The 144,179-nt window shown below is 41.9% G+C and overlaps 4 protein-coding genes and 1 pseudogene across 7 annotated transcripts in view; 1 reads left to right on the top strand and 4 right to left on the bottom strand.

The window, feature by feature from the left end:
- Positions 1-1,822: 1,822 nt before the first annotated feature.
- Positions 1,823-20,204, bottom strand: LOC146389387 (protein NLRC3-like). Its single transcript, XM_084912110.1, has 7 exons — positions 18,444-20,204; positions 17,148-17,321; positions 16,719-16,892; positions 16,372-16,545; positions 6,362-6,535; positions 2,920-2,966; positions 1,823-2,771 (listed from the first exon to the last, which is right to left on the bottom strand). The coding sequence occupies exons 1-7, from the start codon at positions 19,529-19,531 to the stop codon at positions 2,239-2,241; spliced, it is 2,364 nt and encodes a 787-aa protein (XP_084768236.1). The 5' UTR covers positions 19,532-20,204; the 3' UTR covers positions 1,823-2,238.
- Positions 20,205-22,540: 2,336 nt separating this feature from the next.
- Positions 22,541-23,648, bottom strand: LOC146389388 (caspase b-like). Its single transcript, XM_084909168.1, has 4 exons — positions 23,339-23,648; positions 22,857-22,997; positions 22,664-22,773; positions 22,541-22,570 (listed from the first exon to the last, which is right to left on the bottom strand). The coding sequence occupies exons 1-4, from the start codon at positions 23,481-23,483 to the stop codon at positions 22,541-22,543; spliced, it is 426 nt and encodes a 141-aa protein (XP_084765294.1). The 5' UTR covers positions 23,484-23,648.
- Positions 23,649-53,952: 30,304 nt separating this feature from the next.
- Positions 53,953-79,534, bottom strand: LOC146389389 (protein NLRC3-like). The gene is made up of 10 exons (XM_084910033.1): positions 79,418-79,534; positions 74,261-74,339; positions 73,903-74,107; positions 71,910-73,728; positions 70,858-71,031; positions 70,450-70,623; positions 62,668-62,841; positions 61,338-61,511; positions 55,692-55,738; positions 53,953-55,543 (listed from the first exon to the last, which is right to left on the bottom strand). The coding sequence occupies exons 2-10, from the start codon at positions 74,261-74,263 to the stop codon at positions 55,005-55,007; spliced, it is 3,309 nt and encodes a 1,102-aa protein (XP_084766159.1). The 5' UTR covers positions 74,264-74,339; positions 79,418-79,534; the 3' UTR covers positions 53,953-55,004.
- An 18,413-nt stretch (positions 79,535-97,947) lies between these two features.
- LOC146389390 (endoplasmic reticulum chaperone BiP-like) lies at positions 97,948-100,924 on the bottom strand (annotated as a pseudogene).
- A 33,358-nt stretch (positions 100,925-134,282) lies between these two features.
- Positions 134,283-144,179, top strand: part of LOC146389391 (uncharacterized) — a 12,146-nt gene continuing 2,249 nt past the window's right edge. Inside the window, exons 1-7 of one of the 4 annotated variants that reach the window (XM_084910607.1) lie at positions 134,283-134,377; positions 135,452-135,917; positions 137,742-138,218; positions 138,317-138,710; positions 138,876-138,950; positions 139,057-139,131; positions 139,217-144,179. The exon at positions 139,217-144,179 is cut by the window's right edge and continues 2,249 nt beyond it. In XM_084910607.1, the coding sequence (XP_084766733.1) occupies positions 135,474-135,917; positions 137,742-138,218; positions 138,317-138,710; positions 138,876-138,950; positions 139,057-139,131; positions 139,217-140,127 (2,376 nt within the window). In that variant the 5' untranslated portion in view covers positions 134,283-134,377; positions 135,452-135,473 and the 3' untranslated portion in view covers positions 140,128-144,179. Of the gene's footprint in view, positions 134,378-134,400; positions 134,739-135,451; positions 135,918-136,027; positions 136,140-137,741; positions 138,219-138,316; positions 138,711-138,875; positions 138,951-139,056; positions 139,132-139,216 lie in introns of those variants that run through there. The other 3 variants (XR_014797400.1, XM_084910584.1, XM_084910596.1) reach the window with 3 other exon arrangements.

The following is a 144,179-nucleotide window of genomic DNA, read 5'->3' on the forward strand; positions in this document are numbered from 1 at the left end:
TCAAGAAAGGAGTTTTCTCAGTGGCCACTATAATGCTGTGATTGTAGCTAATCAACAAGCTAAATGTAGGACATCCTAGTGTCGTGAAATCAATCAATGTAGAGCAGTGAAACAAACCACCTTATTGTGTCAAGAAAGGAGTTTTCTCAGTGGCCACTATAATGCTGTGATTGTAGCTAATCAACAAGCTAAATGTAGGACATCCTAGTGTCGTGAAATCAATCAATGTAGAGCAGTGAAACAAACCACGGAGGCCCCAGAAGATCAATCAAACGATGAGTTTATTAACACACAGGAGAAGAAATATCAGCATATGTCTTCTGACAAAAATACAGGTCCTTCTCAAAAAATTAGCATATTGTGATAAAGTTCATTATTTCCTGTAATGTACTGATAAACATTAGACTTTCATATATTTTAGATTCATTACACACAACTGAAGTACTTCAGGCCTTTCATTGTTTTAATATTGATTATTTTGGCATACATAACTCAGACTGAGCAGGACGTGAGACCTGTGGACTGTTTAAAGCTGTCCCTCCACAGCTCACTCAGACCTGATCCACACCTCAGTGATATTCTCTGACTTCCTCAGTAGAGACAGAAACCATTCAGATCTGGGACCATCATCTGACTGATGATGTCACACAGACTGTTTTTCAGGAGCAGTGATTCTGATGTGAGCCTGCTAGCTGACAGCAGACCTGATGAAACCACATGTTCACATCTGTGAGGACAGACTGGACTCTGTGACTGCACCTTGGTTCTCCTCAGAGGTCTGTACAGGAGCATGTCCACCCCCACTGAAGATCTCAGTCACTGTGAAACATAGAAACCTGCTTGTGTGGCCTCTGCCTCACATGTAGACACAGCTACAGGTTTCTCTGTCAGTCAGACTGAAACAGTGTCCTGAGGCTGCATCATTCAGCTCTGTGCCCCAGTCAGCATCACTGGGAGCTACCAGTGTCAGTGTTTCTGCCCTTTTCCTGTAACACTACACTCAGCACAGGCTCAGCTGGTATCCAGTGTTGGACTTTGGCTTCAGCTGCTGTGATAGATCCTCTAACATAGATCAGCTCTGCTACATGTTGTTAGATAAGTGCAGCTGCTGTCGTGTCCTGATGTTTCTCTGGGTCAGCAGCTTCTCCATCAGAGGTTCACATGGAGCTGATCCAGTATCTCCAGTAACTGTGTTCTGTGCCTCACTGGTTCATCCTTCTGTCTGTGTGACGTCAGTCAGATGTTGAAGTTCAACTCTGTAATCTTCACTGTGTCACAGAGTTCAGTGAGTCCCGTTATTCACAGTATCAATCAGATCATCAGAGAACAGCTGATCAGCAATCAGTGGTGCCAACAGCGCCTCCTGTGGTGAGAGGATGCAATAATGCAATGTAGCATTTTTACACTGAACACTTGCAGTCATGGAAACTGTCTGTTGGATCTGTGTGACGTTGCTTTCTTGTGTTGCTTTCTTGGTTAGAGTTCCTCACAAATGTCCAGATGATTCTTCTAATGAGGCGTCGACCATGTTTTCAGTTCTTTGGAAGAAAACGTCGCCCTTTGCCATCCTTACTTTTCTTTGACTTCTTCAAATGCAGCTGAACTCCAGCTGGTATTTTCTTGGACTTTGCAGCTGTTTCTGGTCATCAGTTCATTCCTGCAAACCTCTGAAGCTGAACAACAATGATGCTGCATTGCTGGCTGATCCCAAAAGGTTGATTCTGTTCATCTGGACGTTTTCAGAAACGTTTGCTCACTGATCAGGTGACTTCTTCAGTCTCAGCTGACTGCAGCTGTACAACCTTACAAACAGCACATTTGCACAATGACTGAAACCAGCAGCAGCAGCACCTGATATATATGATACTAATATAATACATATACATATATAATCCATACTAATGATGAAGGAACTGAGCTCACAGTCCATCGTTCATTCAGTGAACTACTCAGTTTATTTTGGGCCTCAGAAATGCTCACTCTGTTTGTACATCACTGTCAGCAATAGACTCATTCTGCTGTGTGGACAGGAACACATGTGACATCACTTCCTGTTTGTTTGTGACTGAAGAGGAAGAAGTTTACAAGGAATCATTTAGAAGAGTTTCAAACATCAACTGATTGAATCCATGAATCTGAAAACGTGTTTGTGAGTGAAAGAGACAGACATGTACAGACTGAACTATCTGTTCAACAGTCAGAGTGTTTCTCTAACAGGAGACACTCTTTACACTCCACTCAGCACAGGGACACTGAGGAACCACGAGACCAGACCATAAACCCAGGATAAAGAGTTTGAGTGAATGTGGTGTTGAAGGTGTGGAGGTGGATCAGAGTGTCAGAGGAGACTCTGTAGAAGGACAGAGTGCCAGCAGCACAGTCCACATACACTGCTGCTCTGTTAGAGACAGAGGAGGAGGAGGAGGAGATGGATGTTACTCTGTTATTGTGCCTGACATAACAAGGACCATCATCATAGCAGTACAGACTCCAGGACTGATCATTCCATCCAAACCAACAGTCTTCACTGCCTCCTTTCCTTCTGATTCTTCTGTAACTCACTGATATAGAAACGTTTCCTCTCCACTCGACCTCCCAGTAACAGCGACCAGTCAGACCATTTCTACACAGCAGCTGAGGCCAAACATCAAATCTGTCTGGATGATCAGGATATGACTGAACCTCCTTCACACATGTCACCTTCCTGTTGTTGTCAGACAGTTTAAGATCTGTGTTCACTGTGTTTGTGTCGATTGTGAGTTGACAGGAATCTGATGGAGAGAACAAACACAATCCAGCTGCAGTTATTGATCCATCATCTGTTCATTGATTGACACTTTGATGATGACTCCTGACATGATGAAGATGGTTGAATGTGTGCTGCTTTGTTTTCATGAATCCCATTAAAAACACACTTACACTTCCTCAGACCTGGTCTCAACCATCGGACTCCAGCAGGCTCCACCCTGAAAGGAGGAGGGGGGTCAGAGCAGCACAGTCAGCATGCACACATGGACATTACATGGCTCTCATACACACACTGTTACACACTGAGCTCAAAGCTCGGCTCCACTGTTTTATTCAAAGAAATCTACATTTATTTATCAGCACATTTAAAAACAGGTTGAGCCAAAGTGCTGCACAGAGTAGAGAGAAAATAGGAAACATACACAGTAATTACTATAAAGACTCATCAGAATTGAAAGCTACAGAGTACAAATGTGTTTCCAACCGGGTTTTAAAAATGTCGAGTGTTGGTGACGACCTGATGTGAAGGGCGACTGTTCCAGAGTTTGGCTGCAGCCATCGATAAAGCTCACCTCTGTTTTTACGTCTAGTTCTGGTCAGAAGCTACTTATCTGCAGACCTGAGGGCTCCACTTGGATTATTTTGTTAAAGAGAGATAAGATGGAGCCAATCCATTCAGAGATTTAAAGACAAACAACAAGATCTGGAAGTGGATTCTACGACGTACTGGTAACCAGTGGAAAAAGCTGGTGATGGGTCGTCTAGCACAGACCCACCGCTGGAACCAGACAATTCATGAGGGAGAGAACTGTGACAGCGCCGTTCCTTCACTTGACCTCAGTCGCTCTCGTCTGCTCCCTCGTAACACTGCTCTTTATTGAGGTTACGTGAATATGCACAAGTTCATTAACATATGACGTCTTACACAGGTATGAACAAAGAGTACCAGTCTGTGCACAGTGTAGGTGTGTGTGTGTGTGTGTGTGTGTTCCAGATGTGACCCTGTGACCCCAAAGCTGGTGCTAAGAGTCCAGCGGTCCCCCTAACAAAGGGCTCTTATACTTATCCAGACACAGAGTAGGTGTCCTCCTACACCATAAATCAGTAAGAGAAGGTACGACCATCTCTCATAACCCCAAGGTGTGTGTGCATGCCAGAGCACTCTGGAAGGCACACAGAGTCTTTACAGACTACTACGGATCAAACCTCTATCATTATGCAATCGATTATAAAACTCATATATGAGTAAATATTTCTAAGCATAAATGACAATCAACAATATAAACCTTACAGCTGGTTTTAATAACAGAATTTATTTGTTCCTCAAATGAGAAAGAGCTATCGAGAAACACTCCTAAATCTTTAGTTCTGAACTTTTCCAGTGGGCCAAGGTCAACATTATTCGATAATGCTAATTCTTTTCCCTTGCATTATAACAATGTGAGCAGCTAATGCTAGGTAGGCTGATGCTAGCAGCTAATGCTAATTTGATGTGAATTAGCATTATATTAGTCCGGAGTTAATGCTAAGTAGGCTGCCATTAGTAGCTAATGCTAATTTTAGGTAAATAAGAATTGGCATCTAATGCTAATACCATATTTTCTTGCTTTATAACAATGTGACCAGCTAATGCTAAGTAGGTTTCCGTTATTAGCTAATACTAATTTGAGGTTAATTACCATTTTCCGCTTATGCTAACAATGTTTTTTGTTTAACAATATGAGTAGCTAATGTGAATACTATTTTTCATTCAATTTTAACTTTTCCCCTGCGATGTGAAGAGTTAATGCTAAATAAGACGCCATTAGTGGCTAATTGTAATTTTAGATGAAAAAGCATTAGCAGCTAATGCTCATACTGTTTTCCTTTGCTTTGTAAGAATGACAGCAGCTAATGATACCGAGTCTACCGTTATTAACTAATGCTAATTTGAAGTGAATAAGCATTTGTAGCTAATGCTAATACCATATTTTCTTGCTTTATAACAATATCAGTAGCTAATGCTAACACTACTTTAATTTCCGTTAAGCCTATTTAGCATTAATTAACTTCATTTAGCAATAAGAAGTTTATGCTAAATAGGCTACCATTAGTGGCTTATGCTAATTTTAGGTGAATAAGCATTTGCAACTAATGCTAATACCATATTCTCTTGATTTATAACAATGTGAGCAGCTAATGCTAAGAAGGCTGCTGTTCTTAGCTAATGCTAATGTGATGCAAGTTAGCATTATTCGATAATGCTGTCACTTTTCACTTGCTTTATAACAATTTGAGGGGTTAATACTAAGTAGGCTGCCATTAGCGGCTAATTCTAATTAGGGGTGAATAATTATTACCGGCTAATGCTAATATTGTTTTCTCTTTCCCTATATCAATGTTAGCAGCTATTGCTAAGTAGGCTGATGCTAGCAGCTAATGCTAATTTGAGGTGAATTAGCATTATCCGCTTATGCTAACAATGTTTTTTCTTACTTTTTAACAATACGCCATTAGTGGCTAATTCTAATTTTAGATGAAAAAGCATTAACAGCTAATGCTCATACTGTTTGCCTTGTAAGAATGACAGCAGCTAATGATACGAAGTCTACCGTTATTAACTAATGCTAATTTTATGTGAATTAGCATTATATTAGTGAGCAGTTAATTCTAAGTAGGCTGCCGTTATTAACTAATGCTACTTTGACGTGAATTAGCATTATGCGCTAATGGTAATACTGTTTTCCCTTACTTTTTAACAATGTGAGCGGCTAATTCTAAGTACACTGTTGGAAATAGCTAATGCTAATTTAATGTGAGTTAGCATTATCCAATAATGCTAACACTGTTTTCTCTTACTTATTAAAAATGATGGCTAATACTAATACCCTTTTCTCTTGTGTTATAATGATGTGAGACGTTAATATTGTTCTCAAACAACAGAATGAGATGGAAATATTGATTCTAAAAGGGCCCATAAACAGCATTAGCTTAGCAGCATTAGCTTATCAGAGTTTCCAGTGTGACCAAGGGAAAACAGTATTAGCTGCTAAATGTGCACTTGAGAACAAATTTATTGTGAATTCAGCTGTGAATGTAGAGTTTCCAGTATTTAAGCTTCCATTTCCGAATGTTAGCTGCTCCTGTCTGCCTCTTTGTCACACACACACACAGAAAGAAATGATTCACAGCCTTGTTTCATCCTACTGTCACTATCACTGTGGACATACAGCATGGGAAACATACACATGGCTGACACTTTATTAGGTACACCGTGGCATCTATCTCAGGTACAATACACCTGTGACCTAATAAAGTCTATCTAAAGTTACAAAATGTTGTCTCTGTCCAAATATTTATGGACCTAACTGTAGGTTGTCGTAACAAGGTCTACTTTTAATGAAACTCTCAACATGACTTGTCAGTTATCATTAATGTTCCTGCAAACAGACTCCTTGGAGACCCCTACATAAATATCCATGTACTATCCAGCTAGACTAGTGTGTCTGTCCCTGAAAATATTCCTGCATGTGTGATTGTTCATGTGTCATCTGCAGGAAACAAACAGGAAGTGAGTGAAGGACACAGGAAATGTTTCCAGCTCTTCCTCCTCTGTCAGACATTCTCTTCATACCTGAGAGTGTCCAGTCTCCAGCCTGGATCCTTCAGTCCAGCCGACAGCAGCTTCATTCCTGAGTCTCCTGGATGATTGTAGCTCAGATCCAGCTCTCTCAGATGGGAGGGGTTGGATCTCAGAGCTGAGGCCAGAGAAGTACAGCCTTCCTCTGTGATCAGACAGCCTGACAGACTGCAGACACACAAAACAACAATCCGTCTATTATCCATCTCTATGGCGGCATAACTAAGGGATGGTTCAGGGTCACCTGATCCAGCTGTAACTATAAGCTTTATCAAAAAGGAAAGTTTGACGCTGATCTTCAAAGTAGAGAGGGTGTCTGTCTCCTGAACTCAAACTGGGAGCTGCTTCCACACCCAGTCCAACATAGCCAGGCTTTCTTTGTGTTTGCTTAAAGAAGACCTTTAAACATCATTTCACTAAATGGATGGACTGAGCTCAGCCTACAGATGAACTGGATAAATAAAGATTTGACCTCAGTGTGCTCAGTGTTACTGTCTATTCCTAACATATTCCTAACATAGCTGCACTTTAGAGCTCTAAAACTGGAACTGACACATATTCAAACACTTACTCAGTACATTCAGTTCTGACACTCGCCCACAGTCCAACAAAGGAAGCATGGAGATCACATCAGTTTGTCACCAAAGTCTAATTATTCCAGAGGGCAGTGTTGATACAACTAAAGTTATCTGGAAGCAAAGTTGAGTTTTTTATCGTCGGAGTACTTCATGTCAGAAGTATCACTTAAATGCATTACACGCTGTTGATGGCAGCAAACAAACCACCCAAACAAACAGAGGTGGGAGGCTTGGGCAGACTACGTTGGATCAGCTTGTGGGAGGAGTCTAGATAAACCAAAGAAAGACAAGCTAACAAACGTGACGTGGACAACTACAAACTGCAGGCCGATTAGTGTTGTTGAAGAAGTTGGTCTGAGGAACGTTCTTAGGATCAAAAAATGACGGCATGTATGAGCCTCCCTCAAGACGCACCATCACAAGAAGAACACATGAGCTGTAGAAAAAGGAGAGACTGCGAAAGCCACAGCGTTACAACGTGCACCAGCTGTTGGTCTCTCTGGAGACTACTGGGCGTGGCTCGGTAAATCAAATTCAAATTTTATTTGTCACGTACACAGTCATACACAGTACAATATGCAGTGAAATGCTTAGACAACTGCTCGTGACCTAAAGAAAAAAAGAAAAGGCTATGAATAAGATAGGAAATAAATATGAAAATTATAAAGGGTAAATTTAACTAGGAAGGAATAAAATAAAATATAAAAATTAAAGTTAAAAATGAAATAACTGTACAACACAAATTAGAATGAAGGGTAAATTTAACTGGGAAAGAATAAGATAAAAATATATAAATTAAAGTTGAAAAATAAAATAACTGTACAACAAATACACAATACACAGTATAGAACTATATAAGAATGTATGAAGAAATATATATATATATATATATATATATATATATATATATATATATATATATATATATATATATATATATATATATATATACACATACACATACACATATATATACATATATACAATAACAGCAGCTGTACAAGTATTAACTGGAAATGAAGAATATAATGACCAGTGTTGTGCAATCCACATTATTTAGTGTCTTGTGCAGTGCAAATATGCTTAAAGTGATTTAAGTGATGAAGTGAAAACAATGTCCAGAATGTCCAGTGTGTGTGTAAGAACTATATGTGTGGGTCAGTACTGTGTGGTGGTGTGATTGAGAGACCGTATCGCCTGCGGGAAGAAGCTCCTCCTCAGTCTCTCTGTGTTGGTCTTCAGGGAGCGGAATCGCTTTCCTGACCTCAACAGAGAGAACAGTCTGTTGTTGGGATGGCTGAGGTCCTTCACGATCTTCCTGGCCTTGGTCCAGCACCGCCTGTTGTAGATTGAGTGCAGGTCAGGGAGCTCGGAGCGGATGGTGCGCTCAGCTGACCGCACAACCCTCTGTAGAGCTCGTCTGTCCTGCATGGTGCTGTTCCCGAACCAGGTTGAGATGTTTCCCGTCAGGATGCTCTCTATGGTGCACGAGTAAAAGTTCCTGAGCACCTTGGAGGGCAGTTGGAAGTCTCTCAAGCGTCTGAGGTGGTAGAGACGCTGACGGGCCTTTTTCACCACGGTGTTGATGTGACAGGACCATGAAAGGTCCTGCGTGATGTGAACTCCAAGGTATTTGAAGCTGTCCACTCTCTCCACTGGGCACTCGTTGATGACGGGGGTCTGGTAGTTCCTCTCCTGCTTAGTGCTGAAGTCCACTATCAGCTCCTTTGTCTTACTGACGTTTAGAAGGAGGTTGTTCCTCTCCTAATCTCCTTTAGGTAGGCCGTCTCGTTGTTATCAGAGATCGGGCCCACCACGACGGTGTCGTCAGCAAACTTGATGATGGTGGTGGAGCTGGTAGTGGCCACACAGTCATATGTGTACAGAGAGTACAGCAGGGGGCTCAGAACACACCCCTGGGGGGATCCAGTGCTGAGAGTGGTGGAGGCTGAGATATGTCCGCCCATCCTTACTGCCTGTGGTCTGCCAGTTAGGAAGTTGGAGATCCACTGACACATAGATGAGCTGAGTCCCAGATGCTCCAGCTTGGTGGTGAGTGTGGAGGGAATTATGGTATTAAATGCAGAGCTGTAGTCTATGAAGAGCATTTTAACATAATTCCCCCTTCTAGTGTCCAAGTGAGTAAGTGATGTGTGGAGGAGATGAGAGATGGCATCGTCTGTGGAACGATTTGGACGGTAAGCGAACTGTAGTGGGTCCAGTGTGTCTGGTAGTGAAGAAATGATGAAGTCTCTGACCAGGCGTTCAAAGCACTTCATCACTACTGAGGTGAGGGCTACAGGGCGATAGTCATTGAGAGAAGCAGGGTGGGGTTTCTTCGGGACAGGAACAATGATGGACTCTTTAAAGCATGTGGGGATCACCGACTGAGATAAAGAGATGTTGAATATCTCAGTGAACACAGGAGCTAGCTGGTATGCGCAGTCTCTGAGGATACGACCTGGGATGCCGTCTGGTCCTGCTGCTTTCCTGGTGTTCACTCTCTTGAAGGCTCTCCTTACTTCATGCTCGGAGATGACGAGCACGTTTCCGGTGCTGGCAGTATCTTCCTGTCTGCAGCCGTTAGCACCGCTAGCACTAGCATCGTTGGAGTCCTTAGCTGCAGCCTCGAAGCGAGCATAGAAAGTGTTCAGCTCGTCTGCCAGAGTCACGGCCGCGTTCGTCATACCGGTTGTTGGTGCTTTATAATCCGTTATTGTCCTTAGTCCCCGCCACAGGCTCCTAGAGTCACTCTGTTGGAGTTGTGACTCTAGTTTCCTCCCGTAGCGCTGCTTCGCCTCTTTCACCGCCTTCCGCACGTTATATGACGCGGCTTTGTACGGGTCCATGTCCCCCGTCGTGAGTCCCGTGTTGTAGGCAGCGGTGCGGGATCTCAGAGCGTCGCGGATGGTTTTATCCACCCACGGCTTCTGGTTGGGAAACGTTGTGATAGTCTTTGTCTCCACGGTATCATCCGCTAGTTTCCCGATGAATCCCACAACCGCTTCCGTAAACACGTTGACATCATCATCGGAGCTGTTTCTGAACATGTCCCAGTCTGCGTCGTCGAGTGCGTCCTGTAACGCGGCCACCGATTGATCCGTCCAGCGCGCGACCTTCCTCTGAACCGGAACTTCCTGTTTCAGCCTTTGTTTGTATTTTGGCATGAGGAAGATGGCGGCGTGATCGGATTTGCCAAACGGAGGGCGAGATTGTGCCTTGTAGCTGTCCTTGACCGTAGTGTAGCAGTGGTCCAGTGTCCTTTCACCTCTTGTGGGGCAGGTGATGTGTTGATAAAAGTTCGGCGCTGTGCGTTTGAGGTTGGCACTATTAAAGTCCCCCGTCACAATAAGCGCAGCGTCCCGGTGTTGTGTCTGGTGCTGTGTCTGGTGCTGTGTGAGTGCCTCATGCAGCTCGCATAAGGCGGTAACCATGGTTACTTGGGAGTTACAGTACATGATATTAATGAAGAGTGGGAGCTGCGTTCTATAGCAAACAATTTGTTATGAGGTAATCAGCTGATCTTAGTTTAACCTTTCACAATAATTGCAAAGCCTTTACCATCAGTTCGTCTGTACTGATGGTAACTTAACGTCACACTAATGCCATTTAGTTTGTATAGTGTATGTAGTAGAAGTATACTACAGTACTCTGATCACTGATAGGATAGATTTATGTAGATATACACTTTTGTGTTTAACATTACTGCATTATAGTACTGTGATCTTTGTCCTTATATATGGTTATGTTAGCTATACTGATGTATGCATATAACTGGATATGTAACTTATCTATTCATCTTATTTGTCATGTATTTGTATTGTGTATTTCCTTTTTGTAAGAAACCACACACGTGATCACAGCCACAAGAATCAATCAGTGAAAGAATAAAGTGCCTCAAACCGAACCTTAAGCTCCTGATTCCACACGCTGGGATCATTTGGCCTTCAGTGGTGTTCTGGCTGACACACCAGAGTGACCGGAGTGCTAAAGAGTGAATCAGACACACCAGTGTCATCCCTGATATCTCCACTACATTTAATCGTCCTTCAGCTTGTGGCTGAAGTTAGCTGGTCTGCTAGTTAGCTGGTGTGCTAGTTAGCCGGTTCGCTAGTCAGCTGGTCTGCTACTTAGCTGGTTTGCTAGATAGCCGGTGTGCTAGTTAGCTGGTGTGCTAGTTATCTGGGAGCTAACTCACTAGAACATTTGATGCTAAACTGTCTAAACTGTGTGAGCAGCTTTCGTGGCTGCTCTGTATTACTCTCTATCCTTTATTTAACTCAGTCCTCTCAGTTTTTTTCCTCCTTACAAACTAGAAAACCTTCTTTTTCAGCTTCTCCACACCTGAACTGTGGCTAAGCTACCAGCATGCAGCATGTTGAGTGTGTCTCACTCAACAGTTACACTCGTCACCCAGACTACACCACTCCACATGTTCACCACTAGGAGGCGCTAAAAGACCACATACAGTGAGATTATCACTAAATGTCTGCTGTGTCTGATGGTGACTTGGGTTTTTACTAACTGGCTACATGAGCAGGATTAGCTGCAGTTCTATCTTTGTAAAAGAGACTCAGCAGCAGATTAGAACCAAACAGAAACATCTCTACTTTTTCTGCAGCACCACCTGAATGCATGGAGCCTAAACTCCAGTGACAATGAGGCACATACAGTGTGACTGCTGTGACTTTACAGCTGGGCCTCATTCACTGACATTAGTCAGATATGACTGAATCTATATCACGCTTAAAGCTTTCTGTAAATGAAAGAATCAGTGAAAACGAGGCACTTCAGTTGATTTTAAACACAAACTCTGAAAATAACCTGATCCAGACCAGGTTATAGGTTCAGCATCAGTAACCATGGTGATGTAGCCAGGTAGAAACAGAGCTAGACAGAGACAGACAAACATTTATGCTCACGATCACACATCTCCAGTTAACCCAGCATGCATGCTTCTGGACTGTGGGAGGAAGCAGAGAACCTGAAGACAACCTACACAGGCCACGCTATCACCCTTATTTATAGAATTATAATTTAATTGGGTGATAAAGTAAAGAAAACAAATAAATATTTTAATAAAAAAATATTCATAAATGAACTATTATTCAAGTAAGTAAAATATATTTATATAGCACATAATCACGTTTGTATAGAAATGTCTTCAGCTGCTTTTTCAAAGAGTCAGTGGAGTCTAGACAGCATAAAGACAACAGCAGGGAGTTCCACAGCCTCGGTGCCTGAAAAGCTCGATCCCCACGTGTGTTGAACCGAGTCCGTGGGACGAACAGTGACCTCTGACCTAAAGACCTAAGTGCTCGGGATGAAGCATGAGGTTTCAACAGGTCAGAGATGCACTGAGGAGCTTCACCATGTACAGCTCTAAAAGTTATGACTAAAATGTTAAATGAACCCTAAAATTTAGTGGCAACCAATGAAGAGAAGCCAAAACTGGAGTAATGTGTGACCTCTTGTTTGTGCAGCATTCTGTACAGTGTGAAGCTCCAGAGCTGATTTGTTGAGACAAGTAAAAAGACCATTACAATAATCCAAGTGAGAAGAGATAAAAGCATGAAGAATCATCTCAAGTTCTGCCTTTGACACCAGTCTGAGTTTAGAAATGTTTCTTAGATGATAAAAAACAGTTTTGAACCAGTTGTTTAGAGAGTTTCTCAAGCAACATTGACCTGTCAAATATAACACCCAAGTTTCTGAGACTCGATTTAATGGAAGGGCCTAAAAACTGATCTGCTGCCTAATTTCTGAAGACATGTGATCAGGAGCAATGTTCAAAGTTTCTGTTCTATCCGTATTAAACTGGGGAAAGTTGAAGTTTAACAATTGTTTGATTCCTGACAGACAATTATTTAAACAAGAAAATGTATCAAACTGAGAATCTTTGAAAGAACAGTATAACTGAATGTCATCAGCGTAGAGATGATAAGACGCCTGAGAATTTGGCCTAGAGCAGGGGTGGGGAACTCCAGGCCTCGAGGTCCGGTGTCCTGCAGGTTTTAGATCTCACCCTGGGTCAGCACACCTGAATCACATGATTAGTTCATTGCGAGGCCTCTGGAGAACTTCAGGACATGTTGAGGAGGAATTTAACCATTTAAATCAGATGTGATGGATCAAGGAAACATCTAAAAACTGCAGGACACCGGCCCTCGAGGCCTGGAGTTGGACACCTGTGGCCTAGAGGAAATATATAAAGCAAAAAGAGAATCGGACCTAAAACAGATCCTTGAGGTACCCCAGAAGGCAGAACTGATGTTTCAGACAACACATGATTCATACAGACAGTCAAAGATCTCTCAGATAGAAACGACTGAAACCATTTTAAAGCAACACCAGTATTCCTGAACAAGTCCTTCAGCCTATTTATCATGATGCTGTGATCAACAGTATCAAAAGCAGAGGTGAGATCCAACTCTGTGTACTCTCCAGAGTCGGCTGCCATCAGAATGTCACCACACACTTTAAGTTAAGCCATTTCAGTGGAGGACAGTTTACAGAAACCAGACTGGAAAATGTCCAGAACATTGTTTTTCTCCAGAAAGTCGTTAAGTTGTTCTGCAACTGTTTTTTCCAAGATCTTTGACACCCATGGTCATTTTGATATTGGCCTGTAACTGCTTGGAAAAGATGGGTCCAAATTTGGTTTCTTTAATATTGGTTCAACGACAGCTTGTTTAAAACAGCTGGGAACTGAACCAGTATGAAGAGAAGTATGAATTATGTCCAGAATACAGGGGCCAATAGAGTCAAACACACTAATGAAAAATGGTTGAGGAATTACATCAAGGTGGCTTCAAGTCAGTTTCATCTGACCAAGCAGAGCACTGACGTCCTTTAAGGTGACAGGAGTAAAAGAGGAGCAGGTATCAGAAGTAAGCAACATGTCAGTGTGATACTGGGAGGATGATGGAGAAATATTAGACCTGATGGCAGTGAAGTTATTTGCAAAATAGTTCAAAGATTCATTACAATCAGATTTAGTATAGACTGGTACACGAGGAATATCAGGAGAGACAATTTTCATAATTGTATCAAACAACACTTTGGGATTGTTCTTTTTTTGAAGCTGTTAGATAAACAGAATATTCAGTTCCAGCTTTTTTTTTATCATGTCGTTAAGGGAGGATATTGATTCCTTGAGATATACTCGATGAACCTCAAGCTTGGAAGCCTTCCATAAACGTTCTAACTTGCCACAATATCTCCTGAAATTTTGAGTATTTTCATTTATCCAGGGATAGAAATTTGAAGAATGGACAACACTTTGCTTCAGAGGTGCCGCTGTATCTAAATAAAATGAAGACAGTGTTGTCTCCAGGAGTTTAGCTGATTTGGAGTGGCCAGGTACGGTGGGTGTGCTCCGGTTAACCCTTTAAAGCCGGTCGGAGCGGGCACGCTCCGTTTTGCGTAACTATTTTTAAATCCCGGTAGCACTGCAACCACGTAAGCTAGCGCAATAATTTTTTTTGCATATGAGGAGATGTACTTATATCTTATGCCATCAGCTTGTCCTAGGTCACGGTTTTCTTCCACGTATATCTTTGCAAAAACTGCATAAAAAGCACTTACAGCAACAAAAACATAATATTCCAGAAACACGGTTTTGCCGATCAGCTGTTCGTAACACTTCCTATGTTGGAATAGACGTCAGCGCGTACTATCGTATGTATGCCATTACCTGCCCGAAACCGGAAGTGATGTAATTTTCGCAGAAAATGTAGTTTTTTACTTGTAGGCCTTATAAGCTTGTACTGGTGTTTTTAAAAGTCATGTTTGACTTCATGCTTTTCTGAATAGTTTCTGTGATGCTTAGAACTCAAATTACACTACTTTAAATAGTTTATTTTGATGCATATGCTGTTTTCTTTGCAAATTTGCATTATAATATTTATTTGCATTTTTTCTGCAGTATATATAAATTGGTGTATCTCAAAAATAAAACTATGAAGACACCCAAAATAAATTTCCTGTTGTTAGAAACTATTTTTTGCAACTTTTTTTGTATTTAAAGTTTTGAGGGATAAACCTCTTAAATTTCCCTAAGTAGAAATATATGTAAAAAACCCCCAAAAAAAACGATTTTACATTTTTTTGTAGCTTATTGCACTTTTTTGCAATTTATGTAGTTACTATGGACTTAATGCATACATATTATTAAAATACGGGCTATAACAGTTGTATTGATGTATAGCAACTTGAAATGCTCCCAAAAATGGCACTACAGCATGTAAAAATATAAAGTATGCTCTGGCAGACTTGGTTCTATGTTAGGTCTTAAAGGGTTAAAAAAAAACGTTTAACCCTCTGCATTAAATAAGATGTCACACAAATTATTTGTGTCACTCCAAAAAAACTTTTTTCTTCCTTTTTTTTGTTCTTTTTTCCCCCCTACACACTAACTACACAACACAACATACTATCCACACACTCCAAATACGGTAAACGTCACAAATCTCTCACATCTCAAAACTCTCTCTCTCGCCATCACTCCTAAAACTTCCCCCCCTTCCTAAACAACCAAATGTCATGTTGCTATATCATTTTTTTGATTGGTCGACATGGTGCATTTTTCCACCAACAGGAAAGGTCTGATTTTTGGGTTTTTTTGGTCATAAGCAGAAAGTCCAATTCAGGATTTTGATTTCCATCACACTTCCACTGGATGCCCAACTGCTCTCGTGTTGTGTGATTATCATCATCAATACAGAACTGGAGGATAAGACCGTGGTTCAGGGGGTTGGGAAGCTCATCTTGTAACCAGAAGGTTGCCGGTACAATCCCCAGCTCTGTCTGTCATGGTCGTTGTGTCCTTGGGCAAGACACTTCACCTACCGCCTACTGGTGTTGGCCAGAGGGGCCGATGGCGCGATATGGCAGCCTCGCTTCAACTGTAGCCTCCACCAGTGTGTGAATGCGAGTAATGTGAATAATAATAATAAAAATAACCTTTCCTTTGAGCAGCTGTTCAGGTTACTAAACTCGTCCCAGAAATAACAAGTGACACCATCAATAGTGGAGCTACCTTTAACAGGTGAAACTGATTTGACATCTGGATGAGGTAGTTAGTACCGGGCGAGTCCCCTCCCCCACATCGGCACCAGAACCCTGCATTATCTACAGGGTAAGACTGCCTGTTTTATCAAACTTTGGCCATTACTACTGTGATCATTTGCAGCCCAGTGTGCCACTCTCTCAGCTGGGATGAACCACTGGAATACATGAAATACATGAAGTATTTTTAAATAAACAAAGACATGACTATAACAACTTTTAAAAGTAATTCAGAGTCCAATTATCCACTCAAATGTAAATAAAAGTTCACTCGACAGCTGTATAAAGGTTACCTGTTTATACAATAATATAAGTCACATTTCAAATGATAATCTGTGGAAAAGTTTGAATCCTGACCTGAGAGTTTCCACTGCACACTGGGAACTCTTTAGTCCAGCAGACAGAAGCTTCACTCCTGAATCCTGCAGGTCAGAGTTACTCAGGTCCAGCTCTCTCAGACTACAAGACTGGGAGCTGAGGACTGAGGACAGAGCTTCACAGCTTCTCTCTGACAGGTTACAGCCACTCAGTCTGAAAAATAAAAGACAGTCTATACAACAAATACTCATGTAGAGTTTGTTAATACATTTCACAACATTAAATGTTGACTTTCTATTTTTAAAGGAAACATGAACATACTAAGATACAACATCATATGGATGAACTTTAATTAATTCTAAAAACAAACTGTTTTCTGTTCTGACCTCAGAGTATTCAGTTTACAGTTTAAACTTTGTAGTCCAGCAGACAGAAGCTTCACTCCTGAATCCTGCAGCTTTCTGATACTCAGGTCCAGCTCTGTCAGACTAGAGGACTGTGAGCTGAGAACTGAGGACAGAGCTTCACAGTTTTCCTCTGAGAGTTCACAGATGTTAAGTCTGAAGATAAAAACATGAATAAAGATTGTTGTTAAAGTATAATCAGGGTGCAATAGCTTATTGTCTTGTGCTGAGCAGGTTAGTATGAGTTCACTTTAACTTAGAAATTAATAAAAATGCTACAAAACAAGGATAACTGGATAAAGTTTACCTTTACTGGTTAAACTGTTGATTATTTTCGTCAGTTGATATAAACAAAAACAAATATCAAACATATAAACAAACAGAACTAAACAGAATACAAATTGATCTGACCTCAGAATATTCAGTTTGGCGTGTGGACTCTCCACTGCAGCAGACAGAAGCTTTACTGCTGAAGCCTTCAGGCTGTTGGTACTCAGGTCCAGCTCTCTCAGACTACAGGACTGGGAGCTGACGACTGACAACAAATTTTCACAGCCTTCCTCTGAGACGTTACAGCTGCTCAGTCTGAGAGAGAAAGGAAAAAACAAAACAAAAACAAACAAATAATATATGTGATCAAATGAAATTTGTTTATATGTTGAACCTTTTTCTAAAATTTTATTTTAAACCTATGAGACTATGAGTGCTACCAATCCAGTGCACACGATTGGTACCTTGATGGTACCTTGCTCAGGGGTACCTCAGGGTAGCTGTTCGGTGGATTCGACCCCCGACCTTATGATCATGGGGCGACCACTCTACCCTACTGAGCTAATAATTCTGTGTAAACTATCATACAATATTAACTAAAAAAATTATTTTGGAAAATCTTATTAAATCAGTAATTGTTATGCTAATTACCTGCATACTGTGAGTAACACTGGATTTTAAACACTAGCTGTATAAAACTGTTCCTGTTAAAGATGCGTATAAAGGAGATGAGCTGAAACAGACTTCATGGAGAATGTTTGCTGTCAGGAAATATCAAAGGCAAAGCAGAGATCCATCCAGTCTCTTCCACTAAGCCCACAGAGGGACAGACAACCACTCTCACTCACACCTGCATGAAGTTTAGATCACCAGGTAATCTAAATGTCTGTGGACAGTGGGAGGAAACTGTTGAGAACCCAGAGCGAACCCACTGTAATTCTGTGGGAACACTGGTTATGGAAGCCTTACAGTTAGATATGAATACTGTCAAGAAACAGGACCTGAGTGGCAATTTCAGTTATGAAGCCCAATGTTTTCCCTCCATCCTGGATGAAAACAGGACAGCCACAGCAGAGATTTATAATAAAAAAGGGAGAGTGTGCACTGAAAGTGAGATAAAAAACAAACTGCTGGAGTTGGAAACGTGAACAAGCTGAGGATAATAAATCTGTCAGAGGGGCTGAAGGATCAGAGCTCATGTTCTTATTGGCTGGGCCTGGATTGTACTTTGATAAGGGTTACAGACAAAAATGTGTCTGAAATGCTGGAGTGAAAAATTAAAACTACCATATATTTACTGAGTGACTGATGATCATCTAATTCACTATTTTTATGTTTTTAACTGTTCTTTGAACTCAGCAGTTCTGATTTATTTCCCATGATTTTAAGATTTTTATCAATTATAGGATTTTAAGCGATGAGTTCATGTTTACTTACAGAGCTTTGTTGGAGGCTTTGATCACTGGCAGCATTCTCAGAAGAGCCTCCTCTGAAGCAGAGTATTTCTTGAAGTCAAACACATCCAGATCTTCTTCTGATGACAGTAAGATGAAGGTCAGAGCTGAGCACTGAGCAGGAGACAGATTACCTGTGCAGAGACTTCCTGATCTCAGGGACTGTTGGATCTCCTCCACTAGAGAACGATCATTCAGTTCATTCAGACAGTGGAACAGATTGATGCTTTTCTCTGCAGACAGATTCTCACTGAGATTCTCCTTGATGTACTGGGCTGTTTCCTGATTGATCTGTGAGCTACTTCCTGTCTGTGTCAGCAGACCTCGTAGGAGAGTCTGATTGGTCTGCAATGAAAGACCCAGGAGGAAGCAGAGGAACAAGTCCAGGTGTCCATTTGGACTCTGTAAGGCCTTGTCCACAGCACTCTGGTAGAAGTGTTTCTCTGCAGATTCTCCTGTTTCACACTTCTGGGAGGTTTTTTGTTCTTCCAGCAGATTTTTTCCAGAGTTGATGAAGGTCAGATGGACATGAAGAGCAGCCAGAAACTCCTGAACACTCAGATGGATGAAGCAGAACACCTTGTCCTGGTACAGTCCTCTCACCTCTTTAAAGATCTGTGTGAACACTCCTGAGTACACCGAGGCTGCTCTGATATCGATGCCACACTCTGTCAGGTCTGATTCATAGAAGATCAGGTTTCCTTTCTGCAGCTGATCAAAAGCCAGTTTTCCCAGAGACTCCATCATCTTCCTGCTCTCTGGACTCCAGTGTGGATCTGTCTCAGCTCCTCCATCATACTTGACCTTCTTCACTTTGGCCTGAACCACCAGGAAGTGGATGTACATCTCAGTCAGGGTCTTGGGCAGCTGTCCTCCCTCTCTGGTTTCCAGCACATCCTCCAGAACTGTAGCAGTGATCCAGCAAAAGACTGGGATGTGGCACATGATGTGGAGGCTTCGTGATGTCTTGATGTGGGAGATGATCCTGCTGGCCTGCTCCTCATCTCTGAATCTCTTCCTGAAGTACTCCTCCTTCTGTGGGTCAGTGAAGCCTCTGACCTCTGTCACCATGCCAACACAGTCAGGAGGGATCTGATTGGCTGCTGCAGGTCGTGTGGTTATCCAGAGGCGAGCAGAGGGAAGCAGTTTCCCCCTGATGAGGTTTATCAGCAGCGCATCCACTGAGGTGGACTTTCTAGGGTCAGTTAGGATTGTAGTTTTGTGGAAGTCCAGAGGAAGGTGACACTCATCCAGACCATCAAAGATGAACACAACCTGGAAGTCTTCAAAGCTGCAGATTCCTGCTTCTTTGGTTTCAGTAAAGAAGTGATGAACAAGTCCCACCAAGCTGAACTTTTCCTCTTTCAGCACATTCAGCTCTCTGAAAGTGAATGGAAATATGAACTGGATGTCCTGGTTGGCTTTGTCTTCAGCCCAGTCCAGGGTGTATTTCTGTGTTAAGACTGTTTTCCCAATGCCAGCCACTCCCTTTGTCAGCACTGTTCTGATTGGTTCATCTCTTCCAGGTGAGGCTTTAAAGATGTCTTCATGTCTGATTGTTGTTTCTGGTCTGTCTGGTTTCCTGGATGCTGTTTCAATCTGTCTGACCTCATGTTCATCATTGACCTCTGCAATCCCTCCCTCTATGATGTAGAGCTCTGTGTAGATCTGATTCAGAAGGGTTGGGTTTCCTGCTTTAGGGATCCCCTCAAACACACACTGGAACTTCTTCTTCAGGTTAGACTTTAGTTGAAGTTGACACCCTTGTGCAGTCTCTGAATTAAAAACAGCATATGAGCTGATTAGTCTACTATGGTCTATGAATTGCCAACAACTTATATATCCATTTATTTGCATCTTAATAACTTTTGTTTAAATCTCATTAGATGTGTGTGTAGCATATGAGTTATACTTTTAAATTTCACTGAAACTTGCTTTGTTTAATTAAACATTTCTTTTTGTGTTTTAAACTCCTGCCTATGTGATCTGAGTCTGTGTGTGTTCATGTGCGCTGCGTGGTGACGTAGGCGCATGCATGTGTGCCCCAGTCACAGCTCCTTTCAGCATGGCCGGACATAAGTCACTGCCACGTTTCTCTCAGCTAATGAAAATTAATTAAGACCACAAGCTGCAATTTCAACACAGCCGACTTGCCGCATTTTGGTCTGTTGTTATAAATTTTCTAGAAGGGTGGAGTTCACTAATTTAATTTAAGATTTTTTTCATGAGTTTTGTATCATATCTATCTAATAGACTCCAGTTTGTGCATGTAAATGGAGAGTCCTCTTCACACACTGAGGTTAATTATGGAGTTCCACAGGGTTCAGTGCTACGACCAATTCTGTTTACATTATACATGCTTCCCTTAGGCAGCATCATTAGAAGACATAGCATACATTTTCACTGCTATGCAGATGATATTCCTGCAGTTTAACTAATTGGTGTGTGTTATCTGGCTTCATGGATAGATAGAGCTGGGTGTCTTAAAGACATAAAGACCTGGATGGCCGCTAACTTTCTGCTTCTTAATTCAGATCAAACTGAGGTTATTGTACTCTGCCCTGAAAATCTTAGAAATATGGTATCTAAGCAGATTCATACTCTGGATGGCATTACCTTGGCCTCCAGTAACGCTGTGAGGAATCTTGGAGTCATTTTTGACCAGGACATGTCCTTCAACGCACATATTAAACAAATATGTAAGACTGCTTTCTTCCATTTGCGCAACATCTCTAAAATTAGAAATATCCTGTCTCAGAGTGACGCTGAAAAACTAGTTCATGCATTTATTACTTCCAGGCTGGACTACTGTAATTCATTATTATCAGGAAGTCCTAAAAACTCACCGAAAAGCCTTCAGTTAATCCAAAATGCTGCAGCAAGAGTCCTGACAGGGATTAGAAAGAGAGAGCATATTTCTCCTGTTTTGGCTTCCCTTCATTGGCTTCCTGTTAAATCCAGAATTCAAAATCCTGCTCCTCACATACAAGGTCTTAAATAATCAGGCCCCATCTTATCTTAATGACCTTGTAGTACCATATCACCCTATTAGAGCACTTTGCTCTCACACTGCAGGCCTACTTGTTGTTCCTAGAGTATTTAAAAGTAGAATGGGAGGCAGAGCCTTCAGTTTTCAGGCCCCTCTTCTGTGGAACCAGCTTCCAGTTTGGATTCAGGAGATAGACACTATCTCTACTTTTAAGATTAGGCTTAAAACTTTCCTTTTTGCTAAAGCATATAGTTAGGGCTGGACCAGGTGACCCTGGATCCTCCCTTAGTTATGCTGCAATAGACGTAGGCTGCCGGGGGATTCCCATGATGCACTGGGTGTTTCTTCGTCACTCAGTATTTGTTAAAAGACCTCTCCGCATTGAATCATATCTGTTATTTAGCTCTTGCTCTCTTCCACAGCATCTCTTTATCCTGTCTTACTTCTCTCACCCTAACTGGTCACAGCAGACGGCTGTCATTTCCTGAGCCCACTTTTGTATATGGTTTCTTTTCTTGTTAAAAGGAAGATTTTTTCTTTCACTGTCACACAAGACCTTGCTCACAGGGGGTCATCTGATTATTGGGCTTGTCTCTGTATTAAGTGCCTTTAGATAGTTCTTGTTGTGACTTGGCACTGTATTAAAAACCCTGAATTCAATAAATTAAAAACACATTACTTCAACATTAATTTAACATTCACTAAATCTGTGGTACTTACCTGGAAATAGGTAGAAGCATTTTGTGAGAGTGTTTCTCTCTTTGGTTGGCATCTGCTTATGTTCAGAGGGTGAATCTTCAAATCGTTGCATGACCTTTGAGATTGATATAATCTTACAGTGATGTCTGGTGCAGAAGCCCATTCTCCAGAAAATATATATTACAGTCATACAGAGAGACACACGAGACCTTTGTTCCATTATTTCCAGAAACAGGAGAAACACTTTTTGTTACTGAGCTTGGCCTCACTTAAGGTCAAAACAAATCAAGGATTAATTTGTTCAAAATATTTTTGACACAGTGGTTTCAGTAACATGACGTTTAGCCCTACTACCATGAACCATCAGCATGTCTCACAAGGGATGAAATGGACTAGGAGTAATAGTAGTCAGGAAAAACAATCTTTGGATAAGTCAAACATGCAGAAAAAGAATTAAAAATAAATTTAGGTTTATTACAAAATTTGATGACAGGATTAAATGTTAGCAAATTTACCGTTTTGAACAGTTCTTCAATATGATCTTGATGACACCGAGTGTAGAACACATTCCAGATGTGACGGATAAATTTAGAACCAGATTTTGGGTTTCTATATGAAAAGGTGTCTGCACACAAAAAGAGTCATACATTTTTTGTATTTTAATGGTTTTGTTATTAATGAATAGTTAAATGAAGCTGGAGAACTTACTAGGAGTGCTGGAATAAAAACCGATGAAGTCCTTTTCTACATGTATCTTAGGACCTTTAGCAATGTTTTTTGATGGTGAGCCAATGTTTTCTGTCTCCATGGATTGTCTGCTTCCATCTATTGTGTCTACTCCTTCATTCGCTGAAACAAAAAAGATGTGTGCAAATAAACTATACCTTGTCATCTTCACTTGTTCTGTAGTCATACCAAAAGCAATAACAATAGTAAACCATTAGTTTCTTCTACAGAAACTATCAAGTGTAAGATTACAGTGCAAGGCAAAATATATTTAAGGTAATAATGTAATTCTTTTTTTTTTTTTTTTTTTTTTTTTTTTTTTTTACACACGTCTCTCTTGAAAAACAGATAATGACCTCAATGAGAAAATCTAAATAATAGATTTCTTGCCACTACTACTACTACTAGTAATAATAATAACAATAGAAACATATTGGGTGCATGTCAGGCTAAATGATAGTCACCTCCTCTGCAGGCCTGAATGATGATCACCTTTGGTTTGTCTATCAGTTCACGACAGTTCTTTGCGTTTAGGTGCTCATAAATTTTATCAATTTTAAAGTCCAACTTGTCAGTGCCAGAAATAGTCCCCAAGTCTCCATGAGACATGAGAACCACAAACACACTGTCTGTCTTGGCAAGCTTTGGATGCCTGGAGAAATTACTTAGAGTTTGATCAATCTTCTGCAAACAAAAAAGTTGAGCTTAAGTTTACTCGGCTTAAAAAAATCAGCTGACTGAAAGTGAAAGAACATGTTCTGCATGTAAAAACTACCTCTGCAGTCAAGTCGTTATGAAGGTCCACCTCATATTTCAGATGTTTGAACAGTTTGAGCATTTTCTGTTCATCCACCTCAGCTCCGTCTCGCTTTAATGTCTCATCTTGAAAATTTATATTATTGATCAGCAGGGCAATGCGATTTGACATAGAATCTTTGGTCACAGGGTAAATCTGAAAGAGCATTTAATTTAGAAGAAAGTCATCAGATCACTTCAAGAAGCTTTAATCTTTTTTTTTTTTTCATTTTTGTAATGCAGTCAATTCCAAAAGTACAGGGATTAACTTAAATTTAATTTTAACTTCAAACAGCAGGGGACAACAGCTCAGTGAATATATATGAGAATTACATGGTGACTTACTTTTTTGCGCTGGATGTCTCTCCCAATGTCATCTTTGCTCTCTTCCATGTTTGACCTTTAAACACAAAATTATTTTTAGCTGGAGGAATCAGTGAATCAGGGTCAGTGTGTCAAATGATGTGTGTCATTTGGATTTTTCACTGTACATCACATTATTTCTAAAATCAGAATGGGAACATGGGGCGATCGTGGCTCAAGAGTTGGCAGTTCGTCTTGTGATCGGAAGGTTGCCGGTTCGAGCCCCAGCTCGGACAGTCTCGGTCGTTGTGTCCTTGGGCAAGACACTTCACCTACCTACTGGTGATGGCCAGAGGGGCCGATGGCGCGATATGGCAGCCTCGCTTCTGTCAGTCTGCCCCAGGGTAGCTGTGGCTACAACTGTAGCTGCCTCCACCAGTGTGTGAATGTGAGAGTGAATGAATAGTGGAATTGTAAAGCGCTTTGAGGGTCTCAAAAAGCGCTATATAAATGCAATCCATTATTATTACAAGTATATGTACAATCCAAAAGATTAGACAAGCAATTGCTACATCAACAGCAGATTCGGGATATGTACTGTGTCCACCAAAAAACTGTTTAAACACCATCAAACAGTTTGACCCTATTAACAGCAAAGACCTGGAGGACATCTTAGGTCAACTGAACTCCTCCTCCTGCTGTTTAGATGTCCTGCCAACAAGTTTTTTCAAAAAGGTCTCAAAGACTTTGGAGTCAGACCTGTTACAGATCGTCAACTTTCCTTTAATATCAGGTGTGTTTCCAGAACCACTAAAAACTGCTGTAATCAAACCTATACTGAAAAAGGACGATCTTGACAAGACACAAATGAACAACTACAGGCCGATCTCAAATCTCCCATTTTTAAGTAAGATCATTGAAAGAGCAGTTTCTCAACAGCTCAATTACTTCTTAACACAGAATAACTGCTATGATGCCTTCCAGTCAGGTTTTAGACAGAACCACAGCACTGAAATATGTCTGAATACAGACAGTGGAAAAATGTCAGTCTTAGTTTTACTGGATCTCAGTGCAGCATTTGATACAGTTGACCACAACATATTACTCAAACGACTGGAGAACTGGGCAGGTCTTTCAGGAACTGTGCTAAACTGGGTCAAAACATACTTAGAAAACAGGAAATACTTTGTATCAATAGGTAACTTCACATCTGTAAATGCATTATTGTTAGTGTGAATTTTAGAGTTGATGTGTTGTGTGCAGTGTTGGTCAAGTTACTTGAAAAAAGTAATCAGATACTAATTACTGATTACTTCCCCAAAAAAGTAATCCCATTACTTTACTGATTACTTATTTTCAAAAGTAATTAATTACTTAGTTACTTAGTTACTTTTTTAAAAACACGATTTCCAACCTGAATAGGTGATAAAGTGATAGATCTTTCAGCCCAATTCTACTTTTTCTGCATAATCCATCATACAAAATGTAATCAAATGGAAAAGTCTCTTTTTAAACTTGTTTTATTAGTTTTAATCTTTTAACTTTATGCATCAAGCAAAAATTTAATTATATGCACCATTCTCTGACTGGAAGAAATTAGTTTAATATTTAAACCATGTGTCACATGGCCCTCTTCCTATTGAAAAAACAAAAGTTGTATCCAAGATGGCCGAATTCTGAATGACCACCATGGTCACCACCCATCTTGAGGAGTTTGCCCCCTCACATATACTAATGTGCCACAAACAGGACTTTAATATCACCAACCATTCCCATGTTATTACGGTGTATCCATATAAATGGCCCACCCTGTACAAACATCCAGGACGTTAAACACGGTTTTGTCGAGGTAAGAATGTGTTGAATTTCATGGCATTGCCCTAAGTTTAATGAAAATTTGTCACAACAAATGCTAAACTATGCAATTTTTTTCATGTTATCTTAATATGTGATTAATAAAAATGTTTTTCTTTCACAGCTTTCCTAGTTAAATCCCAGCTCTTAGTTTTAACACAAGTGCAGTATGAATAGATTATGTATAACAGAGCAGACAAATGAAGAAATGATGAGCCATCATCCTGATGTTAAACTCCAATTAAGACTCAGGAAACCTCAGGCTGACGTTAACATTAAAGTTAGAGCTGACATCATTACTGAGGTCTGATTTTTATCTACTTTGTTCTTATTGGTCAAATACATCTATTCTACTATTTATAGCAAATAAGTCAATATATTATAAGACCGTGAGGACAAAAATTTAAGTTATCATATTTCTAAAATCTAACCTGATCGAAAAATAAACAGTTTTATTTATAACCTGCGGTTATCAGCCAACCGTCTGCTGGAAGAAAAAAGTGTGAGTCACATGACTCTCTGTGGTGGAACATCACTTCCGGTTGGAGAAGAGCCAACTCTGTGTGAGGCACTTTTTATAAAATCAGACTTTTACATGTTTAATCTGCATCTAATCTCAACCTGTGATAAATAATAATCTATAAAATCAGCTGTGACCTCTCTGTGAGTCTGTGAATATAAAGACTCAGAGCTCAGAGTCTCTCCACTTGAGCACAGGCTGCATTCAGTGAGGGGAGAGCTGCGGCTGCTCTCCGCCTCCTCCACAAACTGATGGAGGCAGGAAAAGCTGCCGTCAGTCACCAGAAAGTAACGACTCTGAGTTCAGCTGCTGACCACCAACTAACTCTGCTGCTGCTCTCATTCAGACTCTGAGTACAGACTAACAGATAATGGCGGACACACTCGGCCTCGTTGATGCAGCTGTGAGTCCATTACCATGAACTATGGAGTGGCAGATTTGTGCTGTTTGTGCTGGAACTAAGCTGCACACAGCTGATGTTAGCCAGGAAAACATTACACACAGCTAACGTTACCTTAACACAGAGCTTCTCATGGAGATGATCAGCATCACTCAGAGACTCAAAGTTCAGGAAGTGAAAGCAAACTTTGAACAGGAAGTGAAACAGCCAGAGAGGCGTTTGACAAACACTCTGTGACAGCTGCTGTTAGAACAGATGTTACCATCATGTTAACAGATCCTGCAGCATCACGTGGCACAAACAGCAGTGTGCACATTTACACACGTGGAAAAGGAAGGTTGTTAATACCCGATCGAGACCACTCGGTCTCTGTGAACACCTGTCTGAACAGGAGCTGCACTTATGATGCTCCAAGTGAGACTTCGTCAAAGACAGAAAGTTAAAGACTAAATACTCAACTTCCTGATCCAGGATTCAAAGAGGATCAGGAGGAGAGCTAACGTATTGGAGGATTGGACGTTCCAGTTCAAACACAGCTGCAGTCAGAGAAAAAAACTCTGTACAGATGCAGGAAACAGCAGCATCAACTGTGATGCTTTTCAATGCCCACATTCCTGTTAAAGACAGTTAGCAAAAGAAAATTAAAAAGAAAAACTTAAATAAAATCCTGATTCTTACAAATTTACTTTAATAAGCCCAGAGCTCCCGGTACCGGGGCAAAAGGGAGGAGATCCTGTTTAATCGGTCAGAAATAACACTGGGTCAGAAATATAAGTCCTGACATGTGTGGTATCTACAGAAATCTCAGCTTAAATCTCAAAGAAACCATTTCTACAACCACCAAATACAACGAAAACAAAACATGATTAAAAGAGCAGTTACGTAAATGTGCAAAAGTGCGCTAAACAAACAAAACCGAACCAGAAATTCTCTAGACTTCATGTAACCAGCTAAAGGAAGGCTAGATAGCTTCCAGAGCTATCACAGATTCCAAACACCAAGTTTCACCACACTAAAATTCACTGAAAGAGCTGCAAAAGAAGACCACAAAAACACATAGCAGACCAAATGCGCTAAGACAGAAACTGGCTTACCATCACAATTTCCACCATTATTTTTGCCAGTACCAGATAGCATCGTGACTATCAGCAGCTGCATCAGAGCCACATCCATCAACAACCGCCATTATAGGCCCAGCTACGGAGACGTGGCTGGACAGATGCCACATGTAGTAAATTTGGGCCCACGTTGGGTTTGGCCTTGTAACTTCTGATTGGTTCAAGTGAAATGAACATGGCATTGTTACTGTGATCCTATTGGATCAAACAATTAAAACGGGTCAATCATGTAAATTGGCCAAAAGAAACCAAAGTTACAGCCCCTCAGAGTTTAAAGGGCCAGAGGCCAATTAAATGCTCTATGCGCACAGCAGAAAAAGCCCATTGCCATGTGAATGTGTGGTTAAAAAATATTCAAAAACAACCATTTTTAGGCCTGTTAAGAAAAGTAAACCATTTCTGCTTTTTAATATCTTGAAAAAAAAAGGTCACATTTCACTGTGTGTTATACCTGTATAACCATGCACGAGACAAATAAAGGATCTTGATTCTTGAATACCTAAAAAATTCAACTGACATGGTGTCCAATATGTGCCAAAATTAAACATTTTTGTACAACGTCTGAATACTTATGTATTGACAGTGCTGTAATTTTTCACTTTAGAAACATAAATCTTTGCACAGATGATGTTTATATGTTGGTTACTGAATTTCTGGAATGAAATATGAGCTGAAGCATATTTTTAAAAGGGTTATATGCCAAAAAATACATTACAAAATTAGGCGAGGATGAGGTTTTGGGCCCTTCCTCCAGTTGGAGGCGGGCGGTGCACGGGCCATTCCTTGGTAGGGTGTCTGGACCCTGGAATGTCCACGGCGTCTGCCATGGCACACCAGGGTCCAGTCAGAGGTCCATCCAACCATGATGAGTTGGATGGAGGCAAGTTTTTTAATTTGTTTTTTCTACCAAATGAAATGAAATTTTTTAACTTAGAATTTTAAAATTTTAACTCAATTTTTTAAGATGTTTTAAAAGAAATAAAAGAAAATTAATTGGTTTTGAAAAAAAAAAAGTCTTGCTCTCAGCAATCTGCTTTGTCCGATGGTTTGGAGTGGAATGAGCAGAGAGTGCCTTCCACTTCTATTTTTCCAAATGTATTTTTTGATCACTCCTCACTATCAATAACATGTTTTTAGAAAGATTTGAATTTTTTAACCATGTAAATAATTTGTAATCATGTAAACAGTTTGTGAAACATGTAATTCATTTTTAATCATGTCTATATTAAGTTTAAATCCTATATGTAGTATTTGTAATCCCAACTGTATGTATAATTTATGTTTTTAAATTTTTAATGTAATTAATGAATTGAGTTTTTAACAGTCAATTTGTAATACTATAGTAATTAGGATTAAAGCCAAATGGAAATTATAATAATTTTTTATCCAATGATTGGGTCTAGAGCCAAATTAACAAAGAAATAATTATTAATTAATTATTTATTAATCCAATTAATTAGGTTGAAGGCCAGAATGTTGAAATAGTTATGGTTATGGTTTATCATGTGGTTTGGGGCTTAGTTGAAGAATAGTTGTGAAAGCATGTGACGTCACCACTGTAGCAAACAGTGAGAACAAAGTTGAATTTATCGGCAGAAATGACCACTACACTTATAGCGATGCAACTGAAAGACTTTCCAACACAGCCGCCCCCAAATTTAAGCAGTAAAGTTGCTCTTCAACCTAAAGTCTAAACATCATTGGGTTTGCAGTCCTCATCATCCTCCCAGACTGAGAGTCTGTTTAATCTGGCAACAGGCCGAAGATATGTCTGTCCATTGATATTCACCTCAGCCGCTCTCATACGTAGACACTTAACTCAAAAACAACTTTTTTGCTGGATGGATAGCATGTTGGTGCCGTAGCACGAGTCCGAGGAGCATTGGGCATGTTCTTTCTCCAGGAATGAGGGGGAGTAGTGATCTCCAGCCATGTGCATTCCTGTGCAAATGTGAGTCCAAATCCCCATAGTTCTGAGGGTGGATTTCCAAACTTATGGCACAGGTTGTACTTTGACGTCAGTTAAATCCTTAAGGGGGTTTATGCTAGGAGATTGACTGAGATTGGTAGAGGCATGTGACTTACCACCGTAGCTTTTGTTACGTGTTGGTTAATTATTTAATGATGTATTTATTTAATTCATTTTGGCACTTTTGTCCCCTTCAGCTCTCACTCTGAATTAATTTGATCTGTCAGCCTCACCCATCAAACTCAGGGGGCAGAGTTAACGCTGCCACGGTTACATTTACTGGTTTGTTTTCACCGAACGATCGTCTCTTTCCACCTGGTCTTGTGTCTCTGTGCTTCTGTAACATAAAGAACAAGCTGACATTTTTCTAATGACACCAGCGATCAGCTCAACAGGCCCTCAGTTTATCTGCATGCGTCCTCCTCCTCATCTGTCAGCTGTTTAACACCTGCTGCTAATTCAAGAAACACGTCCACGTTACCTGGTGATAGTCACAGTTTGACTGGGCAGACGGTGCTCGATATGACGCAATGTCAGCGCATTTTTCTGCACAAGATAAGTTTATATATAACCCTTTTAAAAATATGCTTCAGCTCATATTTCATTCCAGAAATTCAGTAACCAACATATAAACATCATCTGTGCAAAGATTTATGTTTCTAAAGTGAAAAATTACAGCACTGTCAATACATAAGTATTCAGACGTTGTACAAAAATGTTTAATTTTGGCACATATTGGACACCATGTCAGTTGAATTTTTTAGGTATTCAAGAATCAAGATCCTTTATTTGTCTCGTGCATGGTTATACAGGTATAACACACAGTGAAATGTGACCTTTTTTTTCAAGATATTAAAAAGCAGAAATGGTTTACTTTTGTGTTAGACTGAACCGTTCGCTTTTCTTTATCTGGTGTGTTTTGGATTTAACAGTGAATTTTGAAATTAAACTGACTTTTAAAATATTTTCTACAAAGAGGAAAGAGAAGGCACATTTCCACTGAGAGGAGCAGAGTTTGCAACAGCTTGTTCATCATAAAGACTGCAACCTGGACAGAAATATTATATCATCTGTTTTTAATAGTAACTCAACTGTATTCTAAGCACCAGCTGTCTGTTAGAATTTTTAGAGTTTACTTAACTAAAAATTAACGAGGTTAACATATAATTTGTGTGATTTTTCTCTCTTTTTTTCGTTATGTTTACCTGTCAAAGGTTTGTTACAAACTATGAAACACATGGTGCAGACTTCTGGATGTTAGAAGAAACTAATACTGCTCATGAATGAGACTAAAGGCAGGAAGGTGTCCTTTAAAACTAAACATGTTAATAGGACCTCCCTATTTATATCATAGTTTATGATATAGCACTTGTATTTCAGTAATAGCCTACTGATTTCAGTGTCGTGGTGAACAGTCACACAGCTCACATGGGCGTTATCTGTGATACTCCTTAACTATAATTTATCCAAGTTAACTTCAGTTAACCATTCAGACGGTTCTTTTGCAATGACAAACATAAACACTCATGCTGCCAGTAGGTTTCCGCTGTGCCAGCTGTTTACATTACAGCTGCTTATGCAGTAACCATGGTAACCACGGACCCTGAGCAGCTTGATCGATGCAGGTCAGAAAACAATTTTACATGTATGATCTTAAAACAGGACAAAGCCACTACAGGGAGTGCAGAATTATTAGGCAAATGAGTATTTTGTCCACATCATCCTCTCCATGCATGTTGTCTTACTCCAAGCTGTATAGGCTCGAAAGCCTACTACCAATTAAGCATATTAGGTGATGTGCAACTCTGTAATGAGAAGGGGTGTGGTCTAATGACATCAACACCCTATATCAGGTGTGCATAATTATTAGGCAACGTCCTTTCCTTTGGCAAAATGGGTCAAAAGAAGGACTTGACAGGCTCAGAAAAGTCAAAAATAGTGAGATATCTTGCAGAGGGATGCAGCAGTCTCAAAATTGCAAAGCTTCTGAAGCGTGATCATCGAACAATCAAGCGTTTCATTCATAATAGTCAACAGGGTCGCAAGAAGCGTGTGGAAAAACCAAGGCGCAAAATAACTGCCCATGAACTGAGAAAAGTCAAGCGTGCAGCTGCCAAGATGCCACTTGCCACCAGTTTGGCCATATTTCAGAGCTGCAACATCACTGGAGTGCCCAAAAGCACAAGGTGTGCAATACTCAGAGACATGGCCAAGGTAAGAAAGGCTGAAAGACGACCACCACTGAACAAGACACACAAGCTGAAACGTCAAGACTGGGCCAAGAAATATCTCAAGACTGGTTTTTCTAAGGTTTTATGGACTGATGAAATGAGAGTGAGTCTTGATGGGCCAGATGGATGGGCCCGTGGCTGGATTGGTAAAGGGCAGAGAGCTCCAGTCCGACTCAGACGCCAGCAAGGTGGAGGTGGAGTACTGGTTTGGGCTGGTATCATCAAAGATGAGCTTGTGGGGCCTTTTCGGGTTGAGGATGGAGTCAAGCTCAACTCCCAGTCCTACTGCCAGTTTCTGGAAGACACCTTCTTCAAGCAGTGGTACAGGAAGAAGTCTGCATCCTTCAAGAAAAACATGATTTTCATGCAGGACAATGCTCCATCACACGCGTCCAAGTACTCCACAGCGTGGCTGGCAAGAAAGGGTATAAAAGAAGAAAAACTAATGACATGGCCTCCTTGTTCACCTGATCTGAACCCCATTGAGAACCTGTGGTCCATCATCAAATGTGAGATTTACAAGGAGGGAAAACAGTACACCTCTCTGAGCAGTGTCTGGGAGGCTGTGGTTGCTGCTGCACGCAATGTTGATGGTGAACAGATCAAAACACTGACAGAATCCATGGATGGCAGGCTTTTGAGTGTCCTTGCAAAGAAAGGTGGCAATATTGGTCGCTGATTTGTTTTTGTTTTGTTTTTGAATGTCAGAAATGTATATTTGTGAATGTGGAGATGTTATATTGGTTTCACTGGTAAAAATAAATCATTGAAATGGGTATATATTTGTTTTTTGTTAAGTTGCCTAATAATTATGCACAGTAATAGTCACCTGCACACACAGATATCCCCCTAAAATAGCTAAAACTAAAAACAAACTAAAAACTACTTCCAAAAACATTCAGCTTTGATATTAATGAGTTTTTTGGGTTCATTGAGAACATGGTTGTTGTTCAATAATAACATTATTCCTCCAAAATACAACTTGCCTAATAATTCTGCACTCCCTGTATACGCCTCATGAGCAGAAGGAAACTCCAAACTAGTGTTGGCAGTGTAAGAACAGAGCGCCACCCACAAGTAAACACAGTCATGAGTCATGAGACCAGGAAACATCATCGAGCAGTTCATTTAAATCGGACACCAAATAGACTTTAAAGCTAATGGGACGCTCTGCAGACCAGTCACTCTGTAAGGACACAGAGCTGGGTGGAGGTCCAGGTGGGTTTCTGTGAATAATGATGGAGCAGTGATGTGAGTGCTGAGCTGTGACATGGAGAAGAGTCATGGACAGTTAGAGATGGTCATCTCACCTCTGAGCTTTGGTCTGGCTCTCATGTTCCCCACACAGAGTGGTTTTAGAGGGAGGGACTCCCTCCTCTCTGTCCTCACACTGATCCATGCTGCTCAATTCACATCAGCTCACACACACTTTCTACCTTCACCTGCAGAGGAAACACAAATCATTCATGTGCACATCAACTGTGTGCTGTCCAAATATCAGCTGCTTCTTTCCTGCTTCATCTCAGTGTCAGCTGAATGCAGTCAGACAGCAGTGTGAGGCAGAGGAAGCTGCCATCAGCTGCTCTACTATCAGTCCACTAGATGGAGCCGTGAAGCACACACGATGCATTCACTGACACACACTGATTCACTGTGACTGGAAGCTTCAGTCAGTTCAACACGTGTGAACAACATTTTAAACATTTCAGCTGATCCATGATTCAAAGAGGATCAGCAGAGTTAAAGCTTCACACTAATTATTCCTGCTGAGTTTGCAGAGAACTGCACACACACCGATTTACTGGTAGGACCCGAATATAACGGTGAAACATCTTCAATCAACTTACAGAAGTCCAGACGCTTTTCTTTCCAAGCTCCTTAGACTACGATGACCTGGATGACTGAGAACCTTCACAGGAAAAATGAAACACACTGAACAAAGAATGCAAGACTTTCACAATAAAACAGCAAACAAAGGAACGCAACACTGACACGTCAGCTTGTCAGAGGAGTGGAGGAAAGGCAGACGAGAGTGAGCGAGGGAAAGAGGAGACAAGAGAGACATGACAGGCTGAGGAAATATAGAATGGAGCACCAGGCCTCACACAAACACAGAGACATAGGGGGAATCTAATGATCAAGGAACTAAACAGGAAGTATAAGAAACTCAAATGAACCAGAACATAAACCATAATACAAAACATCACCAAAACACAAGGAACTCAAAGTGCTGGGTCAAAGGGACCCAGGACCATTAAAGTCCTTTTTTTTTTTGCTCTTCACTGTTTGAGTGCAGACAGACATTAAACTATGACAGCATCATCCCTGCTGCTGCTGTCAGACTGTTTATTCACTCACTGCTCCCAAATGTTTCTACTGAAGGTTTTACTCATCAATGAAAGTTAAAAGCACTTACAAGGTGACTACCAATAAAAATGAGTGTGCTTCACTGTCAGAGCTACGGTGATTCACCCAGTAGGTCGCATGACTTGATATTAAAAATATTTGTTTGATGCTTTGCATTGAGGCCCATTGTTGAATTTGCAGGGACACAATAACCTTAGATCAAATGTGCAAACCACTACAGTAGGGAGCCTTGGTAGGAATAATAAACACATAATACTACTACTACTACTAAGAATAATAATAATAACAATAATAATAATAATAATAATAACAATAATAATAATACTAATACTACTACTAATAATAATAATGTTAATTTAAGTAATTGTTTTCGACTGAACATCACATAAGATAAGATAACCTTTATTAGTCCCACGCGTGGGAAATTTGTTTTGTCACAGCAGGAAGTGGACAGTATAATGTAACAAGCACTAAAATCAGGTTAAGTGCATTATCAGCATCTGGAGGAGCTCCTTATCCTTCTCTTTACTGCTCACCTCTTACAAAGTGTTCACACAGTTTGCTAGCCTCTTTCAGCCTGCTAGCTACGCTAACAAGTCCACTGCCTTCAAATGACAGACAGCAGAGCTAGCTGCTCTGCTAGCTGCTCTGCCAGCTGCTCTGCCAGCTAAGCTAACTCATGTTAAAGGTCAAAGAAATGAGGTGATGCTGCTGGGAGGTACATCACAGACTAGCAGAATTTAGTTATTAACAGGGTTCATTAGGCCTGCACAATAAATCGAAAATTTATTGTCATCGCGATATCAGCCTGTGCGATGGGCCCATCGCAAAAGACGGCGTAAACTGCGATAATTGGGTACCTTAAAATGTTTACACACGTGCTTTAAAGAATTTACCAATCAAAGAAACCCCTTTACACATTTGACCAGTCGAATAGAGCCCTTCACGGCATTAACCAATCAAATGGATTAGAGGCCCGCCTCCTACGTAGGCGGGGAGCAAACAACGCTGCAGCAACGAGTCAGAGTTGTAATGGCTGAGAGCGAGACGCATGACGGGAACGCTACTGACTATGAACTCGTGGCTAAAAAACAGCAGTCCAACAGCCGTCTCTGTATCCGAGTTTTTCAAGTGGAACAACTCATGAGAAAACGTTGAAGCGCTACAAAGAAATAACAGAGGCCATTACACATTTTTTGGCTAAAGACATGATGCCTATAAATACAGTTAGCAGAGAGGGCTTCACCAGTCTGATACATAAAGTGGACCGGAGATACCGCATCCCGTCACGAAACTACTTTTCCCATGTCGCCATTCCACAAATGTACGAAACATGTTTGAACTGAGCCAAGCTGAAAACTACACAAGCACTACAGTAAAGTTTCCTCTCCAGTTTTGACTTACATCATAACTACTTGGTGAGTGGTAAAATGATGAACAACTGCATTGAGATAATTTGCAGTATAATTTATGTTTATTTAAAACTAATTCTAGAGACCGGGAAGGATGTCTTTCAGAATTCAAGCCTCAGAAAAAAATTTTATGGGGGCAATGTTTCAATGTTAAAGTGCACTTTGTTGTTACACTGCTAATACAGCAGCTTTCTTTAAATAAAACTGTTGCAGTAAAATGGAAATTATGTATTCGTTTTGGGGTTTTTTTGCTATTTATTTTATCGCAAGTCATATCGTTATCGCAATATTGATCACAGTTATCGCACATCGCAGGTTTTCCTAATATCGTGCAGCCCTAGGGTTCATACGCCTTTTTCAGGGTCAAATTCAAGCACTTTTTAAGCACTTTCAAGGTCCCTTTTCAAGCCTTTCCAGCACCCCCCCCCCCCCCCCCCCAAAGAAAGAATGCATGTTTCAATTCGCATCACCTCAGTAAGACCATGTGAAAAGACACCGTAGCTCCCCTTTTGTTAAGACATAGAAAAACGCACCACACAAAAATATTGCAAAAGGAAACTGTCGCCTTATATACGTAGTGTATAAACTCAAAATGCACATTTCACTTAAAAATTAAGATGTGAAAATGTGAACAAATCAACTTGTTAGAGATATTCTTCTGTTGAAAACAAAAAAGAAATAATTAAGTCTTCTTATCAGATATTGATGCTTCTTTCCTGTGTGACAAAAAAAATAGGAGACAGATGTTTGTTTGTTTTTTAAGTTAATTCCCAATAAAACTGTTCTATTGCCAACTACATTGCTGTCTGTATTATTGCTGAAGTCCTAAATGATCACCTTTAAAGTGTTTGTGCTAATAACATCATGTACAATCAGACAGGCATGGAGAACAGCACTGACTGTTTAAGTAGTTTAATGCAGCGGTCTCCAACCTTTTTTGCGCCACGGACCGGTTTATGCCCGACAATATTTTCACGGACCGGCCTTTAAGGTGTCGCGGATAAATACAACAAAATAAAACTAGTACCGGTACCAAAAAAAAGAAAATTTATTCATAACACACGTGAAAAGACCCAGGAAAACCGAGTAAACGATAAAAACGATAACAAAATAACGCTGAAAACCGATAAAAACCCTGAAAACCATACATTTCACACCTGAGCCTCAACTCTCGCGGCCCAGTACCAAACGACTCACGGACCGGTACCGGTCTGAGGCCCGGGGGTTGGGGACCGCTGGTTTAATGTGTAGGTGGCGATAAACACATTTTGAATGAAAGCCGGGGAACTTTGGTAGCACAGAAACAAGTGGCTATTCTTTGTGACCATATGGATCACTCATATTACCATTATTTCACCCAAAGGCACCAAATTAATACTCAAAAAGGCTGCAGCAATACACACAAATATAAACAGTACTTGGTGACAACTTTGCTTTTAGCCTTTAACCCTCTGGTGTCCAGGGTTTAACTGGCCGTTTTTGAATACTTTTGATTTGTTCTCTATATTTCACCTTTAAAAACTGTTTATCTTGCCAATCTGTTATTTTCTCATTTTGACAAACTGTATCAGCACAATTTATCTACATTCAGACAAAATTTAAAATGAGAGTAGAAAGTGATATTTTTGACTGTAAAAACATGTTTAAGGAATCATTTTCATAACTTGAAATGCAAATAGAAATTGTACATTTTTTAAAAATATGCACAAGTTTTGCAAACAACAAAGTTATATGGCACTATTTACCTAAAAATGCAGCCAAGGCTCAGACATTTTTTTATAACCATTTCAAACTATTTACAGAACAATCAGATGCTCTTAGTCAAATAAGAAGACACACAAATTATTTATGCAACTCCAAAAAATAGTTTGTGTCACTATAACACAGATGAGAACAGCACAGGGATAAACCTGCAGGTCTGACAGCAGCTGTGTCACTCAGCGTTTACACTGCAGTCTGCCTTTGGTGGCTTTTTTGCAGCAAATGTGACGTTCACTAGTAGAACTGACACACAAAACAAAACAACGACTACACACCAACTACACAAGACAACACACTAACTTAAGACTCCAAACACGGTAAACGTCACAAAACTCTCTCTCTCTCTCTCTCTCTCACCGGTCACTCCTAAAACTTCCCCTCTCTTCCCAACAATCAGATGCCACATGTTGCCATATCATTTTTTGATTGGTCGACATGGTACATTTTTCCACCAACAGGGAAGGAGTGTTTTTTTCTTTTTTCACTCACAAGCAAAGCGTGTTTGCTAGCGCTCTCCATAAAAAACGCTGTTTTACCAACACAGTTTAAAAACTGTTACATAGTTTGAAGTTCGCACGTTCGACCCAAGTTGAAATGGAGACTCTGGGTCCGTCGACCCCAGAGGGTTAATCAGAAAGCCTTAAGTTAGCTAGTTATGTGTCGGGCTAATGTTTAAAGCTTTCACTTGAGTAAATTAACTCATATTACTGCTAAGCAATGTTAGCTAAGTTCACAGCATATTCCATAATAGCGCTGCCATACTGCATCACACTCAGTGCATCTCAATCATTTCTACAGCGAGTTTGATAGTTAGCAAAATAATAATCATAATTTTAAAAAATAGCATGTGTAACGTACACGTACTGGAAAATTATTTACTAGGACTCACCTATCATGCGACTGGAGAGCGCAAACTCCGCCATTGTCGTTTTCCGCCAAACACTTATTAAAACGGCGACCTACAGGTATGTTAGCACACTCATCCCCGACTGTCCGAGGGAGGGGCGGGGTCACACAGTGAAACAGACACAAGGCAGCCCAGGCGGGGAAATTCTGCTTTTACATTTTGTGACTCATTTTATTTCTCTATCTGATAAGAAAACTATTCAATCAGATAGTTATCTATTATGAATGAAATACAGTTACATTTTCAAGCACTTTTAAGCACCACATCTGAAATTCAAGCACTTTTCAAACCTTGAAAAGACATCATTAATATTCAAGCATTTTCAAGGATTTCAAGCCCCTGTACGAACCCTGTATTAAGAATAATATTTAATCCTTATTATCTGCTCCTCTCAACTCCTCTGAAAACAAGAACATTTAGCCAACAGTTTATTAGCGTTGGTGAAATTATGAACAGGCATCAGCGTGGTCACCTATACTGTCCTTTAGTGCTGGAGCAGCAGGAACACCAGTTAATCTGAAACCTGTTTTTCTCTCTGAAACAAAGTGACAGCAGACTGAGTCAAAGACAGAAACCTTATTTAAACACCAAACATTCAGCGGCGTCACTTCCTGATCCAGGATTCAAAGAGGATGTTGAACTTACTCAGCTTCTTCTTCCCATGAACGTCTTCACTCTGCAGCTCTCTGCTGTCTGGACCAGGTCTGTGTAGAAACAGAGAAAATCCTCAGCTTCTTCTCCGTCATCAGTCCTTTGTGTCTGCAGCTGCGTCACATTAAACACTTCACACCATCAGAGTCTGAAGCTCACAGGTCAAAGATCAGCTGCTGCACCTTATGTGATATTAATTTCATCAATAATTAACCTGCAGCAGGTTTCTGCTCCAACACACTGAACAACCCTGAGAACAAATCAGATAATGTGGGTGTGTCTACAGGCTTCAATAGATGAGCATTAAACACTTCACACCAACAAAGAGTCTGAAGTTCGCAGGTCAAAGGTCAGCTGCCACACTGTATATAACAATTCACTTTTGAACAGTAGACAGCCTGTAGGCGTCTCTGCAGTGATAAACAGTTTACACATTAAACACTAAACCATAAAAGAGGCTTAAGCTGCAGCTCACAGGTCAAAGCTCAGCTGCTGCACCCAGTTATGAGTTTAAATAAATCATTAATCATCATCTTTTACCTCTCAGCACTTTCACTTGGCCTTGGGGTGTTTTGACTGAGCTACATTGTATGTTTCAAATGTTGTAAATAAACTGGGAGTGATTTGGTTGTATTGATTTGTTTTTTGGTGTTATGTTTCCATGTAGATTAATGAAGACAGATTCACTCTTACCTTTTCAAAATGACTATAAGGTCCACCACATCTATGCTTTTCTGCCTCTTCACAGATAACCCCAGTGATTTTCCCTTGGTCTGAAATCTCACCTGATCTTGTGATATTGAGAGTCATCTGGCTTTGAGACAGCAAACCAAACAGTGTTCTCTAAACTCTTTAACTTTAATATACTTTGATATATTTCAGATTTCTGAGCTCTGCTCTGACTCTGTGCCAGTAGCTCCTTAATATGACTTTAGTTTGATCAATAATTAACCTGCAGAAAGTTTCTGTTCTGACTCTGCCACGCCAAACAACCCTGACAAGAAATAATATGATGTGGGTGTGTCTGCAGGCTTCAGCACTGTGAGCATTAAACACAATAAAAGACTCACAAGTTCCTGCTCAAAGGTCAGCTGTCTTTAGATCAATCATTAACCTGCAGCAGGTTGTGGCCTAATGTGTTTGTAAGAGTTTCACTTTCAGGAGGAGAAGATTTAAACGAGTCACATAAATGTGAACTACAACGTCTGTGACACACAATTTACTGCAAACTGCATGAAATATGAGCCTGAAGAAATCCAGTCTTCTGCCTGTTTTGGTTGTGACAGCTGCTCGTAGGAGAGTTTGTTTGTAGGAGATGGAGATGTTCTCAGAACGAGTGAGTAATCGTCTCTTTGTGTAGACGCTAAAAGCTGTGAGCCAAAACTCTGAAACTCTTCAATCAGTCCTCACGCTGAGAGTTTAGAGGCTGAACTTCTTGTTCCTCCATAACACTGTTTTCATGAAACAGAGCAGAAATTAGCTTCTGTTTCTCAGCAGTGCGCACACAGAGAGCCACTCCTCTCTGCTCAGTCTGAACCAATCAAAGTGAAACATCTGTGAAAACACAGCTGCTGATGAAACTGTGTCAGATTAATGCCTCAATGTTTCACTGTCAGATTAAAAAATACATAAAAATGATTTGAAGCAAGCAGGAGGCAGATTTTCACAATAAGAGCACTTTGTTTTTAATTCAGTTAATGTCAAACTGTCATCAACAGCTCTGTGTTGTCTCCGTCTCTGAGCAGATTCAGGCATTACTCAAATAATAAAGGCTTTTTATTACTATTATACTTTTCATTAATCTCCAGGTTGATGATTATAAACAGAATTATTAAAGTTTTTTATCATTTCAGGCTGAAAATCAACATGAATTTACTTCTAATCAAAGAAGCTCCTTTAATGTCTGTCATTAAAATCCTCACAGAGACTTAAAAAGTTAAAAATAAATGAATGAAACTTCAGCTGAGAGCTTCATGCAGTCATCATAAGCAGTTCATAGCAGTCACAGCTCTTTATTACACAGCTTTGAATTAAAGTGAGTGAAGTGTCAGAGTTTGTGTAAGAAGCTGCTTTATGGACAGCTGTAGACACGTCTTTATTATTTCTTCATAAATCAAACACACAGGTTTGTCTGTAGAGGATTTAAAGTGTGTCGCTGTGCAGTTAAAGCTGTTTGTGTGACGCCCTGACCTCCTGTGAATGAAACAGCCAATCAGATCCATCAGAGAGAGAGCAGGAAGTGTTGTGTGTTTGTGACAGAACAAGGAAACAGTGATGATGATGAACATAAAGATCCTCTGATGATGTGTTTGTGTTTCCTGTTACAGTAACGCTTGTTCATCTGTTGCTCTCCTACACTTTCCTATAAATAAAGGAGAAAAAGTCCATTTAGTTTCATTTCCTAAAGCTCAGAGTTACACTTCACATTCCTGCAGTCACATCAAAAAGCTTCAATTTGGTCCAACATCTACATGTTAACATGAAACACAGAGAGACTGCAGGAACATCTGCAACATCTGCACTTTGACCCAAACTGTAACAGTCAGAATATTTTCTACATATTTCAGACATGAAGCAAACCTTTATTTGGAGTTCTTACATGTTCATGGATGGATGGACGTGTTTAAACTGCTTCAAAGTCCCACGTCTTCTATTTAAATATGAACTGTGAACGACACGTAATCATCTGTAAATGGTTTGAGGCACACTGAGGCCACCTACAGGGCAGGTGGGGAACAGCAGGGATCTGAAATCATCTGAGATGTTAGTGTGAAGTTAGAACAAACAGACTTAAGATGGCTCTAAGAGATCAACGTTGATCTAAAACAGAAGATAAATCCAAAGCAGCATCAGATGAATGTTACCATTTCCAGTTACGGTGCCCTTCATCTAATATGGAAATGTGTTTTTTTGCCGTGTTGTTGTTTTTCCTATTGTGTTTAGGTCAGAGATGCTCTTCAAACAGCTGACAGACCACATTACAAGAAGATGGTGTGAGTCCGATTTGATTTTCCAGTTGACGCTGAGAGACCTTAACCAGGAAGTCAGAGGTCAGCTGATGCTGCGAGCAGGAAATTAACCAAGGGAGAGGTTCACTCTACTCAATCTCAAAGAAAATATCCTGGTACTTGTTGATGTTGATGGTACAATAATAATATATAATATAATAAATAATAAAATATCATGTGATGTTGAAATGTGTTGTTGGTGTTTGTATTTTCTGTAAATGTCTTTTTTAATGTAAATGCTTTGTTCCAGACGGACAGGGAATCAGTTGCTATATGATGACGTCATCTTGATGTTGACCAGGAGGGCGAGAAAAACTAGTTTTGTCCTGCAGATGGCGATCTTGCACCGTGTTCAGAGAGCTGACGCTTTGACGATGTAGGTCTACTCAACTTACTTTTAGCCTGGGTTGGACTATATATGAGCATCTTCCACTCTGGTTTTCACTGTTAAATACACTTGTTTGATTTCACTTGGAAAAGCTGAAAAATAAATATTTTATTGCAAAATCATTTGTTGGTACATTTTTTGAGGGTCAGATATCTTGTTTGATTTGAGGAATGAACTGTTAAGGTGGAAAAAATGAATCAGGTTAAAATAGTGGTGCTTTAAATCGGTGAAGATGTATAATGTAATTTAACATGTTGATAATGGTTGTAGTGGGCTTGTAATGTAAATTTAAAAACGACTGCAAACATTTAGAGAACATGTGCTGCTGGTTTCTCCTACATTTCCAACACTGAACTAACCCTGAAAACGTGATGGCAGGTGGCATATTGGAGTTCACATGAAATATACTGTTGAGATTTGAAATATAAATTTAGAATCTTATTTGCTGATTATATTGTTTTATGTATAAAAGAAGGCCAGCTTTGAGACTAGGTCACAGGCTGACAGGAAACTGCATGCTTTTGCAGAGCGTGCTTTTGCAGCTAGAATGAAGTGAAAGTGAAACCAACTAGGCTGTTTGATGCACACTAGAGAGCAAGTATGTAAATACCTAGGCTTCCGTTTGTGCTTTAGACCTGGGGCTGTGTGTTTTGTGTTCAGGTCTCCATGTCCCGGGATATGTAAAATAAAGATCATTTTTAAAGTAAAAGGACCACTTTGAGCCCTGTGTCTTTTTGGCCGTACAGAATACAAAAGAACCGGAATTTAACAATACGCTGTACGCAGACTGGAAAATATAGATGATAACAATATGCAGCCAAACATTTGTGGACATGGATAAACTATCTGATCCAAAAAGCAGGAAGTGACACAGCTAGAAAATGAAAGTGTGTAACAGCTGAAGTCAAATGTAATGCAGAGTTGAATCTGCACTTGGATCCATCTGTGAAAGGTCCACATGTAGGGATTACATGAGTCCTGATGTTTGTCAGTCCAGCTGGATAACTCCATCTACTGTGGGCTACATATACTGGGCTGGTAGCTCCATAGTGTTGCAAAGAAACTCTTAAATGTGCAAATCCATAGTTTCAAATCACAGGCTCTTCTAACACAGGAGCCATGTTGAGTTTAGATTACCGCCGACCACCAGCAGTCTGAAATGGAATGAAGCCCATTGACAGCCAGCAGGTCTAAACAGGAATGGAACGCACCCATTCCAGGGCTTGTTGTTGGGAAACGTATACAGTCAGTGATGCTGTTGATCTCCATGTGGATCACAGAGCACGTCCCAGTCTGCAGTCTCAGTCCTGCAGGGCCTCGCTGGCTTCCTGACTCCACCCAGTCAACAACAGGAAGTGTTTGAACTGCAGGAACAAACTGAGGCTGTGGTCAAACAGGAGTTTTTATCTCCTCGCTCTGACTCTCACTGTGGCCCCGCTGCTGTGTCAACATGTGTTTGTGCTCAACAATGATGGAAAGTGTTATAAATGACTTGTTGGCCTCTGATCTGTCACAAACAGCTGAAATGTGTCTCTCATGAGTCACATGAAGGTTTTTGACAGAAAGGACAAAAAGTAGCTGCAGTCAGTTTGTGCCATTTTTATATTTATTCATCTGGGAGAAAAATCTGAGGGACATTAAAAATGTGTTTTTCAACAGAGACAAGAACATAAATATAACAGAACAGGTAAATGAACATATTTCAAGTAAACAGCTGGACTGATCAGGTCCAAACACAGAGTGATAAACTTGTCAAACAGCTGTCATATCTTTATATATAAGCTCTTTATAAATCCTGTTCACTGCAGTCTGTTTACTAATAATGTCAAACTGTTAGAAACACAGAAACATCAGAATCGTCTTTGTTCACATAAACCTGTCTGGGATCCTTTGTTGTTCTTTTGATGCAGAGTTACATTATAAATATAAAGAGTTATTTCAGAGTCTCATCAGTTTTCCTACATGTCTTTATTTAACACATCAGCAGGGCTGAAGCTCTCATGTTAAACACACACTGATCTATGGACACGTTCATGTGTTTCTAACAGAACCAGGCTGTTATCAGCCCTGCACTAACATTATGTCACACACACTGAATGTAACAGTGACAGTTTACATCATCACACAATCAGCTGTGATTGTTTCACTGTCATCAAACTAGTCAACAGGAAGTAGAATAAATAGAAACCAATCATTTACTGACAGCATGTCTGATTGAAATACGTGCAGATTATGTATGAAGTATAACTGCACACAATAACTGTGTTACAATAAGGACTTAACAGCGCCCTCTGCTGGAGTGTTTCAGTACTGCGTTAACTAGAATACACCACCTCCTCCTCCTCCTCACACCACCTGCTACAGCTCTACTCTTCTATGACTACAGTCATCCACAGCACTGATGTGAGGTCACATGGTTCATATGTAAGGAGCACAGAGACGTCCTAGCAGCTGACCTCAGGTCAGTTTAATGACTGTGAGCAGCAGCTGTGTTATTGCCACTGTGACAGGGAGACACTCTCAGACACAGCGCTCATGTCAGCTTGTTCTCATGCAGGAGGATCAGGAGCTCCATGTTTGTCTTTCTGTTTGAATCATGATGTGTTTGTGCCATCAGAGTCTGTCATGAGTACTCAGGGTTTCACAGCAGCTCTTCTGGATGCTGACGAGGACTCCAACCTCATGTTTCACCTCTCTGAGGTTCTGATGTCTGTGAACACTCGTGTTTCTTCTCTGGGCTCATCTGGACTGTACTTCTGTCAGAAAGCTTACCATTCTTGCACAATATTTACCTCCTGACTTCTGTTTATGTTATATATATGTACACACACACACACACACACATATAAAAAACATATATCGTTCACTCTGTGGGCGGTTAATCCTTCAAGCTCGGGTCCTCTACCAGAGGCCTGGGAGCTTGAGGGTCCTGCGCAGTATGTTAGCTGTTGCTAGGACTGCGCTCTTCTGGACAGAGATCTCCGATGTTGTTCCTGGGATCTGCTGGAGCCACTCGCCTAGCTTAGGAGTCACTGCACCTATTGCTCCGATTACCACTGGGACCACCGTCACCTTCACCCTCCACATCTTCTCGAGCTCTTCTCTGAGCCCTTGGTATTTCTCGAGCTTCTCGTGTTCCATCTTTACACAGCCTGCACCTTGGGTCTCGCCTGGTGTGATAGACCCCAGCCTCTATGGATCTTGTGCTCAGTGCTTGTTCCCATGCTGCCATGATTAGTGCCTGCGTGCTGTCTTCCAGTCCAGCTTTGTCCAGCCACTGGTAGGATTTTAGGGTATCAGCCACCTCCGCTATCTGCCGGTGGTACATACCGTCCAGGGGCCTGTCCTTCCATGATGGTTCCTCGCCTTCCTCCTCTTTCTTGGGTTTCTGCTGCCTGAGGTATTCACTGAGCACGCTGTCATTTGGGGCCATCTTTGTGATGTATTCGTGGATGTTCCTTGTCTCATCCTGGACTGTGGTGCTGATACTCACCAATTCAATTCAATTCAATTCAATTCAATTTTATTTATATAGCGCCAAATCACAACAAAAGTCGCCTCAAGGCGCTTCATAGATACAGAGAAAAACCCAACAATCATATGACCCCCTATGAGCAAGCACTTTGGCGACAGTGGGAAGGAAAAACTCCCTTTTAACAGGAAGAAACCTCCGGCAGAACCAGGCTCAGGGAGGGGCGGGGCCATCTGCTGCGACCGGTTGGGGTGAGAGAAGGAAGACAGGATAAAAGACATGCTGTGGAAGAGAGACAGAGGTTAATAACAGATATGATTCAATGCAGAGAGGTCTATTAATACATAGTGAGTGAGAAAGGTGACTGGAAAGGAAAAACTCAATGCATCATGGGAATCCCCCGGCAGCCTACGTCTATTGCAGCATAACTAAGGGAGGATTCAGGGTCACCTGGTCCAGCCCTAACTATATGCTTTAGCAAAAAGGAAAGTTTTAAGCCTAATCTTAAAAGTAGAGATAGTTTCTGTCTCCCGAATCCAAACTGGAAGCTGGTTCCACAGAAGAGGGGCCTGAAAACTGAAGGCTCTGCCTCCCATTCTACTTTTAAATACTCTAGGAACAACAAGTAGGCCTGCAGAGCGAGAGCGAAGTGCTCTAATAGGGTGATATGGTACTACAAGGTCATTAAGATAAGATGGGGCCTGATTATTTAAGACCTTGTATGTGAGGAGCAGGATTTTGAATTCAATTCTGGATTTAACAGGAAGCCAATGAAGGGAAGCCAAAACAGGAGAAATATGCTCTCTCCTTCTAGTCCCTGTCAGTACTCTTGCTGCAGCATTTTGGATTAGCTGAAGGCTTTTCAGTGAGTTTTTTGGACATCCTAATAATAATGAATTACAGTAGTCCAGCCTGGAAGTAATAAATGCATGAACTAGTTTTTCAGCGTCACTCTGAGACAGGATATTTCTAATTTTAGAGATGTTGCGCAAATGGAAGAAAGCAGTCTTACATATTTGTTTAATATGTGCGTTGAAGGACATGTCCTGGTCAAAAATGACTCCAAGGTTCCTCACAGCGTTACTGGAGGCCAAGGTAATGCCATCCAGAGTATGAATCTGGTTAGATACCATATTTCTAAGATTTTCAGGGCCGAGTACAATAACCTCAGTTTTATCTGAATTAAGAAGCAGAAAGTTAGCGGCCATCCAGGTCTTTATGTCTTTAAGACATTCCTGCAGTTTAACTAATTGGTGTGTGTTATCTGGCTTCATGGACAGATAGAGCTGGGTGTCATCTGCATAGCAGTGAAAATGTATGCTATGTCTTCTAATGATGCTGCCTAAGGGAAGCATGTATAATGTAAACAGAATTGGTCCTAGCACTGAACCCTGTGGAACTCCATAATTAACCTCAGTGGGTGAAGAGGACTCTCCATTTACATGCACAAATTGGAGTCTATTAGATAGATATGATACAAACCACTGCAGTGCAGTACCTGTAATACCTACAGCATGTTCTAATCGCTCTAATAGGATATTATGGTCGACAGTATCGAACGCTGCACTGAGGTCTAGCAGGACAAGCACAGAGATGAGTCCACTGTCAGAGGCCATAAGAAGATCATTTGTAACCTTCACTAAAGCTGTTTCTGTGCTGTGATGAGCTCTGAAACCTGACTGAAACTCTTCAAATAAACCATTCCTCTGCAGATGATCTGTTAGCTGTTTGACAACTACTCTTTCAAGGATTTTTGATATGAAAGGAAGGTTGGAGATTGGCCTATAATTAGCTAAGACTGCTGGGTCTAGAGATGGCTTTTTGAGTAAAGGTTTAACCACAGCCAGCTTGAAGGCCTGTGGTACATAGCCGACCATTAGAGATAGGTTGATCATATTTAAGATCGAAGAATTAATCAATGGCAGGACTTCTTTGAGCAGTTTTGTAGGAATGGGGTCTAAAAGACCAGTCCCCGGCCCCCTTCCTTCTGCTTAAAGTACAGCCTCAGGGTGCTGGAGTTGGGGTGAAGCCCTCCATGCATGGTAAGGAGCTTTCTTGTCTTTCTTGTCTGCAATGTTTCCTTCTAGTAGTTCGATCCCCTCAGTTCTGACTACCTTCCCTCTCTTTGTTACCATCCGACTACACTTCTCCAGTCCGAATGACATTCCGATGTCATTGCTGTATATCCTGGTGGTGTGGATCAGGGAATCGATGTCTCGTTCACTCTTGGCATACAGCTTGATGTCATCCATGTACAGGAGGTGGCTGACAACTGCTCCATTCCGTAGTCGATATCCGTAGCCAGTCTTGTCAGAGATCGCACTGAGGGGGTTCAGGCCTATGCAGAACAGCAGTGGGGACAGGGCATCTCCTTGGTAGATCCCGCACTTGATGGTGACTTGTGCTATGGGCTTGAAGTTGGCCTCTAGTGTTGGCCGCCACATCCCCATTGAGTTCCTGATGAAGGCTCTCAGGGTCCTGTTGATCTTGTACAATTCTAGGCATTCAAGGATCCAAGTGTGGGGCATTGAGTCATAGGCCTTCTTGTAATCAATCCAGGCAGTGCGCAGGTTGGTCAGTCTGGTCTTGCAGTCTCGGCTGACTGCTCAGTCTACCAGTAGCTGGTGTTTTGCGCCTCTGGTATTCTTGCCCATCCCTTTCTATGCCCCGCTCATGTATTGACCCATGTGCCTGTTCATCTTAGCTGCTATGATGCCTGACAGGAGCTTCCACGTGGTGCTGAGGCAGGTTACCGACAGTACTGATCCTTGAGGATCAGTGGATCAGGACTGTCCGGCCTTCGGTTAGCCATTCTGGGTGTCTCTCTTCAACTAGCAGCTGGTTCATTTGTGCTGCCATCTGCTCGTGGAGTGCAATCAGCTTCTTCAGCCAGTAGGCGTGAACCATATCAGGGCCTGGTGCTGTCCAACACTTCATACTGGAGACCCTTTCTTGGATATTTGCCACTGTGATGGTTACTGGACCCTGTTCAGGGAGGTCGCTGTTGTCTGCCCTCAGATCCACTAGCCACTGAACGTTGCTGTTATGGGTTGCGTCCTTCTCCCATATGCTCTTTCAATATTGTTCTGTCTCCAGCCTTGGTGGTGCTGTTCTCATATTGTTCCCAATACACCCCCACCAAATCTCGGGTGGGGGTGATGATATCTTCCCCCTGACCTGGCGTCCTGGCTCCCCATTGCCGTAGCATTTATGTTGTACCTCGTCAATCTGTAGCTGTGAGAGCAGTCCCTTCTTTCGAATGTTGGAACACTGAGCTACTAGTTTGTCGTCATTGTGGATCCAGCTGCTATATATATATATGTATATATATATGTGTATACATATATATATGTGTGCGTGTGTGTGTATACAAACACCAATATTTTTCAATACAAGTGTCCATATTTATGTTTCCAGATAGTTTGTATAGTGCACTTTCTATACTGTACTCTTTGTACAGTTTTTATTTTTGCTGCTTTTGTCTTGCACTGTCCACTTTTCTGCAATGACAATTGTGGAGATCAGGAAAATTATTTTACTGCTACTATTCATAACCATCATTACCATTACATTAATTATCATTTAATCAAAGCATTTATTCAATAGATTACACATGTTCTTAGTTAAGATTATTACACCTATCACAGAGAACTTAAAAGGTAAAAGGTAAATGGTAAAAGGTTAGAAGCATCAACGGGCGGGGTGAGGCTGAGTGCGTTGGAGGTCGAGACACACACACACACAAACAGTAGTTTTTTATTTAGGTAAGAGTTCAAATAATAGTTTGCAAAAGCTTGTGACTGCTGATAGGAAGCACCTGGCCTCGAGATGGAGAAGATGTCCTTTTAAATGTGTCAAAAGTCGTCAACAGAACATTTGTGGTTTTGAAACTTACGCATGTATTGTATCTGCTTGACGCATGAGGGCGCGTCATAAAAGTAAACCCTGATGGTATAAAACAACTGCTTGTGTATCACTGGGCGGAGATCGATGCTGTCTGGGGGCAGTGTTCATCTCCCCAAGCGTGTGTTCATTAAAATCATTGTTTGACCGAAGCTCTTCTGGACCATTGTTGTCTTTGTGCTCACCCTCAATATTTGAACTCGTAACATTTTGGGGGCTCGTCCTGTGAATTGAGGAGGGAGTGAGTTTGGAGGTTTGGACGGAGAAATCTGGGGTCCAGAGGGCGGTCAGATGCGCAGACACGATCCGGTGATCGAACTGAGTGGACAAAGGCCGGCCTATTTAAAAGGTGAGGTACATACCTGTTGAATTATTTCCAAAGTGTGCGAAATTGGACATTGAAAATTAAAGTCTACTCACTAAATCACTGGTAAAGGTCTGTGTTGATTTTGGTGGAAGCTTCATGAGGTTTGAAAGTTGAAATAAGGATAATAAAAGTTTGTAAGTGACAGTACTGAGTAAAGAAAAAGCAGTTGGGCTGCTAAGAGAGTTTAAAGCAGTTGGGCTGCAAAGAGAATTTAGTATAATAGGTAATTGGTGAACTGTTTGTGACAATAAAGTCTCAATTGAATATAAAGCCGGGCTTGGGCATCAATAAAATTGCTTGTGTGATTTTGTGAGGTGTCTTCAAAGTAATTAAATTTTTAGAACGGGACTCCGGGAGTTCTAAGAAGCGCATTGCTCAGAGGTAACGCTTGCCAATGCCACGGACGCGTAGGCATTGTCCTCTACGAGAGATAGTCAGTTGGCCACTGTGGAGCTTGGGGCACTCCAGAAAAGCTAGTGACCGGGTCACTTTTTAATGTGAGGGACAGTAGGTTGCACTTTTTTGGGTAGCAGAAGTCGGACTTCGGGCGTGAAACCTTAACTTAAAACTTCGGGGAAAGCCTTGGCTGTGAAATGCCAAAAATAGAGCTTCAGGAAAAGTTTGGGTTGGTTGACGCTTTTAAATTGATTTAGGGCACTAGAAATCGGGCCACCGTCCAGGACGGATACTGGTTAATTGATCGCAAAAAATTTGGACTTTATCCGCTGGGCGGTTAATATTAAATTTGTCGAAATTGTGTAGGTGTTAAGCTGTCAGGCCTGAGCGTGCTTGTAAATATAAGACGTCTTTGTAATATAAAATAAGAGATCTGATGCCATTGATGGACATGGAAGCAGCTGAGTGGGTCGAGGAGTGACACAAGCAACGTATGGTGACCTCTTGTGGTCAAGAGGTCAAAAGCGGGAGTGTGGAGATCAGGAAAATTATTTTACTGCTACTATTCATAACCATCATTACCATTACATTAATTATCATTTAATCCAAGCATTTATACAATAGATTACACATGTTTTTAGTTAAGATTATTACACCTATCACAGAGAGCTTCTGTCTGGTAAAAGGTTAGAAGCATCAACGGGCGGGGCGAGGCTGAGTGCATTTTGAGGTCGAGACACACACACACACACACACACACACACACACACACAAACAGTAGTTAGACTCATATTTAGGTAAGAGTTCAAATAATAGTTTGCAAAAGCTTGTGACTGCAAAATTGTGTCTGCCTAAGGGACAGTTTGCTCCAGGAGATAAGCGAGAGTTAGAAGATTAATAGGAAGCACCTGGCCTCGAGACGGAGAAGATGTCCTTTTAAATGTGTCAAAAGTCGTCAACAGAACATTTGTGGTTTTGAAACTTATGCATGTATTGTATCTGCTTGACGCATGAGGGGGCGTCATAAAAGTAAACCCTGATGGTATAAAACAACTGCTTGTGTATCATTGGGCGGAGATCGATGCTGTCTGGGGGCAGTGTTCATCTCCCCAAGCGTGTGTTCATTAAAATCATTGTTTGACCGAAGCTCTTCTGGACCATTGTTGTCTTTGTGCTCACCCTCAATATTTGAACTCGTAACACAATGCAGATTTTCCACTTGTGGGACTAATGAATGCAGATTTGCTGCATGTGTGTGTGTGTTTGTGCAACATTGGCATTTGTTTACTCAGATCCAAGGCAGGCCAAACCTCTGTGTTACAACCTACATACAAAAACCACCTGCGTGTTGCTGCTCTTACGGAATACATCTGCGCAAGTTGAGGAAGTTCACGCCAGACTTTATTCACCGTGCCCAGTAATGTTGTGTTGCGCTGCAGCAGTCTGTGCGACAGTGACAGTGAAGTGAAGAAATTGTCCGTTCTGACATTTCTCCCATCATCCCAAAATGGCTCCATCACTTTTATGACCACATAAAGCCTCTCTCCCTTCTAATGACTGGGGTCCTTTCCCAAGTAAGGAGATGCACTGCAGACATATTTGGTGTCCAAGTCCGTGGCCATCCAGAACTTGATCCCAAATTTGTCTGGCTTGGTTGCGATATATTGTGTGAATGGACAACGAACCTTGGTAGGGAACAGCTGTTCATTTATGGTCATGCGTTCTCCTGGAGTGAAACTCTTAGCACAGTTCTCGTTGAAGCGTGTCCAGATGTCAGAGATCGCCACAAATTTGTCAGTTTTCACCCGTTCTGCCCGCGTGTCCTTGTCATCAAATCGAAGGTGTTGCATTATTGAAATGAATGATGATCTCGGGGCATTGTCTCTTTGATTACTGGCACCAGAAATCTTTCTGACCAGCAATCCACAATGGCACCAACGGGACACATGATTGCTCTTACAAACAGAATTGAAATGAATGCCATCAGTTCATGAACTGACAAATTCCAGTCCGGCTCTGTTCTGCGGGCTTAATGGACCGTACACTCCCTGATGGTCTGCCTCATTCCCACGTCTAACAGGCAAAGGAAGCTTTGGAGCACACTTGTAATCTTACGCTGTCGGAAGATAAACAAATAGAGAATGGTAAATTTACATGAACCTCACTCTAAATGGGTTTATATAAATATCATATCTACTATGGCAGTGACAAACCTTAGCAAACTCTGTGGGTCCAGCTAGCGCAGTGAAGCACGAGCGATTTGCTACTGCACTGGGCATTCCAATGTCCTCCTCAAGCCACACAGTGCCGTCTTTTGCCGTGTGGCTCTGGCTGGGCTTCCCACTACCACGGGGCCTCTTCTGTGGAGGCATGTTGGGTTCTTGTTCCGTCTCCTTTTCAGATTCTTCTGAGGAGGTATCAGTGGCCTGCTGGACAAATGAAACCTCTCCTCCATCAGAGTCTGCTTTGTCCATTTCCTGAAGCAAGGCCAAAGCCTGTTGTGCAGAGAGGTTCTTCCTGCGTGGCAGTGATACAGAGGCCATCCTGATGTGCGTTCTCAGAAATGCGAAGAAGAAATGATTCTCCCGCCTGGGTCGGTCTGCTTTTATGCACAGCACTGTGCTGTAGTAATGCAATGCCACTCCAACACATACACAGTCACAATGGAACAATGGAAGATCTGTGCTGAGAGTCAAGGAAGGTGTGAATGTGTGTCTTTCATATTTGCAGGTCAGTCAATGTGTGGGATATTTTGTATAGATACGGCAGACATTTGTGAAGGTTGCAACACAGAGGTTTGGCCTGACTTGGATCTGAGCTACTCTGAGTAAACAAATGCAAATGTGCCAGGCCTCAAGGATAATGGGTGGTTGGCACAACAAAAGCTGGAGGAGAAACGAGCTGACGACCTGTGAAAATCTCAGCAGGGGTGATTAACACCTCGGGACTTGCACCAGAAAATAAAAAACCCAGTAATTCTAGTAGGTGTTGGGTTGAGGGAAGTGATGCAAATTTGCGCAGGTTTAGTATCTAGTGTTAAACTGACATCATGCAGTTCATCTTCTCACCAGCAGAGGGCCACAAATCACCATTAATGAAGACTTCAAGGAGATGTTAGTGACATCAGAGCTGTACGTATTGATCTGATCAATATGGAAGTTCATGTTTCTTTGATTGGATCAGTTTTTAAAAGCAGCTGTGTAACTACAGGGGTCCAACAAAGAATGGCCACGCATCATACTGATGTCTACTGAAATTTATTTCTCTCTCTCACTCTTATTGTCTTCAGACACCGTGAAAACTGAAGAAACACAAGGTTTACAACATAAATGTCTTTAATATTATCAGAGTCTCTCATGTTAGTTTCCATAAACAGTCTTGAGCAAGCAGAACAGAAAAAAAACAAAATAATGGATATTACTCAAAATATCCTCTTATTACCAATGTAGAACATGTATGCAACATTATATAAACAATATACTTGGAACCATACCGTGTGCGCCTCTTGGACCACAGGCAGAATAACATTAATGTTGTGACTGTAGCTGTAGCTCTGTATCCATGCTAGTTCTTACTCACAATGCCATGGTTGCGCTATCAGCCAAACTCTGGTCATGTGACCATTACAAACTCTACCTCATACGAACTTTACAGCACTTTTCATATTTAAACAAACCCATATTTTGTAATCACATATTTTAGACATGTTTTTTAATCAATGTTACACTTTTATCATCTTATCCAATAAATAAATGAACTAAATTAAGCATGAATTTATCACAGAAACATATGAAATAAACAACTTTATTTTAACTGTCTCAGGGACAGTTACTAGCTGTTTTTATAGAACAACAGAAACATGAGAGATGCGGAATGTCTTTAATATTTGATACACTGAGTACTATTGGATGTCCACTTATTCAGCCATGAAGGAAACATCCCATTAAGAAAGAGAAATCAAACATTTGGAGTAATTGTAATGAGCTCAGAGTTGTTGAAAATGCAGAGGAGCTGGTTGTGAACTGAGCTTCAGAGAAACACAACATACTGAGATTCACTGTGAAGCTTTGAGTGGAAAAAGACAGAAAAACAACATGTGAATCCTGGAATAATGGGAGCTTCCATCTTTAAAGGACTGCAGAGGAAGAAGTTTACAAGGAATCATTTAGAAGAGTTTCAAACATCAACTGATTGAATCCATGAATCTGAAAACGTGTTTGTGAGTGAAAGACACAGACATGTACAGACTGAACTATCTGTTCAACAGTCAGAGTGTTTCTCTAACAGGAGACACTCTTTACGCTCAACTCAGCACAGACACACTGAGGAACCAGGAGACCAGACTGTAGATCCAGGATAAAGGGTTTCAGTGAATGTGGTGTTGAAGGTGTGGAGGTGGATCAGAGTGTCAGAGGAGACTCTGTAGAAGGACAGAGTGCCAGCAGGACAGTCCACATACACTGCTGCTCTGTTAGAGACAGAGGAGGAGGAGGAGGAGGAGGAGATGGATGTTTGTCTGTTATTGTGATAGACATAGTGAGGACCATCATCAGAGCAGTCCAGACTCCATGAATGATCATTCCGTCCAAACACACAGTCAACATCATCTCCTTTCCTTCTGATTCTTCTGTAACTCACTGATATGCGAACTTTTCCTCTCCACTCGACCTCCCAGTAACAGCGACCAGTCAGACCATTTTCACACAGCAGCTGATCCCAAACATCAAATCTGTCTGGATGATCAGGATATGACTGAACCTCCTTCACATGTGTCACCTTCCTGTTGTTGTCAGACAGTTGGAGGTTTGTGTTCACTGTGTTTGTGTCGATTGTGAGTTGACAGGAATCTGATGGAGAGAACAAACACAATCCAGCTGCAGTTATTGATCCATCATCTGTTCATTGATTGACACTTTGATGATGACTCCTGACATGATGAAGATGGTTGAATGTGTGCTGCTTTGTTTTCATGAATCCCATTAAAAACACACTTACACATCCTCAGACCTGGTCTCAACCATCGGACTCCAGCAGGCTCCACCCTGAAAGGAGGAGGGGGGTCAGACCAGCACAGTCTCTTTCAGCATGCAAACATGGACATTAAGTGACTCTCATCAAAGATTGCAAAAGTACAGACACTAGTATCTGTACTTCTAAGTACAGATACTAGTGTTGAAAAATACTCCAATAAAAGTTGAAGTACTTATTCAATCTTTTTTACTCAAGTAAAAGTGAAAAAGTACCCGCTCTAAAATATTTATTCCAGTTTAAATTTTAGTTCCAATAAATCTTCTAAGCTTCACTCAAAAAATAACTATTTGACTGAACATAAAAAAATAATTATGTAATTTGTGATTACATTGCTCTAATTTAGCATTATGAAAGTCAGTTGTTCGAACTTAATGTATTTGAATTGGACCAACTTAATTAACCTATTAAACTCCCAAGTGCTTTCTGAGGTTTCTGCTCGAAAATGAATGGAGTATTTCTCAGCAATTAAAAATTCTGTGTAAACAATCGTGGTTTCAAAATAAAGCTAAGTCCTGTGACATTTCATCAGGTGTATATATTGCAGCAGTTGTTACTGTGTCAAGGTTACCAAAGCTAGAACAGAAAAACTAATTGGATTTTTTCCTTGCCCAATTTATATATTTATTTTTTTAGCATATAACCCTTTTAAAATATGCTTTAGTTCACACTTTAATCGACAAATTCAGTAATCAACATATAAACATCATCTGTGAAAAGATTTAGGCTTCTAAAGTGAAACAGTGAAAAATTACAGCAATTAATAATTTTGGCACAAATTGGATGAACGAGAATGGACGTATAACATGTACGAGTTGAATTTGTAGGTATTAAAGAGCAGAAATTATTCAATTTCAACAAAATACCCAAAAATGCTTGTTCTTTTGAATATTTTTGAAGAATTAACCACACATTTCAAGGCAACAGGCCCTTCCTGCCTTGCACCCTAGTGAGTGTACATGGTCTTTGGCAATTTAAACTATAAGGGGCTCTACCTTCGGCTTCTTTTTTCCTATTTGCACGATTCACACCTCTTTTTAATCATTTGAGGCAACAGAATCATGGTAATGATTCTGCATTCACCTCAGTTCTACCAATCAGAAGTTGCAAGGCCAGAAATCTGTCCAGTAAGGGAATTTCTTTCTTAGTGCATTTGAGCCACTATACGTTTTTGTTCTATTTTTCTGCGGCTGGTTCAGTGAATTTTGGTCTGAGGGTGGTGAAACGTGGTGTTTTGGAATAGGTGATAGCTAAGCTGTCACGATCCTGGGTCTTATGACCCAGCGTTTTGAATTTTAGTTTATTTTTATGTTTATAGTGTATGTTTAAACTCATCAGGTTATCTAAGTTCATTTGTTTATTAGATTCCCCTTGTGTCTTCTACCCCTGTGTTTTAGTCTCCCTTTGCCCTTTATGTGTTTCATGCTGCATGTCTTATGTTGTCAAGTTTGTATTGTCATGTCTCCTTCTCATGTTTCCTTTTTTATTTTGAAGGTCCATGTCCTACGTCAGTGTATGTGTTTCCACTTCCCCTAATCACCCGTGTGTGTATTTAGTCTCTGTGTTTCTCTTCATTCTTTGTCAGGTTGTCTGTTGTTCATGTCATGCTTCCATGTTTCAGGTATTGTTGCATCCAGGCCAAGTTTCATGTTGAGGGTTTTTTCATGTTTATTTTTAGTTCACCCAGTTTAGGTTAATGTTAGCTTTGCCTCAGTTTGTCTTGCCCTTTGTTTGTACCCTTTTTACCAGCCTCATTAAACAGCTCGCTTTTTGTTAACATTCAAGTTTTGTTCCCTGTTCCTTGGAGTCTGCATTTTGGGTCCTTTTCGTCAATCCATACAGTCTGCCTCTGCCAGACTGTAACATAAGCTAACTAACTAGCCATTGTTTACATCATTACATGCAGTCTGGCAAATTCTGGGCTCGGTTGTTTGTGTTTAGCTGACTTTTGTGCATTTACGGAACTGCTCTTTTAATCACCGCTTGTTTTTGCTCTGTTTGGTGGTTGTAGAAATGGTTTAAATGAGCATTTAGCTGAGATTCTAAGATTTCTGTAGATACTACACACGTTGATATCTGCATAAAAGGCTTGACAGCATGGAGGGTAATATAACTCTTGAGCCCCAGAGCCCTCCAGAGCCCCATTCCCGCCAGTACTGGGGGCAATGGTACAACTTTGATAAATCAACGTATTTACTTAAGTTGATTCCAACTGAGTTAATCTCCCCCAAATTATGTTAGTCCAATTTTTTTTAATACTAATAGAAACCCATTTATTAACGTGGAAATCTGTTCCATGATTATTATAAGAGTTGTTTTTTGTTGAACCTGCAAGGATTTATATTAACTTTCACATAGTTATCACTCTATCTATCTATACTTGTCAGGGTCATGGAGGGCCTGAAGCCTATCCCTGCTATCATAAGGCAAGAGGCCTGGTACACCCAGGACAGGTCACCAGTCTATCGCAGACAACTGTTCACACCTGTGGCTTACAGGTCCATCGAGTTAATGTGATCCATGAATTGTGGTACGTCCTGAGATTTCCAGAGTAGGATAACAAAGCCCTCTTTTCCACTTCCTTCATGTACAAGTTGGCCACAATGGGTTTAACTGGAGAAGCCATGGCACACTCATGTTTTTGCCTGTACATCTTTTGCCAGCTTACAATGCTATGATTGCAGCCATTCCCCAACTCTCTGTCAATGGTACTCATGGCCATTGATCAATGTTCACAACAATTTGCATGTTAATGATCCAAAAAATTGACCTCACAGTGCATTGTTCGCCAGCGGTGCAGATTTTGGACGTGTTAACAGATGACAGATTAGGCCTGGGAATTTGATACTTTCAGGAAACACATAATATTAAAAAGGAACAATTCATTCACTTCCATCATTGAAGTTGGCTAATAAAAACCATACCTCAACTCCTTATGCATTTACCTGTCCAAGTGTACACAGGTGTGTCTGACATGTAATAAATAACATTCTACATTCTTGAGGTCTGTAGTCTACGTGCTATATCCAAAAAACAGTCCCCACTATTTTATTACTTTTTATCTCTGATATAAGCAGACTTCTGGGTCCGTGGTGTTCCTCCCCCTCCTGAAAAGGTGAAAACAGCTGCCATCTTTCAGTCACATACATCAGTCTGTCCACTGCCATTCTTTCCATGACTTTCCCTAGATGAGAAGTTAGTGCTATAGGCTTATAATGTGTGGTCTTAGTGGGGTCCTTTCATGGTTTCACACTTGGAATAATTAGAGCTTCTTTCCTGCTGCCTGCCATATTCTATTGTAGAAGAACAGCAGAGCATTCAGTCCCCCATCCTCTAACTGTTTATCATGATGTATGGGAGTGAGACAAAACATTTTTTTGAGAATGCAATTTATTGAACAACAACAACACTTAATCTGAAACAGGCTGTTTTACAGCTGATCAAAGGTTTAGGACCACATGCCTTTAAAAGGCCACATATAATAAAGGCTAAGATCAAGGTAGCACAGAGGGAGGTTAGCCAACTATCGGAGCTGCAGAAAGGTGCGATGAGGAAGGTGCCTAAGAAGTATAGCAAGCTGTCCATACCAGAGGCCTTGGAAACTGCAAAGCCACGACTCACAGCCTTGGCTGGCCGCTTGAAGAGGCACACCAGAGAGATAGAAGGCAGGAGAATAAACCAGCTGTTTTCCACAGAACCAGCCATGGTGTAGTCTCAGTGGCAGGGGAACAATTTGAGATCAGCACCCGCAAAGCTGGAGATGGAGCAATACTGGAAGAGCATATGGGAGAAGGATGCAACCCATAACAGCAATGCTCAGTGGCTAGTGGATCTGAGGGCAGACCACAGCAACCTCCCTGATCAGAGACCAGTAACCATCACAGTGGCAGATATCCAAGAAAGGGTCTCCAGTATGAAGTGTTGGACAGCACCAGGCCCTGACATGATTCACGCCTACTGGCTGAAGAAGCTGACTGCACTCCATGAGTGTCTGGCAGTACAGATGAAACAGTTGCTAGTCGATGAGAGACACCCAGAATGGCTAACCAAAGACTGGACAGTCCTGACTCCCAAGCTAGGCGAGTGGCTCCAGCAGATCCCCGGACATCGGAGAGCACAGTCCTAGGAACAGCTAAGATACTGCGCAGGACCCTCAAGCTCCCAGGCCTCTGGTAGAGGACCTGAGCTTGAAGGATAGACCGCCCGCAGGGGCGAGTGGGTATATATGTAAATTTGGAGAGAGAAAGAGAGAGATATATACAGGATTCTGACAGCGTGTTTGTCTGCGCTTGGGTCCACTCTTTGTGCAAACCACTGGTTCATGACAATTGTGACAACATGGCTTTAGGTCTTTGAGATTTATTCTCCTGTGATACTTACCTCATCTTCTTGTGCCCACAGCTTGCATTGTTTCCACTTTCAACCTTGTCACTGTTTGCAGCATCAAGCCAACTTCACATTCACCTCCATCGGAAAATATGGATTTCCCTCACTTCAGTCGCCTGCACTCCAGCTCCACCACCACCACAGGTCAGGAAGTAAAAGCCAATCATCCATCACTCTGCCTGACCACCCTCCACTCAGACTCCTCCTGTCCATAGCACTTGCCCCTTCACCTCTAGTCGCTCTCTAGGCTCTCAGCTTGCAACCCTTTATCGTTTTAAAGCACTGCCCAAGCCAGTGTCGAGAAATGCTACTCCATTTTCTCCAGTGTTGTTCCGTGCCAGCTACATTTAGTTATCAGTGCTCAGTTTCTGTTTCAATAAAAAATATAAAACTTTATCACTGTCTGATTGTTAACTGCATTTGGGTCCATCTCCTGTGTCCGCCCCTGGGGCTTGTAACAAAAATGCAGTTCCGAAAGGTCACAGTCAAGAGGACAGGAGACAAACCAGAGAAAATTAGAAAATCCTGATGACCGTTGATCTGCTCTGTCTGCAGCTCTAAGATCTGCAGATTTGGTGGTGCTCTTTAAACACTGTCACGGTTGTTTTTAGTTTTTTGACATGGACATGGTAACCAGTATTTGTGTATGAATAATTTTTAGTTCAAGTGATACTGTTTTTTAAAGCACAGTTTATGTATAGGCTTTTAAAAATGAATTTTTACCATGTTTAATTCTGATTTTTTTCAAAATTCTTTAATTCTTTAATTCTAATTTTGCCCTTATGAAAGACGTGTGGTTGTTAGTTTCTAAAGAAGTCATGATTATAAAACCTAACTAAAGTTTGAATTTTCCTCTTTTGATGAAGGCAGGCTTAATGTGTTCAAGTCTTGTCTGTATACAGACCTCAGTCTACTTAGAATAAGGGAGAACATTTCTTTTTCTAGAAATGAATGCATGGTTAAACAGATATAAAGAGATCAGATCTAAATGGTGACTAAATATTAGGCATTGTCAATGTTGCTAGAGAAGTTCTCAATGGAGACACCTTCAGAAATATCTCTTATTTTTGTTCTACTGTACTGAGTTTCTGTTGTGAGCAAAGGAAAAATGTCAAATGGAAAAATATGATTGGTCATGTCTCATCTGAATGAAACAAACAGGAAGTGAGTGAAGGACACAGGAAATGTTTCCGGCTCTTCCTCCTCTTTCAGAAATTCTCTCCATACCTGAGAGTGTCCAGTCTCCAGCCTGGAGCCTTCAGTCCAGCCAACAGCAGCTTCATTCCTGAGTCTCCTGGATGATTGTAGCTCAAGTCCAGCTCTCTCAGATGGGAGGGATTGGAGCTCAGAGCTGAGGCCAGAGAAGTACAGCCTTCCTCTGTGATCAGACAGCCTGACAGACTGCAGACACACAAAACAACAATCCATCAGTTAATTGTTCACTAAACATTTGTTTTTATTTTTCTTCTTTCGGAGAGAGTACGCCAATCATCACATGATCAGTGCTTCATGACACTGGGGAGGAAGAAGTCTCTTTGAACAGCAAGAAACCTGAAACAGGACCAAGGGGCAGGGATAGAATTGACCAAACGACTACCCCGAGGTACCCCTGAGCAAGGTATTGTCTCTACACCTGGCTGCTGGATTGGTGGCTGCCCACTGCTTCACTGAGTGAATAGGTTAAATGCAGAGGAGTAATTTCCTACAGGATTAATAAAGTATACACTATTATTATTATTACAAGTTTGGGGAGGAGCAGCTATGTCACTGTTAGATGGGTATGTGGATAGAGAAAAATAAAGATAAAACTTGGCACAGCAAGGATCAAACATAAAGCACAGGAGAAATTAGACAACATTTAAAGACATGCTGTTGCATATAAACAAATCAGGAAGGAAAAGAAACATATACTAAATGGCTCATGGAAAATCCCCTAGCGGTCTGACTGTATAGCAACATAACTAAGGGATGCTTGAGAGTCTGATAAGCATTATCCAGACTCTACAGTACATGGGCCTGATAGACTAATAGACAACACTCTGTCTTGTTTGCCATTTTTAGAAAATATACAAATCATAAGTAAGTCTGCACTCTGGGTCTTCCAGCAGGTATGAGTGATTTAAGTTATGACGGAATCTGATTGTGCAAGGTTTTATATGTGGGGAAAAAGGACTTTACCTTTAATTCTAGATTTTGCAGCAAGCCAAAAATGACAACTCAAAATTGGATGAATATAATCTCTCTTACTAATGTTCTCAGTACTCTTATTGTCACGTTTAGGGAAATGTTCCAACAGCCTTTTAGTGAATTACATTACTCTAGCCTCTAACTACCAAATATCATTTTTCAGTATCATTCTGAGATGTGATGTTATTTATTTTAGTCAAGAACAAAGATTGTTTCCTTTACTATGCACATGACTCCTCGCAGTTTTATAAAATATTTTCAGGTGTAATTCATAATAAATAACCCATTCCAAATTACTAAATCTATTAAGGTTAGTTGTTTATGCAATAATATTCAGATTTTAAATGATCATTTAAAAAAGTGTCTTTACCTGAGAGTTTCCAGTTCACAATATGGACTCTTTACTCCAACAGACAGATGCTTCACTCCTTCGTCCTTGACTTCATTTTTACTCAGGTCCAGCTCTCTCATACTAGAGAACTGGAAGCTCAGAACTGAGGACAGTACTTCACAGCTTCTTTCTGAGAGATCACAGCCAATCAGTCTGAAAGATTAGAAACACAGAGAACAATAAAACAGGTATTAAAAGTGTCTTCATGTTGAAGTGAGATCTATTTAACAATATTTAAACTTGTTTTTGACAGGGTTCCTGGGTTGTTGAATCAGTGTTTTCAGTTTCTTTATGTTTAGTTGATTTTTCCACCTGTTCACATTTCCTGTTTTCCTGTGGCAGCCTTCTGCTGATGTATATGCTATATATGTTCTAGTTCGCTTCCTGTGTATCATTAGTCAGATTATGATCAGCTGTGTACTCACCCGTCTCTAATCATCATCATCAATCACTGCATTTAAGTCTTTAGTTTCCTCCAGCTGCTTGTCTTGTCATTGTCAATTCCACTTGTGTGTCTCAGTTCAGTTCAGCCAGCCAGTCATCCAGTCATTCAGTCAGCCATCTTATGTTCCAATTCATTTTAATAAACACCGTCCTTATCCTTCACTGCGAGTCCTGCGTTTGGCTACTCTCCTTTCTTCCTCACATCCACACAGCAATCACCCTGACAGAATGACAAGACCTGTGCCACAAGAACACGCTAAGGACCCAGCGATCTCGGATTTATTGGAGTGGCAGTAAGCAGCGCTCTCCCCTTGGGTGGAGGAGCTCAGGTGGAAACAAAAGATGTGATGTCATGATCTCGTACAATGTTACATCTCTCTTCACTTCCTTCCCAGTCATGGAAGCGTTGGAGGTAGTTCGTAAGAGATTACAGGATGACCCCAACCTCAGCAACAGGACCACTCTCAGCATCAACCAAGTGTGTTTGCTTTTGGAACTGTCTTCATTCCACCTATTTCACATACAAGGGTCAGTACTACAGGCAGAAATATGGGTGCGCTATGGGTTCCCCAGTTTCACCCATCGTGGCCAATTTGTACATGGAAGTGGAAAAGAGGGCTTTGCTATCCTACCCTGGAACACCACCGAGTCATTGGTTCAGGTATGTGGATGACACCTGGGTGAAAATCAAATCTCAGGACATACCACAATTGACGGACCACATTAACTCGGTGGACCAACACATCAATTTTACCAGGGAGGATATGAAAAGTGGCAGGTTTGCCTGTAATCTGTAAGATTTTCATCAGTAATGGGGGACATCTAAAAGCTGTTATGTACCGGAAACCTACGCATATGGATCAGTATTTAAGGTTTGACTCTTGTCATCCACTGGCGCATAAATGGGGTTTCATCAGGACGCTACAACACAGAGCCAACACCATCCCAACAGGCACAGCGGCATGGGAAGCAGAAGAACATTACGTCAAGAAGGCCCTGAGTAAATGTGGTCAGCTGGACTTTTGTCAAAGCTGGACTCAGCTGGACTTTTGTCAAAGCTGGGAAGGCGCCTAAAGAAAGCTTTAGCCAATCCAGGAGAGAAGGACAACCGCTGACAAAGTGAAAATCCATAGTGATCCTGTACCTATCAGGAGTATTGGAACAGTTGAGACGCATTTTTTCTAAACACCGCATCTTTGTGGCTTTTAAACCCCAAAACAAGCTGCGGCAAAAATTGGCCCACTCTAAGGACCGGGTCCCCTGACACAAAGAGAGTAACATAGTGTACACTGTTAAGTGCCAGGAGGATTGCCAGGATTTATACATCAGGGAAACCAAACAACCTCTGGCGAAGCGGATGGCACAACACAGAAGAGCTACCTCATAGCCATGGTCCTCATGGCCATTGATCAGTGGTCTTTGATCAGTGGTTGTTGATCAATGGTCATGAGAATTTACATAATTGTGATGAAGGAACTGACCTCCCAGCCCATTGCCTCTTCAGTGGTGCCAGTTTAAATCATTATGCAAATGTACTGTTTATAAGATTGGGGAAACCTACAGTCAGCTGAGACTGAAGAAGTCACTTGGATGAGTGACAAAACTTTTCTTCCACTAAAAACGTTACGTCCAGATTAACAGAATCAACTTTTGGAGGGGTCATTAAAGACCATTCATGGCACTGAATCTGATCATTTTTCTCATCCGGACATTATTACCTCACCTATCTCTCAGCCTTTTTCTGCTAGCAGGGTGACTCAGACCCTGCCTTCCCCTTCACCTGTTCCGGTTGCTTGGGTGAAGGTGGCTAAGGCTCAGCCTGTCCTTGTATTAGCTCCTCAGGTGGCTAGGGCTCAGCACGTCCCCGCACCTGTGCCAGTTCCTCAGGACTGGGCAGCTGACTGCCAGCCATCACCCGTTCCTGTGCCAGCTCCCAGAGCAAGGGCAGCTGAGATCCAGCCTACTCCAACACCAGTTCCTATTCCCCGTGTGGTGGTGGCTGATGTCGGTAGCTTCCGTGCCTATCCCAGTACCCAGGGTGAGGGTGGCAAGCACCCAATCTGACTTCACTGGAGGCTCAGGTGAGCCCATCCAGCCATTGTCCTCGTCTTCTGGAGGCTGGGAAGAGCTCGCTCAGCAACCTGCTAGTTCACCACTTCATCCACCTCCACAACCAATATTCCAGGCCCTAGCTAGATCTCTGGTGCGGTTAGCAGCCCTGGTCCCAGCTCAGGGATCAGCTCTATCAGCTCAGGCTGCAGCAGTGTCACCATTGCCAGCTTAGGCACAAGCTCAATCACCAGCTCAGCCATTGGTTCAACCTCCAGTTAAGTCTTTCGCTCACCCACCAGTTCAGTCTCCAGTTCAGTCAATAGTTCAGTCTCCAGCTCAATCACCTGACCTACAACCACAGCAGCCAGAGCCGGATGTGGGCTCTTCTACGTCTCAGGCAGAGGTTTCCACACCGGCTGGCCCTGCCCCACTGACGGCTCCCACACTAGCACCTGCAGCTCAACCTCCGGTGGCTCCCACACCATCGCCTGCAGCTCCACCTCTGGCAGTTCCCACGCCGTCACCTGCAGCTCCTCCACCGGCGGCTCCCATGCCGTCATCTACAGCTTCTCCGCCCGTCTGGTTTCATTCTGCACCTGCCTAGCTTCAATTAGTGCCTTGGCCATCTGCCAAGCTGAACTGAGATGTATCAGTCACGGCTCCACCTGGACCGCCGTCTTCCACGCGGCCTCCCTCCAGATCGGCTCCAGTGCCATCGCTGACCGCTCGGCCTCCCACCTGTACTGAATTCTCTCAGCCACTGGCCACGTGGTCGGCATCCTGAAATGATTAATTTTGGACTCTGTCCCTCCCGTCTTCATTAACAAACTCACTTATAAGATCTTTAATCAAGGAGATGGTGGGAAGTAATAAAGTACAAATACTTCATCACTGTACTTAAATAAAATTTTGAGGTATCTGAGCTTGAGTATTTTTTTTTACTACTTTTACTACTACTTTATTTTTACTACTTTTTTATGCCCTTAACTTTTAATCATTATGAATAACCAGAAGATGTTGCATAACAAGACATAACATGTGCAAAAATCACGGTTAAAAGTTGGACAATGATTTTTTTTTTTTGATACAAAAGTGGAATGACTGCAGGTGTCCGTAAGTTGCGGCTGTGGTACTTCTAGCTAGGGAGGTCTAAAAATGACAGAGTCTTCATTTATTAACAAATCTTTTTAATAATTACTGTCTTTCTATTATCAATAATATTTGCCCTATTAAAACTAGACTAGCCCCTGTTACAAAACCCTCGCCCTGGATAAACGACAGCATTTGCTGTTTAAAGCGTGTCTGTCATAAAGCTGAGCGTTTGTGGAGAAAGACTCGTTTACAGGTTCATCTCTTTCATTTAAAAGACCTTTTAGTTTCTTTTAACGCTTCAATTCGTGATGCAAGGGCTGCTTATTTTTCAAACCTAGTCTCTAGGAGCAGAGGTAACCCTAAGGTTTTATTTGACACAATTAGGGATATTGTTGCTCCGGCTTCTGCTGCTGTCCCTATTTCTTCCAATGAAGACTGTGAAAATTTTCTTTCCTTCTTTGTTGAAAAGGTTAGCAATGTAAGGAGCAACATCTCTCCCTCCATGTACCATTTGCCTGTTCCGATTTTACTTAAGCCTGTCAGATTTGAAAGATTTTCACCAGTGTCTTTACCTGAGTTGTTGAAGCTGGTTACTTCAATTAGATCATCCTCTTGCCCCATTGATATTTTATTTGGGTCTTTGTTTAAAAATGTTTTTGAGTCTATTGGTCCTAGTGTTCTTAAAATTATCAATGCATCTCTACTCTCTGGTCAGGTCCCTGTTTACTGTAAAAGTGCTGTCATTCACCCACTTTTAAAAAAACCTAAACTTGATCCTTCTTTGCTTTCCAGTTACAGACCCATCTCAAAATTGCCTTTTATTGCCAAGATTTTAGAAAAGGTTGTGGCCAAGCAACTCACGGTTTTTCTAGATGAACACAACGTTCTTGATAAATTTCAATCTGGCTTTCGTAAGGCTCACTCTACCGAAACTGCACTTCTTAGAGTGTCTAATGATATTTTGATGAATTATGATGCTGGAGAGTGCACTATTTTGATGTTGCTGGATCTGACCTTTGCTTTTGACACTGATGATCATCTTATTTTGTTAGATAGATTAAACCACTGGGTGGGTGTATCGGTTACCGCATTGGAATGGTTTAAATCCTATTTGTCAAATCGATCTTTCTCTGTGGCTAACTCTAAGTTCAGCTCCTCCGTCAGCTCTCTTGCCTATGGGGTGCCTCAGGGCTCTGTCTTGGGACCGTTATTGTTTTTGTTGTATTTACTCCCTCTTCCGCAACTTCTTAGCTCTTTCTCTGATATTTCATATCATTGTTATGCAGATGTTATTCAGCTATATATCTCTTTTAGGCCACCTGATGTTTCTAAGCTCCAAATCTTGCAGTCCTGCTTAGATTCCATTAGAGATTGGATGGCTGATAATTATCTTCAACTAAATGCTGATAAAACGGAAGTCATTGTCTTTGCTCCTGAGAAATTTGTTCCCCTTGTGGTTAAAAATCTAGGCCCTCTTGCTTCTTATATTAAATCCTCCATTAGGAACCTTGGTGTTTCATTTTGATCCAGCTCTGACGCTGGACACACACGTTAAATCTTTGGTTCGCTCTTGTTTTTACCAATTAAGAAATATCGCTAAGCTGAGTCCCATTGTGTCACGTTCCGAATTGGAAATGATTATTCATGCTTTTGTTTCATCTCGCTTAGATTATTGTAATTCCTTGTTTACTTGCTTAAGTAATGCCTCCCTGGAACGACTGCAGGGTGTTCAAAATGCTGCTGCAAGGCTTCTGATAAAGCATCACAAATACTCCCATGCCACCCCCCTGCTGATTCAACTGCATTGTCAAGTTCAGGGTCCATTTTAAGATCATAATCATGACTTATAGTGCCCTGCACGGTGTAGCTCCAACTTATATAAGTGATATTTAAATTAAGTGAATGTCTCTATTTAAAAACAAACAAACAAAAAAAAAAACTCATGATGTGATATTATAGTATATAGTATATCAGAAATCTGTTCACTATTTTTATTACAAATTATATCAGTAAGGAAGCTGACTAAATATTAACTGATAATTTATGGCAAAGGGGTGGGATTAAATAAGTGTTTACTTCTTCCCACTCCCTTTCAACATGTAAATTAATCAGAACGTTTTTTTTTTGTATGTAATTTGTATAGTATTTTTTTCTCTCTTATTTTCTTTTCTAAATGTACTTGTATATTGTTCACATGTTGAAATAAAATTACCAATCAATCAATCAATCACTCTTCTTCTTCCTTATCACCCCAGCAGGTCCCTGAGGTCTTGTGACCCGGGGTTGCTGGTTGTCCAGCATACAAGGTTAAAAACAAAAGGTGACAGAGCGTTTGTATCAGTGGCTCCCAGACTCTGGAACTCGCTCCCTTTGAGTTTGAGATCTGTGGACTCATTCATGTCTTTTAAAAAGCAGTTAAAAACATATCTGTTTAAACTTGCTTTTGGTTGATTTTGTTTTGTTTGAGATTTTAATGTCTGTTTTCTGCCTCTGTAAAGCACTCTGTGATTTTATCTTGAAAGGTGCTATATAAATAAAGTTTTACTTTACTTTGCTTTACTTCATTAATCCAAACATTTAGGCAAACGTACACCTATCTGGAACAACCCTGACATACTACACAACAATAATATAATTAACTTCTCAGATTGGAGTTGTAAAGGAATTAAATGCTTTAAATGCTGTACCGGTCCGTCGTGGTGAAGAGAGAGCTGAGTGTAAAAGCGAAGCTCTCAATTTACCGGTCGATCCATGTCACTACCCTCACCCTATCGTCATGAACTGTGTGTAGTGACCAAAAGAACAAGATCAAAGATACAAGTGGCAGAAATGAGTTTCCTATGACACGTGGCTGGCCTCTCCTTTAGAGATAGGGTAAAGAGATCAGCTATCCGGGAGGGGCTCAGAGTAGAGCTGTTGCTCCTCCACATCGAAAGGAGCCAGTTGAGGTGGTTTGGGCATCTGATAAGGATGTCTCCTGGGCACCTCCTTGGTGAGGTGTTCCGGGCATGTCGCACCAGGAAGAGGCCTTCGGCTGACCTCCCTCTCCCCAGCCACCCCCTTTAGCTTGTCTGCAGGGTGTCTCAGCCATTGGCCTCCTCTCCCCAGCCACACCCTGCAGACAAGCTGGAGGGGGTGGCTGGGGAGAGGGAGGTCTGGGCTTCCCTGTTTAGGTTGCTGCCCCCACGACCCAGTTCTGGATAAGCGGAAGAAGATGGATGGATGGATGGATGGATGGATGGAGGAAACGACCATCTCCTAATCTAGTAGGGGGCCTAAGGATACATCTCTCACCATCTTATAAATGCTGTGATTGCAACCAATCCCCTGGTTAGTAATGACATTGTTCAATGAGCTTTGATCTGTGTTTTTGATCAATGGTCATGACAGTTTGCATAATAATGACCAAAAAACTGACCTCACAGTCATTGTTCATCAGTGGTGTTAGTTTCAATTTATGCAAATATACTGTTTGTAAGGTTGAGGAAGCCTGCAGTCAGCTGAGACTAAAGAATTAACTTGGATGAGTGATGAAATGTTTCTTACACTGAAAATGTTACATCCAGATGAACAGAAGGTACTTTTTTGGTTGCTCCTCTTTCAGTTTGTTTTATAAAGGTTTGGTAAGAAATGTGGCCATTTACCATCCATCCATCCATCCGCTTCCGCTTATCCTTTCCAGGGTCGCGGGGGGCGCTGGAGCCTGTCCCAGCTGTCATAGGGCGAGAGGCAGGGTACACCCTGTACAGGTGTACCCTGTACAGGTCGCCAGTCTGTCGCACCCTAACCCTAACCCTAACACACAGAGACAGACAACCATTCACACTCACATTCACTCCGTATTCACACCTATGGGCAATTTGAATTAACCAATTAACCTATCCCCACTAACTGCATGTCTTTGGACGGTGGGAGGAAGTCGGAGTACCCGGAGGTAACCCACGCAAACACGGGGAGAACATGCAAACTCCACACAGAAAGACCCCGGCCTGATGGTGGAATTAAACTCAGGACCTTCTTGCTGTGCGGCAACAGTGCTAACCACTGTGCCACCGTGCTGCCTTACCATGACCAATAAATAATGAAATATGCTAGAATACTTAAAAGAATGAAACTGAACTTAATTTTGTGAAAGGTTTAACTGGTTAATAAAAGAAAGTCATTAGATCCAACCTGAGAGTTTTGAGTTTACAATATGGACTCTCCACTCCAAAAGACAGCTTCTTTACTCCTGAGTCACACAGGCCATTGTTACTCAGGTCCAGCTCTCTTAGACTAGAGAACTTGAAGCTGATAACTGAGGACAGAGTTTCACAACTCCTCTGTGAGAGATTACAGCCATTCAGTCTGAAAAAAATAATACAAAAGACACACACGTGTTCATGATACAATCAGGACTTATGAGATTTAGTTTTTAAAATAATCCACAATGTCTTCTGTTAAAGATGCAAGCATATAAAAAGGATAAAAATTTGACATTTCCTAGGTAGAATGTTCAACTTCTTTTATTTAAACTCACTCACTCACTCACTCATACACACACACACACACACACACACACACACACACACAGAAAGTCACCTGAGAGTTTCCAGTTTAAAATGTTTACTCTTCAAGCCAGCAGACAGAAGCTTCACTCCTGAATCATTCAGCTTGTTGTTACTCAGGTCCAGCTCTCTCAGACTAGAAGACTGGGATCTGAGAACTGAAGATAGAGCTTCACAGCTTCTCTCTGAGAGGTTACAGAAACTGAGTCTGAAAAAAAAGTGTTTATGATAAAATGTTATCATTTTTTGATATTGGTCCTAGGTAATAAAAAAAAAATACAGTACTCTGCAAAGGTCATTGAGCCACCCCTCATTTCAAAATTAAAAATATTTGCTGTTATTTTAAAAACCATGCAAGTATACCTAGAAATGAAGCGTATAAAACAAACAAAAGCTTGCATATTTCTAACAGATTTGAAAGTCAATGGTATGACTCCATCCTCTCTTGATGCACTCTCTACATAGTCATTTAGCAGTAAACACCATGCACCTTCAGTATTCTTTCCACATTAAGAAGCATAATGTGCCTCTTCAGCCCTTCAGCCACCTGTAGTTAGTTCATTAGCTTTAGATTGTCTCCAAGTCGAGATATAATTTTCTTCATTTCTTATATGATCCAGATATGATCCCATCTACTCTGACAAAAAGTGGCCTCCTGTGTCCAGTTTTTCATTAGCCACACACGATAAACAGTGTTGGTACTAGTATTCCACCAAGAACAGTGATAATTACATTTTTGAACACAGGGACAAAGTGAAGGTGATTTGTGCTTTTCTTCAATGTCATTGATTTTTCTTCTTTTAATTTAATTTGAATTCATTTTGTATGAGTTGAAAATCACCAGCTATGGGTCCATCACAGACTGGCTCTGGATAGTACTTTAAGGGTTACAACTGCATTTTCTTTCAAAAATCCTTTAAAGGCATCCCATGCAATTGTGAGCGCAGAAACTGGTTCAGTACTTTGTAACTTGTTAAAGAGCGAGGTCCCGTTATATATTTCCATTTCTTAATTGAACACGCCTATTATTTTGTTAAGTAGAATTATTTTATTTCTAAAAAAAGGGATGATCACATATTTACTTACAGAGCTCTGTTGGAGGCTTTGACCACTGGCAGCAGCCTCAGAAGAGCCTTCTCTGAAGAAGAGTATTTCTTGAAGTCAAACTCATCCAGATCTTCTTCTGATGACAGTAAGATGAAGACCAGAGCTGACCACTGAGCAGGAGACAGTTCATCTGTGGAGACACTTCCTGATCTCAGGGACTGTTGGATCTGCTCCACTAGAGAACGATCATTCAGTTCATTCAGACAGTGGAACAGGTTGATGCTTTTCTCTGCAGACAGATTCTCATTGAGCTTCTTCTTGATGTACTGGACTGTTTTCTTATTAGTCTGTGAGCTACTTCCTGTCTGTGTCAGGAGGCCTCGTAGGAGAGTCTGACTGGTCTGCAGTTGAAGACCCAGAAGGAAGCGGATGAACAAGTCCAGGTGTCCATTTGGACTTTTTATTGCCTTCTTCACAGCACTCTGGTAGAAGACTGTCTCTGCGGATTTGGCTTCACTCCTTGATTCTTGTTTTCTAAATAACTTGAACAATTTCAGGTGTTTTTCTTCCAGCAGATTGAATCCAGAGTTGATGAAGGTCAGATGGACATGAAGAGCAGCCAGAAACTCCTGAACACTCAGGTGGATGAAGCAGAACACCTTGTCCTGGTACAGTCCTCTCTCCTCTTTAAAGATCTGTGTGAACACTCCTGAGTACACTGAGGCTGCTCTGATATCGATGCCACACTCTGTCAGGTCTGATTCATAGAAGATCAGGTTTCCTTTCTGCAGCTGATCAAAAGCCAGTTTTCCCAGAGACTCAATCATCTTCCTGCTCTCTGGACTCCAGTGTGGATCTGTCTCAGCTCCTCCATCATACTTGACCTTCTTCACTTTGGCCTGAACCACCAGGAAGTGGATGTACATCTCAGTCAGGGTTTTGGGCAGCTGTCTTCCCTCTCTGGTTTCCAGCACATCCTCCAGAACTGTAGCAGTGATCCAGCAAAAGACTGGGATGTGGCACATGATGTGGAGGCTTCGTGATGTCTTGATGTGGGAGATGATCCTGCTGGCCTGCTCCTCATCTCTGAATCTCTTCCTGAAGTACTCCTCCTTCTGTGGGTCAGTGAACCCTCTGACCTCTGTCACCATTCCAACACAGTCAGGAGGGATCTGATTGGCTGCTGCAGGTCGTGTGGTTATCCAGAGGCGAGCAGAGGGAAGCAGTTTCCCCCTGATGAGGTTTATCAGCAGCACATCCACTGTGGTGGACTTTCTAGGGTCAGTTAGGATTGTAGTTTTGTGGAAGTCCAGAGGAAGTCGACACTCATCCAGACCATCAAAGATGAACACAACCTGGAAGTCTTCAAAGCTGCAGATTCCTGCTTCTTTGGTTTCAGTAAAGAAGTGATGAACAAGTCCCACCAAGCTGAACTTTTCCTCTTTCAGCACATTCAGCTCTCTGAAAGTGAATGGAAATATGAACTGGATGTCCTGGTTGGCTTTGTCTTCAGCCCAGTCCAGGCTGTATTTCTGTGTTAAGACTGTTTTCCCAATGCCAGCCACTCCCTTTGTCAGCACTGTTCTGATTGGTTCATCTCTTTCAGGTGAGGTTTTAAAGATGTCTTCTTGTCTTATTATTGCTTCTAGACTGTCTGTTTTAATGGATGCTGTTTCAATCTGTCTGACCTCATGTTCATCATTGACCTCTGCAGTCCCTCCCTCTGTGATGTAGAGCTCTGTGTAGATCTGATTCAGAAGGGTTGGGTTTCCTGCTTTAGCGATCCCCTCAAACACACACTGGAACTTCTTCTTCAGGTTTGATTTAAGGTTAGGCTGACAAATTGCAGCTGGAAGTTCTGAATAACAATAATAAAATAGAACATCAACAATCAGTTCATGTTCTTTACAAAATGCTCATTATAATTTCAGTCCCACTAAGAAATTACTCTCTATAAGGTAATCGATCTCTTTAGACATTACTAAATATTTCATTCATCCAGCAGCTTAAATCTTTACATAAATCCTCTTACTGCTCTGCAGACGGTCAGCCAGCTCCCCCTCCTTCATTCTCCTCAGGAAGTCCACAATAATCTTCACAAATGCCTCTCTGCTGCTCCTCCCCTGTTCATCCTCCTCCCTCGGACTCTTTAAGCATTCTGGGTAATCTGGACTCAGAACCTTCTGGATCTTCTTTAGCTCATTCTTCACAAAAGTGATGATGTTGTCCTCCAGCAGCTGGAACAGAATACTTTATGAATGACCCAATCAGACTGAAATCATTGAGCCAAAAATCAGATCCACACTGACAATCCACTGGTCTACAAAGAGCAGCATGGAGATGACTGTAAACAGAATAGATGTAAAAGTAGTTGTTGTACATGTACAGACCATAAATATGGAGTCCAGGTGTGTTTGATGCTGCTGGGCAGACTGACTACTGGGAACCTCTGAGCTCTCCTGGTCCACTCTGTGGAATTAAAAATTAGTTCAAGCACAATAATTCAATTCAATTCATTTCAATTCAATCTTTATTGACATACTTTATGTCCATAAAGAGAAGACAAAACACAAGAAAAAAAAAACACAACATATAAACCTAAATAAAATGTATATAAAATTTAAAACATTTGTAAAAATATAAAACCATAATATACATAAAATACACAGCTACTTAAAAGAAATAAATATATACACAAACACTTCAACCGGTGCTTTCTCAGATGGATGAGTAATGGGAACCACTCACTCTTGGATCTGTGTGTGCTAAAATTATTTGGTGTCTAGAGTCATCCAGTCATTCTCTAAAATTGAACATTAACTTTCTTAAAAGTGCTTTAAAAGTCCAAACATGCACAGCTACAAACATCTGGCTGGCACTACCCCTTCTAGGTATCCTACAAGGATTCACATTGCATCATTACATGCAACATGCAGCTTCTGCATGCTACATTGTTTTTAGAATGGCCACAAGTGGGCAGTAGATAGAGGTGTGCAATATGCTTTAAACAAAGCCACTTTAACTGGAGGTGAACATAAGCTGAATTTGCGTGCAGTAGTATTTGCTTGCACACAGAGCTTCCGCCTTTGTCTGTATATGTCGTCATCATTTATTTGGTCAGTAATATAGTGACCGAGGTATTTAACCTTTTTATGAACTTCAAGAGTTTTTTGGGTAAGTTTAAACACAGGGAAATTTAGCAGGCTATCCTGCTAGGTTCTCCATATCAAGACAGCTCTTCTAACAGCATTGTACTTTATATCATATAGCACACCATATTCAGTACAGACGTTAAGAAGCTCCTGTAACCCAGCACTGCTTGGACGAAAAACAACCAGGTCACCTGCATGTATAAGATGATTTATCAATGTTATACCTAATATAAACCCAGTGGTATAGGCTTTTAGCTGCATGAACAAATCATCAACAAATAAATTAAATATAATTGGAGATAAAACCCCACCCTGTCTGACACCATTGCTGACAGCAAGCGGGGCAGAAATACTGCTTCTTCATTTAACCTGCATCTTCTGATGAGCGTGCCAGTAAGAGAGAATCCTCACAGTGTATCCAGGAACTCCCGTTGCTTCACTTTATCAAAAGGGTTTCTGTGGTTTACTCGATCAAAACTTTAGAGGCATCCATGAAACACATAAGGACAGATGAATTTTTAGCCCTATGCAGACTATTTCCTTGACTGCATATATGCACATGTCAGTGTCGTGCTTTGGTTTGAAGCCAAACTGATCATCCAGGGAAGAGATGAAAACACTAACTCTATCAAACAAGATTCTTTCTAGCGCCTTAGATAAAATACTGGCTAGTGCAATCAGCCTATAATTATCCAGACAGCTCACTTTTGCAGCTTTATATTTCATAACTGGTACAAGTAAAATGCATAGCACTGAGTCAGGTAGTATGCCATGAATCATAAACCCAGTGAAGCAGAGTGCTAGAAGAGGAGCTAGCCTTAAACTAGCATGTTTTAAATGTTTTGCAGTGATGTGATCCAAGCCACAAGATTTACCATTAGATAACCTGCAAATGGCTTCATTTACCTCATGTGTCCTTACACTAATTGCTTCATCGCTCATGTCAGAATTGTCCTCATATGGTTCACTTTTTATACAGTTAAACAACGCACTGTAATGCTGTCTCCATAATGCTGCAATGTTATCTGCCCCAGAAACACCGTCAACAGTTGATGGTAGAGATGGTTTACAATTACTAAGACCTTTCACCTCTTTCCTCTTTCATACAGAGCAGTCACTATATCATCACACATGGAGCAGAGTTCATGTTTATGCACAACATTCTTACAGTTGACATCCTTGTACAAAATCACTTCTTTGGGCAAAGAAATGTTGTTCAGATGTATATCGGCATTACTATAATAAGCTAAGAAGTCATCTTCCCTAAATGCTGACCAGTCTAATTTTACACTGGTAGCAATATTAGCAATATTATTTTCAGTTATTGCTGGCATTTGTTCCACATTCACAGTAAAACCAAAAGGTATATGGTCTGACACAGTTACCTCATACCTATGCTTGGCACCACTGTACCGGGTCTGCGTGGTTCATAAAAACGCCAGACCAGAGCCCCTTCAGGCCAGAGTAAAGGATTGTACATTTAACTCACATCATTACATTAAGCAGTAACCTTGAAAGAGTATAACTTGCTACGTTAACTAGAAATTTTTTGACTGGTCACATCTCTACTGAGTTTCTCTCTCAAATACAAAGCAAGAGTTTCTGCATCTACATCCAGGGCAAATTTAGTGGCAAATACGCTCACCAATTTAGTTTTCACAGTTTTGATTGTACTCACACCTCCAGTGCCAATGATCGATACAGCTCCAGGCCTCTTATTGCGTCCAGTGGTAAAAGCATGCGTTCCTGAACCTGAATTAACCTTCTCCAACTTCCAACAAAGTCTGCCATTTTTCACAACTTTACTCCACTGTGGGGAGCATGTAAAAAGCTATGTCTCAACAGAATCCTCCCTTGTTGCAGTAGTTTCCATATTAGGACCTGAGGCTCTCATCAGAGCCCGATCTTGACCACATAGCAATATCTCCGCACAAAACGCTGACACTGTGCTTGTCCCAGTCTTTGAACCAGCCAAAGTTCCGGTTCCCTGCCTTCCACATGGGCCACCTTTACCTCGACTCCCCTGCCGGTCCTCTGAGTGCTTCCACAGGGGAAGTGGGAAGCGGTCCCCGGCCCCTGAGCGTTCAGAGTAATAGGCTCAGTTAGCACCTCAAACTGACACTCAAGAGCAGTCACACGTTGGTTGACCTCCACAGCATTGGTCTTAAATTGCTCACAAACATCCGCCTGTAGTTTGATTAGATGTTTTAAAGCACCCACCTCAGCACATAGCTGGTCCATTCTCCGTAGTAAACAACACACATCCATGCTGGAGTATGTAAGAGGCGGCAAATCATCCAGGTACGAGAGACAAATCTGGGGATATTCTCACCACACTCATTCAGCACTTTAAGGCAGAGTTTAATATTGTTATGATGTCCTTTATATCCAACGCACCGCTGTGAGGTAGTAGGGCAGAGCTCAAACAAAACTTTCTTGGACTCAAATGTGTTCGTGGCCAACAACACAATTTCATCCTGACTTAAAGTTTTGATTTTTACAGCAAGGAAATTAAGTAATTCATCCTCTACAATTACCCCTTCCATCAGTCATTTTATATATCTCTGGTTTTAATCAAGACCATTTGAATGCCAGAGCTATGTCTGCACACCACTTGCTGCATCCACTATCTTGGAATAAATAAGCATACAATGACTACAACCTTTTTTAAAGTTTAAAAATTGTACACATACAGCCACCTAAAATGGCTGAATCATCCCTGACAGGACCATGATTGATGACAGATAGATGACTGTAATAATATCTCCCATCTGTGACCTGGAGGATGCCACCATTAGTAGTAATGTCCCTAAGCAATATTTAATAACTCCGATGATGATCCGAGAAGCTTCTTCAGCTTGACTATGACAACAACGGGTATGACCTACGATGACCTGGATGACTGAGAACCTTCACAGACATCCGATGATAATGTCTTGTGCATTCACTAGGGGGAGCAGTGTGGAGGGAACATTCCTTTACAGGTTTACTACACACTTACACTCCAATTGCATAACAATATTTATGTGTGTGTGTATTTCTGCAAAAAGTATTTGGTGCTTTGTTCTTAACATTTCAAATGATTAGGTCAGTCAAATGTTGCAGTAGGAGTTCCAAATAAATGAACGGTAATAGCAGCAAATATCATAGTCCTTCCTGCTTACTCAAGTTGTCTGCTGCATATCATATCACTTTTGTGATTTTTTTTTTTATTTTAATCTGAAAATGTTCAAAGATTTCAAGGTTAAAAATGTTTGTGCTGTGAAAGAGACAATCCAAATACAACAACGGGTGTGTCCCAGCGATAATGTCCCATCTGCAGTCTCTATTTATCTTTTTAGCAATTTAGATAGTTATAAGTGCAAAACCTCAATATGCTGACAGGCAGAAGAGAATTAACAAGCATTAGTGTTTAACCTGCTGTTAATGATTTTTTTTAACTATGCAATTTAGATTCTTAACAGCTGATACGTATTTTATATATTTTTAAAAGTATTTCTTGTTATTGTTCAAGCAAAGCATCATCATTACTAGGGCTGGGTGATATTGCCTAAAATTCATATCGCAGTGTAATTTGAAGTATGTGTGGTAACGATATATATCGCGATGTATTTTTTCTTCTGTATAACGTATTTTCCGCACTATAAGGTGCACTTAAAATCCTTTAATTTTCTCAAAAATCGACAGTGCGCCTTATGATCCGGTGCGCCTTATGTATGAATTCTGGTTGTGCTTACTGATCTCGAACTGATTTTATGTGGTACACAGCGCTCAAAAATCTATCAAAAAATATTTTAGTACGATTTTGGTAAGCTACGAGGCCGCACTGCTTGATGGATTGTCGGAGCATTACGGCTACCATAGTCAGGAGTCTTGCGGAGTAATCTGGGTCCAAAACTCCGTCCTCTTCAGGTCCCAAAGTCAAACAAACACTGCAGCATCACTGAGAGTTAAAAACTGTCTAAATTCTTTCATCTTTAATAAAATCATCAGTGTTGCTGCTTTACCAGGTGTAACAATTAAGTTTAACATCCATGAAAACAGAATTTATTAAATTTAACGGACTTAGAAGTTAGCTTGCTAGTTTCCAGCTAAACAATGATGAACACATTACTTTATGATATTTAGAGTTACAACAACTGAGACAGGCTGATTAAAATAACAGCTGTCAGTTCTCTCATTCCTTATATCAAGACTGGAGATCACGCTACTGATTTTAGTTCATTTAATATGCGAGTGCACAGATTCATTCTCAACTGGACGTAAATGATGATCAAAGGTTGTATAATGAATTCCTCGCTCAGTGAATATTTTTGACCAGGAAACAACATCAAGAATTTCATTTAAATCAGACACCAAACTGACATCAGAGAGTTCATGTTACTAACAGCTCACCTCTCTGCAACAGACGCCTGCTGCCCTTTAAAATATATGATTGCATCTTTAGACCCATCACTCTGTAAGGACACAAAGCTGGGTGGAGGTCCAGGTTGGTTCCTGTGAATAATGATGGAGCAGTGATGTGAGTGCTGAGCTGTGACATGGAGAAGAATCATGGACAGTTAGAGATGGTCATCTTACCTCTGAGCTTTGGTCTGGCTCTCATGTTCCCCACACAGAGTGGTTTTAGAGGGAGGGACTCCCTCCTCTCTGTCCTCACACTGATCCATGCTGCTCAATTCACATCAGCTCACACACACTTTCTACCTTCACCTGCAGAGGAAACACAAATAATTCATGTGCACATCAACTGAGAGCTGCAGAGGTCATGTTTGCTGTGTTGGACTAACATCCACTCAATCTGAGACACAGCTTTCATCAGTTCAATACAAAAAGTGTCACAGAGTCGAGTTCAGCCTCCAAATTCCTCCATTACTGTAGCCCTACAAAGCAGCAGGTCAAACATGGCTGTAGAAATGGCAGAGAGCAGCTTTACTTCAGTAACAATGCCCAGGACAAAGCTGACTGCTTCCAGAGTTCATACTCTAACTGGTACACTGGTACAGTGAACTATGTGAAAAAACCTAGGGTATAAAATGATATAAATTCAATTCAATTCAATTCAATTTTATTTATATAGCGCCAAATCACAACAAAAGTCGCCTCAAGGCGCTTCATAGATACAGAGAAAAACCCAACAATCATATGACCCCCTATGAGCAAGCACTTTGGCGACAGTGGGAAGGAAAAACTCCCTTTTAACAGGAAGAAACCTCCGGCAGAACCAGGCTCAGGGAGGGGCGGCCATCTGCTGCGACCGGTTGGGGTGAGAGAAAGAAGACAGGATAAAAGACATGCTGTCGAAGAGAGACAGAGGTTAATAACAGATATGATTCAATGCAGAGAGGTCTATTAATACATAGTGAGTGAGAAAGGTGACTGGAAAGGAAAAACTCAATGCATCATGGGAATCCCCCGGCAGCCTACGTCTATTGCAGCATAACTACGGGAGGATTCAGGGTCACCTGGTCCAGCCCTAACTATATGCTTTAGCAAAAAGGAAAGTTTTAAGCCTAATCTTAAAAGTAGAGATAGTTTCTGTCTCCCGAATCCAAACTGGAAGCTGGTTCCACAGAAGAGGGGCCTGAAAACTGAAGGCTCTGCCTCCCATTCTACTTTTAAATACTCTAGGAACAACAAGTAGGCCTGCAGAGCGAGAGCGAAGTGCTCTAATAGGGTGATATGGTACTACAAGGTCATTAAGATAAGATGGGGCCTGATTATTTAAGACATTGTATGTGAGGAGCAGGATTTTGAATTCAATTCTGGACTTAACAGGAAGCCAATGAAGGGAAGCCAAAACAGGAGAAATATGCTCTCTCCTTCTAGTCCCTGTCAGTACTCTTGCTGCAGCATTTTGGATTAGCTGAAGGCTTTTCAGTGAGTTTTTTGGACATCCTGATAATAATGAATTACAGTAGTCCAGCCTGGAAGTAATAAATGCATGAACTAGTTTTTCAGCGTCACTCTGAGACAGGATATTTCTAATTTTAGAGATGTTGCGCAAATGGAAGAAAGCAGTCTTACATATTTGTTTAATATGTGCGTTGAAGGACATGTCCTGGTCAAAAATGACTCCAAGGTTCCTCACAGCGTTACTGGAGGCCAAGGTAATGCCATCCAGAGGAAGAATCTGGTTAGATACCATATTTCTAAGATTTTCAGGGCCGAGTACAATAACCTCAGTTTTATCTGAATTAAGAAGCAGAAAGTTAGCGGCCATCCAGGTCTTTATGTCTTTAAGACATTCCTGCAGTTTAACTAATTGGTGTGTGTTATCTGGCTTCATGGACAGATAGAGCTGGGTGTCATCTGCATAGCAGTGAAAATGTATGCTATGTCTTCTAATGATGCTGCCTAAGGGAAGCATGTATAATGTAAACAGAATTGGTCCTAGCACTGAACCCTGTGGAACTCCATAATTAACCTCAGTGTGTGAAGAGGACTCTCCATTTACATGCACAAATTGGAGTCTATTAGATAGATATGATACAAACCACTGCAGTGCAGTACCTGTAATACCTACAGCATGTTCTAATCGCTCTAATAGGATATTATGGTCAACAGTATCGAACGCTGCACTGAGGTCTAGCAGGACAAGCACAGAGATGAGTCCACTGTCAGAGGCCATAAGAAGATCATTTGTAACCTTCACTAAAGCTGTTTCTGTGCTGTGATGAGCTCTGAAACCTGACTGAAACTCTTCAAATAAACCATTCCTCTGCAGATGATCTGTTAGCTGTTTGACAACTACTCTTTCAAGGATTTTTGATATGAAAGGAAGGTTGGAGATTGGCCTATAATTAGCTAAGACTGCTGGGTCTAGAGATGGCTTTTTGAGTAAAGGTTTAACTACAGCCAGCTTGAAGGCCTGTGGTACATAGCCGATTATTAGAGATAGGTTGATCATATTTAAGATCGAAGAATTAATTAATGGCAGGACTTCTTTGAGCAGTTTTGTAGGAATGGGGTCTAAAAGACACGTTGATGGTTTGGAGGAAGTAATTATTGACGTTAACTCAGAAAGATCAATTGGAGAAAAAGAGTCTAACTTAACATCAATAGTACTAAGAGTAGCTGTAGATAATATTACATCTGTGGGATGATTACTGGTAATTTTTTCTCTAAAAATTTTATTTGTGAAGAAGTTCATGAAGTCATTACTAGTTAACGTTAAAGGGATGGTTGGCTCAACAGAGCTCTGACTGTTTGTCAGCCTGGCTACAGTGCTGAAGAGAAACCTGGGGTTGTTCTTATTTTCTTCAATCAGTGATGAATAGTAAGATGTTCTGGCTTTGCGGAGGGCTTTCTTATAAAGCAGCAAACTATTTCTCCAGGCTAAATGATGATCCTCTAAATTTGTGACACGCCATTTCCTCTCCAGATTACGAGTCATCTGCTTTAGGGTACGTGTTTGAGAATTATACCACGGAGTCAGGTACTTCTGATTAGAGACCTTAGTTTTCACTGGAGCTACAGTATCCAGAGTCGTACGTAGTGAGGAGGTGAAATTATTAACAAGATAATCGACCTCTGTTGGGGTAGCGTTCAGATAGCTGCTCTGCTCTGTGTTGGTACAGGGCATTGAAGATGATAACAGTGGGTGGATTATATTCTTAAACTTAGTTACAGCGCTTTCAGAAAGACATCTACTGTGATAAAATCTACTCTCCACCGCTGTGTAATCAATTATTGTAAATGTAAATGTTATCAGGAAATGATCAGACAGGAGAGGGTTTTCAGGAAACACTGTTAAATGTTCAGTTTCTATGCCATATGTTAACACAAGATCTAGAGTGTGATTAAAGATTCCTAAACACTTCAAGTCGGAAGAAGTGAGCTAGTCATTAAATTCAGTATTATTCTCTGCTCTGTCTTACATCATATTCATCAGAAACAGAGGTGTGATGTATGATGTTAAGTGTTTTAAGTCACAGAAACAGTGTTCACGGAAGTTTCTCCCACAAAACTAGAAAAACTGGTAATGGCATGCAGCATAGTTTCAGTTTGCAGCACACCTGAGCTTTGTGAAGCATCAACAGTAACAACATGCTATGTACCATGCATAATTGAAGGTAAACTGTACACTTTACAATTTAGACTTCAACTGAAATCATATATCAGATTTGCTTTATGTAAAATAAAGGAATGCCTCACTTCCTGTTATGCTCAGTTCCATCAGTTTCTGTAACGCCTCAATCATCAGCTGTCAACAGAGGAATGTTTACCAGGACACTTCCTTGTGTCTGAGTGTCTGTGTGGGAACTTTAGCCAAGTTATTAAAACTTTATTTTACACTGTTTCTTTGGTTTTTAAGACTATTCTTCTGTTTTTATTAATAAATGCCTTGGTCCTCTGTAGGTCCTCACCTCTGGTTACCAGCAGCACCACGAAGTCTCAGACTTGATCTTCTAACAAGTGTCAGATGATCTTGTCCAAAGTGGTTCAGACTTTAACTACTTAACATTTCCAAAAGACTGGACACAGACTCAGTTCACAGAGTGTCTGATATATAAGGACTTTGATATGCCGGTTACAGATAATCAGAACTGATTAATGTTCATTTGTGATTAGATGTGCTTCTTATGTGGTTTTGGGGATTAACAAAGATAGATGTAAACCTTTACATGAGTATATCGTCTCTAAAAGAGAAAATATTTATTTTTATTAAATAATGAACTGGCTACTGAGCACTCTCGGTCAGTTCATTATTCTGTAAAAAGAATAACTGGTCTGATCCAAGAAATAGAATTCAATAAGGAACATATATCAACTAACAACTTTTTCTTTTTTTCAAACAGTTTATCTGTGATTAATTTAAAAAAAGATTAAACAAGTATCAGGTTTTGGTTCTGCAGTTTACACGTTGAAATTCTTTAGTTATCGAGGAAACTATATAAATGTGTTTGAGGCTTATTTTACTCATTAAAGTATGTTTAAAGTCAAGTATTGACTAAGAACGCTTCATTACAAACAGAATTTGAACATGTATCAGTTTCATTATTCAACTCATCTAAATGTACCATTAGGGACAATAAATGTATATAGCATAAGATTGGCATTAGCTGTCAGAGGTTTGTGGCCAAAGTCAGGACAACAAACTCAAGCGAGCCTTCACTCAGACTGAAAACAGTTAAAAAGGAACAAAGTTCTAAGTGTTTAACAAAAAAATCAAAAGACTTCAATGAAGGGCAACACACAGAGAAACACAAAAGACCATGCACTGACCAATAGTGATCAAAAGCTTCAAACAGTAAAAGAAAACTCAGACTCAAATCCACTGATCAAGGAAAGAAAAAAGAAACAAACAAACTGAATGACTCAAGTTGCATCCTCCACATGCAGATATTATTACCATTAGATAATGTTCATGGTGTTTGTGAAAATATCTATTTACTTCTGATTGGCTTTTTTAAGGAAACGCTGAGCTGGTGCTGCTTTGGTTTCTTTTGTTTCCCCATCTGTTCAGTAAAATCTGAAATCTTAATCGACTGTCAAAAAAACGGATTTGTTTGTTTTCTTCTTGCAGTTTCCAGTTACAGGGAAGATCAGTAATCAATCAGAGATGACTGATTAGACGCATCAGACACTGATTAGTAAAGTTTGATGCAGATTGATTTTATTTGTCACACTAACAATTGTTTCAGCGCAGAGATACTGACTGATAACCAGTGTGGATTCTGGCCGGTCAATAATCTATAATCATGTGGATTTGTCTTAAAACACAAGAGTGATCAATGTCTGTCCTGAAATAAGAGCTGAACATCAGGTCCAAACATCACAGAGCAGAAACAAACAGTCAAACTATTAAAGGAGGAAACAATGCAAACTTACATCTTTTTTCAAACGCACACACCAACAACAGGTTCCACTCCACACCTGGACATTAAAACTGACACAGGGGTGAGCTTCCTGGAAGGAGGTGGGATTCCACCTGAAGAGTGTGAGAGGGCCACACCTTCATGTGCTGATATACAAATATGTTGTCTGACTGCTCAGACGGACTCTGAGTCACAGCAAAGTTCATATGCTGACGTGTGAAGGCATGAAAACTTGTTTTGGCTGCAGGTGCGAACACACTGAGGAATGGGGAACAGTAGGGATCTTAAATCATACAAGATGTCAGTGAGTGAGACGTTAGAACAAACGGACTTAAGATGCTCTAAGTGATCAAAGTTGATCTAAAACAGAAGATAAATCCACTGATTCTTTGTAAAGTTCATCTGGTGCTCACATGAATCCTGTGATGAAAGATTTATTTCACTGAATGTTTCTTCAAAGCTCATTTCAACCTGTTGAAGTCATGAATGAAAGTGCAGACTGAGAGTGGATCACATGATGTTTAAGGTGTGTCATGTGACATGTTCCTGATATCATAACTGCTCAAACACTGATGATTATATTTGAAGAATTATTACTGATGTCCAGTGATGGGAATAACGGCGTGACTTTTTTCAGTAACGAGTAATTTAACTGTTACTATTCCTATCCTTATAACGCCGTTACCGTTGCTAACAAGAAAATGCGATTTGACTGAGGAAGAATCAAGTAGTCGTGGTAAGCCAATCACACGACCGCTTTAAGATGACAAAGCAACAAGGTGATATATACCAGTTTTTAAATTGTGTTGATAGGCCACATAAAACCAGAGTCATGATAAACAATATATACGCATGTTTTTCCTCAATAGTTTCGTCACATTTACTGTCTAAGGACAGCGCAGCGAGACCTCTCTGCTTATGAGCAAAAAAAGAAAAAACAGCCCATTCGTGTTGGTGGAGAAATGCACCATGTCGACCAATCAAAAAATGATATGGGAACATGATATTTGGCTGTTTAGGAAGAGGGGGAAGTTTTAGGAGTGACGGCGAGAGAGAGAGAGAGAGAGAGACAGCAGAAAAAGAGAGAGAGAGAGAGAGTTTTGAGATGTGAGATTTGTGACGTTCAGCGTGTTTGGGGTGTGTAGTGTTAAGGGTTCAAATTTTGAGGATGAAGTACACAACAACACCAAGTCCAGAGGGTTGGGTCAAACGATGATTTAATGAACACACGCGTGGGGAGATGAACACTGCAAAACCTCAGCTGTAGATCTCCGCCCAAAAATACACCAGCAGTTGTCTTTATAGCATCAGGGTATGTTTTCTGATGCCCCCTCTTGCGTCATTACATGCATAAGTTATAAAAACCACAAATGTTCTGTTAACGACTTGTGACACATGAGAAAAGAACATTCTCTTCATCTCCACGCCAGGTGCTTCCTGTTCATCTTCTGACTCTCGCTTATCATCTGGAACATCAGCAGCACGTTCTATAACAACTGTCACTTATGCAGGCACAAAAATGCAGTTGCAAGAAAAATATGTCTGAACTCTTACCTAGACCTAAGTTCACCTACTCTGTATGTGTACGTGTGCGTGTGTACAGACAGAAGCTCTCTGTAATATATGTAATATATTGAATAAATATTTTAATCCAGAACCACTACTAAAAGCTTAATCAAAAGATATAAATGAATAAAATATAATAATGAATAAACTGGTTATTAAAATAGCATCATCCAAACAGCTCCTCAAAATAACTTACACTTACACTCTGCTTAGTTTCACTTTCGCAAGCACGCTGTCAGGGTCCTGGGTCTGAGCGACCCAGGATCCCTGAGCACTTATAGACTTATGTTATGTATTCTTTCTCTATGCTTGTACATACGTGTGTGTGGGTGGCTGTGTGTCTGAGCACTCGTTTATAGGAGCCTTCAGGCCTGGTGGGTGTGGCCCTGCTAGGGGACTGGCCACACCCGAGGCCACGCACCTGCTGCTGATCAGGCCTCGTCGGGGGAGCTACTTAAGAGAGTCTTGGAGCTCCCACCGATGTGGGATCATTCCGTGAGACTCCATGTTAGTCATCCTGTTGAACTGAGTTAGTGTGTGTATGCCCGCGGTTATATGTGTCCTGACGGCTGTGTCTATTGTGTCCCCAGGAGAAGTGTGGAGCGCCAGACAGCAGCCAGCATGAGGAGTGCTGAGACACGGGAGCGGAGAGCACTGAGACACGGACTGGTCACGGAGAGACACGACACGGGAGTCAGGGAAAGCACGGGGATTTATTGTTGTTTTGTACCATACACTGTAAATAAAGAGCACTGTTTACACACAGAGCGCCGCGCCTGGGTCCTCCTTCCCTACACCCCCACGGTCTGCCATGCCAAACCGTGACAGAATGATCCCGCCAGACATGGACCCAGCGGTCTCTGAGGAGAGGCTCAGGAGGGAGATTATGGACAGGGTTTACAGACTCTGTGAGTTATGGTGGGAGAAGCCCACGGAAGGTTTGCGTCACGCCGTGGAGAGGCGGCTGCAGGAGACGCTTGTTAAATTCCCCTGGCTGGTGGACTCCCTTAATCCAGTTGTCCTGGACTTCTTACTCTCTACCCTCCACCTCCACTCTCCTCCTCAGGCTGCTCACCGGCTCGGACAGCTGGTGGATTCGCAGCCTGACACGCCAGCCCCGACGTCTACATGGAAACGACGTTCGCGCCGCCAGCGTTTCTCACCGCAGCCTAATCCACGGACATCTCAAGAGCCGGCTGTGGTGAGTAATAAGGACACTTTTTCATTTCCCTCACCATCTGTTTGTGTGTCTGCAGTGGACGATGACGCTGCCGTAAGCCATCCGACAGTGCAAGTAACATCACCTCGGTCAGAGGTCTCCACACCACTCGCTGCTTCGCCATCTGCAGCTGTCGCACCGATGTCGTCTCATCTGCCTGCAGCCACCATTCTGCCGTCTTTTTCACCGGCTGCTACGTCGCCACCCGGACCTGCCCTGCCCGAGCAGGAGCTCGGCGAGCCGGAGGAGCTCGCGCTGCCCGAGCAGGAGCTCGGCCTTTTGCCTCCTTGACTCCTTTTTCTGACCCGGACACTTTTTGTTACTTCCCCCTCACCGCCTAGACCCCTCAGGGGAACGTAACAAGTGGGGGCTAATCCGGGATTGTTGAAAAGGAAAGTTTAGAGTTGGAATTGGTTTTTGATTATCTTGCTTTTTTCACCTTTAGAGATTCACAACTTCCCAGTTAAGTTAGGTGAGTGTCCAGCTGAGCTTATTAAGTTCTTCCTTTGGGCACTCTTTTGTTGTTTTGCCTTTTTTATTTTCGGAGTAATCCTGGGCAGGGATAAGTTCCCTGTTGGGGGTAGGCAATTCAGGGCTCCAGTCGCTGAAGCTTTGCCTTTCAAGTTGCCTCGAGCCCAGCACGCTCCAGAAGATAGGTAAAGTTTGTTGTGCTTAGGAACTGGGTAAGTTGTGTTTGTTTAATGTGTATGCTGTAAGAGGTAAGTTGGTCAGTTAAAGTAAATTGTGTAGTATTCCATTCATTGGTTAATTGTTGGGTAGTCTGAGTTGGCAGAGGGGTGTGGTGGTGTCCTAATTAGGGTGTGTTTGCTAAGCCTTCTCCGCCCACAAAATGGATGACACAGCTATTAGTGCACACGTGTCTAGAGGCTCGTTCGTGAGCAATAACATCCACCTGGTTCTAGTCTTCTGTGAATCCAGTGTTCAAAGTTTTTTCAGTGTATTCGAACGCATAGCAACTGCACTGCGGTGGCCTCAACATGTGTGGGGGGGTGATGTTGCTGTGTAAGTTGACAGGTAAGGCTCAAGAAGCTTGTTCCAGTCTGTCTATGGATGACTGCTTAGTTTGTGAGAAGCTTAAAAGTGCCGTCCTCCAAGCCTAAGAATTTGTACCTGAAGCCTATAGGCAGCATTTTAGAGGTTTGGAGTTGGCACAGGGTCAGTCCTACCTTGACTTTGCTAGGGAGAAGGCAAAGCTTTTTGATAGGTGTTCTGCAAGTCAGGTTAACAATTTGGGGTCATTATGTGAGCTTGTGCTGGTGGAGGATTTCAAGAATGCGGTGCCTGAGTGTATTGCTCTTTATTTAAGTGAACAAAGCGCTATCACTTTACAGCAGGCTGCCACACTGCCAGATGAGTTTACCCTAACTCATAAAACAAATGCTGTAGAATGTGACATCCTTTCTCACCATAATACATCTTGGAGAGCTAGGAGTGAACTAGCTAGAAAGGCTGAAAAAGTGGTGGTTTCAAGTTCCAAAGCAAAACTGTTTCTTCTGCCACAAGCCTGGCCATGTGGTTGTTGATTGTGTGAAACTGGCACTTAAGCGGAAAGCGCATCCAAAGGGAAGAAGGCCTGATTTGAAAACAGTCAGTCGTGGTTCTCAAACTGACAAGGTTGTCAGGCCCAGCAAAGGACCACACTTGGGGCATAGTTGTTTAAGGGGCTCCTGTGGTCAGTGTAAGGGGTCAATTAACTAATAACTAATTGTTTTGTTTATCATAATCATTTGACAAACCAAAAGGTTTGTATTTATGGGAGGGGGTGTTACAGCCCTAGTAGGGCCTCCTCCTGAAGGTGCCTGTGTGGACGTGTCCGACCATGTCTCCTGCATTAGCTGCCACCTTTCTTTTGTGCAGCTGACTCTCATCAGTAATTAAAAGTATTTAAGCCCAGGGACAGGTGAGCTCTCGGCCAGAGTGCCATGTGAATGGTTACAGCTAGTGACCTGGGTGGTTGCAGCTAGTGAGCTGTGTTTTTGCGGTTTGCAGCTAGTGAGCTGCGTGTCTGTGTCTGCAGCTAGTGAGCTGCTCTCTCTCTTTGACTTACGTTTTTACTTTATTGATCAACGCTTGCGTTTTGTTTGTTTCCTTAAATGGTGATAGCGGCTTGTCCGTCTCTTTTAGTTTAGCTACTTTAATAAAACTCTTTAATTTAAGCCTTTTGCCTCCTTGACTCCTTTTTCTGACCCGGACACTTTTTGTTACTTCCCCCTCGCCGCCTAGACCCCTCAGGGGAATGTAACAGTGGTCAGACGAGTCACGATTCAAAGTTCTTTTTGGAAATGTGGGACGCCATGTCATCTGGACCAAAGAGGACAAGGACAACCCAAGTTGTTATCAAAGCTCAGTTCAGAAGCCTGCATCTCTGATGGTATAGGGTTGCATGAGTGCGTGTTGCATGGGCAGCTTGCATGTCTGGAAAGGAACCATCAATGCAGAAAAATATATTCAGGTTCTAGAACAGGGGTGTCATATATAATATATATAATACTGTATAATACCAGTAGGCCAGCTCTAATAGTAATTTGGTATGGCTTCGCGGGCCAAATGTAATTAGGCTGCGGGCCAAATTTGGCCCGCGGGCCAGAGTTTGACACCTATGTTCTAGAACAACATATGCTCCCATCCAGACATCATCTCTTTCAGGGAAGACCCTGCATTTTTCAACAAGATAATGCCAGACCACATTCTGCATCAATCACAACATCATGGCTGCATAGGAGAAGGATCCGGGTACTGAAATGGCCAGTCTGCAGTCCAGATCTTTCACCTATAGAAAACATTTGGCGCATCATAAAGAGGAAGGTGCGACAAAGAAGGCCCAAGACGACTGAACAGTTAGAGGCCTGTATTAGACACGAATGGGAGAGCATTCCTATTGCTAAACTTGAGAAACTGGTCTCCTCGGTCCCCAGACGTCTGAGTGTTTTAAGAAGAAGCGGAGATGCCACACAGTGGTGAAAATGGCCTTCTCCCAACTTTTTTGGGATTTGTTGACACCATGACATTTTGAATCACCATATTTTTCCCTTCTGATGATAAATTTTCTCAGTTTCAACTTTTGTTCCGTGATTTATGTTCTATTCTGAATAACATGTTGACATTTGCCATCTCCACATCATTGCATTCAGTTTTTATTTACAATTTGTTTAGTGTCCCAACTTTTTTGGAATCCGGTTTGTAGTTTGAAATGGTTATTTAAAAGGTAAATGGATGCAAATAACTTTGTTGTTTGCAAAACTTGTGTATATGATTTTAAAATTTACAATTTATATTTACATTTCAAGTTAATGATTTATTAAACATGTTTGTGGTTGTAACCGTAAAAAATATTACTTTTTCTACTAATGTTTTTTGTCTGATTTTAGATCAGTTGTGTTAATACAGTATTATTACATATATGCATATACATATATGCATATGTATATGTATGTGTATATATGTATGTATGTGTATATGTATATGTATATATTAGGGGTGCAACGATACACAAAATTCACGGTTCGGTTCGGTTCGATACTTTGGTGTCATGGTTCGATATTTTTTCGATACAAAAAAAATATTCATGCCTTTTTAATTTGTCATTTATTAAAATTAAAAATATATATTTTAACTCAAAAGTACAGTTTTTAAATTTAATGTTGCTGAAACAACAAAGTAATAAAAAAAATAAATCACTCATCTTTGGAAAAGAGAGTTTATTACAGAGAAATAGCTCTTTCCAAAATAAAAGCTATACTATACGCTTCTTCTGGGCTATATTCTCAGCAGCATATTAAACATATCAGGTCCCCATAAGGAGAATCATGTGCTAACAGCTGTCTAAATGACTCGGTTAAAGTTTGTAGCATGCGTGCTTGTTGTTTTTGTCTGCTTCCACTTGTCTTTGCACTAGGATGCTGTCGGCGTAAATGTGCAGTCATATTTGTTGTGTTCCCACTAGTGCTGTCAGCGTTAATCTGAAATGACGTTAACACCATAACACGGCAAATCTCCGTTAACGAGCTACCGCGGATCGCCCCGTGCATGGGGCTGGACGGCCAACACGTTAACGAGCTAACTGCGCTAACACACTAGTTCCCACCCATGTAATTGAGCATTGCGTGGCACATCCGACATACTGTTTTACCCTCAGGGTCATTCGTCACATGAAAACCAAAATAGTTCCAAAGGCCAGATCTGAATGAGGGTGGGGGAGGTTCAATTTGCCATGTTGCAAGGAGAGCTTAACTTCTGTCTCACTAGCTTGCCCTGCGCTCAGTGAATCTGCGTTCGACCACTCTGCCTAGGCTGCACTGTCGAGCGCAGATCCACTGAGCTCTCAACACAGACAGCATTGTCAGAAGAAAAGTTGATAAAATATATTAAAAATGTTGTATTGTTCGATACATATGCGTACCGAACCGAAAGCACTGTATCGAACGGTTCAATATCGATACGAGTATCGTTGCACCCCTAGTATATATATGTGTATATATATACATATGTGTGTATGTATGTGTGTGTGTGTGTATTCGTTTTAATACATTAATTTGACAGCTGTATTGAAAATACCATATTGTATTCATACAGAATCAGTTTGGTATCATTGTTTGTCTGATCGCTGAAACTAAGAGCTACTTTGATCTGTTTAGATCTAAAGTCTCCAAACTCGAGCTCTGATGTTTCTTCACCCCTGTGTGTGATATGTGATTTCCTACATGCTGGCAGAGCAGAGCGGCAGTTTGTGCTCACAGATGGTGACGGTGTGGAGAGACGGTGGTGTTTCCTCAGAAGAACCAGCAGAGTCACAAAGGACACCAGTCCATCTCACCACCTTGACTTGCTGACTGATGCTCGTCTGCACTGCACAGAGGAAATCAACTGACCGAGGTTTGTCCAGTGACGTGTTATGAAATGTATATTTGTTTTATGCTTACAGATGTGTTTTTCTTGACAGAGGCTCTGCAGAGATTGGACAAAGAAATTATGTGCTTTACATTTTACTGTGATTTACTGGGATATTTGTTGCCTGATGTTCAGCAGGAATGGAATCAAAGGGAGATGTTTTTGCTGTTTTTGTAATGATGTAAGTCTTCAATATTATTTATTTGCTTGGTTATATTAGGAGTGTTTCTGAGTGAGGGAGAGAGGAGTTATCATCCAGGTAAAGTGACGTGGATCAGTGGATACACTTGTCTCCCCTTTAAAGGAGACACTCTTAGAGAGAGACGATCCAAGTCATCCTTAAATGTTAGTGCTTTCAAATACACAAACATTTTTAAAGGACAAAAACGAACATCCAACTTTGACTGTAATACAAAATAAATCTTTGCATGTGTGTTTTCAAACTCTCAGATGGGCAGCATATCACTCAGCAGCACTGAATGACCACCACCCATGAGCATGTTCCTGCAACATTCAGCATCTGATCTGTCATCTGTGTGCTTCTGCTTTTGCTAAGTAGAGTTACCCAACTACAGTAACTCTAAACACATGCCATCCATTTCTAACGGCCTGGTTACTTCCTGTCAGTTACTTTAGAAACCATGTGGTCACCTGACCTAACACTGTTTCTTCTTCTTCCCCTTAATGTTGAAGTGTTGTCAAAGGAAAATTGTACATAGTGTGATCAGCTACATGAAATGTGCTCTTTTTATGGATCACTAAGCAATCCACATGTCTACGTGACTTTTCACCTAATAACCTTTGTGATGATAAACTTATTTACCAACTAACAGCTTCCTCTTCTTTAAGAACATACAGACTTAGAAAAGGGGAACCTCAGCTCTGACTTCTTAGAATAACTTTGTTATCTTTGTACACACACACAAGCTTGTATAAATAAAGAACACAGGCAGTGGCAGAGCGCGAGTCTGTGAATGTCTCCTTTACGAGCGCTCTGTGACTGTCCTCGCGAGTAAAGACAACTGCAGTGTTTGTGTTTTCTAACTCAGGTGTCTCAGCTGAAGAACTGCGGGGCGATTCTTAGAAATCCCCTGTCAAGTGTCAAATGTCCAACAGCTGGAGAGGAAACGACACCAGTGTACTGGGATGTTTCACCAACACGTGCCAGATGCTGTTCCTTCATGGTGACATCACCAGAGACAGCCCCGCCCACCTGAGGACCTCGCCATTGATCATGATGATTATAATGATGACAGCGAGCGGAACTAAGACTGTAAAAATCCACGACCAGAATGTTTAGATGCTTTCTAATTATTAATGAATACTGAGAGCCTCTTTCTGTGTTTTGTCTGTTTTGGGTTTACCTCATTTGTTAGTAACAAAGTTCAACAAACTCACACAGTTTACATTCTGTATGTTTCCATCATTACCAGCCACACTCTAACTGCATTTAAGAAATCAATCCTTAGATTTCTCTTTTGTAATTGATGATAATTCAGTGAATATACTGCGCTGCTTCCTTTTATTGCGTCACACATTGCTTTAAGTTTTTCAGTGTCCAGTTATTTTTTACTGCTGTTTGAATTCTCTGTATGTTTGACCCTGTAGACTGTTTGATGGACTGCTTGTCTTCCTATTTGTTACCGCCGCCTGTTTTTGACTAAAGATTTGGATTTCTGACTTTAACACAGCCTCTGCGTGTCCTCCCTTTGTGTCCTCTTCCTCTGTGAATGTGTTGCATGTGTCAGATTCATTTTATTAACAGCTTTCCCACAGTGAGTTGCATCAGCATTCATTCACAGCACATTGCAGAAGGATTCAGATTAATACAGTGATCTTACAGTCAGAATGATCCTGACAGAGTGCCACTGTGAATTATCTTTCATCAGGTCAATTTTAAAGTTCAGTATTTCAAAGCAGGAGTTATAAAGAATCATACTGGCATTAGGACTGTAACAATATGTACTTACAAAGTCAAAGTTTTTTAATTATGCTAGAATATTGGGAAAACAACCAACTTTTAGTGTTTTCTGCATATTAATTATACTGAAATAGAGACGGTGACCCTAACTGTACAGAAGCACTAAACAACTGACAATCTAACAGACATCATTGGCCTGAGCCGTCATGCACAGTGAGTTTGATCCTTTGCTGTGAGAGTCTCACAAGCATGTTTCTGGTCAGTTTGGAAGAAATAATATCACAATGTTGATCTTTATTTCAATATTCCTTCTCTTTTACAACATAAACTGTGATCAAAGCTACTTATGTTCACAGCATGTAATAATACTGACAGTCCAGGGCATTGTGGTCTGTTGAGCTAGGGTTAGGGTTAGCAATTCAGACATATGTAATCAATATTACTCTTGCTGGATATAACAAACACCTAGGAATTCATATTATAATTCGATTTTCATGAAATATTCATATTCAGTATCAGTCATTTTATATTATAAACACTTATCCACCCAGGCTCGTGGTGGGGCAGGGCTCTGTCCTGGGATGCTTGAGTACAAGGTAATGTACACCCTGACCAGGTATCCAGTCTGTCAGAATTGTTTTCAATATTTGGTTCAAAAACATGAGTGACAACAAAAATCCAACTAGGATTCTTGCATATGATGAATGAAGTCTGTCTTTGACTGTATTGTCCAGCTGATCCATCAAACCCCCAGCAGGTGAACCTTATTCATGACATAACACGGCAACAATGTAAAAAATTAAACTGAAACAGTCTAAATGTAAAGTGCATTCTAAACTCCTCTTCAATAAATTATATGCAAAGGGTCATTCAGGACTGTAAAACGTGAACTACAGAACCCAGAGTCTTCATCATTAAACTCTGGTTGCTTCATTTTTCTATATCAGATACTTTAAAGGTTTTAGTAAAGTTGCATTCTCATTGTGAGGCAAAGTGTTTTATGTGTGTGTGTGTGTGTGTGCATGTCATGAACAGGGGTTTGAGTTCGAGTTGCGGCAGACTGTCACTACTTGTAAATGGAACGCAGCCTTCCTACGGCGGACAGCTAATAACAGGAATCGGACGCGGTCCACCCAAGTCCACAGCAACCACCATAGCAACCGCCTTGCATGACCTTAAAAACATATTCTGTCTTCATAACTATCAAAAACGTGAAATGATTTGCAAAGCGTGAAAGTGTTACAGCTGCAGAGAGCTATGGTGGTATCTTTGGAAGCTGTTTGCATAGCTAATAATATACGATGTAACTATGGAGACAGTCAGTCACGTGAGCTAGCGGTGCACGTTTACTACAGTGAATAAGGTGATTGCGTGCACAGCGTCCACACGCTGCAGGGGGTAAAGACATTACTTCAATATTGTTTTACATTTATATATGTTTGCCTTCTGTTGACCATCACCTCAGGTTCACCATTACAGCTTCAGCATACAGATGTACACTGTCTAAATATGAACACATTCAAAAACTCATGTCTCAGAAATAAGCACAGCTGTTCATGTTTGTCATTATAGTTTTATTTGTAAGAAAATTATGAACTTCACATTGTGTGTCAAATAAAAGAACATTTGACAACTCTGAGTCATTCCTTTGCCCAACGAGAGCTGGAATAAATATATATCCTGACAGTTACAGTTGAAACAGTAGAGACAGGTAGAAATGGGATCAGATTAATCTTTGCTTAGTCAGACACGTCCTGTGTTCAGTCCATCATATTAAAAACAAACAATATCACGATCCGTGTGATTTTGCATCCACTTCCAAATCGTAGTCAAGCAGCCCAGTCTCATAAATAGTTAACAGAAATGTCTCTAATGTAGACATGTACAGTGTAGTGTAAGCATTAAAAGATCATAAAGGAAACTAACATTTATGTGAAACTAATTTTAATTAAAAATGAACAGGTGGTTTGTTTAAGCCCTTCAGGTTTTCTAAGTTCATTATTTTTTCATGCCCAGGTTGTTATAGTTCTTTGTCATTAGATTCCCCTTGTGTCTTCCACCCCTGTTAAGTCTCCCTTGCCCTTCATGTGTTTCATGTCTGTGTCTTACGTAGTCAAGTCCAGGTTGTCATGTCTGCGTCTTATATTTCCTGTTTTATTTTGAAGAGGTCTTGTGTTCCTGTGTTCATCGTGTTTAGTTTTACTCTTCCACTGTGACGTCGTTATGTTCATGTGTGTGTCAGCTGTTCCCCATGTGTTCCCACTTCTCTCATTAACCTCCTGTGTGTATTTAGTCTGTGCGTTCTCATTCAGTCTTTGTCGGATCGTCTGCGTTGTTCCCATGCCATGTCCTGCGGTCAGGTTTTCATATATCCTCATCATCATTGCCATGTTTAGAGTTTGTTTGTTTTTCTATTTTGCCAGGGTTTTTCATAGTTCATGTTTCCTTTCTAGTTTACCCAGATTAGGTTATTGCTTAGTTTGCATTGTTTTCGCCCTTTTATTTTGTACTGTTCTGTCTGCTTTAATAAACAGTTCATCATCAGTTAAGTTTGGGTTTTAGAACGTCTGCACCTGGGTCCACTCCTCACACTCCACGCAGTTTGCCTCGGCAAACTGTGACATTCTCAAATTTTCACACAGAGGTCATTCACGAAATAAATTGAATCTTTAATAAAAAGGAACATGCTAACCCCAAACCAAATGAGTACAAGCTCCACAAAGATGGTATTGTGGTCACACAGCACTTCACATTGAAGAAAGGTTGCACTTTACATAGTGATTTATTTTGTGGTTCTCAGTCGACATAAATGACATAAAACATGTCAGGAATGAATCTACTGCCACAGTGAACCTTTAGAGTTCATAAAACTTTAAATGTTATTTGACTCTCAGAGTACAAAAGAAGACCTTTGAAAGAAAAACCTTCATGTGCAACGCAGCAGAATAAATTAGGACATGCTGATAGGTTAGCAGCCATTTTATGGAATTTGGCCATGCCTACTCCAGGGGAAACCAGCCAATTCAGATGAATCTTTAACCTCAACCAGTGACTGAGAATGCACATGTGTAACCTGTGTGGAAGCATTTTCACCTGCATTTGAAACATTGGCTACCATAGCAGTATAGTATTGCAACATGTCATTTGGGTCTTCTAACTAAAATAGGAAAATAGGAACATGAATAGTGCCATCATTGTCAGACCTGGCCCACATCGGGTTGACATACACTCTGCCATGACACCAGTCAGTCAGAAGTGCCAGCTTGATGCCAGATCCAGGCCAGACCTGTTTTCTATGAGCCTGGGCCACTTACCATTCCAGAAGTCAGCCAGCAGTACCGGCTTGATACCAGATCCGGGCCAGACCTGTCTGCTATGTGGGATATATATGTGAAGAGAACAGGTCTCACACACTGAAACTTATTTTAAAGCCTTTCAGGAAATTCAGTATGGTCATTTGTTATTGTCAGCCCCTTCCTGACCACTCCTCTCACAATTTGAGTCCCATCAGTCCATTGTGTACACCAACATGCCAGAGTGCCAAGGGGCCACAAGACTTCAGGTCTGCATACAACTCATCCTTCTCATCTTGCTCACTGCCCTCTGGTGGTGGACCACCTGCACTACCATAGAGCTTGCTGATAATGCCCTGAACCACCTCCTCAAGCTCCTTCCTCTTGGCCTGGGAGTCGTCCAGGTCAGCATCTTGGTGGGACTCCAACCACTTAATCTTCTCCTCCACTGCTTTCTCAATGGACTCCTTATCAAAATCTGACAGCTTGCCACCAAGCTTCTCCTTGTTGCCAATCTGATTCTTCAGTGAGTATGCGTAGCCCTCCAGCTCATTGTGAGCATCGATCCTCTCCTTCAGCTTCTTGTCTTCCTCAGCAAAGCGCTTGGCGTCGTTCACCATGTGCTCGATGTCCTCAGGCGTTAGCCAGTTCCGGTCAGTTGTGATCTTGTTCTTGTTGCCTGTGGCCTTGTCCTCAGCTGTGACATGCAGAATGCTGTTGACATCATTCTGAAAGGTGACTTCAATCTCAGGTACACCACTGGGAGCAGGGACGATGCCAGTCAGGTCAAAGGTACCCAGGAGATGGTTGTCTTTGGTCAAAGGATGCTCACCTAAAACAGAAAAAAAACCCAGTCACAATTAGACTTGTGGAACATTTAATTTCACTGTCATGTGTTTCTTGTCATTTGATTCTTTTAATAAAAACACAATTTGTCAGCTTTAAAGAACAATATCAAAACTCTTACCTTCATAGACTTTGATGGTGACAGTAGACTGGCTATCAGAAGCTGTGGTAAACTTCTGGGCTTGTTTGGTGGGCACCACGGTATTCCTGGAGATCAGCTTGGTCATTGCTCCTCCAACAGTCTCAATCCCAAGGGTCATGGGGCACACATCCAGAAGAACCGCATTACCTGCAAGTGAAGGAAAAGGTTTAGTAAACAGGATCAGATTTGAAAGCTCAATCTTATTTAATAAAATATTTCTAAGAATCATAATTCACACACTGGTGGAGGCAGCTACAGTTGTAGCTACAGCTGCCCTGGGACAGACTGACAGAAGCGAGGCTGCCATATCGCGCCATCGGCCCCTCTGGCCAACACCAGTAGGCGGTAGGGTAAAGTGTCTTGCCCAAGGACACAACGACCAGGACAGAGAGCCCGGGGATCGAACCGGCGACCTTCCGGTTACAGATACGCTTCCCGACCCCCTGAGCCACGGTCGCCCCTTAATCATGACTCACCAGTGTCCACCTCTCCAGAAAGCACGCCAGCCTGCACAGCAGCTCCATATGCCACAGCCTCATCAGGGTTGATGCCTCTACATGGCTCTTTGTCATTGAAGAACTCCTTCACCAGCTGCTGGATTTTGGGGATACTGGTGGAGCCTCCAACCAGGACAATCTCATCAATGTCAGGCTTCTTCAAGTCAGCATCTTCCAGCACCTTCTGTACAGGCTTCATGGTGGAATGGAACAGGTCCTGGATTTTAAAGAACATACAAGTTAAAAAGCTTGTTCAACCACTTCTCCAATAGGGTTTGATATACTATATTTTCAGAACCAAATGAATATCTTACCATGTTCAGCTCCTCAAACTTGGCACGAGTCAGGGTCTCAGAGAAGTCTTCTCCCTTAAAGAAGGACTCGATCTCAATTTGGGCTTGGTGGTGGGCAGACAGCGCCCTCTTGGCCTTCTCGACCTCACGGCGCAGCTTCTGCACAGTACGGTTGTCTTTGCGCACATCTTTGCCAATCTTCTTCTTGTACAGCTTGATTAGTGCTCCATGACACGCTGGTCAAAGTCCTCACCTCCCAGATGAGTGTCACCATTGGTGGCCACCACTTCGAACACACCATTGTCAATGGTCAGAATAGAAACATCAAAGCTGCCACCGCCCAGATCGAAGACAAGAATGTTCTTCTCTTCATCCTTCTTGTCAAGGCCATAAGCAATACCAGCAGCAGTTCTAAAGAATACAGTGAGAACTTATTGTTCAGAGGGAGGGCAGGGACATTTTTTACAGTTTCAAATTGCAGATGATCAAATTTATTTGGACTGTATGCTTACGCCTCATTGATGATTTGCAAAACATTCAGACCAGCAATGGTACCAGCATCCTTAGTGGACTGGCGCTGGGCATCATTGAAGTAGGTGGGGACAGTGACCACAGCATGTGTAACCTGAGGAAAAAGGATTAAGTTGGATTTGATGATACACCATTCAATTAAGATTTGCATTTTCACTGATTTAGAATATCTGACACTTTTGTACCCTCTTGCCCAGGTAAGCCTCAGCAGTCTCCTTCATCTTAGTCAGCACCATAGCACAGACCTCCTCAGGAGCAAAGGTCTTTATCTGGCCACCACCAATGTCAACATGGATATGGGGCTTGCTCTTCTTCTCAGTAACCTTTATAGGAATACACACCAATATTAATTTAACAAGAATTTTATTCAAGCGTGACCCAAGAAACCAACAACTACAAGTTTTACTTTCAGGTAACAAGCTCACCTTGAAGGGCAGGTACTTGATGTCCTGCTGCACAACCCAGTCATCCCATGTGCGACCAATCAGCCTCTTGGCATCAAAAATGGTGTTCTCAGGGTTAGAGGTCAGCTGATTCTTAGCAGCATCACCAATCAGACGCTCACCTTCACTGGTGAAGGCCACGTAGGAGGGGGTGATTCGGTTTCCCTGGTCATTGGCAATAATCTCCACAAGTCCGTTCTTGAACACTCCAACACTGCAAGAGCACAGCTTGATTTCAATTTGAATCCCATTATATTCCACAGTGGTATTGTGTCGTTATTTAAAGAGTCTGAAGTGACTTACCAAGAGTATGTTGTCCCCAGATCAATCCCAATCACAGTCCCAATGTTCTCCTTCTTCTCATCATCAGCAGTGGCAAACACTGTGCTGACTGAGAGCATCACAACCCACAACAGCTTCATCTTTGTTTGTTGTTTACTCCAATCTACAAGGAGTAATATAGAAAAGAAATACAACTTAAATTAATCTGGCCTTGAGATTGATAAGTGGACTCCAGTCTCCCAAGTTCAAGAAGCTAGCAGCTAAGGGTACTAATGTGATTTGCTGAGTTTCAGAAACATAGCAGACTTGAAGTTGGCCTTAGAGAATAAATACTATAAATATTTTATGTCTGCGTACCTAGCGTAGTATCAGTCATCATCTTAAGACTCATGTATTTAGACTGGCTTTTAACTAGATTTGTGCTTTACAGGGAGTGCAGAATTATTAGGGAAATAAGTATTTTGTCCACATCATCCTCTTCATGCATGTTGTCTTACTCCAAGCTGTATAGGCTCGAAAGCCTACTACCAATTAAGCATATTAGGTGATGTGCATCTCTGTAATGAGAAGGGGTGTGGTCTAATGACATCAACACCCTATATCAGGTGTGCATAATTATTAGGCAACTTCCTTTCCTTTGGCAAAATGGGTCAAAAGAAGGACTTGACAGGCTCAGAAAAGTCAAAAATAGTGAGATATCTTGCAGAGGGATGCAGCAGTCTCAAAATTGCAAAGCTTCTGAAGCGTGATCATCGAACAATCAAGCGTTTCATTCAAAATAGTCAACAGGGTCGCAAGAAGCGTGTGGAAAAACCAAGGCGCAAAATAACTGCCCATGAACTGAGAAAAGTCAAGCGTGCAGCTGCCAAGATGCCACTTGCCACCAGTTTGGCCATATTTCAGAGCTGCAACATCACTGGAGTGCCCAAAAGCACAAGGTGTGCAATACTCAGAGACATGGCCAAGGTAAGAAAGGCTGAAAGACGACCACCACTGAACAAGACACACAAGCTGAAACGTCAAGACTGGGCCAAGAAATATCTCAAGACTGATTTTTCTAAGGTTTTATGGACTGATGAAATGAGAGTGAGTCTTGATGGGCCAGATGGATGGGCCCGTGGCTGGATTGGTAAAGGACAGAGAGCTCCATTCCGACTCAGACGCCAGCAAGGTGGAGGTGGAGTACTGGTTTGGGCTGGTATCATCAACGATGAGCTTGTGGGACCTATTCGGGTTGAGGATGGAGTAAAGCTCAACTCCCAGTCCTACTGCCAGTTTCTGGAAGACACCTTCTTCAAGCAGTGGTACAGGAAGAAGTCTGCATCCTTCAAGAAAAACATGTTTTCATGCAGGACAATGCTCCATCACACGCATCCAAGTACTCCACAGCGTGGCTGGCAAGAAAGGGTATAAAAGAAGAAAAACTAATGACATGGCCACCTTGTTCACCTGATCTGAACCCCATTGAGAACCTGTGGTCCATCATCAAATGTGAGATTTACAAGGAGGGAAAACAGTACACCTCTCTGAACAGTGTCTGGGAGGCTGTGGTTGCTGCTGCACGCAATGTTGATGGTGAACAGATCAAAACACTGACAGAATCCATGGATGGCAGGCTTTTGAGTGTCCTTGCAAAGAAAGGTGGCTATATTGGTCGCTGATTTGTTTTTGTTTTGTTTTTGAATGTCAGAAATGTATATTTGTGAATGTGGAGATGTTATATTGGTTTCACTGGTAAAAATAAATAATTGAAATGGGTATATGTTTGTTTTTTGTTAAGTTGCCTAATAATTATGCACAGTAATAGTCACCTGCACACACAGACATCCCCCTAAAATAGCTAAAACTAAAAACAAACTAAAAACTACTTCCAAAAACATTCAGCTTTGATATTAATGAGTTTTTTGGGTTCATTGAGAACATGGTTGTTGTTCAATAATAAAATTATTCCTCAAAAATACAACTTGCCTAATAATTCTGCACTCCCTGTATAAGGAAAGTACTTGACAAATCACACTGTGCGCTGCGTTATTGTTTCGGTGAAATGAATTTCTACAATACTGTTAATTGTACTCTCTGCAGTGTTTAAATGCTTACATATACACACACAGTTACTGTCCCTCCACACAAACGACTCGGTTCTGCTTCTATGCCCCATCTTTGTTTACTATTTCCCACCGAGATTTCTAGACTTCTGATTGGCCAACATTTCTACACGGTTAGGAATATATCACCACCTGTTGCTTTGGCATGTTCCTAGCAGCGTTTTCCTTCATTTCTGCGTTTACGTGTGGACGGGATTATTTTTTAAAACGAAAATGGAAAATCTCCGTTTTCAAAAATACCCGTGTACGTGTGGACGTAGCCTGAGCCTGTGTTAGGAAGCTGTACCTAATAAAGTGGAGAGTCATGTGGTCAAAGCAAGGCCCTGGTACTCTGACAGAGAGCGAGCACAGTCATCCTAATGTGTGACATCACTTCTAACCCGAGAGCATTCAGCTTTCACAGCAGCCACCATTCTGTCACACTGAGCATGTGCAAACACAGCAGCCAACATCCTGTCAAACTGAGCATGTGCAAACACAGCAGCCAACATCCTCTCACACTGAGCATGTGCAAACACAGCAGCCAACATCCTGTCACACTGAGCATGTGCAAACACAGCAGCCAACATCCTGTCACACTGAGCATGTGCAAACACAGCTCTCAGCTTCCATCACTCACAAGCTCCACCCTCCACTTAAAAGCCCAGAACAAAGCTGGTGACCAACACAGCGCAGACAGAGGTGATGTTCACGCTCTGTTTCTGGGTGGGAAACTCACCTGTGGGTGTGGCTGTTCCTCCCCTACAATCTCTGATGTCACAGCTGCTAAATTAGACTGAAGCCAGACTCAAACAAAACACAGACTGAAAGAGAGAGAGCGCTGCTCCATCTCTGGACCCAAATATATGTTCCACCACCACGCTGCAATGCATCCTGGGATAGGGTGGGCCCACCTGTCCTTCAAATCCAGGGAGAAGGAGGACACGTTTGTGGGAGCCTGGTTTTAATGTTTTATTTGGGAACAGAATGGTGTGTATGTGTGAGTTTGGTGATTGAGTTTTTATTATGAATTTTTTATCAATTATTATCTCTATTTTTTATGTTTATGGACAACAGATGGAAATTAGCCCTTGGCTATAATCTGGTATGTTTACATTCATGTAATTTTTTTACATTTATATTCATTAACATGCACTGTCCTAAATAAATAAATTAAATATTTCAACATCGAATTGATTCTTTAAAGCTCATTTCAACCTGTTGAAGTCATGAATGAAAGTGCAGACTGAGAGTGGATCACATGATGTTTAAGGTGTGTCATGTGACATGTTCAGTATTGTCACACATGTCTAGATTGTCCCTGATATCATAACTGCTCAAACAGTGATGATTATATTTGAAGAATTATTACTGATGGCAGCAAAGTTTGAATGGAGCTCTCTGTCTGTGCTGATTTGTCGCCCTCTGGAGGTCAAAACACAGTTTGCATGTGTTTTGGAGTTTGCATTTGTTTTGAATTTTGTACGTGTTTTGGATTTTGTAAGTGTTTTGGAGTTTGCATGTGTTTTGGAGTTTGTAAGTGTTTTGGATTTTGTAAGTGTTTTGGAGTTTGCATGTGTTTTGGATTTTGTAAGTGTTTTGGATTTTGTAAGTGTTTTGGAGTTTGCATTTGTTTTGGATTTTGTAAGTGTTTTGGATTTTGTAAGTGTTTTGGAGTTTGCATGTGTTTTGGAGTTTGTAAGTGTTTTGGATTTAGTAAGTGTTTTGGAGTTTGCATTTGTTTTGGATTTTGCATGTGTTTTGGAGTTTGTAAGTGTTTTGGAGTTTGTACGTGCTTTGTCTCTAGGGGCCACCGTAAAATACAGAGAGAAGTGAGAGCAGAGCAGCCAATCAGACGGGCTCAGGGCTGAGGAGGCGGAGCTGCAGACTGAGGTGGAGCAGAGTGGACTCTACATGAGAGACTGCAGATGATAAACTTGACAATAATTCATTGATGAATGTGTATTTATGTGAGGTCAGATTATAAATGTCCTCAGCCAGCTGTTCAGTCTGGGTTTAGATCTCATGTTAGCGCAATCATTATTGCATGTTACCCACACTTCATGTGAAACTTTCACAGTGGAATCATTCACATATTAGCTGTTGTACTGCTGGACCATTACTAATGTGCATTTATGTGAGCTCCACCAGCAGCTCTTTCACACAGTTTACACTGTCAAACACTGTGTGTGGACCTCAGCTAACAATAGGCTACATTTAAGTCTGGACTACATGCTTTTATATTGAGGAGATTTTTCACTGTTTTTATTCCATCAGCAGCTCAACATCATGAGCAGCTTTGACATAAAGACATCAAACTCAAGCTGACTTTAAACTGGATCTACTTTTAATACAGGGGCTCAAAAACAACTAACATCTTTATTATTGCGCTCGGAGTCTGATGTTGGCTCATGTGTTGTCATACACCAACATGACGTTCTACTAGTCAAGGCCTCACCTTAACCCACTGATGCTGATCACACAGACCCACTAATAGAACTGTTTTATCAGGTTTATGCAGCGTCACCATTAATGTCACATTTAATCACAACACATTTACATTACAAGCCCACTACAGCCATTATCAACATGTTAAATTACATTATACATCTGCACTGATTTAAAGTATTTTAACCTGGTTCATTGTTTCAGGAGGAGATTTCCATCAAACACTGGATTCTGATTCAGATCAAACTAACAATCCAAAGCAGCAACTTTCAAATCACTGGATTCTTCTACGTGGCTTTCAGATGAGCTCATGTTACAATCAGCTGCGGTGTGTGTTGTTGTTGTGTAGCTGAAGCTCTGACTCACATTTCATATGTGACCAAAGGAAACTTGGTGCTGTGTGACACACTTTAGATTCTCTGCTGCTGCTTTGAACTCTTCAAACTAAAGAGCCAAACTGATGATTGGCTGTGCAGCTCTGACATGGCACCAAATGTCCCTGTTATCAGCTGCTGGATGGACGTCATCAGAGCTTTTTAGTCCCACACGGATCACCAGGAGCTCCTCCTCGGTCTGCAAACAGGCTCAGCAGCTCTGATCATTCATCGGAGTCAGCACAGAGTGTGGAGACATCTAGTGGTCGTGGAGAGTAGCGCGATCAGAGCTCTGCTGGTGAATGTAGTTACTGTAATGTCTCTCATGGAGCTCTGTGATTGGTGGATTGTCCAAACTAAATCAAGTTATCAAGTTTCTTTGTCCACTGATAAACCATGAAAGGACCGATCAGCTGATCAGCAGTCAGGACGTCAGTATCGTGACCAGTGATGGGAATAACGGCTTTACAAGTAACGGCGTTACTAACGGCATTACTAGCGGCATTACTTTTTTCAGTAATGAGTAATCTAACTAATTACTATTCCTATTGTTACAACGCCGTTACTGTTACTAACAAGAAAATGCAGTCCGTTATTTTTTCAACAAACAGACGGTTGAAGCTGTGTTCAGTTTACCGCATCTTATATCAGCTGCAGGAAGTAGCTGTAAGTAATCTGGACGCTACAGCTTTAAGCAGCTGCGCGCTCTGCGGACGGTGATCACGAGCACTGTCTAGCACAACACCTGGAGCTCAGGAGGCAAAACAATCGCATGAGTTCTGCTGTTTGACTGAGGAAGAATAAAGTAGTCATGGTAAGCCAATCACATGACCACTTCAAGATGACAAAGCAACAAGGTGATATATACCAGTTTATAAACTGTGTTGATAGGCCATGTAAAACCAGAGTCATGATAAACAATATATACGCCTGTTTTTCCTCAATAGTTACGTCATATTTACTGTCTAAGGACAGCGCAGCGAGACCTCTCTGCTTATGAGAGAAAAAAACGAAGTTTTAGGAGTGACTGCGAGAGAGAGAGAGCGAGCAGAAAAAGAGAGAGCGAGTTTTGAGATGTGAGAGATTTGTGTGTAGTTAATGTGTTGTCTTGTGTAGTTAGTGTGTAGTGTTGTGATAGTTTTGTGTTGTGTGTCAGAACAATGAGGCGACTGCTGTCTCCAGGTAGAAACAGCAGCGATACACCTGCTGCTGTCAGACCTGCAGGTATCAGGCTGTGATGTTCTCCTTTATAGTGGACAGAAATTATGTTTTTGCAGTGGCACAAATAATTTGTGTGACATCTTATTGAAGAACAGCTGATTGTTCTGTAAATAGTTTGAAATGGTTATTTAAAAAATCAAGGTAAAAGGTAAATGGATGCAAATAACTTTGTTTGCAAAACTTGTGCATAGGATTTTAAAATTGACAATTTATATTTGCATTTAAAGTTATGAAATATGATTCATTAAACATGTTTGTGGTTGTTACAGTAACAAAATATAACTTTTTCTACTCTGATTTTATGTTTTTTGTCTGATTTTAGATCAATTGTGTTAATACAGTTTGTCAAAATGAAAACATGACTGTAAATTCAGACACGTGAGGTTGTGCTGAAAAGCATGATACCAAACAAGGCAAAGTAAATAGTTTTTAAAGGTGAAATGTGGAGGAAACATCAGAAGTAGTTAAAAATGGCCAATTATACCCTGGACCCCAGAGGGTTAAACGTCTTTTTTAAAGTAACGCAATAGTTACTTTTCAAGTAATTAATTACTTTTAGAATATTGTAACTCAGTTACTAACTCAGTTACTTTTTTTGAAGAAGTAACTAGTAACTATAATTAATTACTTCTTCAAAGTAACTTGCCCAACACTGGAAGTAGCAACAGGAGAAGGAGGGGAAGAGAATGAGTGAAGAAGAGGCAGCTGACAGCGTAAAGACACAAAATAACACCATCTTTGTGTCTTTTTTCATTCTAGCTTAAGTACGGGACAAAATGCGTTCCTTTTCACCTCAATACAAAACGCATAATCTTTTCCCTGAATACCAGACAATTCTGTTTTTTAGGGGACGGTTGGCAACTCTGATAACTAACCTTATGAATAAAATAAAGTTCAAAATCAGTAACATCATAGCACCCACCCAGCAGTATATAAACTCCGTCATGCTAGCTAGTACGCAGTTCATAACTTCTTACCTGAAGTTCAGTTAACCTGACCCTTGGACCGGCGGCCGCCTCGGGTCTCTCCTCCTCCTGCCTCCCCTTTCCCTCATTCACCTGCTGGCCTCCACCACTTGCTAATGTTACTCAATCCGTGGAAGCTCCGCCATAGTCACCACCAAACAATTGAGTTATTTTTACACATCTGCCAGCATCTGGTCAATCCACCACCTTTCATTTATTTATACCGTAACGGGAAAAAAAGAAAAAAAAACATCGGCCCATAAAAACGAAAAATCACCATCGGCCCACTGAGTCCAGCTATGGCTGCATATGTGTTTAGTAGTGATTTGTTTTTTTGAGGGCTAGCAAAACAACAGTTTTCGAGGGCATTGCCATATTGGAATCCCGACTTCTCTGACGAGGCTAACCAGAATGCCGTTTACTCGAGTGTGACATCATTCCCAGGCCCGTGTTCCGATTTCCGAGGTAAGTCTGACGCAACACACGAAGTAACGAAGAATTACCCTATCTAAATCCCAGTAACGATTAACGCGTTTCTGATTTTGGCATAATAACTAGTTACCGTGCTCGTTATCACAATAATAACGTAGTTACTGTAATGCGTTACTTAATAACGCATTAGCCCCTACACTGGTAAGAAGTATAATGGTTTTATATTAGTCACATATGTATTCCCCCATACTTCAACACAATAACTCAGATAGGGTAAAAATAATGAAAAATATAATATTCGCATTGCCTTTGTCAGATTATAATATTATTTTATGCCATGTTAGACCCTTAATTAAAGATGGTGAATTATTATGTAGTTTTAGTTTGCATTATTCTCCTGAATTAGAAGAAGGTGATAACTATTGCATTTGTTAAGCTGAGTTGCATTACATTAGACTGCTGGTTTATTGTGAATGAATGATATTGTTTTATGATGCATTATACTGCTGAGTTATGAGAAATACTGTCTGTAGGAAGTCATCGCCTTATTTGTCTGATTAGAAGAGAACAGAACATACTGGAGTTTTCTGCCCCATCTCAGCAGGAGCAGATAAACAGGGAGGTTGTAACAGGTTGTAGCTTAGGGACTGTGTGAGAGAAAGAATGTGAATGTTTAGGCTTTTATGATTAGGTGGGGGCCACTAGAGGCTATAAGAGTTTGATCAATGCTCCACCATTTTGAGATCTGATGCTGTCTGCGTACGGTGTCCATCTCCCACGCGTGTGATCATTAAAATCATCGTTTGACTCAACCCGGCCGGGCCAGTGTTGTTATTGTGGTTTTTCCTCTTGTATCCATCCCCAATATTTGAATCCGTAACAGTTTGGGGGCTCGTCCTGTGGTATTGGGGTGGAATTTTGGAGGTTTGGACGGTCCGAGGTTGTCGAACGGACAGGCACGAGCCAGTGGTCTGACGTGAGTGGGCATAAGCCGGCTTATACAAAGGTAAGGCACTACCTGTTGAATTATTTCCAAAGTGTGCCAAATTGGACATGATAAAATTAAAGTCTACTCACTGAAAGTACTGGTGAATGTCTGTTTTGATTTTGATGAGCAAAAATCTCATGAGTTGAAGCAGTTCGAGGCTGCTGAGAAATAAATGCAGTTCGAGGCTGCTGAGAAATAAATGCAGTTCGAGGCTGCTGAGAAATAAATGCAGTTCGAGGCTGCTGAGAATCTAATGCAGTTCGAGGCTGCTAAGTTTGGTAGGGAATTGGTCATTTTTGTGAGTCCGAGGCTCCATTGACCACTAGGTTGCACCCGCTTCAGTCATACTCTTGTTTTGGAGGCTTGACTGTTGTTTCAAAGTGTTATAAATTATTACAGGACGGCAGTTCGAGGCTGCTAAGAAGCGCATAGCCCGGAGGTTACGCTCCCTCCTGGCCGTGGACGCGCGACCTTGACCTGTCGGCGAACAGGGTTAGTTCAGTTTGGCTTAACTGTGGGGTACGGGGCATCCTGGAATAAGCTAGGAGTTCGAGGCTCCTTACTGTGTTGAACGGTATCTGCGCTTTTTTGGACACTTTTAAATTGAGTTAGGGACTTTAGAGATGAGGCCAGATACAGTTCGAGGCTGATACTGGTTAATTGATCACAAAAAAGTTGGACTTTCTTCGGTTGGACCCGTTAACTTAAATTTGTCAAAATTGTGTAGGCGCTAAATCTGCCAGGCCTGACAGTGATTGTAAATATAAGACGTCTTTGTAATATAAAATAATAGAGCTGTGTGTGAGACTGTGTGTGACGAGAGCGCGCTGCAGCGCTGCGAGCTATTTTTAGACGGTGTGTGAACATGCAAATGAGGTGGCTGCTGTGAAGCGCACAGAGGACTTTTGCTTCCTGTTTAGCGTGTTATAATTATGATTTGCAAATACTGTTAAAGACCTGTAAATAAGACGCTGATTTTGCTGATTATAATATTACAAATAAGGTTTTGAATGACTAGGGTGAATGTTTGATGTCTGGCTGAGTTTTGATATAGAAAAGACAAATCGTGCATGATTTAGACCGACACTTCAGTCGGCAGAGTAAGACTGAGTGATAAATACAGCTGTGATTTGTTTCAGTTTTGTGGTGTGAAGCAGGATTTATAAGATTTTTAAAGTGACTCTTGGTTCAGCCCAATAATATAAGCGGTTACATTTGATTTACTGTTGGTGTTATCATAATATAGGGTGTGATCAAGCACGAATTTCAGCTGTGTGTGTGACAGGAACTCTGCATGCCCATAAAAGGCAACGGCCAGACTGTGAGAAGTATGCACCGAGAGAGAGAGAGAGAGAGAGAGAGAGAGAGAGTAAAATCTAGGCAGATGAAGCGAGTGGATGTTTTCAGAAAAGAAATACTAAGTAAATGTTTTAGTGTGTTAATACAGGTGGATTTCTCCCAACCTGGAAACCTGAGTACAGCGGCAAAAGCATAAACAGAATTGGGACGACAGACAGGCCAAGCTTTGGCTCAAAAGTTTACAGCTTGACCTCACTCTGTCCCCACCCTGAAAAGAAGCTTAAAGGACATCTTCTCCTCCAGTTATCGGTTACCATCACTGGAAATTTGCAGGCAAGTTTTTGACTGAATTGTTATTGGCACCATGTGTCCCTGAATCTCACAAGCAAGCTCTAACTCCTGGCTGTAGACATGGAATGCTGTTATTTAAGGTGGGGAATCAAAATTTGGGAAACAAAATAAAAACACACACACAACCAGAGAAATGTATGAGAAAGGCACGTGTTAGAGAAATGCCTCGTTTGAGAAAAAAGTTAAATTAACCCACCTACAAACGCACACACACGCAATGAAGAAACAGCTCACATTCATGAACACGTGAAGATTTTCCAGCAAGGTTAAAGCAGCGAAACTTAACATACACCTGTTGTTGAATGATAAAGTTTATCCACTACTAACAAATAAACTCTCTGGGTTGCAGGACAACAACTTAACTTCAAAAAAGAGACACTGGTCTGACCAACCAGTGACGACACGACAAATTTAGTGGTAAAAAGATTCAAATTGTGACATGTTTTCTTCTGATTGATTAATACAAGTGATTACTGAATGAAAGAAAATTCCTTTTTGGGCTTTTAAACATGATTTTAAGAATTTTAACATGTACCTGTGTTGTCCTGTCAGCTTGGTGGGTTATGAGTTGATTATATAGTGAGAAAAAACAAAAAAAGGGGGAGAGAAGGCTGACACAGGGCCTGGCCCGGTGTTTCTCCCCTCTCTGAATAACACAGCCAACACAACATCATTTTCCTGTTCGTCTGTTTTTGTTTTGTTTTTGTTTTTTCTCTTTATGCTTGATTACAGGCTGCTTTGCCGAGGCTGACCTGGACTCCTGCTCTCCCCTCTACCATCTTTGCTCTCTCCTCTACCATCTTTGATGTGACCCTGACCAAACGCTACAGCAGCTGGACCCACAACAACAACCTGAAAATGTCAACAGTGCTGCAGGAAAGCGATCTCATGCAGCGGAGACGGAGAGCGTTAAATCCAAGGCCCGTTTCACTACACGGGGGAGATCTCCAGACAGCTTCAGCTGACAGAGCTCTGACGAGACGCCCATTAAGCCCGGATGAAAAGTGGGGGCGAGCAAAAGAATGCTGACCTTAACAACTCTGCATTAAAACTGTGCAGGACAGTGACTGACCAACACGGATGATCGGGCAGCAAAAAGGGCGTGCCAGAGACAGGGGGAGTAACTGAGGTCAGGAGGCACCTCAGAATGGACAAAAGCACCAGAAGAAAATAAGCTGAAGGCACAGGTGTCGGGGCTCGGCCAGGAGCTGACCTCTGAGAAGAGCCGGACAGCAGAGCTGCAGAAGGCCGTGGAGCAAAGCAAGGAAAACATCAATGGACTTTAATCTGACGTGTACGGAAAAGACTCTGAGGTTTCTGCCCTCAGTAAGAGCTCAAGGCATCAGAGCAGAAACTGAGCATGGCTCAGGAGGAGCTGGCTGCTAATCGAACCCATCAGTCAGGCTTGGAGTCCCAGACACAGGACTTGAAACCAGGCCGGAGCTTGCTGGAGCAGGAGGTCGCCAAACCTGACAAGAAGCTCCAACAGCAGGAGCAAGCCCTGAAAGAGCTACAGAAGCAAAAGGGTCAAGTTAAGGAGGAGCTGGACAAGGAGAAGATGCAGGACACTGGAGAAAAGGACTGCCTCAATTGGGGCCAGAACCAGTATGGACAGAACTTTGAACAGCAGCACCAATGGATGCTAACAGACTGAAATGGAGGAGGGCAGGACCCCAGGGCACGCTTCAGGCCGTGGTTTACCCAGAACACCAGAACAGGAAAGTGATGAACACAAACACACACAAACACACACATCTACATGCACTGACTCAGAATGAAGAGAAACACACATATGAACACATATGCACTCGTTGATTGAGTGAGAAATGACACACACACACAAATCGAGATGCTGATTCAATTCACTGAGAACACACACACACCCACACACATGCACACGCTTGTGCAATGAAGAGTGATACACACACACACACGCTGCTGCAATGAAGAGTGATACACACACACACGCTGCTGCAATGAAGAATGCTTTACTAATAAATGCTTATGCTGACACGCAAAATGCTGCACACAAACATCCAAATACAGAATCTGTTACAACAACAAGAAGCCATTGATTGTTTATTGGTTAAATGCATTTCATGTCACCCAGAGGGCGTTTGTGTAGATTTAGGGGACAGGGTCTAGAGCAGTTTGGTTATGAAAACAATGTCTGTGCGTGATGTCTGTTTATGGCTCAAGGCCTCGACTGAATTGTTCACTGTGCTTCACACAGCCTGATAAGGAGCAGTGGTACAGAGTGAAAATGATGAATTAACGGTGTGAGTTTTATTTCGGAGCGCCACATTGTTGTGAGTGAGATTTAATTGAAGGAGGAACACACTGGAAAAAAAAAGGGGCCAGCCCTTGGATTTACGTAAGTATCTCGCGTGCGTTAACACAATTGCCTCAGGCTTTAAAGCTCTGTACGAAATCCAACAACTCAATTTGTTCTCATTGAGATGACACGATACGATCTAATAAGAGTGGTTGGCTGCTGAACTCACGGAATCCACAACACCGCATAAGATTTCAAACTACAGGAAAATCACTGGAGTTATAAGAGGCAGACAGCGACACACACACCACATGCATGCTATTGCTATTTATTGTGGATTAACCTGTCAAGGGCAAGAACAAAATAATTCTGCATCAAATACAGGAAATCATAGCTTTCCTGTATTTCCTACATTGTTGGCATGCTGGTTGGTGCTGTTGCTCCACAGTAAGAAGCTCCTGGGTGCAGGTCCACAGTCTGGCTAGTTTGCAGTGGTTTCTCTCTGGGTGTTCTGGTTTCCTGCCACAGTGAAAAGTCATGTAGCTATTAGAGCTAGGTTAATTGATGATTCTAAATTATCCATGAATGTGAGTGTGAATGGCTGTTTGTTTCTATCTGATAGACTGGTCAGCTGTCCGGGGTGTACCCTGCCTGGCAACCTATCACTTCAGGGTTATTTCCCAGCCCTGCTGCAACCAGGAGAAAGATAGGAGGATGGTAGTTGTTGTAGACCCATTAAATTTTTATGGTAACCAGGATCTAGACTTTGTTGAGCCGTATGCAATATGAAGACAACATGTAGTATTTAAGTGACCAAGTAGAATTTGAATAAAAGTTACTGAATAGTGTTGAAATAAACTGACAGAATTGAAGGATCAAAATATTCCAGGAGCTCAACTTACTCCATCTGAACATGTTTCAATCGTGTTTTATGAACACAAAATGCAGGTTTACTGAATATGAAAAGGTTGTGTTGATTTAACTCAGTCGTTTAAGTTTCTGCCAAAGCAAAACATTTGTGTGTAACCAGTGTCCATTATTGAATCAAGTAAATCCAACATGTTTTTTTTTTGTCAGGGCAAAAAGGAGTTACGGTCCCTGTATTCCTACACAATATTGTCCCAGGAGGGAGAAAAACTTTCTGGTGAAGTTTTGGTTGATTTTTGGGTTTTGCTTAACACTAGGTTGATTTCATCAGTGAGGTTTGGATTGTTTTCTTTCTCTAAGAGAGAGAAAGATGGTTTTATGCTTGGACATGTTTGCAACGGGCCCCAGTATTTGTTATTATATGAGTATTTTATTGGTTACGTTTGTTTTTGCTTTTGTTACAGTGCACTGAAATAAGAACATCTGAGAGGGGTGATCCACCGGTGGTGATATTTTGGTATTTTGTGAGTTCCTGATTTAACAAATCAGCTCTTTAATCCAGGCCTGAGAGATTGAACTTTAAAGCGCTATAAAATATTCTTACTGAAAACAGTCGCAAAGTGTTTTTCTCCATGATTATAATGGGCTGGGGAGAAATTCACTTATATGGGACACTGATCACATGAGAAGTCCTGAGCCTAAAAGGATTGCAGCGAGTCAATCCAGTCAAAAAACAAGGAACTGTTTTCCTTTAAAATGATGACGTCATCTTGCTGGTGAGGGAGGCTCGAATAGGTTGCGCGTGAGACTCCATTATCAGCAACTTCTGGTATGAATGTGTGTGGATGTATGCATGTGGCTGGACTGTGATGGACTGACGACTAAAAGTTTTAACTGACTTGATACGACAGGGGCAGGTGCTGAGAGGTGGTGCTGCACAAGAACAAGAGCAAAATGAAGACAAATTATTGTGTTTAGCTTTGGTAAAATCAAATTAAAATGTACCATTACACTCAGAGGATCAATATGAAATTCATTATATGCTAATTTTGTGTGTGAGTACATGACTGGTGACTGTTCTGTCCTGAGCTTTTGTTTTTACAGCACCCACTTGACCACACCAACAGTTTCTCGCCACCAAAAGGGGGTACTTGCAAAGAATAGGGAGGAATATCATCAAAACTGGGAAAGGTAAGCCCCGAAGGGGGTGATAACACCATAACTTTCACTTATGGTCAAATTCTTAAAATTTGACCCCAAACATGAAAAATTCTTCAAACATTTAGAGACAGAGTGGAGTTATAGATAAATATAATGTGCCAAACCACATGCGGATGGAGAGTTGGAATCGATAAGATGGTGAAATAACACGCAGTAAAATGTTGATCATGTTGATTATGTTTATTCCACTACCACTCTGGGCTGGTGACATCTGAGAGCTTGTCGGAGGATCCACTGTGACCTGCTGAGATACTGACTCCGGCCATGTCAGCATCTGATCCACATGACGTTTCCACACTCCTTGGGCTCCCACATTCACCTTGTATGACACTGGCCCAGTCTTCTTCAGTACGACACCGTGCGTCCACTTGTCCTCTCCCTTCCTATAATCACGCACCAGGACAGGCTCGCCAACAGTGAACCGTCTGTCCCTGGAGTGTTGGTATTGGCATTGTTGTTGAGCATCTTGTGACCGACGCACTGCTCCGGCCACACTGGGCTTCAAAAAATCCAGTCGAGAGCGCAGCTTGCGTTTGACTCCATTAGCTTTCAGGAACACCCTGAATTCCTCAGAACAGAACTGCGGTCCGTTATCACTCACCAGGACGTGGGGAATGCCATGGCGACTAAAGAGACCCCGTAGCACTTGTATAGTTTTACCAGCTGTGGTGCTATCCATAATATGCACTTCAGGCCACTTGGAATGTGCATCTACCACCACCAGGTACATGTGACTTTCAAATGGACCCGCAAAATCCACATGGATCCGTTCCCACGGACAGGAAGGCCACAGCCAAGGGTGCAAAGGTGCTAACCCAGGCTCTTTTTGCACACGCTGACAAGAGTGGCATGCTTTAGCTTGAAGTTCAATTTGAGAATCAGTGCCAGGCCACCAAATATAGCTGCGAGCTAAGCTCTTCATCCTCACCATCCCTGGATGTGCAGTATGGAGCTCTTTCAGGACATGAGAGCGCAGCTTAGGTGGCACAACCACCCTCACGCCCCACATGAGGCATCCCTGCTGTATTGTGAGTTCATGTCTGCGCATCAGATAGGGTGACAGCTCTTGATCTGTGTCCTTTGTTGCTGGAAAACGTCCAGTTGTTACCATTTCCAGGACACGAGACAAAGTGACATCAGACAAAGTGTCACGTCTGATCTCGGCGACACTGACTGGTAATGTGTCCAGTTGAGATGCGTAGAATACCTCAACCGCTCCCTGTTTCTCTTTCTGTGCAAGGGGCAGAGGTAAACATGACAGACCGTCAGCATTGGCGTGATGTGCCCCCTTCCGATACTGTAAGGTGTAATTATGTGCTGACAGAAGGAGCGCCCAACGCTGCATTCGCGCAGCTGCCATTGATGGTGTACCTTTTACTGGACTCAGAATAGAGGTCAGTGGGCGATGATCAGTGAGCAAGGTGAACTTGTTACCATGGAGATACTGGTGAAACTTGTGCACTCCAAAAACAATTTTCAACCCCTCCCTCTCGATCTGAGCATAGTTTCGTTCTGCTTTGCTGAGGGTCCGTGAAGCATAAGCAATTGGCCGTTCTTGGCCATCAGGCATGACATGTGAGAGCACGGCTCCAACTCCATATGGTGAAGCGTCACATGCCAAACGGAGAGGCAGTTCAGGATTGTAGTGGGTGAGTATTTTTGGTGAGGACAGACATTCTTTAGCTTTCTAGAAAGCTGACTCACAGGCTGATGTCCACTGCCATTTCTTCTCTTTCCTGAGTAGCTCATTCAGCGGCTTCAGGACCGTAGCTAAATCAGGTATGAAACGTCCATAATAGTTGAGCATTCCCAGAAAAGAACGTAACTGGCTGACATCAGCTGGTGCTGGAGCTTTCATAACGGCACACACCTTTTCTGGTGATTTGTGTAACCCTGCCGCATCAATTATGTTGCCCAGGTATTCCACTGATTCTTGGAAAAACAGGCACTTCTCCTGTTTGAGATGCAGGCCATAGTCCTCCAGCCTGCCCAAAACTGCCTTAAGGGTTCTCAGGTGTGTCTGTTTATCTGGACCACTGACGAGGATGTCATCCAGATAACAATGGGTGTATGGTAGGCCGAGAAGCACTTGATCCATAGCCTTCTGAAACAATGGAGGTGACGACGCCACTCCAAAAGGCAAGAGATCTAAACAGAACAGTCCTTTTTGTGTCGAAATAGTCAGCAGCTTCTTAGACTCCTCTTCTACCTCCATCTGTAGGTAGGCATTTGCTAAGTCTAGCTTACTGAAATGCTAACCCCCTGCTAGAGAAGCAAACAGGTCCTCAATGCGTGGAAGTGGGTACTTATCCACACAGAGCTGCGAATTAAGAGTGACCTTGAAATCGCCACAGAGTCTCACTAAGCCATCCTTCTTGTTGACAGGGACCACGGGCGTAGCCCATTCACTATGCTCCACTGGTGTGATCACCCCGAGCTCAGTCAGGCGTTTCAGTTCCGCCTCCACCCGGGGGCGGAGAGCATAAGGCACGTTACGTGGTGGAGAGAATTTGGGGACACTATCAGGCCTAAGAGTCAATCTGGCTTTAATTCCCTTCATTGTGCCCAGCTCCTTCGAGAAAACGGCTGAGTGTTTCTTTAGCACAGCCTCCAGATTATCATTTCCACTTTGCTCTCTGGCATGAACCATCTTTAAGTCTTTCCAGTTCAGCTTGATCACTCTCAGCCACTCCCTACCAAACAGTGGTGGAGCATCCACCTTTACCACGTACAAGGGTAGAGTTGCACGCTGCTTATTCAGTTCAACTTGCACCTTGATGACCCCTTCTGGTGCCAGCGGCTCCCCAGTGTATGTTTTCAGCATGATGTCAGTGGGTTGCAGCGGCAACTGACTCAGCATACTTTTATATTGTTCCATGGAATCAAAGACACAGCAGCCCCTGTATCCAGCTCCATCTCCATTTTCTTCCCGTTAACTACAGGCATTAGGGAGATAGGTGAATATTTCTCTTTTCGCGACAAAGAATACAGCTCCAACTCACTATCAGTGTCGGGTCTGGTTCCTTCACTTTCACTCTCCTCTGCAGCAACATGATGAATTCTCCTCTTTTTGTCCTTTGCTCTGTTTTTAACTGCATTGCCTTTCAGCTCAGGTTTCCCCTCTTTCTCTTTCCTGTTCCAATCTTGGCTGCTTCTGACTCTACCTTTACACATGCGTTTCGTGTGGCCCTTCCTTCCACACTGGTGACAGTCACGGTCTTTGTACCAGCAGTCATCATCAGTATGATTAATTTTCCCACAGCGGCGGCATTTATCACCTTTTTGTGACAGCACCACATTCACTTTAAGGGAACCACTCAACTGCTGCACTTCACGTGTTGCTGTCTCTGCCGACACAGCATAATCAACTGCTTTGCGAAACGTGAGATCCTTTTCAGTCAAGAGACGCTTCTGCACAGTTTCACACTTTAATCCACACACAAATCTGTCGCATAGAGCATCTTCCAGATACGCACCAAACTCGCAATGTTCTGACAGTCTTTTCAGCACCGCCACATACTGTGCGACCGTTTCTTCTTCCCCCTGATTCCTCTTGTGGAACCGGAACCTTTCAGCTATTACCAGCGGTTTGGGAGCAAAATGAGCTTGCAAAACACCCACAATATTGTCATACTGCATTGTCCCAGGCTTGCTTGGAGCCACTAGATTACGCAGCAGACCGTACGTCTTGGGACCCATCACACTCAGCAGCACCGGGACCCGTTTCTCAGGCTGAATGTCATTAGCAAGGATGTAATGCTCAAAACGTTCAATATACGTCGCCCATTGCTCACCAGCATCATCAAAGGGGTCCATCTGCCCAATCATTCCAGCCATGATGTATCCGCTGTCCACAGCCAACACTGTCATTTCTGACTCGTCGGAGAAAAAGCAGCTAGCAGCTAGCAGCTAGCTCCGATGCTAATTCACCACGCGATCATCCGTTTTCCGTCCAAACTTGGCCACGCAGTCAGTTCATGCTCAGTAGATGGCCAAGTCTTCCAGACGTCACAACTCGTCACCAATTTATGCTATATTCCCACTGTGGTGTCAGTACACTATTAGTGCTTATGCCGAGTCAGACTGCACACACAATAGTTTGTTTACAAGTTGACTTCTTCTTTATTTGGATAACACAGAAGTAACACACACACATAACTGGGCGTGGTGCCCCCTACTGGCGATGGCTTGCATAGCACACAATAATTCTGGGTTCATACATAACAGTTAGGTTTAGGGATTAGAGACCTGATCTAGATTATAGTATTAAATTTTGGGACACATTACCAGTAGTGGACCTTGGATTCTTTGGGTGTGTCAGTCATTATCTTTTTTTTTTTTTTGCCTGTCCCGTTTGGTTCTATTGCCATCAGAATTATTGTCTAAAGGCAAAGAAAGATGTCCAACGGATTTACTTTACCAAATGGACCATCCCAGCCTTGCCATATTGGTCTATTTGATTCATTTTTGCTTTTATTCTGTATTTTATTTTATTTTCTCTTGCTAAACACGGGACGGACTTGACTGGGTAAAAGAAAAGGGAGAAAGAAAGAGGGAAAGAAAAACAGTGGGGAAGAGGAACAGTGATAAAGGACAAAAAACAAAAACCAACAAAACCAACAGACAAAAAATACATATATCAATCACCTGGATCACCGAGGCCGAGGGCACCCCATCCCCAAAGGGGCCCAAGCGAGCCCCAGGTTCCAGGCCCCAACAAGCAGCCACCAGGAGTGAGCCAGTGGGTACCTGGACGCCCATCCTTGGACACAAAGAACGACCAATGCATCGATGTCTAAGCGCGTCTGCCACTGGCAGGGGGAGTGGTGAGGGGAGGCCCTCCATACCTTAGAGGGCCTGAGATGTCCCTAGAGAGGTGGCGTCTGATACCCGACCTGACATATAGACACAAACAAACAGGCACACACAGATAAAAACATCTATTCCCACCCTCATCCTCTCATATGCAATTACTCAGCACTCAACCAACGTGGAGACAGACATAAATAGACACTGTACACACAATCACACTCCCCAAGCATACTCTATACCCCAGGGTCTAGGTACCCTTGCCCCTGGAGGGGGAAATTGCACCCAGACCCAGGTAGTATTACCCTCTTCCCTGGGTTTGGAGAGAAGCAGACCGCCCCGACTTCGCAGCAGCAGGGAGGCCCCACATTCCAGACCCCAATCGGATGGCCAACTCTTCCTCCCAGCTCCCCCGCCCCAACAGGCAACAGAGAACAGGGGTGTGTGAAGACTCCAAACCTCCCTCCGCCCGCTCATATGCAGTGTTGATGCATGTGTGTTCTAAGGTGCGTTTAAAACCCAGGAGGGTATGGAGCTACCTGCCATTATCACTAGACATATCTCTCAGATGATGAAACTTTGTCTATTAGACTCCATTCCCCAGCTTTCACTTCATGTGAGTTTCTTCTTTTCAACACTCTCCCAATTCATCCAGTGACCCTGCTTGGTCAGCACTATGGCTCTGAAATGTCTGGCTGTTTCCTTCTGTCAGCGAACCTCCTCCACCACCATTTTTTGATCTTCTGTTACAAATGCCTGTTGCCACAAAGGTGTTATTGCTCCAAGACCAAATCCTCCTCTGCCCTGTTGGATGTGACACACCACGTCACGATGGCGAAGAGCAGATTTGGCCTGTAACACAGCTGTGGCTGGGATCCACTTCCTCCCCATTGCTACGGTGGAAGCAGCACCTCTCATTATGGGGTCTTGGGAGTCTGTGAGTGACATCTCAAGCCTCACTTTTGCACATTTAAACTCCTCTACCAGGCTAGGGATAGGCAATGACCGTATCCAGTTGCTGTAGAGTCCAACGTTCCCAAGGCATTTGAGAAGCTTAAGCCACTTCTTAACGTAGGACCTTACTAATCTCTCCTGACAATTGGCATGAATGAGCGAGACCTCGTACATTGTCAACGGCCACAGTAGTCTGGGTAACAACCCAAACTGGAATCACCAGAGCTTCAGTTTCCCTGGGAGTGCAGTGTTGATAATCCACCTAAGGTCATTAACCATAATCTGCCTTAGTTATTCTAGTTGTCACGTATCATTGAGGTCTGCATTACACCAGAGAAGTCCATCAAGCTCTTGATGTTGATGAAATTGGTTCTCCACTGATATAGAGTTGCTCGGCTATCCGTTTTCCTTTTATGATGAAGATGCTGTGAGATTTACTTGGCTTAAACTTCATTTTGCTCATTCGATATTTTCCTGGGGCTTCTGTAGCATTCGCCTAGTACATGGTTTTGTTGTTGTAATGATGGTCATGTCGTTCATGCAGGTTCTAATGGTAGGAAGGCGAAGTGCCCACCGAGATGCACATGACCACATGGCCAACCCTAGGGATCAGAATACCTCCTGATCTATGCCAAGCCATTAGCATCAATCCTTTCTGCCATGCTACCTTCATCAGCTTCCACAGGTATTTGAGGTCTTGAGGGGTGTTTTTATAGAGCCTATATTAAATGTCATTGGGTCCTGTGGCCGATGCTGCTTTTGCTTGCCTGCTACCTTCTCCACCTCACTCCATGTAGGTGGTCTTATGTCCATTTGGTGTTCAGATGCCTGGATAAGCAGCATGTCACTCAGAATAGTACCTGGCTCATGCCTCCGATCCTCTGCGTAAGCTTTTCTCAGATGTCCTTCCAGGTCTTTTAAGGGCATTTTGACAAAAAGGTCCTTAACAAAGTTGTATGGGTTGTTGTAGAAAAGGGTTGTTGTCTGTTCTTTCTTCTTACATTGTCATCTGAGGTGCTCTGTTCTTCGCAGCTTAGTAAGGTGTTGCTTTATTTCCTCCTGCAGGGCAGTAAGTCCCTCCCTTTCTTTCTCATAGGCCCTTCTCCACTGTTTCTTCAGTTGTCTTCTCTCTTTCACTAATCTATCAATTTCCCGCTGTCTCCTGGACTTTAACTTTCTGCTGTCTCTGAGTCTTGTTCTTTACCCCAAATCGCTCAGCCCCATAGCTGTAGATGATGGTTCCCAAGTTCTACAGCTTCCTTTCAACTGGACCCTTTTGTTGATCTAGTATAAGAACCATTTCTGAGTCAATGGTTTCCCACTCTCTTTTCTCACTGGATCTGGGCCGCAGAATCTGAGCTTTCCTACCTTCCACTTTCTTTTTGTTGCTGGTAGTGGCTGGCTAGACTCAATGTTGGAAGATTCTGTTGGCTGTTTCTGGATGGGCTCTGGGATAGAAAATGGTTTTGATTGTGGCTGGCTTACATCTATACAAAAATGTTTTGCTAGCCGTTGGTGGCAAAAATCCATGCTAGAGGCTGATATTAATTGGCTGGGCCCTTAACTAGGCTCTAGACTAGGAACTGCTACTGGCTGAATTTGACAGAGCTCCAATCTGGAGACTATGATGAGGTCTGTACGATACTGAACTTCATTCGGGGCGCTGATACCCTGAGGACTGTGGGGGTTCTCCTGCCTCTGGGCTTCAATCGACTGATTTGACTTACTTCTTAAGAAGTATTGGTCAATGCGAGGCCCCTTTCTCAGCTCACTGAGGCACTTCTTCCTGCCTTGGTGGATTTTAAGGCCCATGTCAGTTGTTAGTTTTGACCAGCCACAGTTGAACAGTGCAGTTCTGCAGCTTCCTTCCTGCCATCATTAACGACCACGGAACGATTGGTACTGTTCCATGGTCGGTTGCCATTAAATACATCCGTAAAGGTTCTTCTTCCGCCCCAACTCTCTCAGACCCTAGGGTGTATCTAAATTGTATTTCTTTAAGAACGGTACTGTAATAGAAATATAATGAGCTTCCCAAATTTGACAAATTCCAAAAAATTACAGCCTTGGTTAACCACCTGAATAGGTATACCAGAGAGATAGAAATCAGTAGAATAAACCACCTGTTCTTGACTGGATGATCCAAGGTGTACTCTCAGTGGCAGGGGATATTTATGAGAACAATCCCATCAAAACTGGAGATGGTTAAATACTGAAAAACCATATGGAAGACCCATGTAACACATAACAACATAACAACAATATAATGCTCATATACAAATGACATGGATTGGGTTGGAAGTCTAATAATATTACAACACATCTTGAAAAAGTTTGTAGGCAGTTCTTATCCTGCATGATGATGGAATTGAACCAACAGATCATAGAAAATGCCCTGACACTTTCAATGAAGATCATATAGAAGGTCAGTAAGATATTATTGCTGATGCAGAAGTAGCTCAGTTTCCTAAGGCGGTACCTTGTCTGGTGGCACCTCTGTGTTGGAGGAGAATCTCAGATGGTTGTCGAAGACACCTTGTCGAAGACTGCCTCCTTGTAGTAGTACTCCTTCACGATCTTCACTGATGACAATTGGATAGTGGCAGAAACACCTTAGCCAGCTCCCATTCTCTGATGGAGAAGGTCACTACTATCTCTTTGGTTTTGCTGACATTCAGCTGTGATGAGTCACGCCATTCAACAAACTGCTGAAGAGTTGGAGAAAGAATGTGAGCAGTGGAAAATGAATATGGAGGCAGCCAAAAGAAAAATAAGTGACTTGAGAGAGAGGGAGAGAAACAATGCAGTTAAGTAAAAATACAGCCTTACTGTTTAAGATAAAATACCAGCCAGATGTTACTAATCAAATACACTTGATTAATTGATCATCAGCAGATGTGAGCACCTCTGCAAAAGCAGATGGTTTGGCAGTCTTCCAGACAATGCTACAGGAGTGGACAATCGAGATTAATACGGAGGTCAGATCATGCAATGAGCAGAGAAAGCGCAAAAAACCAAATATGGCTTATTGAAGAGTTCCCAGGAGAGTCTATTTTATAAAGAGAACATGGCAGCATTGCTTAGGTTTGCAAAGCTGCATCTGAACAAACCCACAAGACTTCTGGAACCATTTCCTTTGGACAGGTGAGAAAACCTTACTGAAAGGCGGTGGTGGGGATTTCAAAGAGGTTAATTGCATAGTTGAATGCAGCAAAATCTTAATGACAGTAACACTGTAACAAATGTTTGAATGGCAATGTTTGAAAAGGAACATGCAGAAAATTTCAAACTATATCAGGGAAGAGACAATGAATGTATTGTGTGCAATTAAAAATGAGAGAGAACTACAAAACATTGAATCTCCAAGATTTAAAGATAACATTCAGTTCCCTCCAGTTTTCAGTCAATTTACTGTTTCAAGGCAGTAGCAAGGAATTTCAATGTGCCTGATGTTTGCATGATGAAAGAGACTGTGATGCCCTGACCCCCCTGCTCCTTTCAGGGTGGAGCCTGCTGGAGTCCAATGGTTGAGACCAGGAGGTCTGAGGAAGTGTAAGTGGTTTTTTTTTTATGTGATTCATGAAAACAAAGCAGCACATATTCAACCATCTTCAAACTGTCACAGCACTAGGAATGGGAACTGAGAAATGGTTCTTGTAAGGAACCATTTCCCAGTAGTCCTTGAAATTGTTCAATCGATCCCACTTATTGGTTCCACTTGGGCTATAATTAGCTGATTTCAATTCATTTTAGCAGAAAGATTCAGAGCAGAAGGACAGATATAGAAGTTACCTTTATTTGTACTACTCAGCCTTGGTAATACTAGCCACTGCTGAATTTCAACAGGTAATAAACTGATGAGCAGTCATCGGTTTGTTACCACCGTCATCCGTCATCCACCGTCATCCTTCATTTCTACCTGCTCATGTTTCTACAGTAGAATCACCGAGGAGATCAACTTTACGTCTCTTTGTGCTGATTTTCACCTTTGGTTTGTGTTCATGCCTTTGTGTTCATACATAATTCGGAAGAAAATGATCATATGTGTGTCTCTGAGGATGTCGTTGTGTGGGACTAGGAGCTTGGACTTTAAGCCTAAGGTTTATGGTATTAACTGGTTATAATGACGGTGTACTTCTGGAGATTTTACAGAGTAAAATGAAAGTAATGGAGCATGCAGTAAGATGAATTGCTTTATCCTGGGATTAATTAAGTACTGTATTACTTTTAGAAAAGTGTTTTGTCATAGATGAAATTCCTATCCCTACACATCACTTATGTCTCTGATGTCATCATCGAAGTGTCAATCAATGAACAGATGATGGATCAATAACTGCAGCTGGATTGTGTTTGTTCTCTCCATCAGATTCCTGTCAACTCACAATCAACACAAACACAGTAAATAGAAAACTCAAGCTGTCTGACAACAACAGGAAGGTGACACATGTGGAGGAGGTTCAGTCATATCCTGATCATCCAGACAGATTTGATTATTATCATCAGCTGCTGTGTAGAAATGGTCTGACTGGTCGCTGTTACTGGGAGGTCGAGTGCAGAGGAAGAATTTATATATCAGTGAGTTACAGAAGAATCGGAAGGAAAGGAGACAGTAATGACTGTTTGTTTGGAGAAAATAATCAGTCCTGGAGTCTGAGCTTCTGTGGTGGTTCTGTTTCTGCAAGACACAATAACAAAGAAGCATTATCCTTTTCTGCCTCCTCCTCCTCTGTCTCTAACAGAGTAGCAGTGTATGTGGACTGTCCTGCTGGCACTCTGTCCTTCTACAAAGTCTCCTCTGACACTCTGATCCACCTTCACACCTTCAACACCACATTCACTGAAACAATTTATCCTGGGTTTGGACTCTGGTCTGGTTCCTCAGTGTCCTTGTGCTGAGTTGATTGTAAAGAGTGGCCTCCTGTTAGAGAAACACTCAACAAGTCTGAGCTCATTAACCCTTTAAAGCCAGTCGGAGCGGACACACTCCATTTTGCGCAACTATTTTTAAATCCCGGTAGCACTGCAACCACGTAAGCTAGCGCAATAATTTTTTTTGCATATGAAACCGGAGGAGTTGTACTTACATCTGGTGCCATCAGCTTGTCCTAGGTCACAGTTTCCTTCCATATACAGCTTTGCAAAAACTGCATAAAAAGCGCTTGCAGCAACAAAAACATAATATTCCAGAAACAGGCTTTGCCGATCCGATCAGCTGTTCGTAACACTTCCTACGTCCATCAGCGTGAACTATCACATGACCGCATGACCTGCCCGAAACCAGAAGTGACGTCATTTTGCGGAAATGTAGTTTTTTACCATCGTGGCCTTATGAGCCTATACTGGTGTTTTTAAAAGTTATGTTTGACTTTATGACTTTCTGTGTCGTTTCTGGGATGCCGAGGACTCATATTGCACTGCTGGAAATATTTTATTTTGATGCATATGCTGTTATTTTGCAAATTTGCACTATAATATATTTTTTCATTTTTCCTGCAGTATATGAAAATTGGTGTATCTCAAAAATAAAACTATGAAGACACTTAAAATAAATTTCCTTTGGTGGGAAACTAGTTTGTGCAACTTTTTTGTATTTACAGTTTTGAGGGATAAGCCTCTTAAATTTCTCTAACTAGAAATATATGTTAAAAAATCAAAAACGATTTTCAATTTTTTTGTAGTTTATTGCACTTTTTTGCAATTTATGTAATTACTATGCACTTAATGCAGACATATTATTAAAATTTGGGCTATAATGGTTGTATTGATGTATAGCAACTTGAAATGCTCCAAAAAATGGCTCCACAGCATGTAAAAATATACTATAAGCTCTGGTGGACTTGGTTCTATGGTAGGTCTTAAAGGGTTAAAATGTATACAAATGTTTGATTTCTCTTTCTTAGTTGTATTTTTCCACCATGGCTGATTAAGTCCAATAGTACTCAGTGTATCAAATATTAAAGACATTCAGCATCTCTCATGTTTCTGTCATTCTATAAAAATAGCTGCTTTTAAAACTGACCCAATCAAAGAAACATGAACTTCCATATTGATCAGATCAATACGTACAGCTCTGATGTCACTAACATCTCCTTGAACTCTTCATTGACAGTGATTTATGGCCCTCTGCTGGTGAGAAGGTGAACTGCATGATGTCAGTTTCATGAGCACAGATGACATGAAGTGTTTTTAAATCTGCTTTTTCTAGTTGTTCAGGGTCCTGCTCCAGGAAACAGCTTCAACAAACTCTGGGTTTCAAAATAAGACCTCAGTCTGAGTTTTTAAAAAAGCTCTTATTTTGGAGGGAGCAGACATTTAATATTCATGTTATCAGTCCATCAATGGGCATTATTAGCAGTTATCAGCCCCATAACTGTGGCTCAGATTGGCCCTCATGCACCTGCTAGCAGGCTCAGTAGGTCGTTATCACCAATTGGTGAGCCAGATCACTGTGTCGCTGTTGGAGGGACGATGATGAATCCAGATCCAGTACAGACAGACTCCAGTTCACTTCACACGGAGACGGGCGCATAGCAGCTAACTACTGAAAAATGTCTATTTAATCAGTTTGAATATGATTTCCTGATGAACAGAAACAGATTTCATAATGAAAAGGCTTCTGAACGTTACCCTTTTGCCACAAGCATCATCTGTACGATGGAAGTTGAGCCTGGAAATAGTTTTTTGCTAGCATATTACTTTAGCTGACGCTAACTTCAAAGCACGCCATGAGAGTGTTAATAACGTTACTAATGTTCAGTTACACTTTACTGGGTCACATCTGTGACACACGTCACTTAAATAAAGAAGGAAATATTTAAACTGCTATGAATAACTTGTTGGTCTATAATATGTGAAACATGTGTCAAATGTATCCATCATGAAAGATATCAGGTCATCTTGAGCCACAAAAACATTCCTATCATGAGGTAGAAGCTGGAATCAGTTTGTTGCAGAGGGACGTTTATATATCCGATATTTATTCAGTTAAAAGTTGAAATTCAAAAATGTCTTTTCAAGAGTCGTCTGTCCAAGAGGAGCAGAAACTGCAACAAATATAACAACAGTTATTTAAGGCTGTTTGAAATGGCCACAAAGGAGCAGATTGGTTATAATGCAGCTGCTTCAGAGGAATAACGATGAAAAACTGTTTTTATTTTATGTATAACACCTTTCAATGATGTGTTGACTAAAGTCTATTGACCAGTATAAGTAAAGACATTACACACACACAAACACATGTTTTTGGTGCAGCAGCGGTCCCAGCTGCTCACCTTTATCTAGACTGGGTCGGCTGCTTATCTCAATATAATCAATGTTTAAAGTTTTGTTCTCAGTGTTTCTGTGTTGCTTCGTATAGGACCTCCCAGCATCATCAGCTGTGCTGTCCAATCATTGTGTGCTAGGTTACCCTTATAGTGCAATGTGTGTTTGCAAAAAGAGAAGCATGTGTGTCAGGGTCTGTACTGAATATGGTGTGCAATATGACATAAAGTACAATGCTGTTAAAAGTGCTGTTTTGATATGTAGAACCAAGCAGGATAAACAGCTAAATTTCCCTTTGTTTAAACTGGCCCAAAAAACTCTTGAAGTTCATAAAAAGGTGAAATACCTCGGTCACTTTATTACTGAGCAAATGAATGATGATGATGACATATACAGACAACGGTGTAAGCTCTATGTGCAGGCAAATACTATTGCTCGCAAATTCAGCTTTTGTTCACTTCCAGTTAAAGTGGCTTTGTTTAAAGCGTACTGCACACCGCTATATACTGCCCCCTTGTGGTTATCCTACAAACAACGTAGCATGCAGAAGCTGCATGTTGCATGTAATGATGCGATGAGAATCCTTTGCAGGATACCTAGAAGGGGTAGTGCCAGCCAGATGTTTGTAGCTGTGGGTGTTTGGACTTTTAAAGTACTTTTAAGAAAGTTAATGTTCAATTTTAGAGAACGACTAGATGGTTCAAGTAACAGTATAATTTTAGCACTTACAGATCCGACAGTGAGTGGTTCCCGTTACTTATCCAGTCTGAGAAAACACTGGTTGAAGTGTTTGTGTATTTATTGATATCTTTTAAGTAATCGTGTTTTATGTATATTATGGTTTTATATTTTTACAAATGCTTTATATGTTTATGTATGGATATGTATATGTGTGTGTGTGTGTGTGTGTATGTATGTGTATGTATATGTGTATATATATATATATATACACATATACACATGTGTATATATATATATATATACACATATACACATACATACATACACACACACATATACACACACACACATATACATACATATACATACACATACATATACATACACACACATATATACATATACACATACATACACACACATATATATATATATATATATATATATATATATATATATATATATATAGATATATATATAGATATATATATAGATATATGTGTGTGTGTGTGTGTGTGTGTGTGTATTGTGGGATTATAATATTATTTTATGCCATGTTAGACCCCTAATTAAAGATGGTGAATTATTATGTAGTTTTAGTTTGCATTATTCTCCTGAATTAGAAGAAGGTGATAACTATTGCATTTGTTAAGCTGAGTTGCATTACATTAGACTGCTGGTTTATTGTGAATGAATGATATTGTTTTATGATGCATTATACGGCTGAGTTATAAGAAATAGTGTTCGCAGAAAGTCATCGCCTTATTTGTCTGATTAGAAGAGAACAGAACATACTGGAGTTTTCTGCCCCATCTCAGCAGGAGCAGATAAACAGGGAGCCAAGGTCGTAGCTTAGGCGCCGTGTGAGAGAAAGAATGTGAATGTTTAGGCTTTTATGATTAGGTGGGGGCCACTAGAGGCTATAAGAGTTTGATCAATGCTCCACCATTTTGAGATCTGATGCTGTCTGCGTGTCCATCTCCCACGCGTGTGATCATTAAAATCATCGTTTGACTCAACCCGGCCGGACCAGTGTTGTTATTTTGGTTTTTCCTCTTGTATCCGTCCCCAATATTTGAATCCGTAACAATAGTAACACAATGACAACATTTAACAATTTGATTCCAACAGTTCACACAAGTAGGATAAGCAGGTGTGGAAAATCGATGGTTGAGTGTTGTTTTGGAAGTCTATGGTTAAAAAAACAAAGAAACCTAACATATTTATTCTGGGGTTTTTTTTAGTTAATAATAATAGCACTAAAAACACTAATGGTGCTGATGTCACTACTGTGATCACTGCTGTCATTGCTTGGTACATCTGGAAACGTTGGCAAAAGTCACAGTTTTCTTCTCTTTTAATTTTCATTAAAACACTGTCCTACAATGATGTCCTAACCCTCTATTGCATGACTTTTTAATTTTGTGGGAAAAAAATATTTCTCCCTATTTTGGGGGAGCTTTAGGTTCTCTAATTATATATCAATCATAAAATTTGACACCCTGCCCCCCCCCCCCAAAACAGATATTGGTTTGTTTCTTCAAGGCAACACTGTGCGACAAGGGTAGTAAAACGCCAAGTTATTGTATAATAAGTTGTATTAGTACAACAAGGATGAACAAATAAATAAACAACAAATAAACAATGTCAACATTTCACAGAACAATAAAACACCAAAATACATCCAACATTTGACCCTAACCCCATATACGTGCGCGCGCACACACACACACACGTTGTGTTTCCATCACTTTTGGGGACATTATATTAACTTACATTCATTTCCTGGAGACTTATCCTGACTCCACCCATCACAAGTCCCTGCCTGAACCTTACCCTAACCCTGACTCAAGCCTTCACCCTAAGATTTAATGATTTACCGTGCAATTTGTCCCCATAAAGTAGGCGAGACCTCACAATGTGAGTGTGGAAACAAATTTGTGTCCCCACAACAATAAGTAATACACAACCACACACACACACACACATACAGCAAAATTGGTATGGCCCGGATCAGGCCCACACAATGTGCTTACAAATGGCCCACATACCGCAAAGAATGACGGCCCTTTGGTGGCCCAGACCTGGTTTGCCAGAGGTGGCCCACACATGGGCCAGCACAAGGCCAGTTTCAGACACACTGGTGGTCCTGTGCGGACCTTGCCTTCAGATGACCCCAAAGATAAAAGTCTAAGGGGGTCAGATCGGGAGACCTTGGGGGCCATTCAACTAGCCCACGACGACCAATCCACTTTCCAGGAAACTGTTCATCTAGGAATGCTCGGACCTGGCACCCATAATGTGGTGGTGCACCATCTTGCTGGAAAAACTCAGGGAACGTGCCAGCTTCAGCCGATCTGGGTCATCCTCGCTGAGATGCTGCAGTAACTGGAGTTTGTAAGGGTGCCATTTGTGAGTAGCTAATATCCGCCGAAGGGATGTTCGACTAATGCCATTCTCCAGTGACATGCGGCGAGTGCTATGCTGTGGGCTCTTGCTGAATGAAGCTAGGACAGCCACTGATGTTTCTTCATTAGTGACAGTTTTCACACTGAACCAGTTTCACGAAACTTAGCAAGCAGTTTGCTAACTGTAGCATGGGAGATGGGTGGTCTCGTAGGGTGTCTTGCATTGAAATCTGCTGCAATGACCCGGTTACTGCGTTCACCAGATATCAACACAATTTCGATCCGCTCCTCACGTGTTAACCTCTTCGACATGTCAATGGCTGTGAACAAAGAGAAACTTGTAAATAACTCATGAAAGAATAAAGTTACGTTGAAACCAAGCACACCATTGTTTTTCTTGTGACATTACCGATAAGTTTGATGTGTCACATGGCCCTCTTCCTATTGAAAAAACAAAAGTTGTATGCAAGATGGCCGACTTCTAAATGGCCACCATGGTCACCGCCCATCTTGAGGAGTTTGCCCCCTCACATATACTAATGTGCCACAAACAGGACTTTAATATCACCAACCATTCCCATGTTGTTACAGTGTATCCATATAAATGGCCCACCCTGTACATTTCCGGTAGCTTTACTTTGCGGTCAATCACTACTGCAAAGATATACTCCAACATCATGTCCAAAACTCGAAAACGGAAAGATCGCGTTAAGTCACAAAGAGCAGAAGGTGGGAACACTCACCACTGTTGTGACGTTTAAAGAGTTTAGATCGATCAGTTGTTTACATCACTCAACACAAGCAGAACTGCATCACTGCAGCAGATGACACATCGTCCACATTCAGAAGCACATCTCTGTATAGTGACTGGTCTTCTGATTTAAACAGGCAAATGTTCAGCATTCAAACTACAGGTGAAGAATAGTCAAACCAGATGTTTCCCGTTATGTCGAGATCAGCTAGTCAAGTACACACCTACACAGCATGTTAACAAACCGTGAAAAAAAGCCACACAAAAAAAGAATGATTGCTGGTAAGGGTTTCTATACATTAGTATTTATGAAGGGTATGTTGTGACGTACCTTCAAGATTACAGCGGTCCCTCGCTATAACGTGGTTCACCTTTCACCTCGCTGTTTCACAGATTTTTTAGAGCAAGTTTGCATGCTTATTTTTTTACGTCACCTTGTGTCCTGCGTCCTGATCGCTGCAGACGATCTCCTCCGTGACGTCTCTCCTGTACAGTACAGAATCGCTGCATCGATCGCTAGCAGTGTGACTCTGAAGTGCAGTACTGTATGTCCACGATGTCCACCAAACGTTTTGCACCGTCAAAAAATAAAATTGGCTACTTGATTTCACCTATCGCTGGTTATTTTTAGAACATAACACCCGCGATAAACGAGGGACAGCTGAGAAATATAACATTTGAATCCCTTTTCTCTTTTGCTCTGAGGCGCGGGGGAAAAATATCGACAAGTCGATGAACATCATTTACAGATATATTGGGTAAATGCCCGAGACATCTATAGAAATGTAAATCGCCGCTTGATTCATTCATTTGCTTAACTTGTTTTGGACCGTAAACAGGGCGTGAATAGGACACCAGAAACAAAGCTCCCCACAGGAGTTTCCGCACCGGAAGTAGCATATGCTAACGTGCACATAGTCTTTTGAATTGTAGAACTGAAACTGAATGGTGAGAAGTGAATCTGAAATTATTTGAGAGCTAAATTTTTAAAGCAAATTCATTCATTTTCAAACTATAAAATTCAATTTCAGTTTAGTGATGATCATTTTCAAACCAATAAATTGAATTTCAAATTAGGCTAATTCATATTCAGTTTTTAAAAGCATTTATTCAAGTTACAATTCAGATTCAATCCAAGCAATTCAAATTCAAATTTAACTTATTCAAATTCAGTTCCTGATGGCACAGATTTCTGCCCATAGAAACAGTCCGCAAAAGAACTGCGTTATAGTGAGGGACCACTGTACAATAATTTCCAGTAGCACTGCTGATATATGAAATGGTGAGTTTTGAGGTTGTCCTCAAACACTTGCATTGTACCAGAAAAAGGTGTTTGAAGGATTAAAAATGTAAAAAGTAATGACTTGTTTATATTTATGAAAAAACCTTTATGCAGAAAAAGTAGCAAAGAAACAAAAACATAACACATGGACACTTTTGCCATGAACAAGCTGAAGGAATGTTGATTTTTTTTAATAAACCCAGAGTGTTAAAAAAACACTTTTCGTTTTAGCTGTCAAAGTCAATTTAACGGAAATTCCGTGTTTCCGGTTAGTGTGGAGGTCGCAATATGGCGCTCCCCAGTGGCTGCAGCCAGACGCTCGCCCCTGAACACATCATGTGTTAACGCCTTCATTCAGAGGCTGCAGTGACCACAGAAAACTGAGCATAAGGAAGTGTGCAGCTGATAAATGAGGGTCCACGTCCTTCATGCAGACTGACAACAAGAACAGTGTTTATGAAGATAACAGAGGTAGCTTCAACAACGTCACATTTCATACAGCATCTCTAATCACAGCCTCAGAGGCCACAAAGTGAAGCAGACAGGTGCATCCAGGTGTAACCACCGATAAAGTTCACATTTATCAGTGTTTACCTTTATGTTTGTTCATGTTTATTGCAGCAGCCCTGTTAACTGAGCTTGCTCTCATCATTTTAATGCTGTGGTGCTTCAGTACAGACCAATCATATAACACAGTGTTACAGGGAGACTCCTCTGTGTTTATCTGACAGAAGAACATCAGCTTCATCCATCACAGACTCGAGGCTGGACCGCCTGACTTTAACAGGAATCTGTAGCCTCAGTCCTCCACGCCAGCAGGTGGCGCCAACGCACCGGTATCACGCCCTTTCACCTCCGACAGCGAAGAAGAAGTGGTGGAGTAAAAGAAGAAGAAAGGAGCGCAGCGCTGGAGTTAGCAGGTGAGGAGTCTCTCTGTCCCGGTTCTGTACTCTCACTTGACGGTTCTGGTCATGTTTCCGGTTTGGTCCGGTTCCCAGCAGCGCTCGGTTCCGGTTCTGGTTAGCTGCAGCTAGCTGCTCGTTAGCTCTCCGTGCTAACAGCTGCGTTAGCCTGTGTGCTGCTAGCTGTTAGCACCAGGCTGTCGTAAATAAGCTTCCATTATCGGACAGAGATGCCTGTCAGTCACACCTGAGCGTGGCGTGACTCCAGCCCGGTCACTGCACAGGTGAGAGCACCTGTCACACCTGCAGGCTGATGACGACGACCGGCAAGGTCAGTCTGAGAGGCTCTGTTTGTTCTGGTCCCGGTCCAGATCAGGAGGTGGGTTCGTGTTTGTTCCTCAAGGTGCTTCTGATGTTGGGGTAGATCAGTGTGTCAGCCTCTATAATCCAGATGTTTGTCACATGTGGATTCCAGCTGTAGAAGTGTGTGTGTGTGTCAGCGGGGAGCTGGTTCTGATTGGTCCAGGTGTTCTCCTCACAGTCATGTTAAATGTGGAGGAGGCCTCATGTTCATGTTGACTCCACCACAGCCTGAGGGCCCTGCAGGAACCTCTGATGCAGACACGTCTGCACCTTTAACCCTGTGAGGAGCTTTCAGTGTCAGAACCCTGCGGTGGTTCCTCAGAGGTCTCTGATCACGCTCAGTGGCTCAGGTGAAGGATCCAGAACATCTGCTGCACCTCCTCCATGTTTAGAGTAGGGATGGAAGCTGAATACAGATGTTTCCACACTGTGGAGCATCTGAAGTGCAGATGTTTGAAACACGCTTTCTTGTACTTTAGACAGAAAATGTCGAGCATCGATGTCGTCCTCACTATAACCTGTGACTCACACACTGCCCCGCCATAAAGGAAATGCCTATACTGATGTGGTGTGCAGGTGTGGCTGCCTCCATTATTAAGATGAGAGTCCTCAGCACTATTAAAAACACAGTTACAAAGAGTCCCACACTGAACTACATGTTCCTGCTGAGGGACTGCAGGTGGAGCTGACAGCTAAAGCTGATTCACTGCTTCTTTGTTTTATCATCAGGGTGTCATCGAGGTCTGTTGCCATGGAGGACCATGCTGACGTTGCCATGGAGAACAAGACAGAGGTCCCGGCCTCCGACGCCCCGTCCTCTCCTGACAAAGAGCAGGCAAAGCCCGCTGCGCGTCAGCCACACCGCCGCACCTTAGGGAGGAGGGGCCAGAGAGCAAAGAGGCGGGGTCATATAGAGAAAAAACGGGGTCAGAAATCGAAAAGGCGGGGCCAGGAGGACAAGAAGGAGGGCGTGACGGTGAAGAGGACGTGGAGCGGCGGGAAGCGCCGCTGGGACAAGAAGCATTACTGCGTGTTCTGCCGACGGCCACAGGTGAAGATCGCACGCCACCTGCTGAGGAAGCATGCCGACGAACAGGAAGTACTGGCTGCCAGCACCCTGCCGACAGGCTCCAAAGAACGCCACCTGCTGCTGGAGCACCTGCGCTGCCGAGGCAACTATTTACACAACATCGAGGTCAGTTTGTGTGTCTTACCGGTGTGTCTGCTACCGGTCAGTTTACCTGTTTCTTTCAGGTGCCTTTAGTTGTTACCTGTGCAACTAAATTAGATGTACATTTTTCATAGCCATGGACTACTGCCTTATCGAGGAGGAGGGGTTTGTGTGTCCCAGAGATTCCAGAGTCTACGTTTGAGCAAAACGAATCGTGACCGTCTCCAGTCAGTCCAGAATCCTGCTGTAAGGCTTTTAACTAAGACACGTAAAAGAGCATTACATTAGGGGTTCACATCAATTCTAGCTTGAATAACGTGATATTGATTCATTAAAATCCTGAATCGATTTTTAAGTATAAATGTGTTTTGGCCGAAACGCCAGAATCTCAGGTTAAACCTCACAAAATTTCAACAACCACCAAACAGCTAAACAGTAACAGAGCAGATTCTGCACAAACACATAAACACAAAGCGCGGAAACGCTGACGGATCAGAACCAGTGAGATGTTTCTCACGAACACGCCATCAGGTGAGAAAGCCGACAGCCCACTGATTGTGATGCGCTGACGGGTCCGCGCTTTGTGTTTACGTCTTTTTTTGTGTTCGATTCTCAAGATGCAGTTTTGTCTCTCTCCAACCAAAATTGACTTAAACCATCAACAAAAGAAGATCCAAACTATGCTTCACATTTGGCTTCACATAAACATCGTCATGAATTCCCTCTTTGGGGACTTTGGCTGTTTTGCTGCCACCACGATAAAATCACACTTCATGCACATCTCTCTCTGTGTACTTGAAGAACAGTTCCCGTCTAAAAATCTGTTTTCTGCATTATTCACTTGCTTATTACGCACAAGTCTACCGTTATGTACTGTTGACCGCTGTGGGTTTTTAAAAAAAAATGTAACTGACTCCCGACAAGAAAGCCTCATTTCTGCTGTTCAGTGCTGAAGAAATGTAAACTTCTTAAAATTCTGCAAAATTACAAAACCCTTGGCTGTGTCTGTAATCGTCTGTAACTTTGCTTCACTTCAGCAGCATCAGGTAATATTCAGGTTTTGATTAATGACTTTCTTTCAGTTTTGATCTACTGCGGAATATTTTTAACTGCTATAAAATCTCAGGCCAGAAAATCTGCTTCATGTTCTTCTGTTTTATCCTCAGTTACTTTGACACAAAGACATCTGCTGTGATAAAGTCTCACTCGTGTCAGCTTTCTTTTTATAGATATAAAAAATGGTTATGTACTGATAAATAATCAGAATTACAATTCTTCTGACTGTCTGAGGCAAAAATTCGAATCGAATCGTGGATCGAATCGATTCGGGACCTTGTGACTCAGAATCAAATTGATTCTAGAAATCAGTGATGACACCCAGCTCTACATTACACCAGTGTTACACTCATTACACTGGCTTCCAGTACATTTTAGAATTCATTTTAAAATCTGACCTTTACAGCTTTGAATCATGTCCTGTCTATATTACTGATCTTTTAGAGCCTCACACTCCCTCTCGCAGCCTCAACCTGTTGGTATGTTTAAACCTGAGGGGACAGACCTGAGCGGCGTCCCCCAGGTTGTGCAATTCTCTGGATTCCCTGGATTGTATTTATTCTTTTAAACATCATCTTAAGACTAATTTATTTAGACTAGCTGAATATTTGATTGTGCTGTTTTATGTTTATCTGTTTTATATTATTCTGAAGCACTATGTGGTTTTTGTCCTGTGAAGAGTGCTATATAGATCAATAAAGTAAGTATAACACCTGTGTTTACCTGTCTGTTACGGGTGAGGTTTTCTGTTCCTTACAGGTACATTTACTCCGCCTCCCTGTGTGTCCTCAGGTGATCCGGCAGGGCACTGGTGAGATTGTGCCATGGCGTCAGCCCTCTGAGGATGTGGATGCGAGGAACTACCTGCCATGCCCATTGTGTCTTGGATTTTTCCTTCGTGCTGACCTGTGGAAGCATCAGGTGTCGTGTCGCAAGAAGCTCGCCATCAACCCGTCCAAAGCCGAGGCGAACGCTGACCCCGCCAACGACGTCACCTCTGGTTCCACAAGTAAGTTGCCCTGTGATGTCACCAGAGAGGACATACCTGAGGATTCCCTTGGTGAGACTGCAGAGACCGGGACCAAACAGCTTATGACCTCTGACCCAAGTGTCGATCAGAACACGACCTCTGACCCCGCTGTGAACCGAGCCAGGAAACGGACCAGGGTGCAGGCAGCAGCGTCGCGGCTCCTGCCGATCTCCAGTGGAGCGTCTGAGAGCTGCAGTGAAATCCTGCATCGCATGAACCAAGATAATGTGTCTTACGAGGTCAGCTCACCTGTCTCCACACCTGTCTGTCTGTGCACCTAACACTATCTACACTCTCTGACCTTTCTCTATGGTAACTGGCTCCTCTCTGCCTCCAGGTGAAGTCTGATTGGCTGATCTGTAAGTATGGCAACAAGCTGATGGGGAACCAGGATAGTGGTCAGAGGAGGTACGACTACGTAAGCCAAAAGCTCCGGGAACTTGGCAGGTTGCTCCTGGCCGCTAAATCCCTTGACTCCGGCGTCCAGAGCCTGCAGGACCTGCTGGCCCCAGGTCGCCTCAGCCTGGCGCTGTCCGCGGCCAGGAAGGCAGCGGGAAACAGGTGGAGCCGCCCTCCACTGGCGGTGAAAACAACACTAAAGACAGTCTGTGAGATTGCTATTGGAGAGAGCCTGCAGGACGGAGACTGGGAGGCTGCCGCCAAGACCACCGACTTCTACCACATGCTGGGCCGGGAGTGGGACAACCTGGGGCTGCAGAACCCAGATCCAGGTGAGACCACAGTCCAGCCCCTCCTGCTTAGTTTAGCATCTTCAGTAACGTCCAGTAATGTTTGGGTTAGGAAGAACCAGGATGTGACTGTAGTTTTGGATTTTCAGCTAGAGAAGTTTGGATCCCAAAGTTTGTGTTACTGACCCAGTTTTTCTCCTTTTCCAGCTGCTACAGATGGAGGAACTAAACCAAAGAAACGACCTGTCCAGATAAGACTGGACAAGGACCTCAGACAAGAAGGTGAGTCCACACCTCGCCGCAGGTTAGGATCAGTTCCCGAACTTTCTAACTTTATAGAACCAGTTGTTGGAGCTGTTTACCTATCTGTGCCCACCTTTGTTCACAGTTCTGTCAAAGAGCTCTAACAAACCAGTGACCTCTGTGATTCCACCTGAAGCCAGAATGCAGACATCTGTCTCAGGTGAGTCCACCTGGATTCATGTTGCTACTTTGACTTTAGCAGATTAGTCTGATCGTGCAGCGCTCCAATTCTGTTGGTTTTTCAGTCCCTGTGGCTCCCAGGAAGGTCCGACGGCGGCCGTGGTCCTCTGCAGAGAAGGAGGCCATCTGGAGGCAATTAGGAGTCCATGTTCTGGTCCAGTCCGTACCAGGTAAGGAGGTCTGTCAGCGCTGTCTGGACTTAGAACCAGTCCTCAGGGGGCGGCACTGGAAGGACATCAAGAACCAGGTTCACAACCAAATCCAGAGCCAAAAGAAGCAGCAGTTCCACGCTCAGATGGAACTCGAGAAGAACCAGGATCACCAAGACCAGCTCCAGAACCAGAAAAAGCCAGAGCAGCAGCAGTACCAGCCTCCAGTCGATGAACAGGGAAAGGACCACCGTCTGAACCAGAAGAAACCACCATACCAGTCCCAGATGGACCAGCATGATCCAGATATTTCTCGGAATCAGAAGAGATCACAATACCACATCAACATACACCACCAGGCCCAGGATAGCATCCAGAACCAGAAGAAACAACAGGAGCACGCCCAGCTGGATCACCAGGACTATCTACACAACCACAAGAAGCAGCTGTGTACCCCTAGAGTGGACCACCAGGACCACAGCCAGGTCCATAAGAAGCAGCTGTATCAGATGGACCAGCAGGCCCAGCCCCTGCAGACCCTGGACCAGGAAACGTCTCTTCTAACCATCACAACCTACAGACCTGATGGGTCAAATCGAGCTCCTGGACATTTGCTGCTTGAGCGGGAGCACAACATTACAACCTATCCAGTTCTGCACAGACCACCAGGACCTCACATGGACCAGCTGCTGCCCAGAATAGACTGGGCCGAGGATGCTCCAGCCCCGAACTATCCTATCAGCAGGCCACTGGGCAGGACCCTGCTACAGGATGTGCCCCCAGGAGGACCACCCTCTGACCCACAGTCGGGACATGTACACTTCTGACCGACCAGGACGAGCGATGAAGGACGGTCCTGGTCCAGGTCTAGAGGACTTAATGATAGGTTGGCCCTTCTCAAAGGGTGCATATCAGATTTGGTAGTAAAAAGACCTGCTTTTATGATAACACATGTAAACCTTTCTTAGAAGGTCCTTGAATTTCCTGTGTGAAATTAGTATTTGCCTCCTACAGGACTATATACCCTATACTATATACCCCCCCTCCCCTGTATGTTCTGGCAGTTCCAATGGGTCTGGTTCTGATATGTCAGTCTAGTCAGGAGATGAACCTGGATCCTGGTTGAGGTGCTGTTAGATAGGTGAAACAGTTCAGCTGTGATGTACCGGAGTTATACCGACTACGTGCCAGTGCCTGATCTTATTATAAAAGGCGGGTACCAAAAACCAAAACCAGCACCTTAGTGGTCCAGTGTTGGAGCCTTTGATGTTACCTGTTCTGGGAGGAGCTCCTGCTGAAAGATGACAGATGGTAGCGTCAGTCGTCAGATACTGTCTTCCATAATCGGAATTTGCCCCAAATGTATCTTCATAGGAAGATTCATATGAACCAGCCCACAGCTCTACGTCTTAAACCTGTAGAATGAAGGGATCAAGGCCCTTTGCCCTCATTTAACCATACAGGGAGTGCAGAATTATTAGGCAAGTTGTATTTTTGAGGAATAATGTTATTATTGAACAACAACCATGTTCTCAATGAACCCAAAAAACTCATTAATATCAAAGCTGAATGTTTTTGGAAGTAGTTTTTAGTTTGTTTTTAGTTTTAGCTATTTTAGGGGGATATCTGTGTGTGCAGGTGACTATTACTGTGCATAATTATTAGGCAACTTAACAAAAAACAAATATATACCCATTTCAATTATTTATTTTTACCAGTGAAACCAATATAACATCTCCACATTCACAAATATACATTTCTGACATTCAAAAACAAATCAGCGACCAATATAGCCACCTTTCTTTGCAAGGACACTCAAAAGCCTGCCATCCATGGATTCTGTCAGTGTTTTGATCTGTTCACCATCAACATTGCGTGCAGCAGCAACCACAGCCTCCCAGACACTGTTCAGAGAGGTGTACTGTTTTCCCTCCTTGTAAATCTCACATTTGATGATGGACCACAGGTTCTCAATGGGGTTCAGATCAGGTGAACAAGGAGGCCATGTCATTAGTTTTTCTTCTTTTATACCCTTTCTTGCCAGCCACGCTGTGGAGTACTTGGACGCGTGTGATGGAGCATTGTCCTGCATGAAAATCATGTTTTTCTTGAAGGATGCAGACTTCTTCCTGTACCACTGCTTGAAGAAGGTGTCTTCCAGAAACTGGCAGTAGGACTGGGAGTTGAGCTTGACTCCATCCTCAACCCGAAAAGGCCCCACAAGCTCATCTTTGATGATACCAGCCCAAACCAGTACTCCACCTCCACCTTGCTGGCGTCTGAGTCGGACTGGAGCTCTCTGCCCTTTACCAATCCAGCCACGGGCCCATCCATCTGGCCCATCAAGACTCACTCTCATTTCATCAGTCCATAAAACCTTAGAAAAACCAGTCTTGAGATATTTCTTGGCCCAGTCTTGACGTTTCAGCTTGTGTGTCTTGTTCAGTGGTGGTCGTCTTTCAGCCTTTCTTACCTTGGCCATGTCTCTGAGTATTGCACACCTTGTGCTTTTGGGCACTCCAGTGATGTTGCAGCTCTGAAATATGGCCAAACTGGTGGCAAGTGGCATCTTGGCAGCTGCACGCTTGACTTTTCTCAGTTCATGGGCAGTTATTTTGCGCCTTGGTTTTTCTACGCGCTTCTTGCGACCCTGTTGACTATTTTGAATGAAACGCTTGATTGCTCGATGATCACGCTTCAGAAGCTTTGCAATTTTGAGACTGCTGCATCCCTCTGCAAGATATCTCACTATTTTTGACTTTTCTGAGCCTGTCAAGTCCTTCTTTTGACCCATTTTGCCAAAGGAAAGGAAGTTGCCTAATAATTATGCACACCTGATATAGGGTGTTGATGTCATTAGACCACACCCCTTCTCATTACAGAGATGCACATCACCTAATATGCTTAACTGGTAGTAGGCTTTCGAGCCTATACAGCTTGGAGTAAGACAACATGCATGGAGAGGATGATGTGGACAAAATACTCATTTGCCTAATAATTCTGCACTCCCTGTAAAGGTGTTTAAAGTTCTCTGTATGTTTAGTGTATGGTTCTCCTCACACTCCTCTGTGTGATGAGCACTGGGGCACAACCCCTGACAGAGAGGCCAAACAGGTGGTTCTAAACGGTTCCTGCAGGTCCCTGTGAGTCCTGGTCTGTGGTGGTCCTGTGATGGTACCACTGCATCCTAAAAATAACAAGTTGTCATGTCACAGGCTTATTCCAGAAAGGATGACATTCATTTTGACCTCAGTATTCTACACACAGTACTCCAAATTAAAATTCTTAAAGATTTATTAAAACATTTAAGAGAAAAATATAACACATGCACAGGTATTCTCAGCCTTTGTTAAAATGTGTTGTTGAAGCACTTTTTGTCAGCAGTTACAGAAGATCAGTGTTGGGCAGGGTTTTAATAGTTTTGCACGCACACGTCAATGAAAACTAAACACATTTTTGCTATAAAGTCAGTTAATTTTAGTTAGTTTTGTGGACACTCATTACAGTTTTAGTTAGTTTTCCTTTTTTTGTTTTTGTTTTTATTTTTATTTCCGTTAACGGAAATGTTTTTTCACTTCTAGTTTTCCTTATTTCGTTAGTTTTCGTTAACGATAATAACCTTGGTGTCGGGAAGGTTACTTTTAAAACGTATTCCACTACAGATTACAGATTACATGCCCCAAAATGTATTCTGTAACGTATTCCGTTACGTTGCTCAATGAGAGTAACGTATTCTGAATACTTTGGATTACTTAACATATTATCATGCTTTTTACAACTACATTAATGTACTATTGCTGTGATTTATTACTATTACTGAAGGTCCGCGGCTCTGAACCGTAGTAAAGGGACCTCTGACTAGGGCTGTTCGATATAACGATATACATCGAATGACGATATAAAAACATCTATCGTTTCATTTTACGCTATCGTTTGTTTCGTTGTGTCGCAAAATATTTTTTCATCGTTCTGATGGTCACTGTAGTGGCTATATTCATTTCTAGAAGTTCTCTCTTTCTCTTATATTTAATATAACCACACTACAGACGGACAAGCGCCTGTTTTTATGCGTTGTCGTTAGCAACAACGACGGTAACAGCATCGCGTGTCCGCTTGTTTATGTTCCACATAAACCTTTCACAATAAAGCTCAAGATCCTGTTGAGACTTTTCAAAATAAACTGAACCACGTGAAAGAGCAGATTATTTACGGATGAGAAGTAAAAAGGAGCCCCAGGTGCTAAAAAATAAACCTTAGACTCAAACGTTAGAACAGGCTTTTCCCCGCAGCACGCCGTGTAATAAATACTCACAAAGAAAACGGCGCCGTTACAACTTATGTCTAAAAATTTATCGTTTCATGCATCGGTTAAAACACTCGACTCCAGGTACATGACGTGCAGCTGGAAACACTTCCCGCAAGTCGAGCTGCCCGAGATTCACAGAATTTACAGAAAATGTTACATTTTTGTGATTTATATCGTTATCGGGACGACAGATGTCTTATATCGGGATATGACATTTTGGTCATATCGCACAGCCCTACCTCTGACTAATGCGTGTTCCGTGTCGGGCTCGTAGCCAAAAACTAGCTTTATTTTGTTGTGTGCGTCAACTTTGCTAGTGAGAGACAGAGAGAGGCGTTGAAAGGCTGCTCCAACGGAAATTATTGTTTCAGAGGAAAACACGAACACGATGTACAGTCGAGTCTTAATAGCGTACTTATAACTGGGCTCGTCAGGCACTCTTCTTGGCTGCAGTGGTTATTATTATATTTACATGCTTCCAGCTCCCGTTTCTGCTCAATGACAGCTCATATTTTTCCTTTTTGTCCATCCCTCGCTCACAGACACATCGCGGGTATGGCAGTCCATTCTCCC

The sequence above is a fragment of the Perissodus microlepis genome, chromosome 3 (assembly GCF_051167445.1).
Source record: "Perissodus microlepis isolate ML-2025 ecotype Zambia chromosome 3, ASM5116744v1, whole genome shotgun sequence".
Classification (NCBI taxonomy): Eukaryota; Metazoa; Chordata; class Actinopteri; order Cichliformes; family Cichlidae; genus Perissodus; species Perissodus microlepis.

Coding starts and splice junctions, on each gene's coding strand:
- LOC146389389 (XM_084910033.1), bottom strand. Junction 73,729..73,902: donor GGCTGACCGTCTGCAGAGCA/GTAAGAGGATTT, acceptor ATTGTTATTCAG/AACTTCCAGCTGCAATTTGT. Junction 71,032..71,909: donor AAAGCCTCCAACAGAGCTCT/GTAAGTAAATAT, acceptor CTTTTTTTTCAG/ACTCAGTTTCTGTAACCTCT.
- LOC146389388 (XM_084909168.1), bottom strand. CDS start 23,483: ATGTCTCATGGAGACTTGGGGACTATTTCTGGCACTGACAAGTTGGAC. Junction 22,998..23,338: donor CATTCAGGCCTGCAGAGGAG/GTGACTATCATT, acceptor TTTTTGTTTCAG/CGAATGAAGGAGTAGACACA. Junction 22,571..22,663: donor TTGAAGAACTGTTCAAAACG/GTAAATTTGCTA, acceptor ACTTATCCAAAG/ATTGTTTTTCCTGACTACTA.
- LOC146389387 (XM_084912110.1), bottom strand. CDS start 19,531: ATGGTGACAGAGGTCAGAGGCTTCACTGACCCACAGAAGGAGGAGTAC. Junction 6,536..16,371: donor TGTGCAGTGGAAACTCTCAG/GTCAGGATTCAA, acceptor GTGTGTCTGCAG/TCTGTCAGGCTGTCTGATCA. Junction 2,772..2,919: donor GAGACCAGGTCTGAGGAAGT/GTAAGTGTGTTT, acceptor TCTCTCCATCAG/ATTCCTGTCAACTCACAATC.